The following is a 144,179-nucleotide window of genomic DNA, read 5'->3' as shown; positions in this document are numbered from 1 at the left end:
CGAATTGGAATACTACCCCCTCGCCAGGTCTGGCGACGGGGGTAGCATTCCACCCTTTTAGAGGGACACGACATGTACATAACTTGAAACCCGGGTAAAGTTAAACATGAGCCTCAGCATCACAAAATGGATGCTGCCACCACAGACACAAGTCTGACCTCCTGCTGCTGGGAGTCCTTCCAGCGAGGGAGGCTTGGACAATGGGTTTCCTGCCTTGGGAGGTGCTAGCACCACCTCAGACAGGGTTTTGTGTATTGGGTAGGACAGGGCTGAATAGATTGAGACATGCCTGGGGCACACAAGGTGTCCCTGTGCATATGCCAGTTCAAACCGGTGCTGGGGCTCTCCAGCCCCAGTCTTGGCGCAAAGCTGGACAAAGGAAAGGGGGTGTAACCACCCCCCTTCCTGGTCCCACCCAGAGGAGGGACCTAGCAGGTAATCCGGCCCCTAAATTTAGAATAGGAGTAGGAGCTGTGTCCCAAGACTTCAGATCATCCTGAACTCGACTTGAAACTAAGAAGAAAACTAGACTTCGACATTCTGATGCACAGAAGACTGAAGAGAATCTCCCTTGTGGCCAAGGAGTGACCACCCTGTGAATACATGCACCAACCAGCAACTCAATGTCTGCTTTGCCGCCGCCTCCTGCCAGAGCCCGAGACCAGAGCCCGACGAGACCCAGACTCCCAGACATCTCAGAGCCGGATCCACAGTCCCTGCAAAGAAGAGACCCATGGACGTACCGAGAGATGTGGGACCGGCCATCTTGAAAGACCCCCGAGAAGCTGTCTGCGCAGCACCTGAGGCACCCTCGATGCTGTGCTTTGAAGTTTGAGAAGCCCCACCACCGAGCAGCATCTGCATTGAAGATCAGCCCCCCACCATCTCCACGATCTGCGTGGGGCCCTTTTGCACTTTGCCACTCGATGCACCATCCCTGCCACTTGCCACGTGGCTAGCGGCCTTCTTGGCAACGAAATATACAATCTACACCACTGGTCAGGTTGCTCCAGACTGGCCCTTGCTCCCCTGAGAAGGAGTACCCGATCTGACCTTGCTGGTCTGAGTAAAAAGCTTTTTCCACTTCCTGTATGGCTTGCATTAGCCAAGGCATGTTTACTCCAATCAAGTTGCCGACACAGCCATCAGCTAGAGCCTTTGTGGGACAGCTCGTGATTGACTCCTGGATGTCCTTGACCTCTTCGTGTCCACGTGGCTGCGGAGACAAGCTGCACCTCTTCACCTGTTTGCACCCGATATCGACTGGTTCCATCCTGGTTCCACGGTAGTCACTGGCTAGTGACTTTGAACATTGTCCCCTCTGCTTTCAGGTCTTCACATCTTCAGATCCATCCTTGGATCCACCGGAACTCTCCTCGATGACCCGCCTGCAGCATCTTCATCTCCAGGCACCATCGACCTGCGTGACGAAACCCGACACGACTTGGCACCTGTGCACCCGCTTCCTGTGGGTAAGGTAACTCAGCGACGCCGGTGTTCCTACACTGGTACATACCTCTAGTGCCTAGCTCTAAAGTTTTGTCCTTCTTGGTCAGTCGGAAGGTTCCTAAAACACTAACTTTGTAACTTTTACCCACCATTGACATTGCATTGGTGCATGCGTGTGCTTTAAAAGCTGCACCCGAGTCCAGCGGGCCTTTCCCAACTTCTTCACTGTTAGTCCCGAACAGCTCCAGCGATTCCCCATGCCCTAGGCCTATTTCCTTTCAGATTAGTGGTCCTTATACCACTATTTTAGTATATGGTTTAGGTGGCCCCTAGGGCTCATCCATATTGTGCAACTTTTGTGTATTTAAACTGTGTTTTGTTTTAACACATTTGCTTTTGTGCTCATAAAGAGTATAGGGTATATTTGTAGTAAATAAATATATATATATATATATTTTCAATATATATCTGTGTGGTGTCCTTTCATTTGGTATTCAAGGGGATTGTGTATGGTAAAACAGCTTGCTTCACCTGCCTTTACAGATTTTAGCCTAGGACTGCTTTGTCCACGCTACTAGGATAGCTGGTCTATAAGGTTGACTTACAACCAATCATCATAAGGGTTGCTTGGCATGGTACAAGGTGATCACTAGTGAGCATCATATACCAGGCCAACTTCTCACAGTAACATCTACAATTCCAATTCCAGTCACTACAACATTAAAAACAAATAAAATATCTTAAACAAAATGAAAATATAAAAAAAACAATAATATGTATGTTGAATAAAAATACAAATATATTTAATCAAAATAAAAAAGGCTTACTTACATCATTAACATAATTATTTATCAATTAAACAAATATAATTTATGACAAACTAAATCTAAATTCGTTACAATTAATTCACTTCCCAGCCTTTACCCATATTATCCCCACATACCCCACCTAAAATATAACAAACAAAACTATTAACACAATTAAATTAATTAATTTACAATTAAATATTTATTAGTATTTAACAAGTAACAAACATGTAAAAAAGAAAAAGATTATCAATCAATACTAATTAACAATTAATTAATTAATAAAATATAAACTACTTAATACCCTGTATTCCTATAAACCCCTTATCTAAAATAATTAATTATACCATTAGCACAATTAAGTGTAAATTAATCAATCCAGGTTAATAACTAAATATTAATACATTACAAATAAATTACTTGCCACCCTTTAACCCTATAACCCCACACCCCATACCTAAAAATAAACAAAATTACACAATTAACAATACATTACCAATTAATTAATTACCATAATTTACAATTAATTAATAATTATTTAAAAATAAATTACCCTTCACCATATAAACTCCACAACCCTTCAAAAACATTTTCATGCACAAATTAACACAATTAACACATTTAAATATAAATTAAATAATATTAATTAAAAAATAATCACGAATTGATTATAATTAATTCACTATCCATCCTATAAACCCACAACCCACTACAGAACTAAAAAACACAACATTTTATTTAAATAACATTTTATAACTACTAAAAATTCAACTAATATAATAAGAAACAATTTAACATACATACTAAAAAACAATATTTAAAAAAGTGTATTTTAAACAACCATATTTTCACAGACGATATTAATGACTTCTATATTTTAATGTTCAATATTACTTACCCTAAAATCCATATTCTTGACAACTATATTCTTGCACTCGATATTTCCATTCCACAATATTTTCAATCAATATTATGGTTCATTTGACATTTTTGCCTTGATATTCTCTCTCACCACCGTTCGCAGGAACAGGGCAGGGCCTTGCACCTGAACCTAGACACTCTCCACCTATATGCATGAAGACTGAGCTGCAACAGCTGAGGGTGATTGAGCTCCCTCCTGAAGTGTATGATAATAACTTGACAGCCTTAAGTTCCCCCATGAAAAATGATTTACCTGCTGATGGGACACATTTGTAGCTTGTGGTGTGGTACCAAACCTGTTGATCCTCTGTCTACATCCTTGTCAGAAGTCCTTTTGTTTGCTTCATCTTTTGCCTGGCAAGGCTTTGCTCTGAGCACATTTCAAGGGTACCTTTTTGCCATTTCAAACTTCCTCTGGTCGCTGTAAAAGCCTTTCCTGTTCAAGTCACCTGTTGCAAATCTTTGCCTAAAAGGTTTTCAGCATGTTTCCTCCTACTTCCTTTATTCTACCCAATGTGATTTAATTTAGTTCTCACCTTTCTCATGTATTCACCAGTCTGGCCTGTGTACAGCTGCCTTCTCATACTGGAGACCATCAAAACAGTCTTTGTTGTGGCAATAACATCTGACTGCAGGGTTAGTGAGTTGCAGGCTCTTTCAGTTCATCCTGGTACACAACCTTTTTCTCAGACAATCTGGTCCTTAGGCCCCGTACCACTTGTTTACCAAAGGTGATTACTCCTTTTCATGTCTGGCAAACCATCACATTGGCTTCCTTTTTTGTCTCCCCCATTTTACCATGGAAGACCGGGCTTCCACCTTTTGGACCCAACAAGGGTGCTATCATTTTTCATTGATTACACCAAGAACTTCCAGGTGGACGATCAATTCTTTGTGGGCTCTTCAGGTATGGAGAAAGGCAAGGCAGTTCCCAAAGGAACCATCTCTAGATGTATCATCGTCTCTACACCATGGCCAAGAAGCAACACCATGAGGGCATGCAGGTTCATTCGCCAACATCTAAGGCTGCAACTACTTCGTTAGCAAGAGGAGTCTCTGTTCTGGACATCTGTCAAGCAGCCATGTAGGCATCATTGCACACGTTTGTCAAACATTACAGCTTAGACAGTCAGGTCCAGCGAGATGGGCATTGTACCCGTTCCGTCCTACAGGACTTTTTAAGAAAACAGTCAGCAGATCCACCTCTGGGGAGAGATTGCTTTGGTATCTATTCTATGGTAAGGAATTTGTGGCTAGAAGTCTTTATTAGATGAACTAGTCACTTACCTTCAGTAATGCTTTTTTGTGGTAGAGACTATCTAGCTGCAGATTCCTTACCGGTTCTCCCATCCTCCCTGTTCTGCGAACTGTGTATCTAACATTTAAGAGATCCTTTTGGACCTCATACTGGCACACTAGTCATTTTTCTTAGTTTTGTCTATGCTTGTGGTGCGGAAAAACTCTCAAGAACTGAGGCCAGCATGCTGGAGTGGGGATTATTTAGTCACACGAATGTCACATCCCTCATGGATGATGGTGACGATTCCACGCAGAGCCCAACAACACCACCTACAGGTGCGCATCAGGACTGTTAACGTTTTTTGGGATTCAGTTTGACACCCGGGGAATATTTTAAGGTAATTCATCTGTGGCTAGTTAGAGTCTCTATTAGGTAAGGCATTACCAAAGGTAAGTAACTTGTTCAATAGTTTGTATAAAAATTTTACATCACAATTCAACCCAGGAGCTTCTACAGCACATTGCGTCACATAATTCAGTGCTCCTCTGATGTACAAAACCCAGTGATTCCTATATGAGATTTAGTGACCTTTGATGCACAGCATCTTATATGCCCATATGGCACAAACTAGTTTCAGTGCTCCCCTGAAGCACATTGCTCTGTGCAACTCTAGATCACACCACCTAGTTCTCCTCTCAGATGCCTCTCCAGCTAAGCTTTGCTGTACATCCCCTTCTGCTCACCTCTTGTGACCCTCTGCTGCTTTGCTGCATATCCCACAACTCCTGTGAGGTATCTTACTTTGTCTCCAATGCCCATCATGCAATGCTTTGCTAATGCACTTTTTTAGCTCCATAGTTATGTAGGTTTATAGGATTAATTACGGCTATCGGTCTCTTTGCATTGACCCCTGTAAATGTACTTGTGTTTGTGTAATTTCAAATGTATGTCAGTCAGGGTTCTATTGGCCTACAGGGCAACCAGGGAAGGCCCAATTGGTTGGTCTGACATGTCAGTTTGTGGGCTGGTTTTTATGGTCTGAAGTGACATTTTGACATTTCCAATGCTTGTTTTTTTGATTGTGGACCTGTTTTGTGGTATGCAGGGCCGGTTATTACTGTTATTTTCCTGATGATAAAAGAAACAATTGACTATAGTAAGCTTAAATCCATGCAATCTTGCACAGCTTGTGAAACACTTACACAGTGTGTCTTTACGAGTTCAAAACGGCTTCAATTTACAAACGTGGGCCTCATTCTTTACCTATCTAATTCATTGATGGGGGATAAATTCTGTTTTGGTGCCAGTGCCTGTATATTTCACTGTTTGACCCTGATGTCACTTGAACTTGAAGAAAATGGTTTACATATGTCAGTCTATAGACGTGTGCCTGCTCTATGTGTGCATGTATGCCATGCGTCTCTCTGTATGAACAATTCAAAAATCAAACCTAAACTCTTTGTCAATGCTTGTTCTCAAACAGCTTTTTGATAAATTGATGAAACACAGGAAGGAAAATTGTTTCAAACATCAACGAGTTAATTCAGATGTGCCTTTTTATTGGTTCCTCAGGTGCCCCTACATTTCCGGTATCTCAGCTGGTACTACCCAGACCTTTTCTTGCAATGGAATGGTGGGCCGTTATGTGAACATTGTTATACCAGGCCGACAGCAGTTCATCGCGCTTTGTGAAGTACAGGTCATTGCTGTACCGGAATCACAAAATCTAGGCAACTAAAGAGCTTTCATCAAATCAATATTAGCTATATTATATGAAACTTACACAGAAAATTGCATATTAGTGAGTTATTGAATCAATGTATTGAATACACGAGTTTTTCTGCAATTGCTGAAACAAATTGCTAAGTCAAATTACTGCACTAAACAATTTGTATTCATTTCCGTATTCTTCATTTTTCTTAATTTTATTAAATAATATGTTGAAATGTTTCTTTCAGTTTAATTCAATGAATATATAGCTGTAAAGGGTTTTCCATTGTATTGGATGTATTCTGTAATTCATGTATTTGTAATGTAACCACAAACTGAATAAGGAAATAATAGAAAACTGAGACACTTAAACACTTAAACACCACTTTTTCAGTGGCTATACTAGATGGTAATAAATGTTAACAGAATCACAACCTATTTGTCATGTCCTGTATGTGAGAACATGCCCCTTTTAGAGTGCAACTCCATTTTCCACTGTTTTATTTCATGGTTCATTTTTAAACTGGTATACTGCTGTCCAGAGGTTATGGTCTGACCCACCAAAGGGGCAAATTGGCTAAGCCATCATTGGCATAATATTAACTCTCCTGAAAGGCAATAGTTTGTGTAGCCCACAAGTGTCTTGGGTCTTCTAATGAATCTTTCATTACTTGGACTATCTTGGCAAATTTCTCCAGTTCTCGGTTTGCTGCTTGAATCAGCACAATACCCGATTTATATATGGTGATACTTAGTTCTGCTCTACATCTGTATGATGGTGAGGTCATCATTTTTGTGCCATGAGGGATGTTTGTAGTCGTTTTTATGGCAAGCATCCTTGAGAAGGTATTGCGCCATTTTGTTGTTTTGTTCGTGTGGAATATGAGGTCATTCATTGATGTGCCTTTGGTTATATTGAAATATAGGTCCGTAAATAGTATGTCCTGATTTTTTCTCAGGGTGTCGTGTTTAAACTTTTTAGCTGCTTTTTTGGATAGATTAGGTGGATATTTTATAATCTGAGCTTTCGAGCCTACCGTCTCTAGGTATCGCCCGCTCATATTGGCACTGTGTGGCAGGTCTTCAAGTGTCTCTTTCCTCAGCTTGTCTCAGGGTAGAGAGGCTACTGGTGATGCTTTGTTCCAGTTTTGTGCTTTCTTTCCGAATCTAGGCGTGTATAGCTAAAAACTTTGTTGTGTAGTGGTGAATAAAATTTCCACTTTCATCTCAGTTTACTTCTGATTATCTTATTGTCATTGTAATCCCTGATGGTAGCAATTTGAGATCTCTTAGTTCTCTTGTTATCTCTTAGTTGTAGTGTCTTCATAGTAAACAGACATTGTAAGATGGCTGCTGTCAAGCTGGTTCTTCATTTAGCAGAGAAGACTTTCTCTCTTTCCACTTCTTTCTTCATTGAGCAGAGAAGACTTTCTCTCTTTCCACTTCTTCCTTCATTGAGCAGAGAAGACTTTCTCTCTTTCCATTACTTCGAGTAAGTCCCTCTTCTCTGGTCAACTGTTATTTTATTTCGTTATTGGTTATTTCCAGGAGGAACTAGGTTTGCACTGTTCCGGATGTTACCTTTCTTGATTAGTATTGAAATCCCAGCCTTGATTAATCGAGCGCTTATTTCGCCTTAACCGGGTTATTGTTATTCATGTCCGGTTTGGGCGCCATTTTAAGGTCAGGCGGGGCTGTATTTGGCTCCCGGATTGTTTACTCTTTGAGATTTTTATGAAAAATACAAGGTCCCGCTTTCCCGCTTCCTCCTCACCGCTGAGTGCGGGAACCTCCACAGGCCCTCGCTTCAATTGCCGCCTCGCATCTTTCCTCTGCTCGCGGCTTCAGACGTGTTAGCTGATGTCTCCGACGGGTTGGTTCGCTTCCTCTCGCGCTGTGGAGTCTCCGTTGCCGCCTCGCTACTATTGGGGCTGGCTTGCTGCGAAGTGCTCTTCCTTACATGGGATGGTCCTTGCAGGAGTCCCCTGGCCCCATTGCCTACCGGGGGGACGTCTCTTCTCCCATGCAGATTCCAGGCTTCTTCAAGTCAGTGTCGAGTCGGGGGTTCATAAACGTCCCGTCAGCTATCCGCGTGATGTGGCATTTTTAATCAAGCTTCGTCCAGCTTCCACCAGGCACCACGGATGGGCAGTCCGCCTCCGGAGGTTCTCTTTCTTCCAGGTCAGTGTGTGTCCGGTGTCCGTGTTTGCTGACCGGTCTTCCGTGCTGCTTTCCAATGCGCCCGTTACGCTGCTCAGGTTGCTTTATTCTTCAGCTCCTCATCTTTTAGATTTTAGGCAGGGGAGTTAGCTCGTCTTTGGGGTATTCCTGGGATTTAAACCGGTTACGGTGATCCCTACCCCAGGAGCTCTTTCACAGAGCTCTTATTCGGCGGCCATCTTAGGCATAGTCAACTCAAGGCATGGACTACTCAAGAGAGTTCATTGTCCAAACAGATGCTTCTGAGTTGGGAGTGGGAGCTGTGCTTTCACAACTTAATGTAGATGGTCAAGACCAGCTCATTGCTTTTATTAGCAGAAGGCTGACCCCCAGAGAGAAACGTTGGTCAGCCATTGAGAGGGAGGCCTTTGCTGTGGTGTGGGTCCTGAAGAAGTTGAGACCATACTTGTTTGGCATTCACTTCAAGATTCAGACCGACCATTAGCCCCTCTTATGGATTAATCAGATGAAGGGTGAAAACCCCAAACTGCTCAGGTGGTCCATTTCCCTACAGGGGATGGACTTTACAGTGGAGCACCGCCCAGGGACTGACCATGGTAATGCAGATGGTCTCTCCCGGTACTTCCATTTAGAACATGAAGACACAACTGGTCAAGGTTAGTCTAATGTCCCTGAGTTTGGGGGGGGGGGTTGTGTAGGAGAGTAGGGTCTGCTATCCTATGGTCACCACAAATTTTTGCTTTTTGCTTCACTGGTTTATGACTTAATGTGGCTGTGGGCCTGCTAATCAGACCCACAGCCTGCTGTTCTCTCTCTAAATTAATGCCAATGCACATTAGGTGCATTACGAAATTGGAACTGGTTCACCTTATTGGCCCCTGTAACAGTGCACCCCAGGTACCCAGGGCATAGGTGCTTCCAAGGCCTACCTGGGGCTGCAGCATGTATTATGCCACCCCTGGCCTGGCCTCCATATTTGACACAACTGGCTGATCAGTCAGCTGGGGTAAGTCGGTGTAATCACCCCTTACTTAAGTATAGTATATCTATATCTAACCTAAAATGGGCACATATGTTCCTATCAGCCACTCGTATGGAAGGCCTCATCAATCCTTGAGGCAGAGTGCTTGGAAATATGTGAGATGGTGCTCTAGCATGAGCTGAGCCTGTCTGCAGCTTTTGGAACCACGTCCTTTAGCTGTTCCATGATACTGCCATACCATATACTCTTAAGTGCATTATGAACCTCGCGGTTAAATGCTATCTTTGTTTTGGCTTTATCAAAACATGTCGAGTAAGGTGTCATACGAATTGGAATACTACCCCCTCGCCAGGTCTGGCGACGGGGGTAGCATTCCACCCTTTTAGATGGACACGACATGTACATAACTTGAAACCCGTGTAAAGTTAAACATGAGCCTCAGCATCACAAAATGGATGCTGCCACCACAGACACAAGTCTGACCTCCTGCTGCTGGGAGTCCTTCCAGCGAGGGAGGCATGGACAATGGGTTTCCTGCCTTGGGAGGTACTAGCACCACCTCAGACAGGGTTTTGTGTATTGGGTAGGACAGGGCTGAATAGATTGAGACATGCCTGGGGCACACAGGGTGTCCCTGTGCATATGCCAGTTCAAACCTGTGCTGGGGCTCTCCAGCCCCAGTCTTGGCGCAAAGCTGGACAAAGGAAAGGGGGTGTAACCACCCCCCTTCCTGGTCCCACCCAGAGGAGGGACCTAGCAGGTAATCCGGCCCCTAAATTTAGAATAGGAGTAGGAGCTGTGTCCCAAGACTTCAGATCATCCTGAACTCGACTTGAAACTAAGAAGAAAACTAGACTTCGACATTCTGATGCACAGAAGACTGAAGAGAATCTCCCTTGTGGCCAAGGAGTGACCACCCTGTGAATACATGCACCAACCAGCAACTCGATGTCTGCTTTGCCGCCGCCTCCTGCCAGAGCCCGAGACCAGAGCCCGACGAGACCCAGACTCCCAGACATCTCAGAGCCGGATCCACAGTCCCTGCAAAGAAGAGACCCATGGACGTACCGAGAGATGTGGGACCGGCCATCTTGAAAGACCCCCGAGAAGCTGTCTGCGCAGCACCCGAGGCACCCTCGATGCTGTGCTTTGAAGTTTGAGAAGCCCCACCACCGAGCAGCATCTGCATTGAAGATCAGCCCCCCACCATCTCCACCATCTGCGTGGGGCCCTTTTGCACTTTGCCACTCGATGCGCCATCCCTGCCACTTGCCACGTGGCTAGCGGCCTTCTTGGCAACGAAATCTACAATCTACACCACTGGTCAGGTTGCTCCAGACTTGCCCTTGCTCCCCTGAGAAGGAGTACCAGATCTGACCTTGCTGGTCTGAGTAAAAAGCTTTTTCCACTTCCTGCATGGCTTGCATTAGCCAAGGCCTGTTTACTCCAATCAAGTTGCCGACACAGCCATCAGCTAGAGCCTTTGTGGGACAGCTCGTGATTGACTCCTGGATGTCCTTGACCTCTTCGTGTCCACGTGGCTGCGGAGACAAGCTGCACCTCTTCACCTGTTTGCACCCGATATCGACTGGTTCCATCCTGGTTCCACGGTAGTCACTGGCTAGTGACTTTGAACATTGTCCCCTCTGCTTTCAGGTCTTCACATCTTCAGATCCATCCTTGGATCCACCGGAACTCTCCTCGATGACCCGCCTGCAGCATCTTCATCTCCAGGCACCATCGACCTGCGTGACGAAACCCGACACGACTTGGCACCTGTGCACCCGCTTCCTGTGGGTAAGGTAACTCAGCAACGCCGGTGTTCCTACACTGGTACATACCTCTAGTGCCTAGCTCTAAAGTTTTGTCCTTCTAGGTCAGTCGGAAGGTTCCTAAAACACTAACTTTGTAACTTTTACCCACCATTGACATTGCATTGGTGCATGCGTGTGCTTTAAAAGCTGCACCCGAGTCCAGCGGGCCTTTCCCAACTTCTTCACTGTTAGTCCCGAACAGCTCCAGCGATTCCCCAGGCCCTAGGCCTATTTCCTTTCAGATTAGTGGTCCTTATACCTCTATTTTAGTATATGGTTTAGGTGGCCCCTAGGGCTCATCCATATTGTGCAACTTTTGTGTATTTAAACTGTGTTTTGTTTTAACACATTTGCTTTTGTGCTCATAAAGAGTATAGGGTATATTTGTAGTAAATAAATATATATATATATTTTCAATATATATCTGTGTGGTGTCCTTTCATTTGGTATTCAAGTGGATTGTGTATGGTAAAACAGCTTGCTTCACATGCCTTTACAGATTTTAGCCTAAGACTGCTTTGTCCACGCTACTAGGATAGCTGGTCTATAAGGTTGACTTACAACCAATCATCATAAGGGTTGCTTGGCATGGTACAAGGTGATCACTAGTGAGCATCATATACCAGGCCAACTTCTCACAGTAACATCTACAATTCCAATTCCAGTCACTACAACATTAAAAACAAATAAAATATCTTAAACAAAATGAAAATATAAAAAAAACAATAATATGTATGTTGAATAAAAATACAAATATATTTAATCAAAATAAAAAAGGCTTACTTACATCATTAACATAATTATTTATCAATTAAACAAATATAATTTATGACAAACTAAATCTAAATTCGTTACAATTAATTCACTTCCCAGCCTTTACCCATAGTATCCCCACATACCCCACCTAAAATATAACAAACAAAACTATTAACACAATTAAATTAATTAATTTACAATTAAATATTTATTAGTATTTAACAAGTAACAAGTAACAAACATGTAAAAAAGAAAAAGATTATCAATCAATACTAATTAACAATTCATTAATTAATAAAATATAAACTACTTAATACCCTGTATTCCTATAAACCCCTTATCTAAAATAATTAATTATACCATTAGCACAATTAAGTGTAAATTAATCAATCCAGGTTAATAACTAAATATTAATACATTACAAATAAATTACTTGCCACCCTTTAACCCTATAACCCCACACCCCATACCTAAAAATAAACAAAATTACACAATTAACAATACATTACCAATTAATTAATTACCATAATTTACAACTCATTAATAATTATTTAAAAATAAATTACCCTTCACCATATAAACTCCACAACCCTTCAAAAACATTTTCATGCACAAATTAACACAATTAACACATTTAAATATAAATTAAATAATATTAATTAAAAAATAATCATTAATTGATTATATTTAATTCACTATCCATCCTATAAACCCACAACCCACTACAGAACTAAAAAACACAACATTTTATTTAAATAACATTTTATAACTACTAAAAATTCAACTAATATAATAAGAAACAATTTAACATACATACTAAAAAACAATAATTAAAAAAGTGTATTTTAAACAACCATATTTTCACAGACGATATTAATGACTTCTATATTTTAATGTTCAATATTACTTACCCTAAAATCCATATTCTTGACAACTATATTCTTGCACTCGATATTTCCATTCCACAATATTTTCAATCAATATTATGGTTCATTTGACATTTTTGCCTTGATATTCTCTCTCACCACCGTTCGCAGGAACAGGGCAGGGCCTTGCACCTGAACCTAGACACTCTCCACCTATATGCATGAAGACTGAGCTGCAACAGCTGAGGGTGATTGAGCTCCCTCCTGAAGTGTATGATAATAACTTGACAGCCTTAAGTTCCCCCATGAAAAAATGATTTACCTGCTGATGGGACACATTTGTAGCTTGTGGTGTGGTACCAAACCTGTTGATCCTCTGTCTACATCCTTGTCAGAAGTCCTTTTGTTTGCTTCATCTTTTGCCTGGCAAGGCTTTGCTCTGAGCACATTTCAAGGGTACCTTTTTGCCATTTCAAATTTCCTCTGGTCGCTGTAAAAGCCTTTCCTGTTCAAGTCACCTGTTGCAAATCTTTGCCTAAAAGGTTTTCAACATGTTTCCTCCTACTTCCTTTATTCTGCCCAATGTGATTTAATTTAGTTCTCACCTTTCTCATGTATTCACCATTCTGGCCTGTGTACAGCTGCCTTCTCATACTGGAGACCATCAAAACAGTCTTTGTTGTGGCAATAACATCTGACTGCAGGGTTAGTGAGTTGCAGGCTCTTTCAGTTCATCCTGGTACACAACCTTTTTCTCAGACAATCTGGTCCTTAGGACCCATACCATTTGTTTACCAAAGGTGATTACTCCTTTTCATGTCTGGCAAACCATCACATTGGCTTCCTTTTTTGTCTCCCCCATTTTACCATGGAAGACCGGGCTTCCACCTTTTGGACCCAACAAGGGTGCTATCATTTTTCATTGATTACACCAAGAACTTCCAGGTGGACGATCAATTCTTTGTGGGCTCTTCAGGTATGAAGAAAGGCAAGGCAGTTCCTAAAGGAACCATCTCTAGATGTATCATCGTCTCTACACCATGGCCAAGAAGCAACACCATGAGGGCATGCAGGTTCATTCGCCAACATCTAAGGCTGCAACTACTTCGTTAGCAAGAGGAGTCTCTGTTCTGGACATCTGTCAAGCAGCCATGTAGGCATCATTGCACACGTTTGTCAAACATTACAGCTTAGACAGTCAGGTCCAGCGAGATGGGCATTGTACCCGTTCCGTCCTACAGGACTTTTTAAGAAAACAGTCAGCAGATCCACCTCTGGGGAGAGATTGCTTTGGTATCTATTCTATGGTAAGGAATTTGTGGCTAGAAGTCTTTATTAGATGAACTAGTCACTTACCTTCACTAATGCTTTTTTGTGGTAGAGACTATCTAGCTGCAGATTCCTTACCGGTTCTCCCATCCTCCCTGTTCTGCGAACTGTGTATCTAACATTTAAGAGATCCTTTTGGACCTCATACTGGCACACTAGTCATTTTTCTTAGTTTTGTCTATGCTTGTGGTGCGGAAAAACTCTCAAGAACTGAGGCCAGCATGCTGGAGTGGGGATTATTTAGTCACACGAATGTCACATCCCTCATGGATGATGGTGACGATTCCACGCAGAGCCCAACAACACCACCTACAGGTGCGCATCAGGACTGTTAAAGTTTTTTGGGATTCAGTTTGACACCCGGGGAATATTTTAAGGTAATTCATCTGTGGCTAGTTAGAGTCTCTATTAGGTAAGGCATTACCAAAGGTAAGTAACTTGTTCAATAGTTTGTATAAAAATTTTACATCACAATTCAACCCAGGAGCTTCTACAGCATATTGCATCACATAATTCAGTGCTCCTCTGATGTACAAAACCCAGTGATTCCTATATGAGATTTAGTGACCTTTGATGCACAGCATCTTATATGCCCATATGGCACAAACTAGTTTCAGTGCTCCCCTGAAGCACATTGCTCTGTGCAACTCTAGATCACACCACCTAGTTCTCCTCTCAGATGACTCTCCAGCTAAGCTTTGCTGTACATCCCCTTCTGCTCACCTCTTGTGACCCTCTCCTGCTTTGCTGCATATCCCACAACTCCTGTGAGGTATCTTACTTTGTCTCCAATGCCCATCATGCAATGCTTTGCTAATGCACTTTTTTAGCTCCATAGTTATGTAGGTTTATAGGATTAATTACGGCTATCGGTCTCTTTGCATTGACCCCTGTAAATGTACTTGTGTGTGTGTAATTTCAAATGTATGTCAGTCAGGGTTCTATTGGCCTACAGGGCAACCAGGGAAGGCCCAATTGGTTGGTCTGACATGTCAGTTTGTGGGCTGGTTTTTATGGTCTGAAGTGACATTTTGACATTTCCAATGCTTGTTTTTTTGATTGTGGACCTGTTTTGTGGTATGCAGGGCCGGTTATTACTGTTATTTTCCTGATGATAAAAGAAACAATTGACTATAGTAAGCTTAAATCCATGCAATCTTGCACAGCTTGTGAAACACTTACACAGTGTGTCTTTACGAGTTCAAAACGGCTTCAATTTACAAACGTGGGCCTCATTCTTTACCTATCTAATTCATTGATGGGGGATAAATTCTGTTTTGGTGCCAGTGCCTGTATATTTCACTGTTTGACCCTGATGTCACTTGAACTTGAAGAAAATGGTTTACATATGTCAGCCTATGGACGTGTGCCTGCTCTATGTGTGCATGTATGCCATGCGTCTCTCTGTATGAACAATTCAAAAATCAAACCTAAACTCTTTGTCAATGCTTGTTCTCAAACAGCTTTTTGATAAATTGATGAAACACAGGAAGGAAAATTGTTTCAAACATCAACGAGTTAATTCAGATTTGCCTTTTTATTGGTTCCTCAGGAGCGCCTACATTTCCGGTATCTCAGCTGGTACTACCCAGACCTTTCAATGCAATGGAATGGTGGGCCGTTATGTGAACATTGTTATACCAGGCCAACAGCAGTTCATCGCGCTTTGTGAAGTACAGGTCATTGCTGTACCGGAATCACAAAATCTAGGCAACTAAAGAGCTTTCATCAAATCAATATTAGCTATATTATATGAAACTTACACAGAAAATTGCATATTAGTGAGTTATTGAATCAATGTATTGAATACACGAGTTTTTCTGCAATTGCTGAAACAAATTGCTAAGTCAAATTACTGCACTAAACAATTTGTATTCATTTCCGTATTCTTCATTTTTCTTTATTTTATTAAATAATATGTTGAAATGTGTCTTTCAGTTTAATTCAATGAATATATAGCTGTAAAGGGTTTTCCATTGTATTGGATGTATTCTGTAATTCATGTATTTGTAATGTAACCACAAACTGAATAAGGAAATAATAGAAAACTGAGACACTTAAACACTTAAACACCACTTTTTCAGTGGCTATACTAGATGGTAATAAATGTTAACAGAATCACAACCTATTTGTCGTGTCCTGTATGTGAGAACATGCCCCTTTTAGAGTGCAACTCCATTTTCCACTGTTTTATTTCATGGTTCATTTTTAAACTGGTATACTGCTGTCCAGAGGTTATGGTCTGACCCACCAAAGGGGCAAATTGGCTAAGCCATCATTGGCATAATATTAACTCTCCTGAAAGGCAATAGTTTGTGTAGCCCACAATTTTCCCATGGCATGGAAAGTAAAATCGAATGCAGAACTACTTTACCATCAAGTAGTGTGATCATGCAAACATGATTTCAGGCTTACCACTGTAGCCTGGCTACTGAAGTTTAAAAAACTGCAGCCCATCCTGTCAAAATATCCATTTTTGATAGGAGAAACCCATCTATTTTAGTGTTATTAAGTCACCTTTATGTAGGCCTTGTAGCCCACAAGGCAGGTAACATGGAAGTTAAATTTAGGACATGTAGAAATATACCATTATTATGGCCTGTGATTAGCACACAAAAGCTACTTTCACTGTTTGGAGGCTGGCAGTGACATAGGGAAAAACTAAGGGACCTATTACAATGGCTGGCTGACAAAGTCCGCCTGCCACCATACCGGAATGCGGGACCGTCCGCACTTGAAATTAGGATGCCACGGTGTTGGTGGCAACACCTATTCTCAGCATTGTGGCAGGCGGTGATCACAGCACCGCCTGCCACAATGATGGGAATGCGTGTGGTGCATTTATATGCACAACATGACAGGCACTGCGCAGTGCCGGCCACATTGTGCATGCTAATGCAGGTGCACCCCCACCCCAACTGTCTGGGGGCCTGCTACTGGCCCCCAAAGACAAAGACCACATGCCTTTCCATGGTGGCAATGCCGCCATGGAAAGGCTGGTCTCCGCAGCCATCGTAATATGAATGGCGATGTATTGCAGACCTCCATATTAAACCCTGTTTCCCGCCGGTTGACGAGTCGACTGGTGGAAAAGCGGCGGACCGTCTTTCTGTCGGTTGTGGAACCGCCAACTATCCTGATATGGCGGGGGTCTTTGATGTGTGGATAGCGGGCAGTTCTCCTCCGCTGGCCCGGTGGGGGAGAACCGCCTGCCATCCTAATGGGGGCCTGTAGGAAATAATATTAAACATTCATTATCCTTTCTCCAGGTAGGGACTAGCTAAATAAATGATTGAACAACTATGTTTAATATTTATTAGAAGTCCACTAAATGGTGATGACAGACTTTTAATAAATACTATGGAAATGTCTTATTCCCCCATTCCTACATTTCAGAGATTAAATCCACGGGAGAAGACCAAGGTCCCAGTCTACAGTGACCAAAGATCATTGGTGCGTTCTGCCTCTTGGCACTATTTTTACTTAAATCTTCTACAATTCATAATTCTGTTTCACCTGATTGGATTTTTGTCATTTTGGTCATAAAATTAGGATTAGGATTTTTCTCAATTTAATAGTAGTAAAGTTAGGACTCCTAACTTTAGGACTCCTAAACTGAGAAAAATCCTAATTTTAAGACTTTCGGTATTCACAGAAGGCATTTAGGAGTCTTAAAGTTAGGAGTCCTAACTTTACTACTACTAAATTGAGACAAATCCTAATTTTAAGACTTTCGGTATTCACAGAAGCCATTTAGGAGTCCTAAAGTTAGGAGTCCTAACTTTACTATTACTACATTTGGAAAAATCCTAATTTTAAGACTTTCGGTATTCACAGAAGGCATTTAGGAGTCCTAAAGTTAGGAGTCCTAACTTTACTACTACTAAATTGAGAAAAATCCTAATTTTAAGACTTTCGGTATTCACAGAAGGCATTTAGGAGTCCTAAAGTTAGGAGTCCTAACTTTACTACTATTAAATTGAGAAAAATCCTAATTTTAAGACTTACGGTATTCACAGAATGCATTTAGGAGTCCTAAAGTTAGGAGTCCGAACTTTTGTGAATACCGAAATGAGTAAGTGTCTTCTGTGAATACCAAAATGAGTAAGTGCCTTCTGTGAATACGTGAATGGTAGTAAGTTTAGGATTTTGTCTTAAGTTAGTTCTGTGAATCGGGCCCGTTATCTCTCCCTTCCTCTCTTCATAAACCACTTGTTTGTCTCTCCCTGCAGTCAGGCTAATCCTGCACCAACTCACCCTCTGTTGCCACATATATATTCTTCATACCTGGCTAAGTCCACCTCCCTCATGGTAAATCTGCCCCAGCCCCACAGGACAGCTTGGGACATTTACTCAACATCTGCATGACTCCATATTTGTATAGCTGCTTTTTCTCTTTGCTGACATGCCCCTCTCAAATGCGTATGTGACTTTGCCCGAGACCTACTGTTTTGCAGAGACACTCATCTTAAATGACTGGTTGCACCCTAGCCAGCAACTATTCGAGAAGGAATAGAAGAGACACATATCTTTTTCTCCATCCCACCCCCATCACATGGCCTAATATTTTCCTCAAAGATTGATCCAGCGGAATATCCAAGTATTCAAGAGGGGTGCTGTGAATTGCACCTGGGGATTACATACATCGCATACTTTTTTGGGACTTGCACAACATGGGTAAAACCAATAAAGCTTGCTATAGGGATTTTACTTAGAAAAAAGTTCACAAACTTGCATGGGCAAGTGATTGGAGACCCATGCCTCCCTAATACAGTCAGCCTAATATTCATTTTAATTTTAATATTTGGCAATAATAATATTACTGTTTAAAAAGGTGACAGCCACTCAAAAAATGGCAATTTCAAATGACAGGTTCATCAGTGAGCTGTAATGAACCTATATAATGGCATTCTAATCTGGTCAGGTCTTCCCACAGCCTGTAGCAGAGGCCTGTTGTCAAGGTCCACAGACAGTGATATTGAACTTATAGCTCATTAGGATAGGAAATGTATTATGAGCACATCAGGTTTAGAGGAAAGACGGAAAAAGTGAAAAGTGGAACCGTTACATACAAACTTACCCATCAATAACCTTTTGCAGAATAATGTAGAAATGTGAGGAGCACTTTAACACTTCTTTGGGTTTTGGTGAACTTGCTTTCATTGTTGGACTCACATGCCTTGGAGGGAATACTATTGACCTGGTTTAAAGCTTGAAGAACACCACTCCGTCAGTATAAGTTAGCGGAGTGTATTACCTCTGCCGCCCATAGATTAGTAAATGTCTGCTATCGGTTTTGATGCCATCCACCAAACTTTAAAAAACAAAATTGTCTTTTAGAAACAAACTCCCAAAGCGGGAGTTAGTTAAAAAAAAATGAATAATCAGCATACCTTGAGAATTAGCATTTACTTCCAGGTGTCAATGAGTAGGCAACACTACGATTTGTTTACCCATGACAACAAATCAAGGGAGCATCTATGAAGAGGTCTGATAGGAGCAAAACACATCAAGTTCAAAGGTAACCCTTTCCTTTTTTTAGTCCGCTTGTTTCTGATCGAAGGATTCATTAATCGTGGGAATGAGAAACATCAATTCACTCCCTGAGAACAAAACAGCAACAAATCACAGCAACTGAGTGAAATACTAATTATCTTACTTCTGTGATGTGGGCAATTAACACTGAATTCAGCTGGAGGAGATTAGGGAACACACTGCTAAAAAACAACTGCCTCAACTGTCTGTCTTAAACACAAGTCAACACACGGAAACCACAGGAATACCAGAAGATCCAGGCATTGATACAGGAAACTCCAGGTCTCAAATAATTAATAGATGGAACCCTTGTGTAATATTTGACCCTCCAACAGCGATTTCAGCAGCAACCACCACACTACCCACCTCATTTCCACTTAAAAAGAAAGGACTCTCTTCTACTTTCATGGTGCCAAAACCCAGAAATGTTATAGGCCAATACCAGAAATTGCCGCAAAATGCAGGTTAGAAACTGAGGGAGCATTACTTCAATGGACTTGTCAACCTTGGAGTCCAAGAATACTGTTACAAATATTTTTAAAAGTGAGAGAAATCCCTCAAAGGGTTTTGCACAGTACTCCTAGATAAATTAAATTTGATGGATAATAAATTAAAAAATGATTCTAAAGTACTTGGCCGTGATACTAGTAAGCCCCACGAGAGCAGCCCTATTCAGCCCTTGCACCCGAAGGACTGGGCAACAATTATGCAATTTGCACCTGAAGCACAAGGTGTAAATGCCATGAATGCTGTTGCAGCTTTCTGCTCAAAACTGTTATACTGTGCTTTGTGAATGACTATGACATCATTTGCTGTCAAGAGACATGGGACATAGATCATTTCTACCTAATGGATCCTACTCATTGTGCAGTCCAGGAACTCTTTGAAATGCAGGCAGGACACAAGGAAGTTTTTGGGCATGTTGATTTCAGTTAAGCTGACCAAACGTGTTAATCAAGTCCAATGCACCACTTTTTTATTAAATGCTGCTATTCATGATTCCTGAAACGTTTGATTTTATGCAGATGCTGCATCAATGTCGAGCCGAGCTTTCAATGTCAAGCGGCTTCAGTGGTTGGGTGGGTATTGTTGATCCAAAACTGCACTGAAAAAGCTGTTGCTGAGCAGCCACTGCATCAGTCCTGCATCAACATTGAGGGTTAAAATAGTTGCAAAACCCACTTCTGAGACCTGGAATGGAGGCAACACCTCAGGCACAGATAGGACTCCCAGATCGCAGAAGGCAAACACAGCACAGCAAGTTGAGAAGTACAGTTCGTTCTCTAGCACAGTAATCAGCAGGCCAACACAGCAGAGCAAGCAGCAAAGCTGCAGTCCCTCCTACAGCACAACAGCTCTTCCCCCAGGCAGAATACCCTTGGTTACAGTAGAGTTCTGAGTTTGTGGTGTCAGGGGTCCTGTACTTATACCCAAATGTTTCTTTGAAATGGGGGAGATATCGAAGAGGCTTTGAAGATCCCAAGGTCCCTTCATTGCCTGACCCAGCCCCACACATTCTACAGGGGTATGCAGCGATTTTTGTGGGGACAGGCACAACCATATTCAGGTGCAAGTGTCAGATCCTTTTTCCAAATCAGCCTGGTGATGGGCCATCAGGATGGAAATATTGCACCCCAGCTCCCTCAATTTGACAATCTAGAGGGAATGCACAAAGCCCAGTTGTCATCCTAACCCAAACGTGTATTTAGAGATAGGCAGAGGCATGGAATGCATGAAGTAAGAAAATTCCATCTTTCCACAAGTGGCATTTTTAGACTTACAACTTAAAAATTAACTTCACCGTGAGTTGTGTTTTAAATGTGATTCTAGAGACACCACACTCCAACTCTCTATCTGCTCCCAATGGGAGATTACACTTACCTGCTCAGGTGTGTTAGTCAATGTTGGCGATCAAGTGATCCAGTGAAGAGTGGAGCAAGGCAAGAGTGGAGAGCAGATTGCGGGCTGCAGCATTTAGCCCCTTACATTCTGCTACTCTGCCACCTCTGCGTGTCAGCTATACATTGATATCTGAAAATATCCTCTCCCTCTTCTCAACAGAGCTGCTACAGTTTGCCAGTGGTCGTCAGGGAATATCATACCATTATCATATAGTACCATTTCATAGCTCCACAGCTACAACACTAGATTTGTAGATTGCTCACGCCACCCACACAGCTCCACAGCGACAGAACGGCTTTCCTTTTTTCCTTCCTTTCCTCTGGGTTTAAGGATCCATGTAGCAAACATTTGATTCATAGCACAACAGGAAGGCTGTGATCTCTGTTTGCTAATTAACGTCACCATTGTTACACAGGGCTGAAAGGTGCTGTGAGGCAGTCTGAAGAATCAAGGAGCTATAGTGTCATGTGTTTCTACCCCCTGCCCTTGCTTCTCCTCCCAATTGGAGGCTTTTGCTGAATGAAGCAATAGCCACAAGACCATGAGGCAAGGTAGCTGTCAAATAGGCATAGTACAGCAGGGTCAAGCATCACGGTGTGTTGAAGAGGCTAGCCTAGACGCTGGTGGTAGCTTGTTCATCATTGTTCCTCCATTCCACTGTATATTCCATCCTCTGTATGAAAATGGGCCACCTCACCAATTTTGTATTCTCCTCCCTCATCTGCATGAGCCATCTGAGCGGTCTTTTGGTTAGTTTGAACTTGGAATAGAGTACCAAGCAGGTATGGTTTCAGCTTTAGGGAACAAAATGCAGCAAAGGCTTCCCTCTCAATGCCACTCCATATTTGTTCTCTGGGAAGTAGTTGTTTGCTAATGAAGGCACCTGGCTGCTCTAGGTCCCCTTCATTTACTTGTGCCGAACCTGCCCCAATCCCTTATTCTGAATCATCTGCCTGAACTGACTTTGTGTAGTCAGGGGCAGTAACACTGGTGCTGAACACATAACCTTTCAAAGTGTCAACGCCCTTCTAACACTCTGGAGTTCAATTTACTTTCTTGGGCTGCTTTTTAGAGTGAGTTCTGGCCGGTCTAATCATAGTGTCAACATAGTTTTAAATACATGTTTCTATAGTACCCAGTTAGACCAAGGAATGCCCTGACCTGTGTCTGGGTTGCTGGGGATATCCAATGTATAATAGTTTTGATTTTGGTTTAGAAGGGTTGTACATGGTCTCAACCTACAAGGTGACCCAGGTACACCTCTGCCCTCTGCCCTATCTGGCACTTACTGGCATTGATAGTTTGGTCTGCCTGTTGAAGGGGCCTGAATCACTCCCTTCAGGTTACCCTCGAAGGTAGAACTGTACACAGCTATATCTTCCAGATAAACTGCACTGTACTGTTCCAGCCCAGACAGGACCCTGTTCACCAACCTTTGGAAGGTGGTTGGGCATTCTTTAAACCAAAAGTAATTATTTTGAACTGCTAATATCCCTCTGGTGTGTAGAAGGCTGACCTCTTCTTTGCTCTAAGTATGGGGGAATTTTGCGGATTTGGGGTCCGCAAAATCTCGTGAAATGGCATGTAATATGTGACGTCATCAGCAGTGCATTGCAGACGCACAAGGTATAGTTAGCTGAGCTAACTATAACGGAGGAATTGCAAAGGTTTTGTATGAGAGAAATGTTCAGCTAACTATAACGTGTGAAACCTATGTTTTTTTCAATGAATTTGCATGATTTTTAAATGCTAATTCCTAACTATAACGTGTGTGAAACCAATGCTTTTTTCGATGAATTTGCAAGGTTTTTTAAATGCCAATTCCTAACTATAACGTGTGTGAAACCTATGTTTTTTTCAGTGAATTTCAAAGGTTTTGTAAATGATAATTTATAAATGTGTTAATTATTATGTCTTTATTTTATATTAATTTTTAATATAAATATTTATATTTATTTTATTTTTTAGGTTATGTTTCATATTCTTATTATGAAATAATAACAAAACTAAATTGCAAAGTAATTTTTGGATTAATTATAGCTTGACTTCGGGTGCAAGTATAACACAGCTCCAGCAATGCTCTTGGGGCCCAATGCTCACAATGCTGTATCAATCCTTACACCTGCTTCAAGCAAGTGCAAGGTTTTGACGCAGCATAAGCTCAAAAGTGAGTGAATTAAATGTTATGCATTTCACTCAGTCACTTTTAGGAGGCATTGCGGCACCCCCTTCTGCAGAGGAAAGCCTCTTCTGGCGCCGGGCTTTACAATGTAATGCACCCTCCAGATGCATCACATTGTTAATAGCACACACCATGGCACAACTTTTGCACCACCGCTGTGTCACAAAAGTGACGTAACGGCTGTGTAAAACAGGCACAAGGGGATTGTAAATCCGCCCCTAACAAATACAAATTCACCCAGGCAGTTTCACCAGCAGTGCAAATTGAAGCACAGACTTGTAACATATTTATGTACATATGTTACATTCAAGCTCTTCGGACAGACTACAGTATACTATAGGTAAACAACTTATACATTTATGCTGTAGCACTTCCTTATAATTCTGCATTTTCACATTCTCCATACACTATTAATATATTCATTCATTCATTTATCAACTGCACATTCATTATGACAAAGTTTTACACACTAACATAGAAATATAGTTATTTTTAGTTTTTTTAGTTTAGTATTTTTTTGTGTTTTCTCAACAAATTCCAAGCGGTACAAAAGAATGAAAAAAAACCAACTATGTCATGTCGCACCACATTAGCGTCGACCCTTTGCGTTCTTTCTTCGACCAAAACTGTGCGCTGTTGGAGCTCCGTTATCTCCTGTGTGACTCCCTTAGTATAGAGGCTATATCTGTTATTGAAGTTTGCAGTCTTATATTATCGTTTTTTAACTGCTGGTAATGTGCCTCCGACTCTGCCCTTTGATTTACAAGAAGATTTAGAATGGCATCTAGCTGGGGGTGGTCGGTTTTGCCCAACTTGGGCTCTTCCATTGGTTTTTCCTGCCTGCTTTCAACGTGAGATTGGTTTAGGTCAGAGTCCGAGCCCAGGTCTGCCTAGGCTGCTGGATCCAATGAGGATGCAACTGCAGGGAGATCATTTCCCCCTTTGATTTGTTCGCTAGCCTGTTTGTTAGTGGTAAGATTAGGAGTTTGCATCATTGAATAAGGCCCATTTTCCTGGAGCTGTTGAATCCCATTATCATTGTCTGTAGGGCTGCCCCCTGAGAGCCTTAAAGTCATGTTTTTAACTAATCCCTTAGCCTCCATCCACTTTCTTAAAGGGCTTTTGTCAGTAGCAGTTTTTCTTGTACTCAGGGGGATTACTCCTGCTACCATGTTGGTCAAAGTTCTACCTTTTTTTTAATGAATTGTCTTAGCCTTGCCTCTGCGTTTCCGTGGTGGCAGCTTAGTCAAGGTCTTATTCGCAGGTTTGTCTGATTCCTCCTCTGTGTCATAGTCACAGTCCTCAGAAGAGAGATACTCCTCATTAAGTTCCAGAGATTGTTCTGTTCCGTAATTGCTCATAGATTCAGTGACGAGACAGTTAGATTTTTCCACTGTATTTTTGCTTTTGCCTATGGTAGTTTCCGTCCCTGCCGAGAATGATAGATTAGTGGTGTTTGACGGTAGGGTTCTCTCGTTTAACACCTCCTTTGCCGCTTCTAGCCCAATAGTTGTCTCGGGGCTTTCTAGCTCTATTATCTCTTGTGTCTTATTACCTTCAGTCAGGATAGGAGTATTGTTGTTATTGACATACATGACACAGTACTAACCCAGCTACAGGGGAAAGTGGATGACCTGGAAAATCGTTTAAGGAGATCAAATCTCAAACTATATGGAATCCCGGAAGGGGCAAGGGGTCTGACCCTAGGGCCTTCTTGGTGAAACTGATGCCCCGTGCGTTCCCTGAACTTTCTGATTGGGACTGGGACTCCCAAATTCAAAGAGCCCATCGGCTTCCACTTGGCCAAAAACGCCTTATTAGTAAATTCTCACGTCCGTTTTTGATTTATTTTGGTAACTTTCTGTTACGACAAGCGGTGTGGCAAAAAGCTAAACCCAACACTCCAATAATTATCGATAATTTCACTATCTTCGCACGCTCGGACCTAAGTAAAGCTACGATGGATAAGAGATGGGAAATGCGCAAATTAATTGACCCAATTAATAAACTGGGTGGCTCAGCATACTTGCAGGAACCAGCTCGACTCAAAGTGATCATGAAAGGACATACAAACATTTTTTATGAAGTACAGGAAGCGCAGGCATTCCTAACCAGTGTCAATAAGAGTAATTAGACACAGAGTCGAAATGAAAGGAGGTGGCTTATACCTATCTCCGCTTTCTGGGGGAAAATAGGGGGGGGAAAAAAAGAAAAAAAAAAAAAAAAAAAAAAGGGATGGGGGACTGAACTAACACTATTAGTAGATATAAAGTCATTAAAGGTGGAGGGGGGGGATTGTCCTAGGTTCTAGGCCGCAAGAGCTGCCTCATCAACGGCAGCAGTAGGTAAGGGGGGGAGGGGGAGGGTAGGTCTTCGCAGTTCGGGGGGGGGTGTGTGCAGGGTGGAAGGGTGGAGGGAGGGCGGGGGGAAAAGGGGGGAAGAAAAAAATATTTTCAACCTGGTAGAAAGACTCGAGGAGGGATCTATGTTTGTAAAACACTTTTTCTCATATGTTGAAGAACACCAAACTATGCTGTTAATAGGCACCACTGACTATATTTATTACTTTAAAGATGCAAAGGATTAGATGTATAGCATGGAACGTCTCAGGGCTAAACAATAAGCGTAAGAGACATTTAGTCACTGAAGAATTAAACTTGTATAAACCCCATCTAGTATTTCTGTCAGAAACTCATATCATAGATAGTGATAAGAAGTTACTGAACCAACTGGGTTTCGAGATGATAACCTACTCAGCAGCTGCTTCTCATGTCAGGGGGGTGGCTATATTAAAAGACAAAAGATTCAATGTAGAAATAACTAGGACGCAATCTGACAAACGGGGGAGGTGGGCAATCACTCAACTATGTCATAACAATGTGAAGCTCGTGGCATGTGTTGTATATGGACCAAATAGAGAAGATCCAAGAATATATGAACAACTAAATATAGCCTTATTAGGATGGGAAGGAGAAGTCATAATTATGGGTGATTTTAATTGCATTATGAATTGTCAGACGGATACAACACGCCCTGGTAATCATGCCCGAATGGCTAGAACTAGAACGTCTATTTTAAATTTATGTAAGCTGCATAGTGTTAGAGATGTTTGGAGCTCATTATATCCGAATACCCCCGGTTATACATACTATTCCGCTCCTCACAAACTATGTTCACGCTTAGATATGGCTTTAATATCAGATTCGTTGATGAGCTCTATCTCAACAATGGTTATATACCCACGCATCACATCTGATCATAACCCTATTATGGTTGAACTAATCACTTCTCAAAAACGCAATCCCCCTAGAGCCTTTACGTTTCCAAGGAATCTAATGTCGAATACGATTTTCATTACACAACTGAAACAACACATTATAGAATTTTTGATCTTTAATAGAAATACTGCTTCTTGCCTAACAGTTTGGGACACATGTAAAGCTAGTATTAGAGGGTTCGTACAGACGTATATCCTAAAACAAAATCAAGAAAAACGTAAGTGCAACTTAACCCTGACTTCGGATATCGCTGTAGAAGAGGTTAAACTAGTAGAGGCTTTAAGAGGAAAGCAGACAACTTTGGCTATTAATACAAACCTTAGTCGGCTAAAATGTAAGACCAAAGAAAATTTGTTAAGAAAAAGGAGTGCACAGATCCACAAATACAAATTCACACAATATGAAGGAGGCGACAAAATTGGCAAAATTTTAGCATTTAAAGTAGCAGAAGATAGAGCAGAATCCACGGTCTCACAAATCATAGGAGTTGACAATAAGAGATATAACCAGGCAGATAATATAATACAACAGTTTGCTAAATACTATGAAATTTTATATACGCCGGAAAACACTCCTAATGGCAATACAATTGATAACTACCTAAAAGAGAATCCTACGAACAAAATAACCACCTCTGAAGCAGAAATCTTGGCTTTAGAAACAACTAGAGAAGAACTGAACGAAGCTATAAAAACATTACCATTAGGTAAAGCTGCTGGGGAAGACACCATCCCTTTGGAACTGTATAAATCATGTATGGAAGAATTAACACCCCTTCTTTTAGAAGTAGTAAATCATATAAGCAGAACAGGGTCCGCTTCGCACTCTTGGAATAAGGCGAAAATTGTTTTCTTTCACAAAAAGGGTAAACCCAAAGAGGAGATGGGCTCATATAGACCTATCTCCTTAATCAATGCCGACGCCAAGATATTTGCAAAATGCTTAGCTAGAAGACTCGCACCGTTACTGCCTAAAATAGTAAGTACACAACAGCACGGGTTTGTGATGGGGAGGGACACATCAGCCCATGTAAATACAGCAATAACAGCTTTCGACATAGCAGAGGTAGAGTCCACTCCCTTAGCAATGATAATGCTTGATGCTGAAAAAGCATTTGATCGGGTGGGATGGGACTATTTATGGCATATATTGGGACATATGGGGTTCAGCGGAAACTTTCTAAATGGGATCCGCGCCCTTTATGACAATCCAACCGCATACATTAGTTATTGCGGCCTTACGTCAAACTATTTTGCAATCAGGAGAGGCACACGTCAAGGGTGCCCCTTATCCCCTTTATTATTTGCCTTATCATTAGAGCCGTTTTTAAAGGCATTGGATAATCAACCAGAAATAATTTCCTTTAAAACCAGCAGGCAGAGCCTAAAAATAACCGCATATGCGGATGACATTGCCATTTATGCGACTGAGGTTACCGACTCTCTGAAAGCAATTAATTTAGAAGCATCCAAATTTGGCAATGTATCTGGTTATAAATTAAACACTCACAAAACTCAAATAATAGCTAATTATGTCCCCCCCCAACCAATGCCTGAAATTTGTAAGACTGCGACCTATCTAGGAGTACAAATCACCTCAAATATTAAAGAGCTAAACAAGATCAACTACAATAAACTTATGAAAACTACCATTATGAATTTAAAAAAATGGCACCGACTTCCCCTAAATTTAACTGGCAGAATAAATTTAATAAAAATGAAAATCATACCCAAATATTTATATTTATTCAGATCAATCCCGTTGGCACAAAATAAGCTTTTTTTCAAACAACTAGATAGCGTTTTTTGCAACTTTATCTGGGGATATAAGAAAGCCAGGAGATCACTAAAGATGTTAAAAAATCAAATCGGATCAGGCGGTCTCAATTTCCCTGATCTGAAACTCTACTTTTGGGCCTCATTTATAAGGCGTATTAGATCTTTATTAGACTCAGAGAATCTGCTTTTCTACCACCATTTACTCTTAAAAGGAGATTCCAAACAATTCTTACTTCGTATCACAGACCCCAACTTCTACAAGAGGGTTACATTTAAGACCGCACGGGATTTAGCAAAGATATGGAAAGATATACTTATCTACTGTAAAAGCAACATATATCATACCCAATTAACTTTATGGGACAATCCTGGACTACCCAACATATTTAGTGATGGGGAATCCCGAAGGTGGCAATCGAAAGGTATCTGGGTACTAGGAGACTTATATAAAAAAGCCTGGCCTCGACCCGGAGGCATTGGTCAATTATAGACCAATTTCACTCTTGCCTGTCTTGATGAAAATCCTGGAGAAGCACATTCAAATGGTGCTCTCCAATTTTTTGGAAGGGCATGAGCTTTTGCATCCGTCCCAATCAGGCTTCCGCCCTAATCTCAGTACTGAGACCGCACTTCTGGAGGTGTCAGAAGACATCAAAGGAGTTTTGGACTCCGGAGGCAGGGCCATGCTGGTCATGTTGGACCTGTCGGCGGCATTTGACACCGTCCCCCATGAACGCCTGCTCTCGAGACTTTTCGAGATAGGCCTCAGGGGGACGGTGCTCAGCTGGTTCTCTTCATTTCTAGCCGACCGCCGACAAACGGTCTGGACCACGCCGGAGTCTGCTGTGATGCCGCCACTGGGTGTTGGGGTTCCTCAGGGCTCTATTTTGAGCCCGACCCTCTTTAACATCTTCATGACCCCTTTGGCGGCTCTGGCGGAGTCTTGCGGGGCCCGGATCGTGTCCTACGCAGACGACACTCAGCTCCTCTTCTCCTGTGAGAGGGGAGGAGATTTTAATGGGGAGAGCATCCGGGATTGCCTTGGGGCTGTTTTCAGATGGTTTAATCTGAGTGGCCTCAAGTGCAATCCCGAGAAATCTGAGGTGCTCTTCTTTGGGTGTACGTCTGATCCTGACTGGCATGACTGGTGGCCTATAGACATGTCTCCCCCTGCCGTTCCATCTGCAGTTGCCAAGAATCTGGGTGTCAAGATGGACAAGGGTCTGTCAATGAGAGCCCAGATTCTGGGAGTGACGGGCACCTGCTTCGGTCTCCTGAAGGTATTAAGAAAGTTTATACCCCTGTTGTCGGAAGAACACCGGAAACTGACTGTGCAGGCTCTGATTGGGTCCAGGTTGGACTATGCCAACGTCCTATACCTGGGCCTGCCGGAGTATCTGCTACAGCGCCTTCAGGTGACACAAAACGCGGCGGCGAGAGCCATCTACGGTCGTAATAGGCGAGCTAGGGCGTCATGTCTCTTGCAGGCCCTGCACTGGCTGCCTATTCGCAAGCGTATTATCTTTAAGACGCTGACTCTGACCTATAAGGCCCTACACTCTGGAGGTGCAAAGTACCTCCAAAGGAGAGTGTCCTTTTACCAACCGGCTCGGGCACTTAGATCTGAGTCACAGTTTTTGGCGGTTGTGCCGCGCGTTCAAAAAGCCCGCATTGGGGGTCGCTCCTTTGGTCTGCGTGCCCCCCAGCTGTGGAATGCTCTGCCGCTGACACTTCGTGGTGCCACTAGCTTGCTGGCTTTCAGGAAAGGTCTTAAGACCTGGCTGTTTACTTTATAGGTTTCTTTTTCTGTTCATCACATTTTCTTTCTGCTTTGTTGTCGTGTTGTGTTACTTTCTGTAGGTCTCGCTGTGAAAGCGCCAGGATACTCTTTTTGAGTCGCTGTGCGCTATACAAATAAAGTGTAACATAACATAACATAACATATACTCCTCAAGGTATAATGGATTTCCGTACTTTAAAACAAGTATATGGATTGTCCGACACACACGAGTTTAAATATAGGCAAATATACGACTTTTTAGTGCGGAAGAACAGCATTAAAGTCTTATCGAGCGGGGGTATTTGGGATATCTTAAACTCAAAAAAGGAGAAATCAATAATCAGTTTGACGTACAAGATCTTTACAGACTTAAGAACGGATGATAACGAAATATTAGCTAATAAATGGAATGTAAAACTGGGAATCAACATAACAGGAAAACAAATAAGCAATTTGTACACTAACATTCATTACCATGTAAGATCTTCTAGTCTACGTTTACAGCAATACAGAACCATATATATGCTATACTATACACCAGAAAGGATTTCTAAATGGGCCTCTAATAACAATTTGGGAGAGAAAACCAAGTGCCCAAAATGTGATGAATATGCAGCAGATCTTATACACATGCTGTTCACATGTCCAAAACTTGGGAAGTTCTGGGAAGAAGTGGGGAAAATATTAGTTATAAAAAAGGTTTCCAGCACACCAATAACAGCCCCTATGGTAATATTAGGTCTACATACTACAAATCAACCACACTCCGTATTGCTATCTATTTTACTTTCTTGTGCTAAATGAACTCTAGCTAGAGCTTGGGTCAGCCCAAACCCACCCAACGCCTTGGAATGGTGGTATCTGGTTAATGAAATCAAAACTATGGAATGTGCGTTAGCAGAACTTAGAGGTGTCAAATCATTGCAGAAATATGAGAAAATCTGGGGGAAATTAGAATTGAACTGAACTGGCATTTAGTTCTGATTTATGTTGAGTACTGTTATTTTATGAGATGAGAACAGACTATGTATGTATATTATGAACTTGCTTAATTTGAAATAATATCGAATGTTCTTGTAACTTTATACCAGGTGAAAATAAATAAAAATAATTTTAAAAAAAAAGAAAAAAAAACAACTAATGTGGAGGACACCAATGATCCTGCATCCTGCGTTTTATCAGGTCCATAGACTGTTCCCCATAACACAAAAGTTTTTCGCAATGAATGCATAGAATTTTAACTTTACCAAAGTCAGAATCAATTTGTGGGTGTGGACTGATTGCTGAAAATGCTGCTGTCGCAGTTGATGTGCTTGTAGCAGCAGGTGGGTTCTCGTGCTACGTGCGCCTTGTAGCTCGAGCAAAGTTGTTGGGGTGCAAGTTCTTCACGTGTCTCACCATATTTGCTGTGCCAAAGGAGTAGTGTTTTTACATGGATCACCCCTTGAAAGAGTTGTTTGGCAAATTTTACAGGTTACTTTTGGAGAATTAACCTTTTTTTGTCCTTCTGGAAAAGTAAAAAATTTACAAATTAGAGCATCTTTCATCTTCTTTGGAAGTTCTTCAGGAATGAAATCTCCCTCTGAAGAACTGCTGGAAGATGAGTCCATTGCTCTTATTATGGTGATCTTCCTTCTATTTGAGAAGATTCTCAGAAGAAATGCTTCTTCTTAGAAAGTGAAAGTCGAATATTTATAATAGGACGGAACTTTCAACAGTCGCAATAGGAAAAGTTATGAACGAATCAAATCTCTACTTTTAAAGTCACATGGATTTGCGTATGCTTATGATGCGCTTCCGCAGCTCTTTCGATACAAGTACGCAGGATGTTCTACTGCAATTTATGTAATTGTTTTTAAAAGTAATATATGATTTTTAAAAGTATTACAAAAAATACATAGTTATCCCAAATGTCTGCCCTTAGTAAGTACATTAAATACATAAATAAATGTTTTAAACGAAGTAGAAACATTGCCGCCTTTCGCGTACAGAACGCCGTACATGACGTCACACGGAAGCTGAGTATGATTAGCAGTACAAAGTATGGTGCGATCACCCTCTCAGTGACAAATCAGAGCTCAGGGTGAATGATTAGAAGTGTTCACTCATTGCAGATCCAATTCTGGGCCTGCCTCTGCGTACATTATAACACCGCCTGTTGTTAATTGTTAATGCACACACTCATACTTGCACATACGCGGTGCATGCCCGCCCACACTCCCCACATCCCACCACCTAGCATGCTTGCTATCTCGAAGCCTGGAAACAAATACATTAGCCAATGGGATGTCCCCCAGGGCTGCCATTCCTGCAGACAGCAAAAACACTACCAATGACGGCCCTGGGCTTGGTTTGGTCATCCCCCGCGGTTCCCATATAATGCCGGCACTGATGTGAGCGCGCTCTCTTTTGCCTGCCTGTGCTGCGGTGACAAACAGAGTGTCATCATCGATTTTACTATGAACTGATTGTTTGAACGGAGGAGGACTCCTGACACTGCTGCTGCCGTCCAGCCACAATACCATAGGCACGGAGGCAGCGGCGCCCACACCCAAAACACCCCAGACTCGGCAAAACCGCAGCCTTTGAAGACACAACAAAAGACGACAGAAGCAAAGGTAAGGGAAGACGTCACAACATCAGCCTCCACAATAAATTGTACATGCATGATGCTATTCTTTTCTCCTTCATATGGCTTTCCTACCCCTCAATGGTTTTAAATAGTATGCACTTAGTTTAAAAGTTTCTTTCTATGTCACGACTTGCTCCACACCTCTATTTTTATACATTTCTGTGTAGTATTTCTGTAGTACGCCACATGCTCAGCCCTCTATTATTAATTGTACGTGCATGATGGTATTTTTCTTCTATGTCACGAGACCGTCCAAGGCATGTATTCTTATTGATCTTCCTTTGTTGATCCTAATATTTCCTTCTGTGTCACAGAACACTCCCAGGACTCTTTTTTTATAAATTGAGCGTGGATGAATTTCTGTGTCGTATTTCGGAAGAGTGTCACGTGCTTTGGAATCTGTTCTTTTTATTGTATGTATATGATGGTATTCTTTTCTGCATCACGTGACCTTCCTACCCCTCAATGGTTTTAAATTGTGCTTACATAATTGAAATGTTTCTTTATAAGTCACGAGTTCCTATAGACCTCTAATTTTAAAAATAGTGCATGCATACATTTCTGTGTTGTATTTCTGTACTACGCCACGTGCTTAGGCCTTTGTTATTATTAATTGTGCGTGCCTGATAGTATGTTTTTCTGCATCACGAACCCCTCCCATGCCTCTATTCATATTCATCTTCCGTTTATGATCGTAATATTTTTTCTTCGGTGTCATGGAACACTCCCAAGCCTATTTTTTTATAAATTGAGCATGCATGAATTTGTGTTGTATTTTTGAAGTGTTTCACGTGCTTCCGGCTCTGTTATAAATTAAACGTGCATAATGGTATTTTTTTATGCATAACGTAGCCCTCCCAACCCTCAATGATTTTAAATTGTGCATACATAATGCAATTTTTCTTTCTACGTCACGAAGTCCTCCATGCCTCTTTTTTATAAATTCAGCAAGCATGAATTTCTTTTTCGTATTTCTCTATTACGCCACGTGCTTAGGCCTCTGTTATCAATTGCGCGTACATGATGGTATTTTTTTTTCTGCATCACGAGGCCGTCCCAGGCCTGTATTATTTTATTGATCTTCCTTTGTTCATCGTAATATTTCCTTCTTATCACAGACCACTCGCAGTCCTCTTTTTTTATAAATTGAGCGTACATGAGTTTCTGTGTCACATGCTTTGGAATCTGTTCCTTGTATTGTATGTTCCTGATGGTATTCTTTTCTGCATCATGTGACCCTCCTGCCACTCAATGGTTTTAAATTGTGCTTACACAATTGAAATGTTTCTTTCTGCATCACAAGGTCTTGTAGACCTCTAATTTTATAAATTGTGCGTGCATACATTTTTGGGTCGTATTTCTGTACTACGCCATGTGCTTAGGCCTCTATTCTTATTAATTGTGCGTGCATGATATTAGGTTATCTGCGTCATGAGCCCCTCCCATGCCTCTATTCATATTCATCTTCCCTTCATGATCGTAATATTTACTTTGGTGTCACGGAACACTCCCAAGCCTCTTTTTTTATAAATTGAGCGTGCTTCAATTTGTGTCGTATGTTTGAAGTGTGTCACGTGCTTTGGGCTCTGTTCTTATAAATTAAACGTGCATGATGGTATTTTTTCTGCATGATGTGGCTCTCCAACCCCTTAATGGTTTTAAATTGTGCATACATAATGGAAATTTTTCTTTCTACGTCACAAAGTCCTCCAGGGCTCTTTTTTTATAAATTGAGCATGCATGAATTTCTTTTTCGTATTTCTCTACTACTACGCCACGTGCTTAGGCCTCTATTCTTATTAATTGTGCGTGCATGGTGATATTTTTTTTCTGCATCACGAGGCAGTCCCAGGCCTCTATTCCTATTGATCTTCCTTTGTTGATCCTAATATTTCCTCCTGTGTCACGGAGCATTCCCAGGCCTTTTTTTTATAAATTTAGCTTGCATGAATTTCTGTGTCGTATTTTTGAACTGTGTCACGTGCTTTGGAATCTGTTCTTTTTATTGTACATTCATGATGGTATTCTTTTCCTCATAACGTGGCTCTCCTACCGCTCAATGGTTTTAAATTGAATGTACATACTATAAATGTTTCTTTCTGCGTCAAGAGGTCCTCCAGACCTCTATTTTTAAAAATTCTCAGTGCATACATTTTGGTTTCGTATTTTTAAACTTGTCACATGCTTTAGCCTGTATTGATATAAATTGTGCGTTCATAAAAGTATAATTTTTTTTAATCCGTCATGTGGCCCTCCCAGCTCTGTTTTGCTTGATTTTTGTGGAATATATACTTTCTGGTTCATTGTATTTGCCCCCTCTTAATTCTCCCATTAGTTTTAATATTTATTACTGCGTCATGTGACACTCCCAAACCTGTATTCTTTAAAATGATGCGTACATGGTTGTAATAGTTACTGCTACCTCATATGGCCCTCTCAGACCTCTATTTAAAATAATGTTTAAGAGTAGAATGGAGTAACGTTTAGAAGACTATGACAAATGTAAGAGGTTTTTAAAACTTTTTCTATGGAAGATTGTTTATTTTGAAAATATATTCATTAATATTCACTTTTTCGAATACTTAGAAGTCTAAACGAATGGAATTGGGTTGTAATGGAAAGATATTATTGATTGCATTTTAACTCTACAGGTACCTTTTGAGAAAATTGACATTCTTCTTAGTCTGACAAATACTGCCTGTCATTGGATACTTCTGGTAAGTGCAAATTTTTCAACATTTATTATTCCGTTTTCAAACTTATTATTGGAAAATATAACTGGTTGTAATAGTTTTAACTATCTACATTTTTTATCAAATAATTTAAAGGATTCTCTTTTTAAATCATTTGTAATGTATGTAATGTAGACATCTGTACTGTAAAATGTAAACTCTCCATACTAAAAATCCTATTTCTATAATATTTTCTATACACTTCCAAACCTTTAACAAAGACAATCAGACATGATTCACAGAGTAACAAAATTCAGACCTATCAAGAGTTTTCATTAAATTGAAGGTAACTTTTAACTACAAAAAATGTTCCTTATCTCTTTATTATTTATTATATTGCACAAATATAAAATTGCCAATATAATTTCTCTTTATGAAATTAAAAAAAGCAAACTATTAAACATAACCCTTGGTATCTCTCTAAAGGGTTTTCCTACAACAATTGAAGCGCCACGACTATGACCAATAGCGGTACAAAAGGGGGTGGTGATGGACGGAGCATCTGAATCAATCAAACACTCACACCCAGTCAAAAGATCTGGGTTTAATCCATCACCGTTCTTTAGCCCACTCTGCCACCCCAGTTCAGACATGGCTACATGCAAATCAGTCTGACCCTGTGCCTCATGGGAACAGTCCAGCCCGAACTGCCAAGCCATGTCTTCCCTGGACCGGAAACAAGCTTCCGAGGACCGGTTTCTGGCATTCCAGCCGTCTTCAGCCCGGCTTGCTTGAATCCAGTGGCAAAGTGAGCAAGGGACTCACGTCTGAGCATACCCTGCCACACTTATGGCGGCCAAAAGCGGTACAAAAGGGGGTGGTGATGGAGGGAGCATCTGAATCAATCAAACACTCACACCCAGTCAAAAGATCTGGGTTTAATCCATCACCGTTCTTTAGCCCACTCTGCCACCCCAGTTCAGACATGGCTATATGCAAATCAGTCTGACCCTGTGCCTCAAGGGAACAGTCCAGCCCGGTTTCTGGCATTACAGCCGTCTTCAGCTTCAGAACTGGGGTGGCGGAGTGGGCTAGAGAACGGTGATGGATTAAACCCAGATCTTTTGACTGGGTGTGAGTGTTTGATTGGTTCGGATGCTCCGTCCATCACCACCCCCTTTTGTACCACGACTATGACCAATGGCAGTTACTCATCTAAATAATTTACTTCTTTAAAATACTCGTAAATAGCAAAGAGGGTTTTCAAGGATAACATTTATGATGGTCTACCAAAGGAATCTATATTGCCTGTCGGAAGCATATTGCTATTTGCATATCATTTTGTCTCACCACTACTTTGGTACTAACACACTTGCTATGAAACCTATGATTGGTTTCCAACCCCAATCCTAATACGAACAATTATTGTTGTTTTAAATAGTTGCCACAGTCCCATTGCTTTGATTTCAAAACACTTGCAATATCTACAATAATTTGCAAATTAACTTTCCAATGGTTAGCATTGCTATTATGATGCTCTTATATACATCTTTTTTACATTTACAGTCTGTTGAAAAGTATTGTGCTGTCTACAACCAAAAAGTTTCAGCAATTTATACAGAAAACTTTATTGTAAGGATCTTTTATGAGTTCCCCTTTTTGAAAGCTGCCTATGCACTGACAGGGATGTGGAATTCCTATAGCCTGACGCACAGGACATATTGTTTGGGATCAAGAGCAACATGTTTTCATGTGTATTTTATCCTTGGAACAAGTAGGCCCAACTCCCAGCAGCACAAACCCTTTGGCTACCAGTTAGCTGTACCACACAATGGGTCAGGTAAGGGCACTGTCTGTAGTTAAGGTAATATGTTTGCCCATATGTTAATGTTTTTCAAACCTGTATTTATGCTTCATTAATTGAATGCCTTTATTATTCGGCTGCACACTCTAAGTAAATGTTGTAAGCTCTCACTGCACTACTGTCAGTGACTGCAGTATACGAAAACATACAGCTCTGAAAAACGTCTGACTCACGTATACTTATCAGGAACTCTTGCACCTCTCAATGATCACCAAGATATATTTATTGGGGCCAGGGCTATCAAAAGTTCACATTTACTTTGTCCTTGGAACAAGTAGTCCCATCCCCTGCAGCACAAATCCTTCTGCTGCCAATTTTCAATAAAACGTACTGGAGCAGGAATGGGAACTGTCTGCTGCCGAGGTAATATTCGTTCCATATGGTAATGACCTTCCAACTTCTACAACATTGATGCAAAGTCATTAATATTAGAGTGAGTGTTCAAAATAAATGTTATAAGCTGAGACTAGACTACTGACAGTTTTTCTAGTAAAAAAAGTGTACACACATTTGCAACGTTTACCACTATGAGGCTATGTATACTGCTCCCAGAATGCTCTGCGATTTCATGCAAATAATTGCAGAAGCTTAATAGCAAGATTGATGCTTCTTTGCTTTCAAACTAAAATGTTCATAAAAAAGAAAAAGCAGAAAAAAAAACATTTTGCTAAACTACTATAAAATTTCAGTTACCATTTTTTTTGCAGAATCATTTAGTAACGTGTTGATCCATACTACTATTTCTCAAAAATAGTCATTATGGAAAATCTCTGTAACTAGTTTCAAAAAGATTATGGAAAACAACATTAAACAAGCATTGGCAAAGGCAGTATATCTAAAAATGATGGTCAGCTTTTTAGTTTTGTCATTGTGTGACTTGTTTTGGTATCGTGTTTCTAAAACATTATTGCTGTGGAAGCTGCTGGGCCCTCACCAGTATAACAAACTTTGGCAAAAGCCAAAAATATTTTTGGTTTTAAAAAGCGCAAACTTCCACAGTAGTTACTGGCACTGAGCAAAACGACTTTGTGTGCCGATATCCAGGATATGAAACCGCATATTCTCCCCCTGGAACTATGTTTACAATATAACTACTTATAACATTTTTATTTCAACAAGCTATTCACCTTTAAACCATGCAGTATTAATTACAACTTACTTTTCACTTTCTTTTTAACAGGCTCAATGTTTCGAATGCAGCAGATAACTCCACCTTCATTTCTTAAAAGCAAATGTAAATCATACTTACCTGTTACTGCCTATATGTGTAAAACAAATTCATTTTGTTGAGTCTAAATACACCTTTTGCATTTTGCCTATGAAATAGTGGTGTAAAGATATCATTCATTCTATTGTCAGATATCTACCTTGGTGACAGTGCAATTACCACTACTTTTTAGACTACCACTGAACAATATTGTGTAGAGGAGCGGTGTTGCTTCTTGACCTTCAAAGAGGAATATTTGCATGTATATTTCAACAGGTAAAGAAAATAATTGCTCAATTCCAAAAAGAAAATTAAGTAAGAATGTTAGAGGAACTCTGGTCCAGCTCTAAAAGGAATACGCAAATCGTAACAGCTGAAAAAAAGTGTGTCTCAACATTACTTTTTAAGATAATTTGGACACAAGACTAGATTGCAGGAGTGTGCAAATATCTAATTAGATATCTTGAATGTGATCATATGTTACTTAAAAACTTACTTATGCACTTTTTATGCTGGACAGTGTTGCTTCTAAACACCCTTTCACTGCTTCCCTCCATACCTACAAAACGATTTCATGGATTTACATGCACAGTCTTTCATGTCTGTAATGTGAAACATTCCTACTTGTTTTTCTTTTGTCACTTACATATATAAACTCATCTGTCACTCCTATGTCAAGCTTTTACAATCTTGAATGCTACGTTTTCTGTGAAAGGATGCCCAGGCATAACAAAGCTAAGTTTTCTTTAGCTACATGCACACATGTAGTGTAACCTATCAAACACTTTAAAATGCTACCTTCCCACTAGTTCTAAAGGCGGATGTAGAATTCAACCGTTCTTCACAAAATAGAATTGGATGTCAATAAGTACAAAGTGTTTCTGTATTATGAAAGCTCTAATGTGTCCCTTAGAGATTCCAGTAAAGTCCAGACACATACTAACTGAAACACACCAACCATTAGTAACCTGTTAAATTTACCAAACAAGTCTTACAAGGTGTTATCAATCAAAAAAACTCCTTTTTGGCACAGCAAATATAGTGCAACACGTAAACAACTTGCACCCCAACAACTTTGCTTCACTGCAACACAGAGATTGCAGAACAACCCACTTGCTGCTGCATCAAGCACATCAACTACTGCAACAGCATATTCAGCAAACAGTCCATACTCATATATTGATCTTCAATTTCATAAACTTAAATTTCTATGCATTTATTGCGGATAACTTTTGTGTTACGCTAAACAGTCTTTCAACCTCATCAAAAACAACACACAGAAGCATCACTGTCCTTAACATTAGTTATTAGATATGTATCAAACTTTTTTGTTGTAAAAACTACTCCGTCCAAAGGCAGGGGAAAACATTTCACACTTGCTGCCTTCAAGGGCTGGAGTTATGAATTATTCTAAAATTATTCAAATTCAAAATGCAGACCCTTTATTCAGCCTTCATGGTAACTACTAACCGTGAATGGCAGTGAGTAATTTCCACACTTGTGTCCTTTCTTCCATCCTTTCTACCGCACAGTGAGTGTACTTTCTGCACTTGCACTGTTTGCTTAGAGGTGATACCCATTTCTCAGGCTCCCACTACAGAATCTGATGCACAGTCTATGTAATGGACTAGAAAACCAAACACCCTCTACCTTTACAAAGCCGTCGGTAGTTTCCACGTCTGCTGTCTTTCTTTTTTTTCACCTTATTCTGCATCCACTAGCACAAACACACCTACCTGCTGCCTTGTTTGACTGTGTTTGCCAACTATTATTCTAATTCAAAGTAGAGACCCAGAAAAAGGCTGGGTGTTGTTATTTTTAAACACTACGGCCCACAGTGGCAACTTAGTACACTTGCTTTCCTTCCTTAGATGTGGTAATCATTTCTCAGACTCCTACTGCGGAATCCGACACACTCTCTGTATAATAAAAAGGATATCCAAAAGATCCACTTCCCTGACAAGGCAGAGAGTAGTTTGCATATCTGCAGCCCTTCTTATTTTTCACCTTATTCATCTTCTACTCGATTAGGACACCATCCGCACGTACACACACTTACTCGCTGCCTTTTTAAGCTGGATTGATCAATTATTCTTCAATTTCATATTCTAATTCAAAGACAAGGCCCTTTATCGAGCCTTTTTGTTGTAACTACTTCCCCAACTAAACACACTAGGTAATGTGCACACTTTTGCTGCCAATGAAAATATTGGAAACCTTAATTAAAAATGTTGTAGCTGGTCAAGTTTCAATATCAGGAAGAACATTTGTAGCTGTTGCAATTATTTTTCATGACAGACCTTCTACAACATCCGGACATTACACTGTTTATTTAAAATCTCTGAAAGGTTGGATACATTGTAATGATAGTCAATTCGTTCATAAGCAACGTTTGCCTAAAGAGTTACCAAAATCTTACCTATTATTTTTAAAGCCGAAATTTTAAGATCAAAGTTTGGCCTTTCAGGATTACTGCTATTAAGGTAGATTAGTCTGGTGTTGTAGAGTATTTTATAAATGAAGGTGAGGAGCTTGAAGGTGATCTAATTGTTGGTATTGAGGCAGTGTAGGTGTATCAAGTTGTGAATGATGTGGCTGCAGCTGAGGACAATGATAATCACTCGGGTGGAGGTCTTTTGTATTTGTTGTAGCTGTTGTACATGTTTGGCTGGAATTCCTGTATAGAGTGTTTAGCCACTGTGTAGACTGCTGCTGATGAGGGACTGTGTCACTGTTCTTCTTCTTTTGTTTAGGATCCAATTGTAAATTTTGCAGTGCATGTGAAGGGTGTTCTAGAAGTACAAGGAGATGGTGTAGACTTGCTTACATATAGAAAGGGAGGAGTTGAAGATGAAATCTAGGTTGTGCACATGGTTGATAGGTGTTGGTACTGTCCACAGTGCAGTCAGCTACCATAAGTCGTCCGAGGCTCAGGAGGTGGGTCTGAGGATGAGTACCTTAATTTTGTGCGAGTTCATATTTGGAGAGCTGCTCTTTATGTACTTGGTGATGTTGCAGCCTTTCTTATTTTTTACATTAATCTTCTTCCACTCAATAAACACATCATCTACACATACACACACCTACTTCGCGCCTTTCTTAACTAGAGTTATAAACTATTCTTCTTTTTCGTATTCAAAGTGCAGGCCTGTTAAAACTAAGGTCAAGGACAATTCGATATTTGCCCGGCGGTATCGCCTCTTTAACCCACGAAATATTAATCAATGAAGAGGCAGGCGCTGGAGACGGGAAGGCAGGAAACAAGGTTTATTCTCTCCGGAGGAGAACACATCAGTTCAAACAGCAGGTATCGTTCTGAGGTGCTCTACCCACATCTCTGAGGCCTGGCCTCTTATACACAAGTTTATTGCTTTATTACATACAACACATTTTTGGCAAGGCTTTGATATACGGAAAGACATTCTCGGAACCCCCGCTCCCAGCCCGTTCCCACACACAGTTACAGTTGAAGTCCCCACCCCGGTCACAACAGGTGATGATTATCGCGCAGCAGGACATTCCGCCGATTCACGGAATGTGGGGGGTGTGATCGGATCTCATAGGGAGGGGGCTTTGATCAACTCGAGGGTCCTTCAATGAGGGAAACTTCCTACTGTACGGGGGGGCAATAAATAGTATCGGCAGAGCTAGGTGTCGGCCTGGGAACGAGGGAGACAAACGGGCACACAGGAAAAGGGGGCTTGCATCAAAGGACCTGGGACCAGGAAAGGAATGAAGGGAAGTGTCGCGCTGGGAACAGGATGGGGTTCTGAGGCAGGGCTGCGCTGAAGAGGGGTTTATGACTCAAGGCATGTGCGAGCGGGGGTTGTCAGAGTGTGGGCTTTGTGAGGGAGGAGGGCTATGCTGGGGGCCAGTGGCATGCAAAAAGGGTTTGTTCTGATCGAGGCACCTAAAATGGCGGGTGCGCACGACAAAAAAAGATGTGGCATCAGGGGAAAAAGGCAAGATGGCGCAGATAATGTTTACCAGACCGTACTAATTTTCCACAGTCCTCCCTTTAACATATCCAAGACATCTTGCTGGCCTATTTCCAATTCACGTCGACTGTGGTGGTCATAGGAAAAGAAGTAGGTACCCAGGTGAAGGAGTTATAAACATTACATTTTAAAATCTTTCATCTTAGGAGGCGGGTCTATCGATAAAAAACTCGTTTGCAGGAAAGTCATAGTAATGCAATAACAGACAAAGATGATTCTGTAGTGAGAGCATTGGGTACATTTCATAGCTGCTCATAGTCGTTCGGAATGTAAATTGATAGGTCATTACATATGTGAGTTCTGTTCATGTTTGGTTGGAGCATAATTAATACAATGGTGGCTGGGAGAGAAATGAGACGTAGTAGAAACGATAATTGAGGGTGTCAATGTTCGAAGTTAATGAGTTCTCAGCATTCTTTGTCGTCTTTTGTTGGCGCTGTGGAGCACCGGCGGTGGAGCTACGGGTCCAGCTCTATTCTAGGTCCCGCGTTGCAGGGCACGACCTTTTCCTCGCGTTTCTGGTCAAAAAGGTCCTTTTCGCCCTGTGTCCTTTGAGTTGATTGTCAAAAAGGTTCAGATGGAAGAAGAGTGTGTAGTCCATAGGGTAGGTCGGAGAAAAAAGGGGGGATGGAGCTGGGCCAAATCGGGAACAGATCGGGGGGCGGAAATTTCAGGTAGGCGGGCTCATGACCGAATTCAGAGAGCGGGGACTTTTCGGCACACGTTGAACATGGAGCAGGGGCATCAGGTCAGCCCTTTCCTCTCACTTTGACGGAAACAGTGCCTCGTCCTGCAACTCCTTTCTGTCGCGGTCTCGCCTTGGCCAATGTCGCAGATGTTCCACGATCTGTAGTCAGGCCATGTGCTCCCACATCCGGTCCTTCTTTCCTCCGACAGTCGTACCCTTAAATGAGTTTGAAAAGACAGTCTTTAGAGAATTGGCAGAGGAAGGTAATCACATAAGTCTATTTCTCTCCCAGCTCCATGCAGAAATGGAAACGTCCGTTATATTAGGGTTCACAACTAACATATAAATGATTGATGATGGGCCTGCTGGATTTACTATAACTTTCCTTCACAACTATTTCTTTGGTGTTTGTTGGTCGTGGGACGAGATCTGGTACCTTTTATCGCATTACAGTTACGTCAGTTCTTTTGACGGAGACCCACCTTCTTAATACGTGCCTTACGAAGCTATACCGTTCTCCAGGGCTTTATATTTAAAAAGGGTGCTGTGTGCTATCACCATGGTCTGACAGGTATCTTGCTGAGGGACGAACATAGGCTAAACATTTTTCATTCTATCAATGCATCCTGCCTTTCAACTATACATTTTCGCTTTCAACAGGGTTCATTGCAATGATTTCTTCGCTTCGGTCTAATCTTTAACTTTGTAAAACATCATTCTGGTTCCTACGTAGCCTCTTACGGCCTGACTACTTAATTAGAAAAGACAGGGGTCTTATGGGGAACAACTAGGGACATGGAAAACTGTGGTAAGGGCGTAAATAGACCCATCTCTTACGACCGGGGGTGAGGGACAGTTTTATAACCCTCGTCTGGGGCAGCTGATACAAAACAGGGGGCGTTCCGGGAACATGAGGATGTTTCGATCACCTTTACTGTTTGGGTATTGCGACAATTCGGGACGGGGAAGGTCGCGTTATCTGAGGCATCTTTTTATAACACAGGAGCCGCTGACATGTAGTTCCCTTATTTCGGGTCAGATTAGGGAACCTCAGTCGTCTTACCTGTCCTTTCCCTAATGGCCAAGTCTCGGTTTCATCAATTTTTAGCAGAAAGGAGAGGTAGTGACACGGCGTCAGGGTGATTTTTAGTTAGGATAAATTTTGAACAAATACTTGTGGTATTTGGAGCCAATTGGTGGTGCACTAGGGGTGGCGGTTTGCCAATTTAGGTCTAGTCGTTCGGAAGAGCGAGAGAGAGAGAGAGAGAGAGAGAGAGAGAGAGAGAGAGAGAGAGAGAGAGAGAGAGAGATGTGCAACAACAGGCTAAATAGTACACGTGCGACAGGGGGAGTGGCCGTGCATTAAGATAGGCTATTCAGCGTATTACACAACATAAGACATTACGGGTCTGTGTTAGAATGTTGGAAGCATGCAGTTTGGGATGGACGAGCATTAGGCCGGGTACAGGGGACATGCATCGAGTAAAAAGGGCACCATTGTGTCGCATTTCTTGCATTCTCGGTCTTTTAACCTGTTAAGTCAACGCGTCAGTCATACACAAACATCATCTCATAGTTTCAGAGATACGTGACAGGTGTCCATTCACGCAACACGGATTAAGGGTGATCGCTTTCATCATGTCATACAATTTATTGGCTCTTTTGGTACAAGAGCAGTTTGTAGGTGTGTTTAGGTGCCACCAGGCAGTGTTAGTCCGCTTCGTGTATCAGACATGGCGAGGCTTCAGATCTTCACCATACCGTGGTCGTGATTCCGATGTGGCCTGCAGGGGGGGAAAAAAGAGGGGAGGGGAGGGGGACAACATTCGAGCATATCAAAAGCACGGGTACGAAGGTCTTTTACTTACCTTATACTCGTCTTATCTCCTCGGGATAGAATCCCTGGGGTTGTGGTTTCTGGAGCCAAGGGGGGGGGGGGCAGTGTGTCCTTATAGGCTGTGAGTAGGAAAACGTTGGAGAATCAGAAGCACTTAGCGCGAGGTTTCTAGTTGGTAGGTGTATTTAGCTATCGGGGTCCTTAAATCTCTTCCAACGCTGTGATGTTCTAAGGTTTATCAGCTCTTCGGTCAACTCTGTTCCCTAGTACCTTTGAGTGTCGTATCTTTATAATATTCTATCATTTACATCGTTTCACTTTACCCATCCTTTATATTCCATCTTTTACACCGTTTCGCCTTACCCAACCCCAGAAATCGAGGTCTTTCTCCATGCGCGAGTACCTGAGACAGTCGCATATTTGACGGCAGAGTGTCGTGTCTTAGATTCGATCCTCCATCCGGGGCTGGGCAACCATCTTCTATTAACCTTAAAGAGAGAGCAGAGTAGGGTGCACAGAAAAAAATTCTCCCGCCGATCCCACATTTTAAATAAAGCATGCAATACCCGTTCATAGTTTCGAAAACCTTTATTTGCACAATCGTTCAGCATGTTGATAGGACAGTGTGATCGGGGTTGGCCGGATACGGCAATGGCTAAAGTGCGTACAGTAGAGGGGGGGGCTATCTTGTAGGATTAAAAACATGTTTAAAAAGGTTCATTCATTCATTTGCAGGGAACTAAAAACGTCTATCGAATAGTTGAGGGACCAAGGGGCATTCATTTCATAATTGGAAACACAGTTGGACTAGTTGTAATCAAATTCCTATAGGTATACCATGGGAGTGTGTCATAGGCGAGGTTACATGTCAGATATGATAATATCATAATGAATCGTACATTGAAAAACATTTTTCACGAGGTCCTTTTACATGTTCGTCGAGTGAATCCTTCCTCTTTTCCGTCAAGTGTACAAAGGATCATAACATATCTCGGAACATCGAGTCTTTTTTTAGCGAAAGAAAACACCACGAGGCGTTCGTAAGTTCCTATTGTTACCGGCGCCATTTTGGGCGGGGCCGGGTTAGTCCGGAAGTAGTATCAAGGAAAAAATGTTTCCTACAACCGGCAGTTGGACCAGAGTCCTTTTCGGCAGTTCGAGAATTCATGCTAACAGAAGGAGTGGCTATGTCATGCTTATTTCGTTAGCGATCAAGGCAGTTGTTCCTCACCGGAAGCCTGCAGGGGCCGAGGGCTCCTGGGACTTTTGTAGAATCTTCAAGGCTGTGGGGGTGCTGTTGGAGGTGGGGGCTCGTGCCCCGGTGGGCAAGCGCCCGAGTTACGTTGCTGTTCACAGTTACTCTAGCGGCCGAGACCCGCCTTCCAGGGGGCCCAGACGCCATTTTGAGGCCTGCAGCAGCCGCCCTTCGTCGAGTCTGCAAGAGTGGAGGAGACCTTTTGGAGTGAACCCATGTCCAGTGCTGCGGAAGTATGGCCACCTGCGGTGCATGTTCGGTGCTGTGCGGGTATTGGCGCAGCCGTTGCATGTTCGGTGCTGCGCAAGTATCGGCACTGTTGCATGTTCGGTGCTGCGCAAGTATCGGCACCGTTGCATGTTCGGTGCTGCGCAAGTACTGGGGCGCCACCATGGTATGTTCGGTGCTACGCAGGTATTGGCACCACCGCCTGGCTGGAGGAGTTCGGCGCTGGGCCGGGGGCTGGGAAACCTCCTATCCGTGGAGGTGGGAGAGGCTCGTCCGCGTCGCCTCTCCCTCCCAGCCCGACCTGGACTAATTTTCACGGAGGTATGTACAAGACATCCCTCCCCCCAGAGTTGTCGCAGCCATTATTCAAGTGGCGCCGGGCGTGCTGCTGCGGCCATTACGGAGGAGAAAAGAAAGAAGTGGCGCCTGGCGCGTTGTCGCGGCCATTACGGAGGAGAAAAGGAAAAATGTCCCGTCCGTCTCTGGGCCGGGCTTCCGGTGGATGTCGGCCGGACGCCTCTTGCTCTGGCCCCATGAACGGGTTCCTTGGCTCATCGGCTGCAGCCGGATCCAGTCGGCCCCAGTCCCTGGCCATTGGTGGCCGGACTGGGAAGACATGTGGCGGGACTACCTGAAACTCCCACGCGCCACCGTGGCCGGACTGGGGGAGAGAGAGAGGGGGGTCGAGGACATAGACATTCCCCCCCCTACAACTCTCCGGTGTGGTCAAGGTGATCCCCTGGCTGGGTCCCGCTGGCCCTTGTCTCTCCTCCGGCTCCACCCTATGTTACGATTTCCTGGCCGACTGTTGGCAGCAGGACCCGCCTTATATGGGTTGCTGCCGGCTGGGCGTAGCCGTAACCCTGCCCTACTTTGGAAGGTTCCAGAATGGGGGGGGGGCGAATGTTCTGCTGACTTTCATTTTCTAGTTTACTGTTATTATTACGTACTGTTATTTGTTTCTTGTTCGTTATGTTAAATAAAAGTTCAAGTTCATCAGTGGCCTACGGATTTCGTTTTCCCATTCCTTTCTTTCCAGGTTGTTCCAGGCTAAAATGGCATCGACTTCCCCTAAATTTAACTGGCAGAATAAATTTAATAAAAATGAAAATCATACCCAAATATTTATATTTATTCAGATCAATCCCGTTGCACAAATATAAAATTGCCAATATAATTTCTCTTTATGAAATTAAAAAAAGCAAACTATTAAACATAACCCTTGGTATCTCTCTAAAGGGTTTTCCTACAACAATTGAAGCGCCACGACTATGACCAATAGCGGTACAAAAGGGGGTGGTGATGGACGGAGCATCTGAATCAATCAAACACTCACACCCAGTCAAAAGATCTGGGTTTAATCCATCACCGTTCTTTAGCCCACTCTGCCACCCCAGTTCAGACATGGCTACATGCAAATCAGTCTGACCCTGTGCCTCATGGGAACAGTCCAGCCCGAACTGCCAAGCCATGTCTTCCCTGGACCGGAAACAAGCTTCCGAGGACCGGTTTCTGGCATTCCAGCCGTCTTCAGCCCGGCTTGCTTGAATCCAGTGGCAAAGTGAGCAAGGGACTCACGTCTGAGCATACCCTGCCACACTTATGGCGGCCAAAAGCGGTACAAAAGGGGGTGGTGATGGAGGGAGCATCTGAATCAATCAAACACTCACACCCAGTCAAAAGATCTGGCTTTAATCCATCACCGTTTTTTAGCCCACTCTGCTATCCCAGTTCAGACATGGCTATATGCAAATCAGTCTGACCCTGTGCCTCATGGTACAGTCCAGCCCGAACTGCCAAGCCATATCTTCCCTGGACCGGAAACAAGCTTCCGAGGACCGGTTTCTGGCATTCCAGCCGTCTTCAGCCCGGCGTGCTTGAATCCAGTGGCAAAGTGAGCAAGGGACGCACGTCTGAGCATACCCTGCCACACTTATGGCAGCCAAAAGCGGTACAAAAGGGGGTGGTGATGGACGGAGCATCTGAATCAATCAAACACTCACACCCAGTCAAAAGATCTGGGTTTAATCCATCACCGTTCTTTAGCCCACTCTGCCACCCCAGTTCAGACATGGCTATATGCAAATCAGTCTGACCCTGTGCCTCAAGGGAACAGTCCAGCCCGGTTTCTGGCATTACAGCCGTCTTCAGCTTCAGAACTGGGGTGGCGGAGTGGGCTAGAGAACGGTGATGGATTAAACCCAGATCTTTTGACTGGGTGTGAGTGTTTGATTGGTTCGGATGCTCCGTCCATCACCACCCCCTTTTGTACCACGACTATGACCAATGGCAGTTACTCATCTTAATAATTTACTTCTTTAAAATACTCGTAAATAGCAAAGAGGGTTTTCAAGGATAACATTTATGATGGTCTACCAAAGGAATCTATATTGCCTGTCGGAAGCATATTGCTATTTGCATATCATTTTGTCTCACCACTACTTTGGTACTAACACACTTGCTATGAAACCTATGATTGGTTTCCAACCCCAATCCTAATACGAACAATTATTGTTGTTTTGAATAGTTGCCACAGTCCCATTGCTTTGATTTCAAAACACTTGCAATATCTACAATAATTTGCAAATTAACTTTCCAATGGTTAGCATTGCTATTATGATGCTCTTATATACATCTTTTTTACATTTACAGTCTGTTGAAAAGTATTGTGCTGTCTACAACCAAAAAGTTTCAGCAATTTATACAGAAAACTTTATTGTAAGGATCTTTTATGAGTTCCCTCCACTATTTTTGAAAGCTGCCCATGCACTGACAGGGATGTGGAATTCCTATAGCCTGACGCACAGGACATATTGTTTGGGATCAAGAGCAACAAGTTTTCATGTGTATTTTATCCTTGGAACAAGTAGGCCCAACTCCCAGCAGCACAAACCCTTTGGCTACCAGTTAGCTGTACCACACAATGGGTCAGGGAAGGGCACTGTCTGTAGTTAAGGTAATATGTTTGCCCATATGTTATGTTTTTCAAACCTGTATTTATGCGTCATTAATTGAATGCCTTTATTATTCGGCTGCACACTCTAAGTAAATGTTGTAAGCTCTCACTGCACTACTGTCAGTGACTGCAGTATACGAAAACATACAGCTCTGAAAAACGTCTGACCCACGTATACTTATCAGGAACTCTTGCACCTCTCAATGATCACCAAGATATATTTATTGGGGCCAGGGCTATCAAAAGTTCACATTTACTTTGTCCTTGGAACAAGTAGTCCCATCCCCTGCAGCACAAATCCTTCTGCTGCCAATTTTCAATAAAACGTACTGGAGCAGGAATGGGAACTGTCTGCTGCCGAGGTAATATTCGTTCCATATGGTAATGACCTTCCAACTTCTACAACATTGATGCAAAGTCATTAATATTAGAGTGAGTGTTCAAAATAAATGTTATAAGCTGAGACTAGACTACTGACAGTTTTTCTAGTAAAAAAAGTGTACACACATTTGCAACGTTTACCACTATGAGGCTATGTATACTGCTCCCAGAATGCTCTGCGATTTCATGCAAATAATTGCAGAAGCTTAATAGTAAGATTGATGCTTCTTTGCTTTCAAACTAAAATGTTCATAAAAAAGAAAAAGCAGGAAAAAAAACATTTTGCTAAACTACTATAAAATTTCAGTTACCATTTTTTTTGCAGAATCATTTAGTAACGTGTTGATCCATACTACTATTTCTCAAAAATAGTCATTATGGAAAATCTCTGTAACTAGTTTCAAAAAGATTATGGAAAACAACATTAAACAAGCATTGGCAAAGGCAGTATATCTAAAAATGATGGTCAGCTTTTTAGTTTTGTCATTGTGTGACTTGCTTTGGTATCGTGTTTCTAAAACATTATTGCTGTGGAAGCTGCTGGGCCCTCACCATTATAATAAACTTTGGCAAAAGCCAAAAATATTTTTGGTTTTAAAAAGCGCAAACTTCCACAGTAGTTACTGGCACTGAACAAAACGACTTTGTGTGCCGATATCCAGGATATGAAACCGCATATTCTCCCCCTGGAACTATGTTTACAATATAACTACTTATAACATTTTTATTTCAACAAGCTATTCACCTTTAAACCATGCAGTATTAATTACAACTTACTTTTCACTTTCTTTTTAACAGGCTCAATGTTTCGAATGCAGCAGATAACTCCACCTTCATTTCTTAAAAGCAAATGTAAATCATACTTACCTGTTACTGCCTATATGTGTAAAACAAATTCATTTTGTTGAGTCTAAATACACCTTTTGCATTTTGCCTATGAAATAGTGGTGTAAAGATATCATTCATTCTATTGTCAGATATCTACCTTGGTGACAGTGCAATTACCACTACTTTTTAGACTACCACTGAACAATATTGTGTAGAGGAGCGGTGTTGCTTCTTGACCTTCAAAGAGGAATATTTGCATGTATATTTCAACAGGTAAAGAAAATAATTGCTCAATTTCAAAAAGAAAATTAAGTAAGAATGTTAGAGGAACTCTGGTCCAGCTCTAAAAGGAATACGCAAATCGTAACAGCTGAAAAAAAGTGTGTCTCAACATTACTTTTTAAGATAATTTGGACACAAGACTAGATTGCAGGAGTGTGCAAATATCTAATTAGATATCTTGAATGTGATCATATGTTACTTAAAAACTTACTTATGCACTTTTTATGCTGGACAGTGTTGCTTCTAAACACCCTTTCACTGCTTCCCTCCATACCTACAAAACGATTTCATGGATTTACATGCACAGTCTTTCATGTCTGTAATGTGAAACATTCCTACTTGTTTTTCTTTTGTCACTTACATATATAAACTCATCTGTCACTCCTATGTCAAGCTTTTACAATCTTGAATGCTACGTTTTCTGTGAAAGGATGCCCAGGCATAACAAAGCTAAGTTTTCTTTAGCTACATGCACACATGTAGTGTAACCTATCAAACACTTTAAAATGCTACCTTCCCACTAGTTCTAAAGGCGGATGTAGAATTCAACCGTTCTTCACAAAATAGAATTGGATGTCAATAAGTACAAAGTGTTTCTGTATTATGAAAGCTCTAATGTGTCCCTTAGAGATTCCAGTAAAGTCCAGACACATACTAACTGAAACACACCAACCATTAGTAACCTGTTAAATTTACCAAACAAGTCTTACAAGGTGTTATCAATCAAAAAAACTCCTTTTTGGCACAGCAAATATAGTGCAACACGTAAACAACTTACACCCCAACAACTTTGCTTCACTGCAACACAGAGATTGCAGAACAACCCACTTGCTGCTGCATCAAGCACATCAACTACTGCAACAGCATATTCAGCAAACAGTCCATACTCATATATTGATCTTCAATTTCATAAACTTAAATTTCTATGCATTTATTGCGGATAACTTTTGTGTTACGCTAAACAGTCTTTCAACCTCATCAAAAACAACACACAGAAGCATCACTGTCCTTAACATTAGTTATTAGATATGTATCAAACTTTTTTGTTGTAAAAACTACTCCGTCCAAAGGCAGGGGAAAACATTTCACACTTGCTGCCTTCAAGGGCTGGAGTTATGAATTATTCTAAAATTATTCAAATTCAAAATGCAGACCCTTTATTCAGCCTTCATGGTAACTACTAACCGTGAATGGCAGTGAGTAATTTCCACACTTGTGTCCTTTCTTCCATCCTTTCTACCGCACAGTGAGTGTACTTTCTGCACTTGCACTGTTTGCTTAGAGGTGATACCCATTTCTCAGGTCCCACTACAGAATCTGATGCACAGTCTATGTAATGGACTAGAAAACCAAACACCCTCTACCTTTACAAAGCCGTCGGTAGTTTCCACGTCTGCTGTCTTTCTTTTTTTTCACCTTATTCTGCATCCACTAGCACAAACACACCTACCTGCTGCCTTGTTTGACTGTGTTTGCCAACTATTATTCTAATTCAAAGTAGAGACCCAGAAAAAGGCTGGGTGTTGTTATTTTTAAACACTACGGCCCACAGTGGCAACTTAGTACACTTGCTTTCCTTCCTTAGATGTGGTAATCATTTCTCAGACTCCTACTGCGGAATCCGACACACTCTCTGTATAATAAAAAGGATATCCAAAAGATCCACTTCCCTGACAAGGCAGAGAGTAGTTTGCATATCTGCAGCCTTTCTTATTTTTCACCTTATTCATCTTCTACTCGATTAGGACACCATCCGCACGTACACACACTTACTCGCTGCCTTTTTAAGCTGGATTGATCAATTATTCTTCAATTTCATATTCTAATTCAAAGACAAGGCCCTTTATCGAGCCTTTTTGTTGTAACTACTTCCCCAACTAAACACACTAGGTAATGTGCACACTTTTGCTGCCAATGAAAATATTGGAAACCTTAATTAAAAATGTTGTAGCTGGTCAAGTTTCAATATCAGGAAGAACATTTGTAGCTGTTGCAATTATTTTTCATGACAGACCTTCTACAACATCCGGACATTACACTGTTTATTTAAAATCTCTGAAAGGTTGGATACATTGTAATGATAGTCAATTCGTTCATAAGCAACGTTTGCCTAAAGAGTTACCAAAATCTTACCTAATATTTTTAAAGCCGAAATTTTAAGATCAAAGTTTGGCCTTTCAGGATTACTGCTATTAAGGTAGATTAGTCTGGTGTTGTAGAGTATTTTATTAATGAAGGTGAGGAGCTTGAAGGTGATCTAATTGTTGGTATTGAGGCAGTGTAGGTGTATCAAGTTGTGAATGATGTGGCTGCAGCTGAGGACAATGATAATCACTCGGGTGGAGGTCTTTTGTATTTGTTGTAGCTGTTGTACATGTTTGGCTGGAATTCCTGTATAGAGTGTTTAGCCACTGTGTAGACTGCTGCTGATGAGGGACTGTGTCACTGTTCTTCTTCTTTTGTTCAGGATCCAATTGTAAATTTTGCAGTGCATGTGAAGGGTGTTCTAGAAGTACAAGGAGATGGTGTAGACTTGCTTACATATAGAAAGGGAGGAGTTGAAGATGAAATCTAGGTTGTGCACATGGTTGATAGGTGTTGGTACTGTCCACAGTGCAGTCAGCTACCATAAGTCGTCCGAGGCTCAGGAGGTGGGTCTGAGGATGAGTACCTTAATTTTGTGCGAGTTCATATTTGGAGAGCTGCTCTTTATGTACTTGGTGATGTTGCAGCCTTTCTTATTTTTTACATTAATCTTCTTCCACTCAATAAACACATCATCTACACATACACACACCTACTTCGCGCCTTTCTTAACTAGAGTTATAAACTATTCTTCTTTTTCGTATTCAAAGTGCAGGCCTGTTAAAACTAAGGTCAAGGACAATTCGATATTTGCCCGGCGGTATCGCCTCTTTAACCCACGAAATATTAATCAATGAAGAGGCAGGCGCTGGAGACGGGAAGGCAGGAAACAAGGTTTATTCTCTCCGGAGGAGAACACATCAGTTCAAACAGCAGGTATCGTTCTGAGGTGCTCTACCCACATCTCTGATGCCTGGCCTCTTATACACAAGTTTATTGCTTTATTACATACAACACATTTTTGGCAAGGCTTTGATATACGGAAAGACATTCTCGGAACCCCCGCTCCCAGCCCGTTCCCACACACAGTTACAGTTGAAGTCCCCACCCCGGTCACAACAGGTGATGATTATCGCGCAGCGGGACATTCCGCCGATTCACGGAATGTGGGGGGTTTGATCGGATCTCATAGGGAGGGGGCTTTGATCAACTCGAGGGTCCTTCAATGAGGGAAACTTCCTACTGTACGGGGGGGCAATAAACAGTATCGGCAGAGCTAGGTGTCGGCCTGGGAACGAGGGAGACAAACGGGCACACAGGAAAAGGGGGCTTGCATCAAAGGACCTGGGACCAGGAAAGGAATGAAGGGAAGTGTCGCGCTGGGAACAGGATGGGGTTCTGAGGCAGGGCTGCGCTGAAGAGGGGTTTATGACTCAAGGCATGTGCGAGCGGGGGTTGTCAGAGTGTGGGCTTTGTGAGGGAGGAGGGCTATGCTGGGGGCCAGTGGCATGCAAAAAGGGTTTGTTCTGATCGAGGCACCTAAAATGGCGGGTGCGCACGACAAAAAAAGTGTGGCATCAGAGGAAAAAGGCAAGATGGCGCAGATAATGTTTACCAGACCGTACTAATTTTCCACAGTCCTCCCTTTAACATATCCAAGACATCTTGCTGGCCTATTTCCAATTCACGTCGACTGTGGTGGTCATAGGAAAAGAAGTAGGTACCCAGGTGAAGGAGTTATAAACATTACATTTTAAAATCTTTCATCTTAGGAGGCGGGTCTATCGATAAAAAACTCGTTTGCAGGAAAGTCATAGTAATGCAATAACAGACAAAGATGATTCTGTAGTGAGAGCATTGGGTACATTTCATAGCTGCTCATAGTCGTTCGGAATGTAAATTGATAGGTCATTACATATGTGAGTTCTGTTCATGTTTGGTTGGAGCATAATTAATACAATGGTGGCTGGGAGAGAAATGAGACGTAGTAGAAACGATAATTGAGGGTGTCAATGTTCGAAGTTAATGAGTTCTCAGCATTCTTTGTCGTCTTTTGTTGGCGCTGTGGAGCACCGGCGGTGGAGCTACGGGTCCAGCTCTATTCTAGGTCCCGCGTTGCAGGGCACGACCTTTTCCTCGCGTTTCTGGTCAAAAAGGTCCTTTTCGCCCTGTGTCCTTTGAGTTGATTGTCAAAAAGGTTCAGATGGAAGAAGAGTGTGTAGTCCATAGGGTAGGTCGGAGAAAAAAGGGGGGATGGAGCTGGGCCAAATCGGGAACAGATCGGGGGGCGGAAATTTCAGGTAGGCGGGCTCATGACCGAATTCAGAGAGCGGGGACTTTTCGGCACACGTTGAACATGGAGCAGGGGCATCAGGTCAGCCCTTTCCTCTCACTTTGACGGAAACTGCCTCGTCCTGCAACTCCTTTCTGTCGCGGTCTCGCCTTGGCCAATGTCGCAGATGTTCCACGATCTGTAGTCAGGCCATGTGCTCCCACATCCGGTCCTTCTTTCCTCCGACAGTCGTACCCTTAAATGAGTTTGAAAAGACAGTCTTTAGAGAATTGGCAGAGGAAGGTAATCACATAAGTCTATTTCTCTCCCAGCTCCATGCAGAAATGGAAACGTCCGTTATATTAGGGTTCACAACTAACATATAAATGATTGATGATGGGCCTGCTGGATTTACTATAACTTTCCTTCACAACTATTTCTTTGGTGTTTGTTGGTCGTGGGACGAGATCTGGTACCTTTTATCGCATTACAGTTACGTCAGTTCTTTTGACGGAGACCCACCTTCTTAATACGTGCCTTACGAAGCTATACCGTTCTCCAGGGCTTTATATTTAAAAAGGGTGCTGTGTGCTATCACCATGGTCTGACAGGTATCTTGCTGAGGGACGAACATAGGCTAAACATTTTTCATTCTATCAATGCATCCTGCCTTTCAACTATACATTTTCGCTTTCAACAGGGTTCATTGCAATGATTTCTTCGCTTCGGTCTAATCTTAAACTTTGTAAAACATCATTCTGGTTCCTACGTAGCCTCTTACGGCCTGACTACTTAATTAGAAAAGACAGGGGTCTTATGGGGAACAACTAGGGACATGGAAAACTGTGGTAAGGGCGTAAATAGACCCATCTCTTACGACCGGGGGTGAGGGACAGTTTTATAACCCTCGTCTGGGGCAGCTGATACGAAACAGGGGGCGTTCCGGGAACATGAGGATGTTTCGATCACCTTTACTGTTTGGGTATTGCGACAATTCGGGACCGGGAAGGTCGCGTTATCTGAGGCATCTTTTTATAACACAGGAGCCGCTGACATGTAGTTCCCTTATTTCGGGTCAGATTAGGGAACCTCAGTCGTCTTACCTGTCCTTTCCCTAATGGCCAAGTCTCGGTTTCATCAATTTTTAGCAGAAAGGAGAGGTAGTGACACGGCATCAGGGTGATTTTTAGTTAGGATAAATTTTGAGCAAATACTTGTGGTATTTGGAGCCAATTGGTGGTGCACTAGGGGTGGCGGTTTGCCAATTTAGGTGCTAGTCGTTCGGAAGAGCGAGAGAGAGAGAGAGAGAGAGAGAGAGAGAGAGAGAGAGAGAGAGAGATGTGCAACAACAGGCTAAATAGTACACGTGCGACAGGGGGAGTGGCCGTGCATTAAGATAGGCTATTCAGCGTATTACACAACATAAGACATTACGGGTCTGTGTTAGAATGTTGGAAGCATGCAGTTTGGGATGGACGAGCATTAGGCCGGGTACAGGGGACATGCATCGAGTAAAAAGGGCACCATTGTGTCGCATTTCTTGCATTCTCGGTCTTTTAACCTGTTAAGTCAACGCGTCAGTCATACACAAACATCATCTCATAGTTTCAGAGATACGTGACAGGTGTCCATTCACGCAACACGGATTAAGGGTGATCGCTTTCATCATGTCATACAATTTATTGGCTCTTTTGGTACAAGAGCAGTTTGTGGGTGTGTTTAGGTGCCACCAGGCAGTGTTAGTCCGCTTCGTGTATCAGACATGGCGAGGCTTCAGATCTTCACCATACCGTGGTCGTGATTCCGATGTGGCCTGCAGGGGGGGAAAAAAGAGGGGAGGGGAGGGGGACAACATTCGAGCATATCAAAAGCACGGGTACGAAGGTCTTTTACTTACCTTATACTCGTCTTATCTCCTCGGGATAGAATCCCTCGGGTTGTGGTTTCTGGAGCCAAGGGGGGGGGGGGCAGTGTGTCCTTATAGGCTGTGAGTAGGAAAACATTGGAGAATCAGAAGCACTTAGCGCGAGGTTTCTAGTTGGTAGGTGTATTTAGCTATCGGGGTCCTTAAATCTCTTCCAACGCTGTGATGTTCTAAGGTTTATCAGCTCTTCGGTCAACTCTGTTCCCTAGTACCTTTGAGTGTCGTATCTTTATAATATTCTATCATTTACATCGTTTCACTTTACCCATCCTTTATATTCCATCTTTTACACCGTTTCGCCTTACCCAACCCCAGAAATCGAGGTCTTTCTCCATGCGCGAGTCCCTGAGACAGTCGCATATTTGACGGCAGAGTGTCGTGTCTTAGATTCGATCCTCCATCCGGGGCTGGGCAACCATCTTCTATTAACCTTAAAGAGAGAGCAGAGTAGGGTGCACAGAAAAAAATTCTCCCGCCGATCCCACATTTTAAATAAAGCATGCAATACCCGTTCATAGTTTCGAAAACCTTTATTTGCACAATCGTTCAGCATGTTGATAGGACAGTGTGATCGGGGTTGGCCGGATATGGCAATGGCTAAAGTGCGTACAGTAGAGGGGGGGGCTATCTTGTAGGATTAAAAACATGTTTAAAAAGGTTAATTCATTCATTTGCAGGGAACTAAAAACGTCTATCGAATAGTTGAGGGACCAAGGGGCATTCATTTCATAATTAAAAACACAGTTGGACTAGTTGTAATCAAATTCCTATAGGTATACCATGGGAGTGTGTCATAAGCGAGGTTACATGTCAGATATGATAATATCATAATGAATCGTACATTGAAAAACATTTTTCACGAGGTCCTTTTACATGTTCGTCGAGTGAATCCTTCCTCTTTTCCGTCAAGTGTACAAAGGATCATAACATATCTCGGAACATCGAGTCTTTTTTTAGCGAAAGAAAACACCACGAGGCGTTCATAAGTTCCTATTGTTACCGGCGCCATTTTGGGCGGGGCCGGGTTAGTCCGGAAGTAGTATCAAGGAAAAAATGTTTCCTACAACCGGCAGTTGGACCAGAGTCCTTTTCGGCAGTTCGATAATTCATGCTAACAGAAGGAGTGGCTATGTCATGCTTATTTCGTTAGTGATCAAGGCAGTTGTTCCTCACCGGAAGCCTGCAGGGGCCGAGGGCTCCTGGGACTTTTGTAGAATCTTCAAGGCTGTGGGGGTGCTGTTGGAGGTGGGGGCTCGTGCCCCGGTGGGCAAGCGCCCGAGTTACGTTGCTGTTCACAGTTACTCTAGCGGCCGAGACCCGCCTTCCAGGGGGCCCAGACGCCATTTTGAGGCCTGCAGCAGCCGCCCTTCGTCGAGTCTGCAAGAGTGGAGGAGACCTTTTGGAGTGAACCCATGTTCAGAGCTGCGGAAGTATGGCCACCTGCGGTGCATGTTCGGTGCTGTGCGGGTATTGGCGCAGCCGTTGCATGTTCGGTGCTGCGCAAGTATCGGCACCGTTGCATGTTCGGTGCTGCGCAAGTATCGGCACCGTTGCATGTTCGGTGCTGCGCAAGTACTGGGGCGCCACCATGGTATGTTCGGTGCTACGCAGGTATTGGCACCACCGCCTGGCTGGAGGAGTTCGGCGCTGGGCCGGGGGCTGGGAAACCTCCTATCCGTGGAGGTGGGAGAGGCTCGTCCGCGTCGCCTCTCCCTCCCAGCCCGACCTGGACTAATTTTCACGGAGGTATGTACAAGACATCCCTCCCCCCCAGAGTTGTCGCAGCCATTATTCAAGTGGCGCCGGGCGTGCTGCTGCGGCCATTACGGAGGAGAAAAGAAAGAAGTGGCGCCTGGCGCGTTGTCGCGGCCATTACGGAGGAGAAAAGGAAAAATGTCCCGTCCGTCTCTGGGCCGGGCTTCCGGTGGATGTCGGCCGGACGCCTCTTGCTCTGGCCCCATGAACGGGTTCCTTGGCTCATCGGCTGCAGCCGGATCCAGTCGGCCCCAGTCCCTGGCCATTGGTGGCCGGACTGGGAAGACATGTGGCGGGACTACCTGAAACTCCCACGCGCCACCGTGGCCGGACTGGGGGAGAGAGAGAGGGGGGTCGAGGACATAGACATTCCCCCCCTACAACTCTCCGGTGTGGTCAAGGTGATCCCCTGGCTGGGTCCCGCTGGCCCTTGTCTCTCCTCCGGCTCCACCCTATGTTACAATTTCCTGGCCGACTGTTGGCAGCAGGACCCGCCTTATATGGGTTGCTGCCGGCTGGGCGTAGCCGTAACCCTGCCCTACTTTGGAACGTTCCAGAATGGGGGGGGGGGCGAATGTTCTGCTGACTTTCATTTTCTAGTTTACTGTTATTATTACGTACTGTTATTTGTTTCTTGTTCGTTATGTTAAATAAAAGTTCAAGTTCATCAGTGGCCTACGGATTTCGTTTTCCCATTCCTTTCTTTCCAGGTTGTGCCAGGCTAAAGCTTCTGTTAACAGAAGTTTAAGTACCACGGTAACACAGGCAGAGGGATGACGCAGATTCATGCATCACGTACACACAAACTCAGACGGGGAGACAGTACAAATATATAAAAAGACCCAAGACAAACATAAAACAGTTATTGGCCATAATTATCTTATTTCTATATGCTGCGCATACTTTTTGTTAGAGCAATGGGGCAGGCTTTAGTTATATGCCTATAAGGATGCGGAAGAAAGGAGGTAGTAGGTTTTCAGACATTGGCAATATCCCTAGTCCTCTCGGCGAAGGATACTTGTGTAACCCTTACCTCGAAATACCCTAGACTTTTCCCTACTTGGCTAAACGTAAGGTTGCTTGATCATGTGTGTACATTATTCTTTCGGGTTTCTTCGGGGTTTGTCGTCTGTCAATTTAGAGCTAGACTGGGTTTTCCCGTCTTATCGTTGTTTTGATCTATGAGGACTCGAACATGTCGCTGAAATCGGCTTGGCGAAATCTGTGCCATCGGGCATAATCGAACGTGGTGGTTCTATCTGGCCTGTCCAAGTCAGTCTGATTCATCTTTGTCTCGCGCCTTTTCCCTTTCTGCCGGCCTGTTATTCCTGTCGGTCCTCTGCTCCTACTCACGTTCAGTAGAGTCGGGCATTGGGCTTTCCAGTGCCCGGCATATCTACAAAAAGCACATTGGTTTTGCCCTAAGTCTGGCCGTCCTGTGCGTAGTGTCGGGGGATTACTTTCGGGACGTTGTGTCGTGGGGTCGTCCTGTCGATATGTTCCTTTACCTGCTCTGTCCTCGTCTCTTTTCTTTCGTTGCATTGCTTCTTTGCGCCACATACCGAGGCAGTCGAGCATAATAGGCGTTGTCTTATTATCACGAAGGGCTATTTCTAACGTTTCTATTTTATCAAGATCGAAGGATCCTATCAGTGGCCACTGTTTCTCTTGATTTTCTTTGGTATACCTGTGCCACAGTTTACTATAGGCTATGGTAACTAATCCATAGTTTATGAACATGTCTTTATTAGGGGTGCCTTCCAGGGGAGCTAGATGATCCACCTCTAATAAACGGTCCGGGCTGAACCAGCTATCGACCAGTGGGGAGAAGACAGACATGACAGCTCAACAACGAGGGACAAAAAGTCAGCACTGCCTATCTTATCACTGTGCGCAAAGACTAGACAGAATATTTCTATTCTACGTTGTTTGCAGGCAGTGAATACCTCATGAACCAATATCAAAACAAAATAAACGACCAGTGGGGAGAATAAGTAGATCCGCAAAGGTCTGCGTCCTCTACCCTTTCACTATCTGCAAAGGGGAACCTGTTCTTTCCTGTTTGTAGACAGAGAATCTCCAGAAAACAATCCGCGAACAGTAGTTCGAGGTAAAAAAAAAACGTAATCAGTGTGGGAGGGGGAAATCTCCCGAAAACAATTCGTGAACAAATGAACGATCAGTGGGGGAGAAAGATAGGCACGCTGGCTGCGTTACTTATCCTTCACTGTTTGCAAAGAGAAAGAGCCTACTGTTTCTTCGTGTGCAGACAGTGAATCTCCAAATAGGTCAACAACGAGTAATACTAGTATTTTCTGAACAATTCAACAATTATTTCGTGTTTCGTCGTGTCTACACGACCTTACCCGGACCGTATGGACAGTTTCTTGTCTTCCGAATCCAGCGCCCGATCGTCCTCTTTTCTTTGTGTTCCTCGCAGCACTCCTGATGGTTCCCAGTCAGGACCGTAGATCACTCGGGAGAGGTCTGTTCGGAACCAGTGAAGTTCGGATGATCGGCTGCCAGACGAGGGTCTATTGGGCAAGAGCTCTCCCGATCGTTGCAGTCGTTCACTCTGTCGTCAGGACCTCTCCCACTGGATCCACGAGTCGCTGATGGGCCCCACGCTTGGGACGCCAATTGTTAAAACTAAGGTCAAGGACAATTCGATATTTGCCCGGCGGTATCGCCTCTTTAACCCACGAAATATTAATCAATGAAGAGGCAGGCGCTGGAGACGGGAAGGCAGGAAACAAGGTTTATTCTCTCCGGAGGAGAACACATCAGTTCAAACAGCAGGTATCGTTCTGAGGTGCTCTACCCACATCTCTGAGGCCTGGCCTCTTATACACAAGTTTATTGCTTTATTACATACAACACATTTTTGGCAAGGCTTTGATATACGGAAAGACATTCTCGGAACCCCCGCTCCCAGCCCGTTCCCACACACAGTTACAGTTGAAGTCCCCACCCCGGTCACAACAGGTGATGATTATCGCGCAGCGGGACATTCCGCCGATTCACGGAATGTGGGGGGTTTGATCGGATCTCATAGGAGGGGGCTTTGATCAACTCGAGGGTCCTTCAATGAGGGAAACTTCCTACTGTACGGGGGGGCAATAAACAGTATCGGCAGAGCTAGGTGTCGGCCTGGGAACGAGGGAGACAAACGGGCACACAGGAAAAGGGGGCTTGCATCAAAGGACCTGGGACCAGGAAAGGAATGAAGGGAAGTGTCGCGCTGGGAACAGGATGGGGTTCTGAGGCAGGGCTGCGCTGAAGAGGGGTTTATGACTCAAGGCATGTGCGAGCGGGGGTTGTCAGAGTGTGGGCTTTGTGAGGGAGGAGGGCTATGCTGGGGGCCAGTGGCATGCAAAAAGGGTTTGTTCTGATCGAGGCACCTAAAATGGCGGGTGCGCACGACAAAAAAAGTGTGGCATCAGGGGAAAAAGGCAAGATGGCGCAGATAATGTTTACCAGACCGTACTGATTTTCCACAGGCCCTTTATCAAACCTTTTTGTTGTAGCTACTACCCCGGCCGAAGCCAGTGCGAAATGTGCACACTTGCTGCCTTTATTAACTGGGGTTATCAATTAATCTTGAATTTCATATTGTGATTCCAAGTCAAGTACCTTTATGGAGCCTTTTTGTTCTAGCTACTACCTCGACCGAAGGCAGTGGGACATTTGCACACTTGCAGCCTTCTTTGGCTGGGGTTATCAATCATTCTACAAGTAATTAAAAGTTCAGGCCCTTTATTGAACCTTCTCGGTAACTTCTACCCATGAACTTTCTAGAGTTCTTTCTACCGCACATTGTGTGTACTTTGTGCACTTGCTAAACTCCTTAAATAAGATACCAATTTCTCAGGCTCTGACTGCGCAATCCGACGCACAGCCTGTGTAATGGAATGGAAAACCAAACACCCACTTTCTTTACAAAGCAGTGGATAGTTTGTGAGTCTGCTGTCTTTCTTATTTCTCAGCTTTTTTATCTTCCAATCAATCAACACATCATCTACACTTACACACAAACCTACTTTCTACCTTTCTTGGCTATGGTTAACGACTATTCTTCTATTTCATATCCATATTCAAAATGCAGGCCCTTTATCAAACCTTTTTGTTATAGCTACTAACCCATCCGATGAAAAACCAAAGGAAATGATGGACAGAGCGTTGACAATATAAACACTCACCCCCAGTCAACTGATCTGGATTTAATCCATCACCGTTCTATAGCCCACTCTGCCACCCCAGTTCAGACATGGCCATATGCAAATCAGTATGACCCTGTGCCTCATGGGAACAGTCCAGCCGGAACTGCCAAGCCATGCCTTCCCTGGACCGGAAATAAGCTACCGAGGACTGGTTTCTGGCATTTCTGCCGCCTTCAGCCCGGCTTGCTTGAATCCAGTGGCAAAGTGAGCAAGGGACTCACGTCTGAGCATACCCTGCCACCTTATGGCGAACAAAGGAAAACCAAAGGAAATGATGGACAGAGCGTTGACAATACAAGCACTCACCCCCAGTCAACTGATATGGGTTTAATCCATCACCGTTCTTTAGCCCACTCTGACACCCCAGTTCAGACATGGCCATATGCAAATCAGTCTGACCCTGTGCCTCTTGGGAACAGTCCAGCCGGAACTGCCAAGCCATGCCTTCCCTGGACCGGAAATAAGCTACCGAGGACTGGTTTCTGGCATTTCTGCCGCCTTCAGCCCGGCTTGCTTGAATCCAGTGGCAAAGTGAGCAAGGGACTCACGTCTGAGCATACCCTGCCACCTTATGGCGAACAAAGGAAAACCAAAGGAAATGATGGACAGAGCATTGACAATACAAGCACTCACCCCCAGTCAACTGATCTGGGTTTAATCCATCACCGTTCTTTAGCCCACTCTGACACCCAAGTTCAGACATGGCCATATGCAAATCAGTCTGACCCTGTGCCTCATGGGAACAGTCCAGCCCGAACTGCCAAGCCATGCCTTCCCTGGACTGGAAACAAGCTACCGAGGACCGGTGTCTGGCATTTCAGCCGTCTTCAGCCCGGCTTGCTAGAATCCTGTGGCAAAGCGAGCAAGGGACTCACGTCTGAGCATACCCTGCCAACTTATGGCGAACAAAGAAAAACCAAAGGAAATGATGGACGGAGCGTTGACAATACAAGCACTCACCCTCAGTCAACTGACTGAGGGAGAGGTGTGGCGCCCCGGCCAGGGCGAATGACGCTGGAATCTGGGGACCACGGTTCAATCCCCGGCTCCGGCGGCAGGTTAGCCCAGCACCATGTGACTCTGGGCAATAGCTCGCTTAATCTTCCCGACGGCCCCCAGCGCCTAGAGACCCTTACGGGTGATTGTGCGCTTTACAAATGTGGACTTTACTTTACTTTACTTACCTGGGTTTAATCCATCACCGTTCTTTAGCCCACTCTGCCACCCCAGTTCAGACATGGCCATATGCAAATCAGTCTGACCCTGTGCCTTATGGGAACAGTCCAGCCCGAACTGCCAAGCCATGCCTTCCCTGGATCGGAAACAAGCTACAGAGGACCGGTTTCTGGCATTTCAGCCGTCTTCAGCCCGGCTTGCTTGAATCCAGTGGCAAAGTGAGCAAGGGACTCACGTCTGAGCATACCCTGCTGATGGCAGTGCGAAATTTGCACACTTCCTGCCTTTCTTGGCTGGGATTATCAAATACTCTTGAATTTCATATTCTGATTCAAACTCAAGTCCCTTTATCAACCCTTTTTTCATGTAGATACTGCACAGCCAGAAAGGAGTGGCAAATTTGAGCAGTTGCTGCCTTTCTTAGCTGGCCTTATCAATTATTTTTCTTGAAATTCAAAGTGCAGGCCCTTTATTGAGCCTTTTTCGTAACTATTACTCATCAATGGCAGTGGACAATTTGCGCACTTCCTGCCGTTCATGTATAATAAAAAGCTTAATAAACGTGTACCAATATTAAAAAAGAGCCAGTATGGATTTATGTTATCAAATTATACTGTGTCCTTAGGTTCTGTTATCTGTGACTAAATAGCATTCTCCTATCTTTGTGTGAACAACTGCCTTCAATCTACATTATGGACAGCTGGTTTCACAACTTGAATTCAACTTTCCTTCTGCATTAAGGACAGCTATGAATGCAGAATTGCTTTCCTTAAGGCAAGGACAATTATGACAAGACATATTTAGAAAAAAAACATATATCCTACTTTTTGGAGATATACTTCAACTTAACTTCTGTGAATGGACAACCAATATTTATTAGAAAACTTAATGTTAAAGACTTTGCTACCAATACATCCTGCTTCGCTCATGGATAATTACAGATTCCACAAAACTTACTTGCTTCAGGTGCCACTAACACATTCCACCACTTATCAGCGCTGCATTCACACACACTAAATTAACAATATTGTGCAGCTGTCACACACACATGAAGTCTTGGTAACCTCTACCTCCTACCATCACCACATATCCATATTGATCCAGAATTTAACTGATTCTTCATTCAATCTACACCACAGCAGCAGGGTTCACAACTTCAAGTCAGCTTTGAATCTAAATTTGTCTTCACTATCTGTGCCAAGAGCTGCCTTCAATGTATTCTGCGGTCACTAGTGTTCGAAACTTCATAACCGGAGCACCACTACTACAGAAAAAATGAATACAACCTTGTTTATTGAAGGTAGAGTCTAATGGATTCTAAATCTTTGATTTTGTAAAAGAATGTGACAAATAGCATTCATCTATAACTGTGCTCACTAGAGCCTTCAATCTACACTACAGACAGCAGAGTTCACAACTTCAATTCAGCTTTCCATCTACACTAAGAACACCATTGAATCTAACCTTGTTTTTTTATAACAGAGACAATTGTACTGTGTCCTCCGATTCAGTTAACTGTATCGAAATACCGTTCATCAATCGTTCTGTCAACAACTGCCTTCAATCTACACTGCGAACACCAGGGTTCACAACTTAAATTCAGCTTTGAATCCAAATTTATCATCAGTATCTCTGCTAAGAACTTTTTTATGTAGATACTACCCCAACAGAAGACAGTTGAAAATGTTGCGCTTGCTGCCTTTCTTCGCAGGGGTTATGAGTTATTCTTCTTGTAATACAAATTCAAAGTACAGACCCTTTATTCAGCCTTCTTGGTAACTACTTCCCATGAATAGCATTGGTTAATTTCCATACTTTAATCCTTTCTTGCCACGCACAGTCTGTGTAATGAGCTGGATATCTGAAGAACAACTTCCCTAATAAAGCAGTGGTTACTTTGCAGGTCTGCAGCCTTTCTTACTTTTTAATTTATTCATCTTCCAACCACTCATCACATCATCTACACATAAACACACCTACTTCCTGCCTTTCTTGCCTGGGTTATCAATTATTCTTCAATTTCATATTCTGATTCAAAGTCAAGACCCTTTATTGAGCCTTTTTGTTGTAGCTACTACCCCGGCTGAAGGCAGTGAGAAATTTGCACACTTGCTGCCTTTCTTAACTAGGGTTATCAATCATTCTAAAAATAGCTACAAACTCAGGAACAATATTTTCATTTGCAAACAAATTGCAAAGTATTCGTATCTGTAAAACTTCTTTGCCATGTTCAGTCTTTTTTCCAATTCTTATATCTTATAGAATACTTCCATAATTAGCATCATATGCTTGTCGTATATTTGTAATAAATTCCATATATTCAAAATATGACCAAATATTAACATTTCCAATGCTACATTACATCTTTTACTTAATCTACCTCTGGAGCTTGACAACAAATTATAATAACACAAGCTATCTGGAGAAGCTTGTTGTGAAAACTTTTAAAGAAAATTAAACTTGTCAATTTTGATGACGTAAGCATGGTATCATACTTAATGCTTGCCTTAGTGCATTTAAAAACGCAAAACATTCTTAAAACAGAGTATGACATATTACTCTCAATTTATTTAAGACAAATGTACAAAAAAGCATACATTGATATTTGTCAAGTACTACCTTCGATATACATTGCAAAAAGAAGACTTCAAAAGTTCAATTCAGCTTTGCATGTACATTTCTCTTCAGTTTGTGTACTGAGAACTACCTTCAATCAATTCAGCGCTCAGTAGAATTCACAACTAGATTCCAACAACGCCAGCACTACAGAAAACATTCAATACAATTTTCATTTACTTAAAACAATTGCACAATGTCCTCAGATTTTCTTAAAGTTTGAACAGTAGGAAATTCAGCCTTCATTTTTTGAATTCCTCCATGTCTGTGTCAACTACTGCTTTTAATCTACACTGCGGACAGCTGGGTTCACAACTTCAATTCAGCGTTCCTTCTACATTAAGGACAGCATTGTATTCAGCCTTTTTTTCCTTAAAACAGACACAATTATACTGTTTCCTCAGATTCTATTATCTGTAACTAAATAGCATTCTTCCATCTTTGTGTGAACAACTGCCTTCAATCTACACGGTGGACACCTGGTTCACAACTTCAATTCAGTTTTCCTTCTACATTAAAGACACAATTATTTTCAGCTTTGCTTTACTTAAGGCAGAGACAATTGTACTCTGTCCTCAAATTGTGTTAACTGTACAAAATAGCATACATCAATGTTTGTGTCGATTAGTACCTTCGATCTAGATTACAGACAGCAGGGTTCACAACTTCACTTCAGTTTTCCATGTACATGTCTCCTCACTATGTATGGTGAGATGGGCCCTCAATCAATTCTGCGCTCGGTAGAGTTCACAACTAGATACCAAGAACGCCAGCACTACAGAAAACATTCAATACAATCTTGACTTACTTAACACACAGAGAATTGCACAATATCCTCAGATTTTTTTAAACTTTGAACACTAGGAAATTCAGCCTTCATTTTTTTAGTTTAGAAATGTTTCTACTGTATGTCTTCAGATTTTGTTTAAATAAGTGACAAAAACCATTCGTCTATGTCTGTTAACAACTGCCTTGAATCTACACTGCACAGGGAACATACAAGCTCACCACCAAAGATACTACTTACTCAGCGCAACATAAATCATCACAAACAAGAGTTAACAATTTTATGTCACAGTGAGACATAAAGTCCCTTTTAAATGGAATTGATGCAGAATTCAGTCAACAAAAGACATTACTTCAATTACTGTTCCTCACCCCGACCAAACATCATCACAGGGCACGTTCAAGCTCAGCGCCAAAGGTATTACTAACTCAGTGCACCACAAATCATCACCATGTGACCGTACTGAATGAGATAACTTATTTAGAAAAACATACATCATACCTTTTGAAAATATTCTTCAACTTACTTCAGTGAATGGAAAACCAATATTTATTAAAAAACTTGATTTTAAAGATTTTGCTACAAATCCATGCTGCTTGGACCACACATCATCACACACTCCACACAACTTTGTTGCTTAGATGCACACCTGCTTCATTTCTTGCGTCCTTTCTAACACACATTGTGTGTACTTTGAGCACTTGCTTAACTCCTTAGATGAGCTACCCATTTCTCAGGCTCCCACTGCGGAATCCAACACACAGTCTTTATAATGGACAGGAAAACCAAACAACCACTTCCTTTACAAAGCAGTGGGTAGTTTACGCGTCTGATGCCTTTCTTATTTTTCACCTTTTACATCTTCCACTCAATCAACACATCAGTTACACATACACACACCTACTTACTGCCTTTCTTGGCTATGTTTATCAACTATGCTTCGATTTCATATTCGTATTCACAGTACAGGTCCTTTATTCTAGCCTTCTTGCTAACTATTACTCGTAAATGGCAGTGGGTAATTTGCACACTTCTTACCATTCTTGTAAAATAAAAAAACATAACAAAAGTCTACCAATATTAAAAAGGAGCCAGTATGGGCTACGGTTATCAACTCTTCTGTTTGTTATACTAATTCAAAGTGAAGAACCTTTATTCAGCCTTCTTGGTAACTACTACCCATAAATGGCAGTGGGTAATTTGCACACTTGCAAACTTTCTTATTATTTACATTTTCATCTTCATCTCAATCAACACATCATCTACACATAAACACACCTACTTGCTGCCTTTCTTGGCTAGGGTTCTCAATATTTCTTCAATTTCATATTCTAATTCAAAGTCAAAGCACTTTATCAAGCTTTTTTCATGTAGACACTACCCCGCCATAAGGCAATGGGAAATGTGCGCACTTGCTGCCTTTCTTCGCAGGGGTTATCAACTATCGTTCAATTTCATATTCCTATTCAAAGTGCAGACTGTTTATCAAGCCTTCTTGTTCTATCAACTACCCCAGCCGAAAGCAGTGGGACATTTGCACACTTACTGCCTTTCTTGTCTGGATGTTATCAATTACTCCTGAATTGTATATTCTAATTCAAACTTATGGCCCTTTATCAACCCTTTTTGTTGTAACTACTTCCCCAGCTAAAGGCACTGAGTAATTTGCACACTTGTAGCCTTTCTTACTTTTTAATTTTTTCAGCTTCCACTCAATCAACACATCATCTACACGAACACACACACCTACTGTGGAGTGGTGTGGCTCACTGGTTAGAGGCGGCAGACCCGTAAGCAGAGAACGGCCCAGGACCAGGGTTCAATTCCCGACGCGGCAGGGTTGTGGACCAGGGTCAAAACGGACTCGATAATTCTCGCATCGGTGCCTACTCTAACCAGGGAACACACTCGGCAACTCTGGGCATTAAGCTTGCCTCATCTCTACAACAGCCCCCCACAGACACCGGGGATGCCTGGTTTCACCTTGGAGATACCCAGAAAGGGACCATCTCACAGGAAAAACCAGGACGGGTTCCCCAGTGGTCTTCAGCGCCAGGATACTCCATGGAGTCGCAGTGCACTTTACAAGTACACCCACACACATACTTACTCCCTTTCTTGGCTATGGTTATCAACTTTTCTTCAATTTCATAATCTGAATCAAAGTTAAGGCCCTTTAATGAGCCTTTTTGTTGTAGCTACTACCCCGGCCACAGGTAGTGGAAAATGTGCACACTTGCTGCATTTCTTGTCTGAAGTTACTAATTCTACGCTCAGTACACTTCACCACTAGATACCAACAGCGCCAGCTGTACAGGAAAATTTTAAATAATCTTGATTTATTTAAAACAGAGACAATTTCACAATGTCCTCACATTTCCTTACAGTTTGAACAATAGGAAATTCAGACTTCATTTCTTTAATTTGAAGATGCTTCTACAGTACGTCTTCAGATTTTCTTTAAATAAGTGACACAAACCATTTGTCTATGTCTTTTAACAACTGCCTTCAATATACACTGAACAGGGAACATACAAGTTCAGCGCCAAATATACTACTTACTCACTGCACCATAAATCATCACAAAAAAGAGTGAACAGTTTTATGTCACAGTGAAACATACTGTACCTTTTAAATGGAATTCATGCAGAATTCAATCAACATAACTCATTACTTCAATTACTGTACCCCCCCAACCACACATCATCATTGGGCACCTTCAACCTCAGCACCAAAGACTACTAAGTCAGTGCACCACAAATCATCACCACATCACCATATGGAATGAGATGACTTATTTAGAAAAAAATATATCATACTTTTCAGAGATATACTTCAACTTCCTTCTATAAATAGACAACCAATATTTATTAGAAAACTTGATTATAAAGACTTTGTTACCAATGCGTCCTTTTTGGACCACTCCTCATAGCAAACTCCACAGAACATTGTTGCTTTAGATGCACACTTCCTGCCTTTCTTGCCTGGGATTATCAATGATTCAATTTACACTGCAGGCAGCAAGGTACACATCTTCAATTTAGCTTTCCTTCTACATTAAGGACAGCATTATGTTCAACATGGTTTTCCTTATGACAGATACAATTCTACTCTGTCCTCAGATTCTGTTATCTGTAACTAAATAGCATTCGGCAATCTTTGTGTCAACAACTGCCTTCAATCTACACTACGAACAGCTGGGTTCACAACTTTAATTCAGCTTTCCTTCTACATTAAGGACAGCATTGTACTCAGTATTGCTTTCCTTAAGGCAGAGACAATTGTACTGTATCCTCACATTCTGTTAACTGTGACAAAATAGCATTTATCGATCTTTCTGTCAACAACTACCTTCAATCTACACTACCGACAGCTCAGTTCACAACTTAAATTCAATTTTCCTTCTACATTAAGGACATCATTGCATTTAGCCTTGCTTTCCTTAAGGCACACACAATTATACTGTATCCTGAGATTCTATTATCTGTGACTAAATGGCATTCATCGATCTTTGGGTCAGCAACTGCCTTCAATCTACACTACGGACAGCTCAGTTCATAACTTCAATTGAGCTTTCCTTCTACATTAAGGACAGCATTGTATTCAGCCTTCCTTTCCTTAAGCCAGAGACAGTTCTACTGTGACCTCAAATTCTGTTATCTGCAACTAAACACCATTCTTCAATAACTGCCTTCAATCTATATTGCAGACAGCTCAGTTCACAACTTAATTTTAGCGTTCCTTCTACATTAAGGACAGCATTGTATTCAGCATTGCTTTCCTTAAGGCAGAGATAATTATACTGTGTCCTCATATTCTGTTAACTGTGACAAAATAGCATTCATCAATCTTTGTCTCAAAAACTGCCTTCAATCTACAATGTGGACAGATGGGTTCACAACTTGAATTCAGCGTTCCTACTACATTGAGGACAGCATTGTATTCAGCCTTGCTTTCCTTAACGCAGAGACAATTATACTGTGTCCTCATATTCTGTTAACTGTGACAAAATAACATTCATCAATCTTTGTATCAACAACTACCTTCAGTCTACACTGCAGACAGCAGGGTTCACAGGTTCAATTCAGCTATCCTTCTACATTAAGGACAGCATTACATTCAACATTGTTTTCCTTATGACAAATACAATTCTACTCTGTCCTTAGATTCTGTTAACTGTGACAAAATAGCATTCATCAACCTTTGTCTCAACAACTGCCTTCAATCTTCATTGCAGACAGCCCGGTTCACAACTTGCATTCAGCTTTCCTTCTACATTAAGGACAGCATTGTATTCAGCCTTGCTTTCCTTAAGGCAGCGACAATTATACTATGTCCTCACATTCTGTTAACTGTACAAAATAGCATTCATCGATATTTGTGTCAATTAGTGCCTTCGATGTACATTACGGACAGCAGGGTTCACAACTTCCATTCAGTTTTGCATGTAAATTTCTCTTATGTCTACAAAGAAGAGCCTTCAATAAATTCTGCGCTCACTAGAGTTCACAACTAGATACCAACATCGCCAGTAGTACAGAAAACATTCAATACAATCTTGATTTATTTAAAACAGACAATTTCACAATGTCATCACATTTTCTTACAGTTTGTACATTAGGAAATTCAGCCTTCATTTCTTAAAATTATAGATGTTTCTACTTTATGTCTTCAGACTTTGTATTAAAAAAGAGACAAAAAGCATTCCTCCATTTCTGTGTCAACTACTGCCTTCGACCTACACTAAGGACAGAAGGATTCACAACTTCAATTCACCTTTCCATCTACACTATGGACAACATTGAATGTAGCTTTGCTTTATTTAAGACAGACAATTGTACTGTGTCCACAGATTCTGTAAACTGTGACAAAAGTGCATTCATCGATCCCTTTAATGTAGGCCAAAAGTAAATGGAAAAGAGAAACTAACAGAAGTAATTTTTCAGAGATTTTTTGGGGTGAATTGGACGATAATTCAAGTTCTAAGCCATTTTTTATTGACAAGTTATCTTCAGAGTAATGATTTGCATGCAGATGACACGAATAGTCGTGCCTATGAAGTTAGAAATGGTTGTGCTATTGTGAAAGAGAAAATTGTTCCTAGAAATTCAAAAGAAGTGTTAGCTGAGGAACTTTTAGGGAGACGTCCTAAAACTCCAGTGAACACTTGCATTTGTAGTAGTATTTATACTGTAAGTTAAGAATCTATTAATTTTTCTTATGCAATTTCTTACCTAACTATATTAAGGAAAGTGTTAAACAAAAGATTAAGATATGGCAAGCACTAGACTCTTGCAGACTGAGAGAAAATACTGGTTTGCAAAGTCATTCTCTGGCTTGTCTTTCTAATAAAGTATGCCAAAGTGTTTTTCACCAATTCAGAATGTTACCAGTTCATCATACACAAATCAGAAAATTAATAAGAACATTGTATTACGCAACAATTCCAGCAGTAATGTTAAAAAAAATTGAACAGTACTCTTTTCCGTGCATCTGTATCAGATGAAACAAATGTCTCTGAAGAAATTCAGCTTATTTACTTTGGTCCTCAGGAAAACCGTGCAGAAACTGAGATATTAATAGAAGAAAATGTGGAACAGAATGTACAATGTTGTACTGTAGATAGTTGTGAGCAACATATTACAAAGTTTAAGGTGATTTCACTAGAAACACCAAATTATTCTCCCATTTGTTTTCAACAAACTCATTATAAAAATCAAACCAAGACTGTTCATCTGAATTTAAAAAGGAAAACAATAATGACTAGTAGCATTTCACAACTTATTTGTTAGAGAATTGTTTTGATTTGGATTCTAATCAGCATATTTCTAAATATTTTTTAACAAATTAGATAAGAACAAAATGCCTGCTAGTGCTGTGCATAATAATCTAGACTTCGTAATAATTCCTTCTGAACTGATGGATTTAAATACTTATGATTCTATTCTAATTATATGTGTGCATCCATTTCAGGCTATTATTCATATAGAGCCTAAGACAGGAACATTTCCTCCCTTTGATTTACTAACGCCATTAAAGGGAAGAGTTCTATATTTGCCTGCAGATTTTTTTTTAAACAACTGAAAAGATTGGTGTAGAAAATGTAGAAGATGAGCCTCCAAAGAACAAGAAATAAGATCTAATTTGCAACGTATTTACTATCACTAAAGGACAAAAAAGATTAATGCTCCATCATTAACCTCTAAAATTTGCCAAACAACTCTTTAAAGGAGTCATCCATCCTAAAAATACTCCTTTAGCACACAGACTATGATGCAACATATGAAGAACTTGCACCCCAATAATTTTGCTCAGTGAAACATACTGTACCTTTTAAATGGAATTCATACAGAATTCAATCGACATAACACATTACTTCAATTACTGTAACCCCCCAACCACACATCATCATTGGGTACCTTCAACTTCAGCGCCAAAGATTACTAAGTAAGTGCACCACAAATCATCACCACATCGCCATATTGAATGAGATGACTTATTTAGAAAAAAATATATCATACTTTTCAGAGATATACTTCAACTTCCTTCTATAAATAGACAACCAATATTTATTAGAACACTTGAATATAAAGACTTTGTTACCAATGCGTCCTGTTTGGACCACTCCTCATAGCAAACTCACAGAACTTTGTTGCTTTAGATGCACACTTCCTGCCTTTCTTGCCTGGGATTATCAATGATTCAATCTACACTGCAGGCAGCAAGGTACACATCTTCAATTCAGCTTTCCTTCTACATTAAGGACAGCATTATGTTCAACATGGTTTTCCTTATGACAGATACAATTCTACTCTGTCCTCAGATTCTGTTATCTGTAACTAAATAGCATTCGGCAATCTTTGTGTCAAAAACTGCCTTCAATCTACACTACGAACAGCTGGGTTCACAACTTTAATTCAGCTTTCCTTCTACATTAAGGACAGCATTGTACTCAGTATTGCTTTCCTTAAGGCAGAGACAATTGTACTGTATCCTCACATTCTGTTAACTGTGACAAAATAGCATTCATCGATCTTTCTGTCAACAACTACCTTCAATCTACACTACCGACAGCTCAGTTCACAACTTAAATTCAATTTTCCTTCTACATTAAGGACAGCATTGCATTTAGCCTTGCTTTCCTTAAGGCACACACAATTATACTGTATCCTGAGATTCTATTATCTGTGACTAAATGGCATTCATCGATCTTTGGGTCAACAACTGCCTTCAATCTACACTACGGACAGCTCAGTTCATAACTTCAATTGAGCTTTCCTTCTACATTAAGGATAGCATTGTATTCAGCCTTCCTTTCCTTAAGCCAGGGACAGTTCTATTGTGACCTCAAATTCTGCTATCTGCAACTAAACTAAACACCATTCTTCAATAACTGCCTTCAATCTATATTGCAGACAGCTCAGTTCACAACTTCATTTCAGCGTTCCTTCTACATTAAGGACAGCATTGTATTCAGCATTGCTTTCCTTAAGGCAGAGATAATTATACTGTGTCCTCATATTCTGTTAACTGTGACACAATAGCATCCATCAATCTTTGTCTCAAAAACTGCCTTCAATCTACAATGTGGACAGATGGGTTCACAACTTGAATTCAGCTTTCCTACTACATTGAGGACAGCATTGTATTCAGCCTTGCTTTCCTTAACGCGGAGATAATTATCCTGTGTCCTCATATTCTGTTAACTGTGACAAAATAGCATTAATCAATCTTTGTATAAACAACTGCCTTCTATCTACACTGCAGACAGCAGGGTTCACAAGTTCAATTCAGCTATCCTTCTACATTAAGGACAGCATTACATTCAACATTGTTTTCCTTATGACAGATACAATTCTACTCTGTCCTCAGATTCTGTTAACTGTGACAAAATAGCATTCATCAATCTTTGTCTCAACAACTGCCTTCAATCTTCATTGCAGACAGCCCGGTTCACAACTTGCATTCAGCTTTCCTTCTACATTAGGGACAGCATTGTATTCAGCCTTGCTTTCCTTAAGGCAGCGACAATTATACTATGTCCTCACATTCTGTTAACTGTACAAAATAGCATTCATTGATATTTGTGTCAATTAGTGACTTCGATGTACATTACGGACAGCAGGGTTCACAACTTCAATTCAGTTTTGCATGTAAATTTCTCTTATGTCTACAAAGAAGAGCCTTCAATAAATTCTGCGCTCACTAGAGTTCACAACTAGATACCTACATCGCCAGTAGTACAGAAAACATTAAATACAATCTTGATTTATTTAAAACAGACAATTTCACAATGTCATCACATTTTCTTACAGTTTGTACATTAGGAAATTCAGCCTTCATTTCTTAAAATTATAGATGTTTCTACTGTATGTCTTCAGATTTTGTATTAAAAAAGAGACAAAAAGCATTCCTCCATTTCTGTGTCAACTACTGCCTTCGACCTACACTAAGGACAGGAGGATTAACAACTTCAATTCACCTTTCCATCTACACTATGGACAACATTGAATGTAGCTTTGCTTTATTTAAGACAGACAATTGTACTGTGTCCACAGATTCTGTAAACTGTGACAAAATTGCATTCGTCGATCCCTTTAATGAAGGCCAAAAGTAAATGGAAAAGAGAAACTAACAGATGTAAAGTTTCAGAGATTTTTTGGGGTGAATTGGACGATAGTTCAAGTTCTAAGCCTTTTTTTATTGACAAGTTATCTTCAGAGTAATGATTTGCATGCAGATGACACTAGTAGTCGTGCCTATGAAGTTGTGCTATTGTGAAAGAGAAAATTGTTCCTAGAAATTCAAAAGAAGTGTTAGCTGAGGAACTTTTAGGGAGACGTCCTAAAGCTCCAGTGAACACTTGCATTTGTAGTAGTATTTATACTGTAAGTTAAGAATCTATTAATTTTTTTATGCAATTTCTTACCTAACTATATTAAGGAAAGTGTTAAATAAAAGATTACGATATGGCAAGCACTAGACTCTTGCAGAGTGAGAGAAAATACTGGTTTGCAAAGTCATTCTCTGGCTTGTCTTTCCAATAAAGTATGCCAAAGTGTTTTTCACCCATTCAGAATGTTACCAGTTCATCATACACAAATCAGAAAATTAATCAGAACATTGTATTACGCAACAATTCCAGCACTAATGTTAAAAAAAATTGAACAGTACTCTTTTCCGTGCATCTGTATCAGATGAAACAAATGTCTCTGAAGAAATTCAGCTTATTTACTTTGGTCCTCAGGAAAACCGTGCAGAAACTGAGATATTAATAGAAGAAAATGTGGAACAGAATGTACAATGTTGTACTGTAGATAATTGTGAGCAACATATTACAAAGTTTAAGGTGATTTCACTAGAAACACCAAATTATTCTCCCATTTGTTTTCATCGAACTCGTTATAAAAATCAAACCAAGACTGTTCATCTGAATTAAAAAATGGAAAACAATAATGACTAGTAGCATTTCGCAACTTATTTGTTAGAGAATTGTTTGGATTTGGATTTTAATATGCATATTTCTAAATATTTTTATAACAAATTAGATAAGAACAAAATGCCTGCTAGTGCTGTGCATAATAATCTAGACTTAGTGATAATTCCTTCTGAACTGATGGATTTAAATACCTATGAGTCTATGAGTAATTATATGTGTGCATCCATTTCAGGCTATTATTCGTATAGAGCCTAAGACAGGAACATTTCCTCCTTTTGATTTACTAACGCCATTAAAGGGAAGAGTTGTATATTTTCCTGCAGATTTTTTTTTAAACAACTGAAAAGATTGGTGTAGAAAATGTAGAAGAAGAGCCTCCAAAGAACAAGAAATAAGATCTAATTGGCAACTTATTTACTATCACTAAAGGACAAAAAAGATTAATGCTCCATCATTAACCTCTAAAATTTGCCAAACAACTCTTTAAAGGAGGCATCCATCCTAAAAATACTCCTTTAGCACACAGACTATGATGCGACATATCAAGAACTTGCACCCCAATCATTTTGTTCAACATCCAACACGGACGTAACAGTAAAATGCACCTGCTGCTGCACCAACCACATCGATTGCTGCAGCAGCATATTCTGCAAGCAATCCACACCCAAAAATGAATCCTCATTTCGGTGAAATTGACATTCTATGCATTTATTGTGATGAACTTTTGTCTATCGACCTAGTCAATGCATGGATTAGGTGCATCACTATGCTCAACATTACTTTTTTGACATTATCTTCTAATTAGTATCAACTACCTCAGCCGAAAGCAGTGCTTAAATTGCACGCTTTCTGCCTTTCGTGACTGGTATTATCAATTATTCTTCAATTTCACATTCTGATTGAACGTCAAGGCCCTTCATCGATCCCTTTTGTTGTAACTACTTCCCCGGCTAAAGGCACTGGGTAATTTGCACACTTGCAGCCTTTCTTATTTTTTACATTATTCATCTTCCACTCAATCAGCACACCATCTACACGTACACACACGTACACACACCTACTTGCTGCCTCTCTTGGCTATGGTTATCAACTATTCTATATCATAATCGTATTCAAAGTGCAGACCCTTTATCAAGCCTTTTTGTTGTAACAACTACCCCAGCTGCCTTTCTAAACTTTAAGGATACAGACTGGGCAATTAAAGGTATAAAAGGTATAAAAGACAAATATGCCGGTGCATGGAAGAGTGCATACGCAGTCTATAGGGGTTTGAAGCAGTCCATGCCCTAAGGCCAACTTTGCAACATGACTACTTCTGTACTTCTGTACTACCTGAATGATTAGAATTCTGAAACTAAAATGTCTCAACCCATTTTAATAAATGTACTCTCATAACATCTCATAACATAATATGCCTTCTAAATTAATTTCATCATGTATTTCATATACCTCATTATCAATTTCAAAACTCATATGATCATACTCAATGTCATCTAATGCTTCCAGAAAATCAACATCTAACCTTTAATCTAGGAAATCACAGCTAATATCTGCAGCATTTATATCGTCCTCTTCATTCTCGCTACTGTTAAAAAGTATGTTCAGCTCTTCTATGACACTGTTACTAATTTTGAAAATATCTTCCAAATTCTTTTGTTGATTTTCCATACTGAATTTCTTCTGTTGTAGCTCCTTGTACATAAACACTTGTTATCTTTACTATAATATAAGCTCATGTGGTGATTCAAAACAATTATATTAAATATTTATTTTTCAAATAAAACAATATTTTGTACATGAGTGTATTCTATTTAAAAAAACATTGGAAAATTAAATACAATATATAGTGCCATTCTACATTGTGTCAAGTGCTTTATTTATCCTACCTACTGTGTTGCAAACTTAAAACAGAGACAACAGCAGTGCCCCCATTACGTTGTCAATTAGGGTGGAGGGAGGTAAAGAAAAGAAGTAAAGTACATGTCTACATATGTACTGCATTATTCAGAACACTGTATGAAGCACTCAATAAACAAAGTCAGAATCAAAACATACACAAAAGAAGGCAGCACAAAAGATACAAAAAGGAAAGCAACACAAATAGCACACCAAATTTTGAAAACAAACTGGTAAGTAGGCAAAAGAACGAAAAAGCTAACAACACTCCCACAGACGCTACACTGTGGAACTCATTCTGAAGAGAGGTAGAAACATACTGTAAATAAAACGGAATACACGTAAAGAAAAAGAAAAAAAACCTACATGCATGACAAAGTCACTGGAGTAATACTCTGTTTCCCAACAGAAAAAATAATTTTGCAAAAATTATATGTACTAATGTTCAAGGAGCTGCAAATGAACCCATTCCCCAAGATTAAAAAAAATATCATTAGGAACCGTGTGGGGAACACCAATGCCCGCATGGTCCCAGTCGGCTCCCCGCATCCTTCGAGAGACGGCATTGTTTTGTCAGAGAGAGCAGTTTATATACTGCTCTCTAATGAAAAGCAATCTGCTTTCCTACTTGAAAGACACAGCAGCTTAACCTGCTCTCTCTTTTAAATAGGAAACCGGTTTGCTGTCATAAAGTGGGAGCCGCGACGCTCCTGCCCTACCATACCAAGCAGGATTCGGTCCTGAGACATGGTGGTCCCCAGAACAATCAAGAGCTCCAGGACGGAAGCCACACAACCCCCTCCCAACATTAAAAAGCCCCGAAAAGTGGTAAAACCTGGGGCTTTTACTGCCCCAGGAAGGGGGCGGTCCCCGGGGCATGTACGAATGGTGCTCCCCAGAACAATCAAGAGCTCCAGGATGGAGGCAGTGTGACCCCCTCCCAACAATAAAAAGGCCTGAAAATTGGAACCCCCGGAGCTAGGAGGTCCGTGCCCTCACGGCCCCCCTATTTTAAATATTACTGCCCCAGGAAGGTGGTGGACCCCGGACCCTGGGGCATGTACAAGGGCCACACTTCAGAATAAAACATGGCTGCTAACATTTCCTAGCTTGAAGCGTTATCAGCCAATCAACATGCAACTCATGATTGTACGTATTTCCGTCCGTGAACGCTGCAATTTTTCCATTTTAAATTAAATATATAGAGCTTACTAATCCATGAATGACCCCTTGAGCAAGCCTACAGGATCAGGATGTTGCTACCATGCCCCCTTTCCTTATTTCTCACCTTTTTTTTAACTGTTTTCTTGTGACTCGGTTCTAGCGACCAACAACACAGCTGCCAACACTTCCTGGTTTGGAGTGTCGACAGACAGTTGACAACCAATCAGCATGCAGCTCATGTTCGTAATTGTACGGATTTCCGTACGCGTGCTGAACTCCGTCTCTAGATATCGCTATGATTTTACTTGTAATTTGGACTTGTTTCTAGCGACCAACAACATGGGTGCCAACACTTCCTGGTTTGCAGTGTTGACACACAGTTGACAACCAATCAGCATGCAGCTTGTGCTCATTATTGTACGGATTTCCGTTTGCGTACTCCGCGATTTTTCTATTCAAAAATATCTAAAAATTCTAAACCTAACCCCTGACGAAGCCTACAGGGTCAGGATGGTTCTACCATGCCCCCTTTCCTTATTTTGCAACTTTGTTTACTGTTTTCTTGTGACTCAGTTCTAGCGACGAACAAGATGGCTGCCAACACTTCCTGCTAACGAGTGTTGACAGACAGTTCACAGCCAATCAGCATGCAGCTCGTGCTTGTAATTGTACGGATTTTCCTACGCATACTCTGCGATTTTTCTATTCAAAGTAAAATAAAAAAAGGATAGCCTAAACATTCTAAACCAAATCCCTGACGAAGCCTAGAGGGTCAAAATGTTTCTAGCCTACCCCCTTCCCTTATTTCTCAACTTTGTTTTACTGATTTCTTGTGACTCGGTTCTACCGAGGCACAAGATGGCCACCAACCCTTCCTGGTTTCGAGTGTTGACAGACAGTTCACAGCCAATCAGCATGCAGCTTGCGCTCGTAATTGAACGGATTTCCGTACGTGTGCTGCACTCTGTCTCTAGATATCGCTAGGATTTTACTTGTAATTTTCTCAGAAACTACTGAACGGATTTACACCATTTAACAAAAAACACAATCTGCGAACAGAACTGCCAAATTTCGTGTAATTCCTTTCAGCCGTTCGGGCTGTAGCCCGAACTAAAGGTCCCTATGGAAAATTGCATGGGGAAAACACATTTTGGGACCCCACTTTTTTCTCGGCCCCCACTTGATGAATCACCCCCAAACTTTCAGGGAAGGAGCGGAACCGAGCAGGCCATTTTCTTGGAGAAATTTGCGAAGATTCGTCCACCGGCACCAAAGTTATTCCAAATAGAATGTTGTGGATATATATATATATATATTACCTACTGGCGGTCGCCAGTAGGTAGTTATAGTTAGGACCTAGTTTCCATAGGAAATCTGCAACATTCTATTTGAAATAACTTTAGCGCCGTTTGACAAATCTTCACGAAATTCTCAAAGAAGATGGGGCACTCCGCTTCGCTCATTCCCTTGAAGATTGGGGGTGATTCGTGAATTGGGGGCCGAGAAAAAAGGGGGGTCCCAAAACATGTTTTCCCATTCAATTTTCTATAGGGTTTTTTAAGTGAGCCTACATCCCGAACTATTACACCACATTTGGTAAAAAGGTAGAGGTTGTTTTGCAGATTAGGCTTTTTGTTAAATGGTGTAAATCCGTTCTGTAGTTCCTTAGAAAATCAAAAGTAAAATCATAGATATATATCCGAAGTTGTACCGTATGCGCACCATCCGAGGACAGTATGCGCAGCCTTACTAGCACAAGCTGCATGCTAATTGGCTACAAACTGTCTATCAACACTCCAAACCAGGATGTGTTGGCAGCCTCAGTGCCTCGGTGGAACCGAGACACAAGAAAACAGAAAAAGAAATTCAAAAATCACAAAAAGGGGCAGGGTAGAAACACCCCAACCCCCTAGGCCTGCTTAGGGGGTCCCACAAGGACCCCCAAGGCCCCCTCCAAAAATGTTATTTTAAAAATTGCGGGATACACGTAAGGTACGCGTACCCTGGTGATCCCACCTAAAAAAACTTAAGGCACCACTCTGCAAATGCGCCCCCTGGTGCATTTGCAGAGGGGGAAATAATTCCCCTTGAATAATAGGGGTCCCAGGGGGCAAAGTAGCCCACCAGGAACCTCTGCATCTTTCAGCCCACTACTGATCCTGAAAAGTTATTCTAATCGTAGTTAAGATAACTTGAATTTCCTTCCATAGGCTAAGTATGACTGGTTTCACTTGGAAATTCTTCTAAGTGTGGAGTTTTGGAACTTTAAAAAAATCCCCTAAAATGAGCCGAACTACGAAATCGGATTTACACACTTGTTATCAGGAGAGACCTCCCTGCTGCATCTTTCAGCCCACTACTGATCCTGAAAAGTAATTCTAACCATACTTCCAGTAACTTGAATTTCCTTCCTTAGGCTAACATTGACTGGTTTCACTTGGAAATTCTTCTAAATGTGGAGTTTTGAAGCTTTAAAAAATTCCTTTAAAATCAGTCGAACCACGAATTCGGATTTACTCACCTGTAATCAGGAGAGACCTCAGTGCTGCATCTTTCAGCTCACTACTGTCCCTGAAAAGTAATTTTAACCGTACTTACCAGTAACTTGAATTTCCTTCCATAGGATATCATTGCCTGCTAATAAAATATATATAAATTAAAAATATATAAAATTAAAAAAATTAAAATTTCAATATTTTTAAAAACATTTTTTTCAATTAATATTAAAAATATGTTATGTAATGTATGAAAAAAGACCTAAAAATAAATTATTTAAAACAATGTAGTAAGTCAGTATAAGAAAATATAACAATCAGTGATGTCATGAGTGATGTCACTGACCATGTCATGAGTGATGTAATATGTGACGTCATCTGCAGTGCATTGCGGTCGTGAGAGTTATAGTTAGCTGAACTAACTATAACAGCGAAATTTCAAAGGTTTTGTATGAGTGAAATGTCCAGCTAATTATAACATGTGTGAAAGCTATGGTTTTTTTAGTGAATTTGCAACGTTTTTTTAAATGCTAATTCCTAACTATGACGTGTGTGAAACCTATAGTTTTTTCTGTGAATTTCTAAAGTTTTTTCAATGCTAATTCCTAACTATAACGTGTGTGAAACCTATGGTTTTTTCAGTGATTTTACAAAGTTTTTTAAATACTAATTCCTAACTATAACGTAAGTGAAACCTATGGTTTTTTCAGTGAATTTCTAAGGTTTTTTTCAATGCTAATTCCTAACTATAACGTGTGTGAAACCTATGGTTTTTTAAGTGAATTTCAAATGTTTTTAAAATGCAAATTCCTGTATCAATTTTTATATTTATTATATATTTATTTTTCAACAAACTGCCTTTGTAAATTGTAATACATTGACTGTATCCTGTAATATGCAATGGCACAGCTAGTTTTTATGATTTGGATAAAGTTGAACAGTATAGTCTACATCTTCAATCAACATATAATCACTCAAATTTGTTATTTAACTTTTTTTTTCCAACGTGCGCGCACCTCGCGGTTTGAAAAAAAAATTTTTTTTTTCCTTCGGGGTCCTTCAGGGACCCCCTGAAATGGCCTAGGGGGTCAGGGAGTCTCTACCCTGCCCCCTTTTCACGTTCTCCACTTTTGTTTTTGAGTCACTTCTGCCTCGAGGGTGAGTGCAACGTGCGCGCACCTCGCGATTATTATATATATTTTCTTTAATGTTTTTTTGCCCTTCAGGGTCCTTTAGGGACCCCATGAGAAGGCCTAGGGGGTCAAGGAGTCTCCACCCTGCCTCCTTTTCAAGTTTTTCATGTGACTTGAAAACAACACTTTTAATTGGTTTATAGTAGTTTTTTTTCCAAATCTTCAAAAACGGCACCCACTTCCCTCACAATCTGTTTTACTTCTTTTAGAGAAGCATCTTCAGTGAAAATGGCAGAACAACAACAGGCACAGGAATCTTCTGACTCTAATGTTGAATATCTTCCTGAACAACCTAAGGAGAAGAAGAACAAAGACTCTTTTGTTTGGAAAATGTTTTCATTTCCAGAAGGGCAAAAAAAGGTGAATGCCCCAAAGGTAACGTGCAACATTTGTGTCTCCGTTCTGTCCAGAGGTGATCCGAAGAAGCATTATTATTTTAGTATTCACCTTATGATGCGTCATTTGAAGAATGTCCACCCAAATAACTATGCACGTGCATCCACTCAGCATTTGAGGGACAATCCTGCAGCTGAGGTCCCCAGTACCTCTACATCGGCAGCATCTCTATCAACAAGAACTCTTTACTTCCGCTCAGATTTTGCAAACGTCCACATAAGATGCAACTTCTGTAATGAGATCTTCTCCTATGGAGAGCAGAGTGTAGACTTGATTGAGGCAAAGATTAGGCAGCACACATGCCCCCACACTTAATTTTTTTCTTTTATTATTTTTGTTCCTGTTGAACAGTTTTTCGTTATCTGTTTATGTTTTTTGTTACAAAAACAAAACATAAAATTGTTCAAAAAACAGAAAAAAAATGTAAAACAAAAAAAAGACAAAAAAACTGTTCTTGTAAGAACTAACTTCACTTCTCAAAGAAGAGCTATATCTCTTATATACTGTGTCAATTTTTTTTGGAATGAATGTGTAGTGTATAAATGAATGACTGAAATGACTGAGTGAAGGGGAGGAAGGGACTGAGGGAATGAGTGAGGAAAAGGTAGTATGGTGAGTGAGGAAAGGGGAGTCGAAGAGTGACTGAAACAAGAGGACTAAGGGTAGGAGAGTTAGGTAAGAGGAGTGAAAGAGTAAGGGAAGGGCTGTAAGGAAAGGAAAGTGAGGGAGGGGGAGAGAGAAAAGGGGAGCAGGGGGCGGAGACAGGAAAGGGAAGTAAGAGACGGAGAGGGAGAAGTAGAGCAGGGTAAAGGGAGTGAAGGTAAGAGAAGTGGAGTGACGGTTAGGGAAGGGGTATGAGGATGAGAAAAGGGGGGTAAGGGAAAGTGAGGGATGGGGAGTGAGGGAGAGAGAAGTGGAGTGAGGGGCTGGAGGGAGTTAGAAAAGGGGAGTGAGAGAAGGGGAATAACGAATGGAGTGAGAGAAGTAGAGCAAGGGCGAGTGAGGAAAAGGGAACGGGAAAGTGAAGGAGTGAGTAATACAGACAGGAGGAAGTGGAGTGGGGGAAGGGGAGTGACGGTGAGTGAAGGGCAATGATAGTTAGGGAAGGGGTATGAGTGTGGGGGAAGGGTAATAAGGGAGAAGGAAGAACATTAAGAGAGAGGGAAAGTGAGTGAGGGAGAGAGGAGGAGTGATAGAAATAGAGAGGCAAGAATAGTAAGGGTAAAGGAGAGAGAGGGAGAGCAAGGAACTGAGAAGGAGTAAGGCAGTTAGAGTGAGTGAGACAGAGGGAGACAGGGAGAGAAACATGGATAAAAAAAAGTGAGGGAGGGAGTGAACAAAGGGGAGTAAGTGAGATGAAGTGAGGGAGTGAGGAAAGAGGAGTAAAGGAAGGGGAGTGAGGGAAGGGGAGTGAGAGAAGGAGAGCGAAGGGGAGTGAGGAAAAGGGAGCGGTAAAGTGAAGGGGTGAGAAATACAGATAGGATGAAGTGCAGAGGGGGAAAGGGAGTGACGGTGAGTGAAGGGCAGTGACAGTTAGGGAAGGAGTATGAGGGTGAGGGAAGATGAAAGAGGAAGAAGGAAGAAAATTAAGAGAGAGGGAAAGTGAGTGAGGAAGAGAGGAGGAGTGATAGAAAGAGAGAAGACAGAAGTTTAAGGGCAAGGGAGAGAGAGGGACAAAGTGAGAGAGCGGGAGAGCAAGGAACTGAGAAGGAGTGAGGAAGTTAGAGTGAGTGAGAGAGAGGGAAACAGGGAGAGAAAAATGGAGGAAAAAAAAGTAAGGGAAGGAATAAACGAAGGGGAGTAATTGAGATGGAGTGAGGGAGTGAGGAAAGAGGAGTTAAGGAAGGAGAGCAGGTGAAAGGGAATGGGAGTGATGCACAGAGAGGAGAATATGAAGTAGGAGAAGAGGAGTGAGATTGAGTGAAGGGCAGTGACTGTGAGGGAAAAAAGAAGCATATTAAGATAGAGGAAAAAGTAGTGAGTGAGAGTGAAGAATTTATGGAACGAGAGAGGAAAGAAAAGGAAGATTGGTAGAGAACGAGGGAGACAGTGAGAAAGAGAAAGAGAGGGAGAGTGAGGGACTGTGAGGGATTGAAGCAGTTATAGTGATCGAGACAGAGGAAGAGACTTAGAGACGGATGGAGGAAAGGGGAGTGAGGGAGGGAATAAAGGAAGGGGAGTAAGCAAAAGGAAATGAGGGAATAAGAGAAGGGGAGGGACTAAAAGTGAGTGAGGGATGGTGTGAAGGATAAGAGAGTGAGGGGGCAGAGAGAAAAGAGTGAGGGATCGAGCAAAAGGAGGGTAGTGATAGAGGAAGAAAGAAAAGAGAAGTGAGGGTCACAGAGAAGAGAGAGGGAGCAGTAAAAGGTAAGTGAGGGTGAGGGAAGGGTACTGATGGTGAGAGAAGGAGTGTAAAGATGAATTTAGGGGAGTAAAGAGAGTGAGGGAAGAGGGGTAAGATGAGAAAAGGAAGTGAGGTAAGAGACAGAGTGAAGAAAGTGAAAAAGGGAAAGAGTGGTAAGAGAGTGATGACAAAGTATTTTTTGTTTGTCATACTCACCTTATAAGTAATGAAAAGTTAATAAACTATTTTTTATAAATATAATATCTGTGGAAGAGAAGAAAAAATTGAGTTATAATATATATTTAACAATACAAAATAATTTGTACAATATGTTATGTATTTTATTTTGCTGTTCTCAGAATATATTGAATATATTGTCTTTAAAAAAAACATTCAACATTTTCATTAAGAATGTAAAAATTAGAAAAAAACATATCTTAAATGTTTTTTTCGAACAGCAATTTGTTACGTAAGTATAAGATTTTGACCATTCCTCATGGCCAAATAGTATGTGTGAAATCCTTAGTTTGGAAGATACTTAATAGTACTCTAAAGCATCCATTTCCCAACCTTCAGAATCAAAAGCACCAACATCTTTTGTACCATCTAACAATGGTTATACCTCCATCCCATGCTATTTATCATGTACATAGAACCTTAAACAACTAGAATTCTATCAGAATCTCAACATCATCTGGTATGCCGATGGCACTCTGCTCATCATTTATCTTAGCAAGGAGCTGAATACCATTAAAAGAAACCTCTACAAGGGAATACAAAATGTCACCAACATCTCCAACAACTACAACAAATGTAAAAAACCTCTGCCTCACTGATGATCAACATCTCCTGCGATAGCCACATCACCCATTATCTGATACACTTACACTATCTCTAAGTCAACTACAAGAATTTTTTTAACCTGATCACCCTCACTCACAAAGTACTTTTCAACACCAGACTACCATTTCCTAACAACAGTAATTTTCCCAGGTCAATTATTTTCCCTAAAAGTTGGGTTGTAAAAACAATAGGTAAGAATTTGGTAAGTACATTTTAAATAAGCTGTGTAATGTCCTGATGTTGTAGAAGGACCATTGTGGAAAATAATTGCTACAGTTACAAAAGTTCTTCCTGATATTGATAGTTGAGAAGCCACAATTGTTTTTATTAAAGATGTCAGTTTTCTTCCATCAGGTCTGCATAGTTGCAGCATTAAAATTACATACTGTCCATATCTTTGTATAAATAATGTAGATAACATTTGTGAGTTACATTGGGTACAGGACATGTTTTGATTTGCTTCTCTAACTAGATTATTAAAAGACACTGATTTGCAGTCCGGTAAAGTCAAATATATAAATCTTTCAGTGTCTATTTCAGTACTACTTGAAAACAAGCAATTGTCACAGTCATGTTGCCATTTATAAGAAAGGCCAACAAGATTTTCAATATCTATACCTTCATCTTGCAATACAACAAGCATATACATTATAAATTCCTGACAATCTTGCTGAATATTCTGTGAAAATTGATTTAAACCAGAACATATGTCTAAAACATTTCAAATATATCAGAAACATTTTCTATTTTAGTTTTATCACTACTATATTTCTCAAACACAGAATTCAACAAGCAACAAAATCTTTTGATCCGATTTTCAACAATTTGTTGTAGTAAAGTTTCAGGAAAAAAAACAACATTAACCACTACATTAGCATAGCAGTTGACACCAGAACTGTTTTCAAACTGAAAACCAACAACCTCTTCAATAGAATCCTTTTTCTTTTTGCTTACTATCACTGGTTCATCTAGTTTTTTTTCTTTTCTCTGCAACCTCGCTACAATTTTTCTCATACCTTCTTATTCGACTTACCAGACGCTTTTCAAATACTGGATATTGAGGTAAATTGGGAGCATCTTCTCTTCTTAACCTATTATACTCTTTTACACAATTTACATCTGCACTAATCTTTGTGTCATCAAAATCAATCAGGTATAATCCAGATAAAGTTCTGACTCGAGATAAAGCAACATATGCCATACCCTCTTTAAACACAGTACTTCCAATATTCAACAAAGCACTATCTACACTTAAACCTTGAGATTTATGAATAGTCACCGCATATGCCAAACAAACAGGAAACTGTTTTCGGTGGACATATAAATCTTTTACAAGCAAAAATCGAGCCGAAAAATGACTCAATTGTTGTACTTCTTCAATTTGATCAAATTTGATTTTCATCTCATCTCTATTTGGGTAATTCACAAAATCAACAACATTACCCATTGCTCCATTTACGAAAACTCTTTCCACAATGTAAATTACGTCGTAAAATTATACGACAATTTATACATGCATATAGAATCTTTTCTAAACCAGCAGTTTTAGATATTGATTTCTCTAAAGAATCCAATTTTGACTTCAACTTTTCTGACAAAATAATAGTAGCTCCTTCATGCTCTATTCTATCAATAGCTTCCAGTTTTATAATTTCTTTATTTTCTAACTTTAGCATTTTTTCATTGAATATTGAACATTCTCGCAGAGTTGGCATCAAGCATATCACTGATTTCTTTTCTGCAATTTTTCTATATATATTCTCTGGGAGAATATTTTCGTTTGGAAACAAATTTGCAAGTAATCATGCCTGTAAAGCTTCTTTGCCGTGTTCACTCACTTTTCCAATTCTTTTATCTTCAAGAACACTTTTATAATCAGCGTCCTTTGCCTGTCGCATATTTGTAATGAGTTCTGAATATTCCAAATATGACCAAATATTAATATTTCCAATGCTTCCCAGGCACTTTCTGGTGTTTCATGTGTAACTGTTTTAAATACTGGCTGTCCTTTCACAAGAGTTAGTTGTAGTAGATCTCCAAAAACGATGACGTGTTTCCCTCCAAATAACAGATCATACTCTGTTTTAAGGATTTGTTGCATTCTTAAATGCACAAAGGCAAGCATTAAATTTGATACCATGCTTACCTCATCAATAATGAGAAGTTTCATTTTTTTTCAAGACTCTAGAAACTTCACAACAAGTCTCCCCAGATAGTTTGTGGTATTCAAATTTATTTTCATGTTCTTCTGGCAGCATCAATAAACCCAGTTGGAGCAGTAACAACACAAGAGAGTGACAAATCCTTTCATTAGAAAACTTTTTCCAGTTCCTGCTTCTCCACTCACGTACAGTTGGAGAGGTTTAAATGACGTACATGAGCACTCTTTTTTCTCGTGATATAAACCATGCTCAATCTGTTCTGTCACTTGATCGCATATTTGTTTTTGCTCAACATTTAGTTTTTTTTCCAATTCTTCTAAGTTTATTACAGCCTCTTGAACTTGCTGCATTGCTGTTTCCACCTCATCCATGGCAGTTGCTGCTTCATTTTGAATAATTGGTTCTCCTAGTGGATCCTGACTCAACAAAGCAGAACTTTGACTGTCTTGAGAACTGTCTCTAGCAATCTCTGCTGCAATTGTAGCTTCTTGCTGTATTTAGTCGTTCAACATTTTCAGATAATTAGTAAAAACAGGGAATTCTATAGTATTTTTAGTTGCGTTGAATGAATCTTCATAACTGTCAAAATCTCCAAGTAGTTCCAGTTCTGTTATCCATGGCTTAAATAGTTGAAAAAGAGCTAAATAGTAAAATTCCCTTTTGTAAGGAGTTTCGCAATTCAGATTTTGGTGATTAATCAAATGTCCTTTTCTTTGTTTCACTAAACATCATTCAGATCCAATCACGGCATATACTCCTTTATTGATATCTTCTGTTATATTCCTCTTAAAAGTATAGCTTTGCAGTACTTCATAGAGACAAACGTTCTCAAGATGATTACTTCTATTTGGATAGTATGTATCCAACATATTTGTCTTCAAACTATCTGTACTGTCTGGTTATCTCTCTGCTAAATACTCAACTTCTTCTACAGATTTCAAAACTCGGTTTCGTGTTCTTCCAAAACATAAACTCACCCAAATGATTGTTCTAGATTTGGAATATAGACTTGCAGATGAGAAGCGATCCGAACATTCATATGCTCCGATTTCTCGATGAGACAACATCATCAAACTGTAGCTGTACAATTTCTTACTTAGGCTCTTTTCATAAGAAATTTCTTCCCACATTTCCTTTAGTTCCGTCTATTCAGATTTAGTAATGTAAGACGTTACATATCGAGCCACAGCAATGTAATTGTCTGCAACATATTGAATATACATGTATGCATTCCACATGGACAAAATGACTGGGTTATAGTCATTTATGTATTTTCATTCTTCATTTCTTCTTGTTGTAGGTATTTTTCGGTGATTTTCTTGTGACAGTATGTCGCAAAGATGACATAAAATTGTTCACTCTTCCTTTTGATAATACGGGACGTGGAAAGGCAAATCGATATTTTGTGTAGAACCTATCCTTAGATTTGTACTTTTGACGACAGTATTTTCTACAATGATGGGTTTGAAACCTTAAGACTAGGGGTCAGATGTAGGTAATTTTAATTTACCACCTCTTAAATACCGATTCATACCGAATCGGTATTTAAGAGGTGGTAAAATAGAGGGGGGGAGATGTAGGTATTTCAGATTCGGTAAATACCGAATCGTTAAGATTCAGTATTTACCGATTCTGTAAATACCGATTCGGTATTGCCCATTGATTCCTATGGGCCTTGCAGCCCATAGGAATCAATGGGCAATACCGAATCTGTAATTACAGATTTGGTAAATACCGATTTTAGCAAGGGTGCAGGGGGTGTCACTTTGACACCCTCTGGCACCCCAAAAATAGGCATGTGCGCCATGTGGCACACAGACATGCCCTAAGGGCATGTCTGTGTGTCACATGGCACAGGTGTGCATGCACACATGTGCATGCACACCTGGATTCGGTATTTTACCACCCAATTGGTTTGGGTGGTAAAATACTAATTCTTAAAGCCCTGTGGCACTCTGACATGTGCCAGCTACATCTGCATTTACAGAATCGGTATTTTACCGAGTCTGTATTTACCAATTCGGTAATTTTACCGAATCGGTAAATACAGAATCGGTAAAATACCGATTCTGTAAATGCATGCCCTACATCTCAAAATCCAATTACCGGTCGGTAACGGCCGAATTCGGCCGTTACCGACCGGTAATTGGCCACCTACATCCGGCCCCTAATGTCTTAAATTATTTTGTTCTGTACTTTTTGGTGCAGCACATGTACAATATTGTTCAATAAAACTCATCACTGTGTCATCTGAATCTATTCCAAATTTGGGGGCATCTTTGTTCCATAGCAGCATATGTATGTGAGGAGCACCTCTTGCTTGATACTCCTTTCTCCAAAAGAAATCTACAACCTCTCCAAGAGGAGGATTTTTTTTGTTTGTGATAAAAGACATCATAGCTTCAAATCTATGATTGAAATACCTGCATACATTAACTGGATCCAAAGAGCACAGTTCTCCAGGTGTCTTGTATTCTATATTGTCTATGTTTGCATTTGCCTCTCGAAGAAATTGAAGTAAATCTTCCCAAGCAATCTCTGCACAGCTTAGAGTAAGGAACCATGTAGGAGTACCTACGTTTCTTAGCATACATTTCAATTCCCCATGACGAAGGTACCAATACATGCCATGAGATTACTTAGCTGTGATTCCAAAATAGTATCTTTCTGTTGGACTTTATCCATAAAGTCCTTTGCCGAAACATTTTGCAGATGTACTCCACTTTTTAGTATATGGTTCACTGCATAAGAAAGTCCAGACAAGTCACTCTCAAATAGAAGATGAAACACATATGGAATACATTGGTGAAACCTTGGATCTTCAGCATATAATCTTGATGTCCGGTATTCAGATGCAGGAATCTGCACAGGTCGTTCATCATATCGTCCTCCTTTGCCTGTTGGAAACAACTGAGGGAAACAATGAGCTTCCAAGCTTTCTTCCCATACACTAATGGGACTTCCTTTTGCTTCTTTCATTTGGAATAACTCAATAGTATTCCCCATCACTTCTTTGGAATGAAGTTGATGAATACTGTAATGTTCGTAGATTTCTTCAGTCCAGGACACATCCACTTTTTCAATTTGTGCAGTTGACAAATCTCTGTCCTCTTCTACAGTTGTTTCCTCTTCTCCTACATATACATTTTTATAGTATTGATTATTGTTTACTAAATACAACGTTGCCTTTTTCACTTTCCAAACATTCACTAATTCTTGCCAGATTTTCTTACTCTTCGTAGGAACTCCATTAAATTGAATAACTAGAGGTTCCTCTTCCACATTTTCCACACCAATTGTTTCAATATTCTTCTTTAAATCTAGAGGCAAATATACAACTCTTTCCTTTAATACTCTCTGTAAATCTGAATGAGGCAATTTCCTTGTCTTAGGCTCCATGCGAACAATAGCCTGAAATGGATGCACACATTGAATAAGATTAGACTCATAAGTATTTAAATCCATCAATTCAGAAGGAATATTTACCAACTCAAGATTATTATGTACAGCTCTAGCAGGCATTTTGTTTTCATTTAATTTGTTATAACAATATTTACAAATACGTTGATCAGAACCCAAATCAAAACAATTCTCTACCAAAAAATAAGTTGCAAAATCCTTCCACTCATTATTATTCTCCTTTTCACTTTTTAAATATAGATCAACTAACCTGGTATGATTTTTATAATGAATTTGTCTACAACAAATACAAGAAAAGTTTGGCCTTTCCCCTGAAAAGACCTTAAACCTTGTAATTTCTTGTTCAAAATTTTCCGTACTAAAATTCTCTACATTTTCTTCCAAATTTCCTTCTATTAATGTATCTATTTCTGCACTGTCTTCTTCAGGACCAAAGTAACTAACCTCAATTTCTTCACAAATGTTGATTACATCTAATACAGATCCATGCGAAAGAGCACTGTTTAACTTTTTTAACATTAGTGCTGGACTTTTTATATAATACAACCTTCTCACTAATTTCCTTACTTCAGATGATGCACTGCTAACATCCTAAAATGGTGAAAAACACTCTGACATGCTTTTTTAGAAAGACAAGCCAGAGAATTACCTTGCAAACCTGTTTTTTCTCTCACTCTGCAGGGGTCTAATTCTTGCAACATCTTAATCTTTTGTTTATCGCTTTTCTTAGTATACTTATAAAGATAATAAGAAATTACGAAAAAAATCAAATGAATCCTGTCGTACACTACAAATACTTCTACAATTCCAAGTGTACACTGGAGCCTTAGGACGTCTCCCTAAAACTTCATTAGCTAACACCTCTTCTGCATTTCTAGGGACAATTTTCTCTTTTCCAATCAGAGAACCATTCTTAACCTCATAAGTTCGACCACTGGTGTCAACTGCATACAGCAAATCATTGCTCTGAAAGTAACTCTCTTCATTAAAAAATGACTCACAACTTGAACTATGTTTCCATTCTCCAGAAAAAACATTACAACAAATGGTTCTGTTAATTTGTCTGTTCTTCTTACTTTGGCCTTCATATAATAGATTGGCTTATCTTTTGTTATAATCCTACTGCTTACTAAAAGAAACAACTTTTTTTTATTCAAAACCTTTCTCAACAATTGTCTGGATATGTTTTTTTTCTTATAAAAAGCTGTTTTTCTTTTACAATTCTTTACATTTTTTAATAAAATTAAAACAACTCTGTTATAAAACATTCGCTTCCGAATCTCAACAAACTGATTTTTTCGTCTATTACTATACACACTATCTTTACCATATATTTTGCCATCATTTTTCTTTTTTGTCTTGTTTTTCTTTGTAGTTACAGATATTTTTTTTCCTGATTCTCCACACTTTTTTTACTTTGTGTTACTTTCCTTATAAAATCCTTTGTTGACATACCAGGAGCTTTATTTGTTTTTTCCACGCATTGCTTTTAGATAAATCTTGTACTTCTTTTTTCTTGGAAAAGTAAGCCTGTTTATATCTTTTTCTTTTCTCACTCTTTGACGGCATATTGTTTTTTCTTTCTGTAGATAATTAAAATCTGTTGTGAATTTTTTAATTCACAACTAGCATAACTACATAGCAATTAGAAGCACTACATGTTGTGAAGTCTGGTTCACACAATAAGTAATTTTAAGGCACAGCAGCAGTGTTCGGGCAGTGTAGGAGATCATGCAGGGAGTGCTGTTTCAGATTTTAGGACAGTGCAGTGGTGTTTGAACATTATAGGGGCATTTGCTGAAAATGATGTTTCAGGGTTTACAGCAGGGCAGTAGTGTTGAAAGAGATTAGCAGGTTTTGCTAGGGATGGTATTTCAGGGTTTAGGACAGTGCAGTGGTGTTCAGGCACTGTAGAGGTTCAAGGTGGGACTGATAATTCTGAGTTTAGAGTAATGCAGTTGTGATTGGGCAGTGTATGATATCATGTAAGGGCTAGGAGTATAAAGCACTGCATGTCCTAAAGCCTGACTCACTCCATGAGTATATGTATTCTCATATCTGCAAACACATGCCTTGAGCAAGTGATTCTGTCACAATATTCCCCAAAATACACTGACTCACATTCTGATTCTAGATAAATCAAAATATCCCTTGCAATTCACTCCATGCACTCCATGCTGTGTAATAAAGATCCTGGATGTGCTGTAGAAATTCCATTGCAACTCTCTCTGTAGCATGCAGTAATCATTTCAGTGAATTTTCATTTCTATATTCTCAGTCCCACCTTGACCCCTTATACTGCCTGAACAACACTAGACTGTCCTAAACCCTGATACACCATCCCTAGCAAAAGCTGCTAAACTCTTTCAACACTACTGCACTGCTCTAAACTCTGAAACAGCACTCCCAGCAAGACCCTCTTTCACTGTAGTAATCATTTTACTGAATTGCAAGGGTTACTGGCATGTGTTTAAGATCACACTGTGAGTTAGTATTCATTTAAAAAAATTGTGGCTGAATAATTTACTTAGTCGATGTGTTTAAAAATATGTGAATACATGTACTCATGGAGTGAGTCAGGCCTTAGGACATTTAGTGCTACAAAGTCCTATGTTTGATGTGTGCCAGGCCTCTGAATGCCCATATAGTCTCCATGCTGTGTAATAAAGATCCTGGGCATGCTGTAGAAATTGCATAGCAACTGTCTCTGTAGCATGTTGTAATCATTTCAGTGAATTCTCATTTCTACATTATCAGTCTCACCTTGACCCTCTACACTGCCTGAACACCACTGCACGCTCTTAAACCCTGAAACAGCACTCCCAGCAAGACTCTCTTTCACTGTAGTAATTAGTTTACTAAATTGCAAGGCATACTGTCATGTGTCTAAGATCACAAATAGTCTCATTTTTACCACAGTGCATACAAACAGACATTCTCTTGAATACCTCTGTACAATAGGAAATCAACAATCACAGAGACTTTGCTAAAAGTCAAACAATATACACCTTGAAATAAAAACTAAGTATGGGCAAAATTTGCAAATTTGTGTAAATTTGAGTAGTTTTTTTTTGCGAGTTCACTGTTTTTTTGTGTGTTTGCGGGACGCTTGCAACGCACAGACCGCAAAGTTACCCATGCGGTGGTACATGGTGTGCGTTGCGTATTTCCGTTTCCGGGCGCTATTGGCAATCTCGCATTGTGTGCGGCGCGCTATTACGAGTTTGCGTGTGTTTGTGCATGCTCGCGGGGAAAATATCGCACATACTTACCCACGCGGTCCTCAATGGGCGCAGCCATCTTATTTTTCATTCATTGGTATGGTTCTGGGCATGCTTTTCCTATCCTCTCCTAATCTCTCCAATCCTTTGTTTCTTTGAACTTTTTTTTAAATCTTTTTTAAAGCTACTTTTTTAAACTCTTTTCTTTTCTTTACTTTTTCCCTATTCTTTTCTATTTTTTATCTTCAGCTGTCCAGACCATGCCAAAGGGAGCCGGGAAGAGCAAGGGGAAGGGTCCCGCATCCCGCACCCGGCTCCCATGTGGGCGATTGAGGGGGGAGCAAGTCGTGGCCCGGGAGATCTTTAGCGTGGAGGAGGTGGCCACACTGAATTCTTATGTCCAGCGCCACCTCCACAAGACCATCGCGGCAGGCCGCAGGATCGCTGGCGGGTACGGGCTCCGGGAGCGTCGGCAGCTGTGGAGGAAGGTGTGCCGGGCCATGTATCGGCAGTCTCGGGTCTGACGCACCTACAGCCAGGCCACGCACCAGTGGTCCGATATCCTGGACCGTGAAAATGACCTGATCGACCTGCTAGGCTTCGAGATCCCTGGGCTTTGTGAGTAGTAGTAGCTATTTAATCACTACTCTGTTTTCTCCTGCTCTATGTTATCATATTGCAAATGTTTGTTTTTTCCGAAGAGCAATAATGCTGCCGATTACATTATAGGTAAATTATGTTTCAAAATCTTCTGTGATTGCATTGCAGGTGTCCTGCCTGCCTGCTCAGTGGCGGTGGGACTATGCTTACTTGTTTTCGTCTTTGTGCTCATTTCATTGGCCTGAGTGATTATGTATGAGTGTACTTTACGAGACTGCGTAATGATAGACACACAGGGCAGATTTACAATTACTGGTGCATCCCTGCAAATAGGCAGGGATGCACCAGTAATTGTGCGCCATGCCTCCACCACCCATGGTGCGCCCCATTTACAATGAGGCGCACCATGGGGTAAAAACAACACAGATGCGTCACACATCTGTGCTGTAAAGGCGGAGCATTGCTGGAGCTGCGTCGCAAGCACGACACAGCTCCAGAAATGCTCTGGGGTCCCCTATCTCCCCAATGCTGCATCAAGCTGTACGTCTGCTTCAAGCAGGCTCAGGGTTTTGACGCAGAATTGGCCTAAAAGTGACTGAGTGAAATCTTTTTGATTTCACTCAGTCACTTTTAGGAGGCATTCCTTGCGCCGGAACGTCTCTGATGGCGCAGGGCTTTACAACGTGATGCATCTCCCAGATGCGTCACGTTGTTAATATACCGCACACCATGGCGCCTCTTTTGCGCTGCCGCTGCATCACAAAAGTCACGCACCGACGGATCAAAAGAGCCGCAAGGGGCTTGTAAATCTGCCACTAGAGACTCTAGTCCAGTCCTTCCTTTGTACTCCTGCCACTAAGAAGAGATAGTGTTGGTGGATTGATAGTTTGAGTATATTATGACTGGTTATTTAGTAGTAAACTTTTTAGTGTTCAACTTCTCACTGGTCTGCAATCACGATGGACTGTGTCTGTCACTTCGTGTGCTGCGGAGTGCTGCCTGCCCGTCCTAGTCGAACCTTTTGGTAGTTGGTTTAGTGAGTTACATAACTTTCCAAGTAGACGGTCCGCGAATCCAGCAATACTAATATCCTAGTAGACCACATCAGATAGGTCAATAAATTTAGTGCAATTGTTGTCTATTTCCCAGAAATAATTTGTTATTGTTTTTTTGAAATGTTTGATTTGGTTGACAACAATCATCCATGTTTGTGTGTTTGTTTCATGTTGTACATCAGCAGTGCAATGAAACCCCCCCAGGGACAATGGGACACAGGAGGAGGTAGCGGCACCGGCGGAGAAGAGACAAGATCAGGAAGGCCAGGATCGGTCCGGCGAGGGCTCCTCTGCTGACCCTAGTACGTTTTCCTGTTAATATTAATAATTTCTAAATCGTCTTTGATCTTCTTGTAGACTGTTTCTAAATTCTTATCCTGCCTCTACTATGACTCCCTGTGGTACTACTGGATTATTATTAGTCTGTCTGTGTAGCTAACTAAGCTTGCACAGTTGGCAAAAGGTGTTAACCAAAAGTCCCATTCTATTCAGCAATAGCTCTTTGCACTGAGTGCAGTCCTCTGGGTTGTCCATAATGTCTTTGGAAGTCTTCTAAATGTTTATGCTTTGACAATTCCCAACAATAAAATGTCAATGGCCACCAAGAAAGAATAAGATACTAGTTTACTTTTTGATTGGATAGGAGGACAATCCATACTATTACTGTTGCAGGGACAATTCTGCACAAACAGAACTATGGACACGAAATAGTGCATTGTTTATCAATTATAAATGTAAATGTGAATGTGGGATACTTGTAAAGCGTACTGTTACTCTACCCGAGTGTCCTGGCGCTGTAGACCGCTGGGGAACCCGTCCTGGTTTTCCCTGTGAGATGGTCCCTTGCTGGGTATCTCCAGGGTGAAACCAGGCATCCCCGGCGTCTGTGGGGGGCCGTTGTAGAGATGAGGCAAGCTTAATGCCCAGAGTTACCGAATGTGTTCCCTGGTTACAGTAGGCACCGAGGCGAGAATTATCGAGTCCGTTGACCCTGGTCCAAGACCCTGCCGCGTCGGGAATTGAACCCTGGTCCCGGGCCGTTCTCTGCTTACAGGTCTGCCGCCTCTAACCAGTGAGCCACACCTCTCTAATATGCGCAGTTAGACTTTCCACATACCTCAGTCATAACAGACTTTAACCCCCAATCTCCTTACTGACTAGCTCGTGTGTCGGAGTCATTTAGCTCATGAATTCATCGATGATTGAACCCCAATGATTATACAACCCAGGACATAAGACTACGGAGTCAGAATCCCGACCTCTCAGAGACACGCACTCATGCTTGCAAATTGCAAACCCTTTTGCTCACTCACTCATGACCAAAAACCACAGAGTCTGTGTAGGTTTTAAAGCTTTATTAAAAGTAAAAACATTTATTAAAATCAAGTTCATCATACAACATAAACGGTGGATTGAAAAATGAAAAGTGCTTAGTAATTTCACACATTAATTGTGGGCGAGCCCTCACCAGGTTGGAACGTCAAGTCTTCTTTGTGGTGCTGAATCATTGCTGACTACGTCCACGTGATGATGATCTGATCTTGCTCTTGTTCTTAGAAGGGAAGCTTCTGTCTGTTATGAGAAAAATGGTGCGTGTTAAAAAGCAAGCATTCATCAGTTGTGCCAAAAAGAGTACCAAGACATGTTACAGCTAAGCATAACTAAATAACTAAAAAACACCCTTCCCTGAAAAAAGGGCAATTTGTAGTTTAGACTAGAGAGTCACAAATTATTAAATTTGTTTGCGTAGTCGTTGTAAAATGTTTTCATTCCTAGACAAAATACTAGGGAGTGGTGTATATGGCATCTAAGAATCTGAAATGTATTTTCTAGGCGGAACATTGGCACAGCCATCCACGGGTGCCGGGGCCAGCGTGGAGGTGGGCACTCCTGGGGCGGAGGCGGTGCAACAGCCAGCGGAAACTGCTGTGGGGGATGCCACGGGAGTGGCGGGCAGTGGTAAGCTATTATATTCCTTACTTATTGAGATTGCAGACTGCAGAGTGTGCTCTCTGCACGGGTGTATATGTTTTACAGTACAAGTATACTTTACTGTTAAGAAGATTAAAAAATGTAGAAGTAAGTTTTTATCAACCAGGTAGTAGCCTCCTCTAAATTGACTTCAACTCAGCTGTGAAAGTTTTATCGAGATGCCAATTCAGATCAGAGATGAACTTGATGGATGTGATGAATGAAAACGGAAAGGAGGGTGTAAGTAAGTGTGGAAGGACGAGCGAGTTACAAGTAATGATGACTGGCAAAGAATGATACGTGTTTTTGAATGCTGCCCGAGGTGGCTGGGAATATGATGCATGGCCGGTTGAAGGATGAAGCAAGGATGGGTGGAAGGGGAAAGGGAAGAGGGTGGGTGAAACAGAAACTATATGTGTGCACAATATATCCTTTGGTTCAAATTCAAATGCAAGTCAAGCACGGATGCATGGCTTGCGGTTTCGAAAATAAAATGAAAATGTTGTTTTTCCATGAGAAAAACTAAGGTTTGTCCAGTTGAGACATTAAGAAGAATGATTGACATTTTCTTTGAATGGATGGATGCCTGGATCATGGTACTATCTGACCAATAGATAACATATGTGTATGTAGACAGAGTAGACGGTCACTGGATTAAGTAAGTGTTACTTTGAAGAGCATGTAACTCCGCACCGGCACGTCCGTTCCAGTGTAGCAAAGGCAAGGAAAAGAAGTTGTAATTTTTCCGAATCCTACCCTGAATAGTAGCAGTAGTTTGTATTGCAAGCACAGCATATATCCGGCGATTACGGGGGCCACTCACTACCTCTGTTAATAATTTTAGTACAACTCTGTAATTCATGTGTGGCCTATCAGTGTTCACTCAATAAAAACAAAGCACCTAAAGGTCTCCCATATGTAAGCAAATATCATGTGAAGGGATAGATAATCATATTATTTATCTTCGTCATTTTCCTTTTTTAGTAGTCATTTGCACTGTAGGGTGATAGTTAAATTCATTAAGCCCTTGTAACAGAGTATTCTCAGTACCACCCATAATAGAAAAGTAAGAGCTTCACCACCTGCATGTACTGGACTGGTAGAGGAAAGCAAGTCTGTGTCATCATGGCTTGTGTCTGTTTTTCTCGGGTACAAGTTGACTGCGCTGGCATTATGCCGGCTTCCAGAAGTTTACGTACCAATTTCGCTAAACAAGAGAGAAGAAGAAGAATAAGACTGGTGAACTGTCAAAGTCGAAGGTAGTGAGTCCATAAAGTGCTCGTAGAATTGATTGCTGAAACTCCCACTAATGTTAGAGCAGAGGCTGACGAAGTGGGAGGTTAGATAGATACCGGCCACAAATGTTATGTACTGTGCTTGCAAGTTGCTAGTTCTACTGTGACACAACTTTCTGCTGAATTATTTTGTGTTAATCTTAAAGAGCATTGGTTACAGTATGTTTTCTTTCTTCATATAAATGATCCATCCAAACTGACTCGGAAGTAGCTGGCTAGACGGGCCCAGCAAAGGAAGCTGGAGGCGATTGTCGCCGAATATCGGCGGCTGGTGGCCCAGGAAGAGGAGTACACGCAGTCGCAGTCCGCAACAACATCCACCACAACAGCTGCATCCTCCTCTGCGCTCCCTGGGTCAGCCAGTCAGCGCAAGCCTCCAGTGGTACGGACCCGTGGTACCGCAGTCACCCACCACCGCCAAGCAGCCAAAAAATCAACCGCCCCCCACAGCAGGTGCAAGGCCCGCATCCACCGCCTAACCCTCAGGGTGTCTAACCTTGAGCAGGAGATGGAGAGAATGAAGAGCCTGCTCAAGAACCTCCGCAGGGAGCAATGGGCCAACCTGGCCAAAGGACACCGGCGGCGGCAATAGAGGAGGAGAGACTGTCCCTTGCCCCTTTTTTAAAGACTTTTGGGGAGGTGGGAATTGGAAGTTGGGTTTTTTCTTGGACTATGGGGACATTTTCACGGACATTATTTGGGGTTAGGGAGGGGGGTGGGTCGGGTCTTGCGGGATAGTTTATTTTTGTTATGGATTTAAATAATTATTTACTTGCAACTTAAACATTGCATACGCGTTTTTACTGTTATGCGGGGGAGGCGGGGTGGTTACCTGTTTGTTTGTTTTCCTGAAACTTAACTGGCTGCTTGATTCAAATTGTCTAAAGTATCACCCAAATGTTTACAAAAGTAAGTGCCACTCATAGAGTTAGTGAATTCAATTGTCCTACTACTTTAGTAGTACTACCGTCAGTCTCTCCTCTCTCCTCCTACTCCACTATTCTTCCTCCCCCCAAACGCTTGTCTTACCTGTGATTCGTGTTTGAGAATAGGGCTAGGCACAGGGCTGGCTGCATGGCAACTGGCGATGAAGGTTGGCAATCCTGGGTGGATGAAATGGTATGGTGGTGGTGGTAGTAGTGGTGGTACACAGTGGCAGTAGTAGCATATGAAAAAATAGAAAATGAAACCTTGAGTGGCCTAAGCGGATCATTACAACAGTGCGATAGATAGCATAGTACACAAGAACAGTGCCATAATTTAGCCTAACAAATGCTAGTTTCCTAAGTATACTAGTTGCGTGGAGTTTGGCTTTGGCTACTACGAGAAATAGTACTGAAGTTGAAGGACACAGCAGCGTAATCATTCGCCACGTGTAGGAGGAGGGTGTTCTTGATGATCAATACAGTTGATGGCGGCCATGAAAATCAGATTTGATTTTTAAATAGTCCTGGGTCTGTGTAAAGCTGAGTAAGAATATCTCCGCGGATTCCTTCAACCAGATTTTCTGTTGCTTTGACCTTATCCTCCCCAGCAAGTGTGTGGAATTATTGTTGTAATTTACTCACACCTCAATGAAAACCACACAGCCCGGGGGAAGAGGGTTAGGGTTTGAAACTTGGATGGGAATGGAGTTTGTGGGGAAAGTTTTATGGGGAGAGGAAAAAAAAAACACAGCATGGACAAACAACAAATGAAGATAAACGAATCTTTGGATACAAAGCTATTCATAAATCTCATGCACTTCCTTTAGGGACATAAAGGAAGTGCATGCACTACTGCATGCATGAAGGTGTTTTCTAAATGGATAGGTTACTGTAAAGTAAGTAGTACTTTCTACAATGTACCATGAAGAAACAACAATGTGACAGTACAGGGCTGCAGTAATTACGCAATTTCACTTGCCTATCTGCCCTCAGAGCGAAGAACCATTTAGTACATTAAATTAGTTTAGAAAATAGCAAAGAAAAAAGTATACAATGGCCGGAGGGATGAATTGAAGCAGAGAGCAAACAAATGCACAGTGTCACACTCACAGAAGTTCACAGCAATAACATTACTTAAAAGATAAGTCGAAATGAAAATGGATACTGTAACTGTATGTTGTTGTAGTTGTCCTGTTGAATTTGGGAAGTTGCATGCATCCAGCCATTCCTCTTTCGCGTTACTCCTCCATTCCATCTGATGCTCAGCCGATCAATGTTGGGGAACAGAAGACACCTTGTCCACTGCCTGCCTGGCGGATGCTGAATTGCGGGTCGCTAAGCCTGAGGTCATCCTTTTTGTCATTGCACAGGGTAAAAGCCAGCCTGTAGTTGTTAACGGAAAAACAGGATTGAGTGATATTAAAACACCACAGAGAAAAAAATATAAGGTACGCTGTGTAGTGCAAAAATAACACTTTCCGTTTCAGAGTCGACAGAATTACAAAACATACAAGCATAATTTCGAAAGTGCGTACTCTGAGTCTCCTTTTCAAGGATAAATAAGTGTGGGAGAAATTTCCCCTCAAGCTATGTGTAAAGTGTAAACTGCGATTTTAGAACCCTAACCCTAGGCCCTAAACCCCCTTTTTCACAATGGATTTTGTCCGAACCACTTGCGCCCGATATTAGACCTTCCCAGCAATGCCCCCAGACCTGCCAACCCACCCGCAAAAAAAGAGAACCCCCAAACAGGCACAAAGCAAAAATGCTAAATCTCACACTTAGAACATTTTCGGCCTTCCTTCGATTCAGTCCAAACGCGCTCTGCAGCTAGGCCCTAACTCACCTTTCCCACCATGGATTTTCTTTAAATCACTTGCAATCAAAATTATACCATCCCAGCAGTGCTCCCAGACCCCCATGCCCCCCAAAAAACCTAGAAGCCCCCCAAACAGCCCCCAAAAACACGCAATACTGCTAGGCCTCAGTTTAAATTGTGCCAAAACGCTGTCTGCAACTAGGCCCAAACCCCCATTTTCCATCATGGATTTCCTTCAAACCACTTGCAATCAAAATTAGACTGTACCAGCAGTGCTCCCAGACCCCAAAACCCACCACCAAAAACCCCAAACAGCCCCCAAAAAACAAGGAAGTGAGCAAAAACTGAAAAACTTTTTCACCATGGATTTCGTCTAAATCACTTGCACCCGATATTAGACCTTCCCAGCAATGCCCCAAGACCCGCCAACCCACCCGCAAAAAAGTAGAACACCCCCAAACAGGCAAAAAGCAAAAATGCTAAATGTGACACTTATGCATGCCATCTTCTCAATTAATCATTGCCTGTTTTACTTTTTGTCTGCATCTTCTTCGGAAAGTGAGGGCCCACAGGGCAGCCTCTCCTGTCAATATCAGAAGTAACTCTGTCAGCAATCAGCAAGCATGTAGTCAGTCAGAAATTCCATTCCCACTTGAGGGGACTCGTCTCTGAACACAAAGTTTATTTATTCTTCGTAATCCATCCATCTGCCTTGAGGGAAATGGATAGGGGGAGTCTGGAGGAGGAGGATAGAGGAGCATGATTGAGTTGTGAACTTGTGAATATCAGGAATGCAGACTGCATCACCTTCAAATCAATAAGGAAAATAAGATGATGACAGTGCTGCTGATGGACTTGTTGTGATTAGGTGATTAGAGTTCTGTTGTGGTAGAAGTTGCAAAACAAAGAAACTTCCAAAAAGAAGAGAGTTTCCCAGGTAAACCAGAAAGGACTGGGTATATGTAGTCTGACAAAAGAGATTTCCTTTCTGTGTTCTTCCGTTTAAACTAAACCATTTGGCAAATAACAAAAAAACTCAGTTGACATAAGGACTCCGAAAGTTTTTTTTTAATTGTATTTTATTTTATGAAATTGAATTGATTGTAATGTCATTGGTGTATGTAATATCTGTCAGCTCATAGATTAGCCTGTAATTTGTATAGAATAGGAATTCACGTCTAACTTGAGTAATTGTGTACATCCTGTTTTTATATTGTTTTTAAACTTGTGTATTGAAATCTTATTCTGATTTTCAAAAAATAAAATTGTGAGAAATGAGGAATTTGTAGAATTCTCAGTACTTTATACCCTCTTACCATGTCGTGTTTAGAACAACTGAGTTTTTTGTTATTTGCCAAATGGTTTAGTTTAAACGGAAGAACACAGAAAGGAAATCTCTTTTGTCAGGCAAAACAAAGAAAGACACACAGGAATAAAAGTGAATAAGGACGGAAAAAAGGAAGTCATTTTTAGGCCTCGGTGTCACGGAAGTAGAGCTCGTCCTCAAACTCTATGAATTGAGACTGGAGTAGGTCAGCTAACAGAAAAGAACTTCCGTCTCCTAAGTCGGTGTCCTCTTCTTCCTGCGTGCATTCACGTATTTTGTAATCTGGTGGTATGAAGTGCTGATTCATCTTGATCAGTGTTAACCTCTCCACATTTTTGGGAGAGAAGCGGGTCCTTTTTGAAGTTACAGTGGCACCAGCAGCACCGAAAACACTTTCAGAATGCAAGACAAATAATGTATAGCCAGGTTGGTGATCAGTGGCCATAGAGGCATTTTCCTGTACCAATACAGCAATGGGTTCTTATTAACAAAGACCTCTGTTGGGTCATCCAGATTGGCCTGCACTATCAACTCAAGGTTCTCCATGGTTGCTCCACCGTACCATCTGTGCCCTGTGCCCTTTGCAGCACTGTAACGAGCAAACCCTTGATGAGTTAGCCAATCCTCTTCCGACAATATTATGGCTCGGCCTGGTGCAAGGGAGGGCGATGATACGGTTGCTGCTGGTGTCGTTAACGGCTGTGAGGGAAAGGGACTCCCTTCGGCCACAGATTCAGAAGTGGAACTTGACGCCGGATGGCCTGCTGATTCAGTTGTACTTCTGCCGTCTCCTTGAATTTTCTGCCGCTCTTTTTCGAACCGACTGGCTGACACAGCTAGCCAATGTTCGTACTTTGAAACATCTGTTTCATCAAAAGGAATGAATGCTTTCCTGGCCACTGCCTTTTTATACCGTGGATCCAGAATAGTGGCACAAATGTAATGTTGTTCTGTATGTATGTTTTTAAGCCTTTGATTGTCAACTAGTCGGCTTAATAACCTCTCAGCCAAATGATATGTGCCTTGGTTTTCAGCATCATCTCGGAACGTTGAAGACACCGCCTTCAGTTGGTACTCTAGCATGCGCAACAATGGGATAGATTTGCCCAAATAACAGTCCTCCCTGCTGACTTCACGCGTGAAGACCTCAAAAGGACGAAGCATGTCTATCAGGCTTGCATCTAGCTTCCATTCTTCCAACTCTAGCCTCATGTCTTTCATTGTAGACCCCAGTTTATAGACATAATCATTTATTACCCCCCACTTCTCAGACAGACGCTCAAGCATGTAAAAGGTTGAGTTCCAACGTGTTACAACCTCCTGGATGAGTCCTTTGACTGGCAGTCTACGTTCATGCTGAATGCTCCTCAGCTGCTTCCGGGCCTTAAAAGAATGGCTGAAATGTGTGCAGATTCTTCAGCAGGTGGTCAGTAACTTGATGTGTTTTTGTTTTTTCAAGAAATCTTGCACCACGATGTTAATACTGTGCGCCAAACACTGCACTCTGAAATATTCACCATCAGCCATGGCCCTAACTATATTACTGCCATTATCCGTGGAAACATAACCAACTATGCGATTTCTTGGATGCAGCCATTCAGCGACCTTCCTTTCAAACTCGTCCAAAAGGTTAGGTGCACTATGAGTTTTCTCCATGGCAAACATGGCTAATGTTGCATGTTTCCAAGTAGCTTGAAAAAGTGTGTCCGGGTTAACACCAGCACTTGTCTTGTCTCTAACCCCTGCAAAAGAGACCCAGTGTGCAGTGATGCACATGTAATCAAGGGCTTGGCAACTGGTCCACGTATCTGTTGTCAAGTGGATAGTGTGAACAGCACTCTTCTGCAAAGCTGCCCCAATCACCTCCAGCACATCTTGATGTAGTGCTGGAACTGCAACTTTGGCACAATAGGACCGGCTACGAACCTTCCATTTAGGGCAGACTGTTGCCACAAATTCTAGAAAACCCACCCCTTCCACGAAAGAAAAAGAGAGAAGGTCCAGCACCAGCCTTTTAGCCAGCTTTGCGTTATACAGACGTACCGTTGGGTGGTTGCGTTCAAATGGCGCATCAGACCAAAACATGCTTCTAATGGTGGGCTGGGCCGTTTTACGTGATGATGATGATGATGATGCAGACTTCAAACCAGTTAGGCTCATTGATGTAGTTTTTTGCATTGGTGTCTCTCCCAGACTCTTAGTATGACTCATACATGTTGCAGGGGTAGAGGGTGTGGGTGCTACCACTACAGTGCTGCTGCCAGGGGTACTCGGTGTACCAGAGAAAATGTCAGTCAGTTCTTGACTTCGCCCCTGCACAATCAGCCCCTCGTCATCATCAGATGCAATGTGAATGGATACATTTGGATTAGTTCTACTTTGGACTTCCTTGATCTTACTTACTGTGGAGTGGTGTGGCTCAATGGTTAGTGGCGGCAGACCTGTTAGCAGAGAACGGCCCGGGACCAGGGTTAAATTCCTGACGCGGCAGGGTCTTGGACCAGGGTCAACGGACTCGATAATTCTCGCCTCAGGGCCTACTCTAACCAGGGAACACACTCGGCAACTCTGGGCATTAAGCTTGCCTCATCTCTACAACGGCCCCCCACAGACGCCGGGGATGCCTGGTTTCACTCTGGAGATACCCAGAAAAGGGACCATCTCACAGGGAAAACCAGGACGGGTTCCCCAGCGGTCTACAGCGCCAGGACACTCGGGTAGAGTAACAGTGCGCTTTACAAGTATCCCACATTTACATTTACGTTTACTTAGGTGCACATACCACGGGATAGGGTGGTGTTTTTTTAGATGACCTCTCTGGCCTCCAGTACCTTAGTTGGTACCAAGCTTACCCCCCCAACTGGGGACTGGAGATGTCTGCTGGTGGTGGAGGTGCTACTTTGACTTTCAAAGCCACATGAAGTAGAGGATGGGCGTGGCTGAATTTGTTTCTGTTTTTCACTTACAGCAACACTACTTGAGGTAATAGAGGTCGAGCTGGATGGAGGTCCCTGCCGGCCCTTCTAACTAAAAAAGATGGAAGCTGTAGGTCGTGTTGGTGTTGTAGTTAACTGCGTTGGTGGTGGTACCAGTGCCACGCCACCCACATCCCGCTCAGCAGCCATTCGGGATAGGGTGAAAATGTCTGTCTGCTGCATGCCCGCTGGGGCTGGATTGACTTCTGTGATGACTGAGTCGTCGTGAGACTGTTCATCTGCAGCAGAAGACACCACTTCTAGTTCGTCGTCATCACACATAAGTCGAAGCCTTGCGGGAACCTTCCTTTTAGGCTTAGCTACCTTTGTCGGCTCATGGCATGCCTCACTCTCAGACTGCATTTGTGGGTTCCAATCAGGATCAAGGTCATCAGAATGAAGGGGGCTTGAAGAAGAACTTGTAGTAGTAGTAGCCCTCCCTGACCTTTTTCTTGCTGGGGATCTGGAAGACAATGTATCATCCTCAGGAGGAGTGGCTTCCTCGGATGATACCTCCGCTCGAATATCAATTTCCTGATGTGCCCCAATTCTGGAGGAACAAGCGTTGTAGGCAGTTGTGCCGCTCCATGAACCTCTAGTTGCACCTCTCCATGCGCCTCTTCTTGCGCCTCTCCTTGCGCCTCTCCTTGCGCCTCTCCATGCGCCTCTTCTTGCGCCTCTCCTTGCGCCTCTCCTTGCGCCTCTCCTTGTGCCTCTCCTTGCGCCTCTCCTTGCCCATGTACTTGCACTTGTACTAGTTGCACCTGTGGCTGTCGTTGCGGCTGTTGTTGTTGAACACTCGTCATCTGAGTTACACCCGGCGTTGATTGGAATGTACTTTCTTGTGATGAGCCAACATCACTGGTCGATGGTGATTGAACAACCTAAGTGGCTGCCGCAGCAGCACTCATGGTCTTGGAACTAACTTGGCGTGGTGGCACTGAGCCCAATAAAGCGTAGGTGCTGCTTTCAGATTGGTCCCCGGCGGACACCGCTGCTGCTGCAGGTGTAGTTTTTTTCCCCTAAAAACGTGTCGGTGGGCACACCAATCTCCTTGGCAGGTGGTGCCACTTGCTTCTTCTGCTCCTTCTTACTGGCAGTGGCAACTTTTTTCGCTGAGGCGCTACGGCCGTATTTCTTTGGGCCCATCTTCTTCAGATGTCAGAACAGCAGGCCACAGTTCCACAAGTTGCAGAGTTGTCTTGTCTGTGCCACAGGTGACGTCACATGACGTTGTGCTGCACACACCGCTGCAGGACTTCTTCCTGGCACTGGTGGTTGTCTTGTGCACCTAAAAACAATGGAGGAACATTAGTTAAACACCCCAAAAAGTCGAGAAACACACAAAAATCACCACAATCCAATGGCATCCATGCCCTCAATGATGTTTACATTCAAGAAACCCCAATGAAAGACTTGGTCCATGTACCACTGTGTACCCCTGGGCCTAATTGAAGAAAGCAAGGCAAACTGGGTGCAGACCTGAGCATACTGCCTGGCTTCAAAATAGCCCCTTGAGCCTTGACCCCCACCACATGGTCAGGCCCTGCCTGGACCAGGACTCAAAATTGCCACCACCCACATGGCCATACCCCAACACCACCCCAAAAAGTTGGAAAACACACTCAAATCACCACAATCCAATGCCATCCATGCCCTCAATGATGTTTAAATTCAAGAAACCCCACAGAAAGGCTTGGTCCATGCACCACTGTGTACCCCTGGGACTAATGGAAGAAAGCAAGGCAAACTGGGTGCAGGCCTGAGCACACGGCCTGGCTTCAAAATGGCCCCTTGAACCTTGACACCCACCACATGACCAGGCCCTGCCTGGACCAGGACTCAAAATGGCCCCCACCCACATGGCCAGGCCCCAATACCCCCCCAAATAGCCGAAAAACACACACAAATCACCACAATCCAATGCCATCCATGCCCTCAATGATGTTTAAATTCAAGACACCCCACAGAAAGACTTGGTCCATGCACCACTCACTATCCCTGGGCCTAATGGAAGAAAGCAAGGCAAACTGGGTGCAGGCCTGAGCACACAGCTTGGCTTCAAAATGGGCCCTTGACCCCAAGCTACATGGCCAGGCCCTGCCTGGACCAGGCCTCAAAAAGTCCCCCACATACATGGCCAGGCCCAACAACACCCCAAAAAGTTGAAAAACACACAAAAAAAACCACAATCCAATGCTATCCATGCCCTCAATGATGTTTAAATTCAAGACACCACGCAGAAAGACTGTCCATGCACCACTCACTACCTCTGGGCCTAATGGAAGAAAGCAAGGCAAACTGGGTGCAGGCCTGAGCACACAGCTTGGCTTCAAAATGGGCCCTTGACCCCAAGCTACATGGCCAGGCTCTGCCTGGACCAGGCCTCAAAAAGTCCCCCACCCACATGGCAGGCCCCAACACCACCCCAAAAAGTCGAAAAACACACACAAATCACCACAATCCAATGACATCCATGCCCTCAATGATGTTTAAATTCAAGACACCCCACAGAAAGACTTGGTCCATGCACCACTGAGTACCCCTGGGCCTAATGAATGAAAGCAAGGCAACCTGAGTGCAGGCCTGAGCACACTGCCTGGATTCAAAATGGGCCCTTGACCCCCATCTACATGGCCAGGCCCTGCCTGGTGCAGGCCTCAAAATGGCACCCACCCACATGGCCAGGCCTCAACACCACCCCAAAAAGTAAAAAAACACACAAAAATCACCACAATCCAATGCCATCTATGCCCTCAATGATGTTTAAATTCAAGACACCCCACAGAAAGACTTGGTCCATGCACCACTGAGTACCCCTGGGCCTAATGGAAGAACGCAAGGCAAACTGGGTGCAGGCCTGAGCACACTGCCTGGCTTCAAAATGGGCCCTTGGCCCCCAGCTACATGGCCAGACCCTGCCTGGACCAGGCCTCAAAATGGCCCACACCCACATGGCCAGGTCCCAACACCACCCCAAAAAGTCGAAAAACACACAAAAATCACCACATTCCAATCTCATCCATGCCCTCAATGCTGTTTAAATTCAAGACACCCCCTAGAAAGACTTGGTTCATGCACCACTGAGTACCCCTGGGCCTACTGGATGAAAGCAAGGCAACCAGGGTGCAGGCCTGAGCACACTGCCTGTCTTCAAAATGGCCCCTTGACCCCTACCACATGGCCAGGCTCTGCCTGGACCAGGCCTCAAAATGGCCCCCATCCACATGGCCAGGAGGCAACACCACCCCAAACAGTCGAAAAACACACAAAAATCACCACAATCCAATTCCATCCATGCCCTCAATGATGTTTAAATTCAAGACACCCCACAGAAAGACTTGGCCCATGAACCACTCACTACTCCTGGGCCTTCTGGCTAGTGTGGCTTTACAGGCACCCCAAAATAAAAAATAAAAATCCACATATAGTGAGCTAAAATTCAATGACATAAATGAGATTTAAGTTCAACAAAACTCACAGAAACAGTTGTATCATGCACCCATGACTAACCCTGGTCCTACTGGATACTGTGACTACCCACAATATATTTTATTTAAAGTTGTGAAAAAGTTTTAAAATTGTAGTTGCAGCAACTGCAATGCCCCAAACAAACAACACCAACTTACTTGTAAAATATCAAATCGTGTTCGGCATTGTTTATTCCCGCGATGCGTGATCGCGGGCCCTTATGACGTACTCACGTTGTCAAACTCTCGCTGTGCAAGATTATGGACCGCGATGATGAAACTGCGGTCGAAATACTCACGCGCGATCACGCAGCAAGATCCAAAATGGCACAGCACACGCAAACCGGGACAAAAATTACTCGACGTACTCAGAATCACGGTAAGTCAACGCAGCGCACGCAATATTGTATTTTTGAAGCGCGACCAAGCAAAAAAATCCGCAGCTTGCGAATTCGGGGATTTTTGAACAAATTCGCGCAATTCGCGGAATGCAAAATTGCCAAAATTCCACGAACTAAACGGATTTTACGTCCACGCTTAATAAAAACTATGCTGTAAGACTCAGTTTATACCACAATAACTTGGCTGCTAGCTCAAAGATTACAATTGTACAAGAAGACTCTCTCATATCATTTTAAATTTTTCATCATACATTTATTCTTGTAACATTTCATATTGTAATAGAACATCTAGCATGATGTCATCAGCAATTTCATTTACATCTTCATCAACTTCAGAACTTGTCACATTAAACTCAATATAATCTAATGCTTCTATGAATTCATTGTCCAAACTTTCATCCAAAAAATCACAAGTTATATCTCCTGCACCAATAGATTGTTCTTCATTGCTGCTGTCCACAAAAGGTACATTTAAGTACACTATCAGAGTGTTAGAAATTTCAAAAGTGTCTTCAATGTTGTTCAGATTTTGATCCATAATAAATGTTATTATGTTGCTGTACCTAGCAGAAAAATATAAACACTTCATGTTATTATTTTTACTAATAGATAATACAAAACTAGCTTTATCAATTTCATGAGTACGTGTATTCCCATATTTTTAAACACATCAATTAAGCAAATTATTCTGCCACATTTTTATGAAATGAATTCTGACTCACACTGTGATCTTAGACGCATGACAGTATCCCTTGCAATTCAGTAAAATGATTACTACACTGGAAGGGGGTCTTGCTGGGAGTGCTGTTTCAGGTTTTAGAGCAGTGCAGTAGTGTTGAAATAGTTTAGCAGATTTTGGTACAGATGGTGTTTCAGGGTTTAGGACAGTGTAGTGGTGTTCAGGCAGTGTAGAGGGTCAAGGTGAGACTGAGAATGTAGAAATGAGAATTCACTAAAATGATTACTACATGCTACAGAGACAGTTGGTATGCAATTTCTACAGCACACCCAGGATCTTTATTACACAGCATGGAGACTATTTGGGAATTCAGAGGCCTGACACACATGCTGCATAGGACTTTATAGCACTAAATGTCCTAAGGCCTGACTCACTCGATGACTACATGTATTGCCACATTTTTAAACACATCAACTAAGCAAATTATTGTGCCACAATTTTGTGAAATGAAGTCTGACTCACACTGTAATCTTAGACACATGACAGTATGCCTTGCAATTCAGTAAAATGATTACTACAGTGAAAGAGAGTCTTGCTAGGAGTGCTGTTTCAGGTTTTAGGACAGTGCAGTGGTGTTCAGGCAGTGTAGGGGCTCAAGGTGGGACTGAGATGTAAGCATGGACGAATTTTGCGGATTCGCAATACGCGAAATTGTGTATTTACGGATTCACAATCCGCAAAATCCGCGAACTCTCACGAATTTTGCGTATTCTTTTTTTTTGTGTTCGCAAGTGTTTCTGACATTTCGCAAGGGCTTTTTACCAGTTTGCAAACGTGAACTTACTTGTCGGGTAGCAACAGTCACGACCATATTGTTTCTACGTCTGGTTCATCACAGCACCCTCTGTTTCACCACTGCCACCCTGTGTTTCACCACTGCCACCCTCTGGCTCACCCATGCCACCCTCTGGTTCATCACTGTAGATTATGGGGGGAAAAGCACACGTGCCCTGCCTCAACTGACATGAATTAATTTGGGGCTGATGAATGTGTCACTGAATTTGAGCTGGCACCTGCTTCCTTAGCTGTAAGTGCTTCCTCATTAATGATGAGCTTGAACTTTTGCACCTGCCAAGTGCTTTCAGTTTTGTAAAATTCGTTAGCACACCTGCCCTGCCTCAACTGACACAAATGAATTAGGGGCTGATTAATGTGTCACTGAATTTGAACTTCCAGGCTGGCACCTGCTTCCTTATCTGTAATTGCTTTCTGTTGCAGTGTAATTGTAATTTAACAGGACCTTTGTGGCATACTTGTAGCTATTCTCTGAGCCTGCTGTGAGGGTCAGAGCAGGGTCATAGAATAGTTGAAGTAGGCAACTGAACTCTGAAGGGACCCCTCAGGAAGCACTACAGGGAATGGTTACGAATGATAAGATTGAACTTTTGCACCTGCTGAGTGCTTTCAGTTTTGCAAAAATCGTTTTTCTGCAATTTCGCGCGATTCGCGGGGCGCAAATTCGTGTGAGATCGAATTCGGAAGCCGCAAATTCGTGCGCATATACAATTTGTTTTTTTTGCGGCGTGTTAGTTCGCATGATTTTTTGCGTTTTCGCAAGCCGCTTGTAGTGCAACGTTTGCGAAGTTACCCTAGCGGTCGTACATGGGCGCGGCCATCTTGTTTGCGTGACGTATTTCTGTTTCCGGGCGCTATGTGTAAACTCGCAAAGTGTGCGGCTCGCTAGTACAAGTTCGGGTGTGATCGCGGGGGAAATCTCGCGCGAACTTACCCACGCGGTCGTGAACGGGCGCGGCCATCTTGTTTTTCATTCATTGCTATGGTTCTGGGCATGCTTTCTGTATCCTCTGTCAATCTCTGCCATCCTTTGCTTGTTTGAAGTTTTTTTTATCTATTTTACTTATTATCTATCCCTCTATTTTTCTAGCTCTATATTTTTGTGTTTTCTGCTACTTTTGGTTAAGTTTAAACTACTTTTTTAAACTCTTTTCTTTTCTTCTTCCCAATTCTATTTCTTATTTCTTATTTACCTTCCTTTCTGCCCAGACCATGGTAAAGGGAGCCTGAGAAGGGGAAGGGTCCCGCACCCAGTGCCCGGCTCCCGTGCGGGTGTTTGAGGGGGGAGCAAGTCATAGCCCGGGAGATTTTTAGCGTGGAGGAGGTGGCCGCACTAGTGTTTTATGTCCAGCACCGCCTCCCCAGGACCATCATGGCAGGCGGCAAGATCGCTAGCGGCTACGGGCCCTGGGAGCGCCGGAAGCAGTGGGAGAAGGTGTGCAGGGCCATGTTTCAACACAATCGGGTCCGGCGCACCGACAACCAGGCCACCCACCGTTGGACGGATCTCCTGGACCGGTAACGAGACGTGCTCGGCATCGAGATCCCCGGTCTTGGTGAGTAGTAGTAGCTATTTCTAGCTATTTCATCACTACTCTGTTTTCTCCTGCTGTGTGTGTTATTATATTGCAAATTTTTGTTTTTTACCAAGAGCAATAATGCTGCCGATTACATTGTAGGTAAATTATATTTCAAAATCTTCTGTGCATTTCAGGTGCAATGCTCTCCTTCTCAGTAGCGTTGCTACTATGCTTATTTGTTTTCGATTTTGTGTTCATTTCATTGGCCTGAGAAATGATGTATGAGTGTAGTGTAAAGAACTGCGTAATGCTAGACACTAAGGCTCAGAGTTTCAATTACCGGCGCATCCCTGCAAAGTAGCAGGGATGCGCAAGTAATTGTGCACCACGCCACCACCACCCATGGTGCGCCGTATTTACAATACGGCGCACCATGGGCCCAAAACGTCACCGAAGCGTTACGCATCTGTGCCGTAAAGGCGGCGCATTGCTGGAGTTGCGTCGCAACGATGGTGCAGCTCCAGCAATGCTCTGGGGTGCCCTATCTCCCCAATGCTGCATCAAGCCGTACGTCTGCTTCAAGCAGGCGCAGGGTTTGAGTCACGCATCATTGTCCTAAAAGGACTGATTGAAATCTTGTAGATTTCCCTCAGCCACTTTTAGGATGCATTCCTGCGCAGGAACGCCCTCCCTTGCGCCGGAACACCCCCTGATGGCGCAGGGCTTTACAACGTGATGCATCTCCCATATGCGTCACGTTGTTAATATACGCCGCACCATGGCGCCTCTTTTGTTCTGTCGCTGTGTCACAAAATTCATGCAACAATGGAGCAAAAGAGCCGCAAGGGGCTTGTAAATCTGCCCCTACAGACTCAAGTCCAGTCCTTCCTTTGTACACCTGGCAATAAGAAGAAATAGTGGTGGTGGAATGATAGTTTGAGTATTTTAATGACTGGTTGATGTAGTAGGAAACTTTTTAGTGTTGTCGCTGATCTGCAATCACGATGGAGTTTGTCTGTCACTTCGCGTGCTGCGGACTGCTGCCTGCCAGTCCTAGACAAACCTTTTTAGTAGTTTGTTTAGTGAGTTACATAACTTTCCAAGTTGACTGTCCGCAAATCAAGCAATACTAATATCGTAGTAGACCACATGAGATAGGTCAATATATCCCGTGGAATAGTTGTCTATTTGCTATTTCGCCAAAATATTTTGTTATTGTTCTTTTGAAATTTTGATTTGGTTGACAACAATCATCCATGTTTTCGGGTCTTTCTTTCTTTCATGTTGTACATCAGCTCCCCCCAGGGGCAAGAAGACAGAGGAGGAGGGGTTATCGGCTGCTGCTGCTGTTCCAGGCCAGGATCGGCCAGGCGAGGGCTCCTTTGCTGGCCCCGGTAAGTTTTAATTTTAATATAGATTACCTATTTTTTCCTAGCGTTCCTCATTCAATGTTTTCAAAATCGTCTTTGATCTTCTTGTAGACTGTATCTAAATTCTTATCCTGCCTCTACTATGACTCCCTGTGGTATTACTAGATTATTCTAATTAGTCTGTCTGTGTAGCTAACTAAGATTGCACATTTGGCAAAAGGTGTTAAACGAAACTCCCATTCTAGTCAGCAATAGCTCTATGCACTGAGTGCAGTCCTCTGGGATTGTCCATAATGTCTTTTCAAGTCTTCTAAATGTTTATGCTTTGACAATTACCAACAATAAAAAGGTAAATGACCACCAAGAAATAATAAGATACTACTTTACTTTTGGTTTGGCTAGGAGGACAATCCATACTACTATTTTGCAGGGAAAAATCTGCACAAACAGAACCATGGATACTAAATAGTGCATTGTTTATCAATTATAATAGGCGCAGGTAGACTTTCCACATACCTCAGTGATATCAGACTTTGAAGAACCCCCAATCTCCTTACTGACTAGATAGTGTGGCAGAGTCATTTAGCTCCCGAATTCATCGATGATTGATCCCCAATGATGATTATCCAATGCAGGACAAGAGTACGGAGTCAGAGTCCAGAAGTGTCAGAGGCACGGACTCATGCTTGGAAATTGCAAAACCTTTTGCTCATTCACTCTTGACCAAAAAACACAGAGTCTATTTAAGTTTTAAAGCTTTATTAAAAGTAAAAATATGTATTAAAATCAAGCTTGTCATAAAACATAAACGGTTGCTTAAAAATGGGTAAGTGCTTAGTGATTTCACACATTTATTGTGGGCGAGCCGAGCCCTCACCTGGTTTGAACTTTAATTTTTCTTTTTGGTGCTAAATCGTTGGTCACTCCGTCCTAGTGATGATGATTTGTTCTTAGAAGTGAAGCTTCTGTCTGTTATGAGAAAAATGGTGCGTGTTAAAAAGCAAGCATTCATCAGTTGTGCCAAAAAGTGCAGCAAGACAACACCTTTCCCTGGAAAAAGGGACATTTTTACTTTAGAGTAGACAGTCACAAATTATTAGATTGTTTCTGTATTCACATGTCTTCATTCCTAGACAAAATACTAGTGAGTGTTGTATGTCTATGACATCTAACATTCTTAAATGTACTTTGTAGGTGGAACATCTGGTGCTGGGCCCAGCGCTGAGGTGGAGGAGGACAGTTCTGGGGAGGAGGCGGTGCAAGTGCTGGACGAAACTGCTGTGTGGGTTGCCACGGTAGTGGCGGGCAGTGGTAAGCTCTTATATTCCTTACTTATTGAGATTGCAGACTGCATAGTGTGCTCTCTGCACGGGTGTAGTATATATGTTCTACAGTTAAGTTACTATACTGTTAAGCAGACTTTCAAATTTAGAACACAGTTTTTTATCAACCAGGTAGTAGCCTCCTCTAAATTTACTTCAACTCAGCGGTGAATTTTTTTTCGAGAATCCAAATCTGATCTGAGATGAACTTGATGGATGCGATGAACGAAAAGCGAAAGAAGCGTGTAAGTAAGTGTCAAAGGACGAGCAAGTTAAAAGTAATGATTACTGACAAAGAAGAATGATGTGTGTTTGATTGGTGCCCGAGGTGGCTGGGAAGGAATATGATGCATGGATGGGTGAAGGATGAAGCAAGGATGGGTGGAAGGAGAACAGACTGGGTGGGTGAAACAGAAACTGTATTTGTGCGCAATATATGCTTTGGTTGAAATTCAAATGTAAGTCAAGCACGGATGTATGGCTTGCGGTTTCCCAAATAAAATGAAAAGGTTGTTTTCCCGTGAGAAAAAGTAAGGTTTGTCCAGATGGAAGATATGAAGAAGAATGATTGACATATAGTTTGAATGGATGGATGCCTGGATCATGGTACTATCTCTTACTTACATATGTGTATCTAGAGAGAGTAGACGGTCACTGGATGAACTAAGTGTTACTTTGAACACCGCAGTGTTAACACCGCAACCGCACGTCCGTCCCAGTGTAGGAAAGGCAAGGAAAAGAAGTTGTAATTTTGTCCGAATACTACCATGAATAGTAGCAGTAGTTTGTATTGCAAGCACAGCATATATCCGGCTATTACGATGGCCACTCACTACCTCTGTTAATAAGTTTAGTAGAACTCAGTCATTCATGTGTGGATGTAACACTGTTCACTCAATAAAAAGCAAAGCACCTAAAGTCATCCCATATGGAAGCAAATATATACCATGTGCAGTGATAGATAATGCGATTATTTATCTTCTTCGTTTTCCTTTTCTAGTATTCATTGGCACTGTAGGGTGAAAGTTAAATTAATTAAGCAGTAGCCCTTGTAACAGAGTATTCTCAGTGCCGCCCGTAATAGAAAGTAAGAGCATCACCACCTGCATGTACTGGACTGGTACAGTAACGCAAGTCTGTCTCACTCATCATGGCGGGCATCTATTTTTCTCGGGTGCAAGTTGACTGCGCTGGCATTAGGCCGGCTTGCAGAAGTTAACGTACCAATTTTGCTAAACAAGAGAGAAGAAGAAGAATAAGACTGGTGTACTGTCATAGTCGACTCTAATGGAGTGAGTACATAGTGCTCATAGAATTGATACCTTAAACTCCCACTAATGTTAGAGCAAGGATGAAGAAGTGGGAGGTTAGATATATATTGGCCACAATATTTATGTACTGCACTTGCAAGTTGCTAGTTCTACTGTGACACAACTTTCTGCTGAATCATTTTGTGTTAATCTTAAAGAGCATTGGTTACAGACTATGTCTTTCTTTCTTCATATAGATGCTCCTTCCAAACCAACACGGAAGGAGCTGGATAAAAGGGCCCGGCAACGGAGGCTGGAGGCCACTGTCGCCGAATATCGGCGGCTGGTGGCCCAGGAGGAGGAGGACACGCAGAGTACGTCAACAACATCCACAGCGACACCTGCATCCTCCTCCGCGCTCCCTGGGTCAGCCAGTCAGGGCAGCAGGTCTCCAGCGGTACGGAGCCGGGGTACCGCAGCCACCTGCCAGCGCCGAGCAGCAAAGAAATCAGCCCCCCACAGCAGGTGCAAGGTATGCGTGCACCGCCTTTCACTGAGGGTGTCCTACCTCGAGCAGGAGCTCCTCAACACCAAAACCCTGCTCAAGACCCTCCACAAGGAGCATGCCGACCTGGCCCGAAAAGTCAACAGCAGCCTGCAGTAGAAGGAGACTGTCCCTTGCCCCTTTTTTAAAGACTTCTGGGGGGTGGGAATTGGGAGTTGGGTTTTCTACTTTTTTGGACTTAGTTTTCACTGACATTTGTTGGGGTTTTTTGGGTCTTGCGGGAGATTATTTATGTTAGGGATATATAAATATACTTTAAACTTTATCTTAGCATACGTGTTTTTTACTGCTTTTGAGGCTGGTGGGTGGGGGGGTTAACAGTAAGTTTGTTTTCCTGAAACTTAAGTGACATCTTAATTCAAGTTGTGTAAGTACTAGTAATTGCCCAAATGTTTTCAAAACTAAGTGCCTGTCACAGAGTAAGTGAATTCAATAGTCCAAGGACCGTCAGTCTCTCGTCTCTCCTAATACTCCATTATACTACCTCCCCCCAAACGCTTATCTTACCTGTAATTTGTGTTTGGAAATAGGGCTAGGCACAGGGCTGGCTGCACGGGAAATGGCGATTAAGGTTGGCAATCCTGGGCGGTAGACATGTCATCATTGCGGTGGTACTTGTGGTGTTACACAGTGGCAGTTGCAGCATCTGAAAAAAAAGAAAATTAAACCTTGTGTGTCCTTACCGTAGCATTAGAACGGTACGATAGAGAATATAGCAGGTGACAGTACACTAGAACAGTGCCACAATGTAGCCGAACAAATGGTAAAGTATTGAAAGTATAACTTCTACTTGCATTGAATTTCTTTGACCTTGGCTACTACTACAAGAAATAGTACTGAAGGTGAAGGACACAGCAGCGTAATATTTTGCCACGTCTAGGAGGAGGATGTTCTTGATGACCAATCAAGTTGATGGCGCACATTAAAATCTGCTTTCATTTGCCAATAGTGACTCGGTGTCAAGCTGAGTAAGAATATATCCTCGGATTCCTTCACCAGCCTGTTGCTATGACCTTATCCTCCCCAGCAAATGTGTGGAATTATTGCTGTCATTTAGTCACACATCAATCAAAACCACACAGCCCGGGGGAAGAGGGTTAGGGTTTGGAAAATGGATGGGAATGTGGGTTTTTGGGAAAGTTTTGTTGAGAGAAGAAAAAAAAAGCACAACATGGACAAACACTAATTTAAGATAAACAAATCTTGGGGTACAAAGCTATCCATAAATCTTGTAAGTGACATAAAGCAAGTGCATGCACTACTGCATGCATGGTTACTGAAAAGTAAGTAGTACTTTCGACAACCGTGAATGAAAGAATGCGACAGTACAGGGCTGCAGTAATAATTATGCGTTTTCACTTGCCTATCTCTGCACTCAGAGACACACTTCTTACATTGAATTAGGTTTAAGAAATAGCAGAAGTAAAACCTATAGAATGGCTGTAGGGATGAATTTAGAAGCAGAGATCAAAGAAATGCAGAGTCACACTCATAGAAGTTCACAGCAATAACATTACTTAAAAGATAATTAGAAAAGAACGGATACTGTATCTGTATGTTTTTGTAGTTGTCCTGTTGAATTTGGTAAGTTGCATGCATCCAACCATTCCTCTTATTAGCGGGACTCCTCCATTCCATCTGACGCTCCGTCCATCAATGTTGGTGACCAGAAGACACCCTGTGAACTGCCTGCCTGGCGGATGCTGAATTGTGGCTCGATAATGTGAAGCCTGACTTCATCCTTTTTTTCCCATTGCACAGGCTGAAACCCGGCCTGTAATTATTGATGGAAAAACAGGTAGTGATATTAGAACACCACTGACAAATAAATATAAGGTATGTACGCTGTGTAGTGCAAAAAGTCACACTTTGAGTTTCCTAATAGACAGTACAATATTTTTGAAAGTGCCTACTCTGTCTGAGTCTCCTTTTGAAGGATAAATAAGTATGGGCGAATTAATTTAGCGGATCTTTCCCCTCAAGCTAGGTGTACTGTAAACTGTGTTTTAGAACAAAATTAGACCTTCCCAGCAGTGCTCCCAGACCCTTACTAAACCCAGTCGCAAAAATGTAGAAGACCCCCAATCAGATCTCCAAAAACGAGGCCTAGTAGAAAATGGTGACAAAACGTACTTTGAAAGTAAAGTAGTCCCAAATCCCCACTTACCCACCATGGATTGTATTCAAACCACTTGCAAGCAAGCAAAAGTATCCATACCCAGCATTGCTCCACGACTCGCAAACCCCCCCACAAAGACCAGCCCCCCGAAAACGGTAGAGTGAGCGAAATCTCAGAAAATGCAAAAACCTTTTCCCCAGGGATTGTCTCCAAAACACTTTCGTTCGGGTATTAGACCTTTCCAGCAATGGCCCCAGAACTGTCAACCTGGGCGAAAACAAGTTTAACCCCCCCAACAAGCCAAAAGGAAAAACCCGGGAAAAGCCACACTTAAAAAACTTTGGGCCTACCTGGAATTCAGTCCAAATGCGCTCTGAAGCGAAGGCCCTAACTCCCCTTTTCCACCATGGATTTCCTGAAAAACAAATGCAATCAACATTAGACTGTGTCAGCAGTGCTCCCAGACCCCAAAACCCACCCACAACAACCTAAAAGCCCGCCAAACAGCACCCCAAAGACAGGCAAGTGATCAAAAGCACAAAATCTTTTTCTGCTCCGATTTTCTCCAAACCACTTTTATCCGGTATTAGACCTTCCCAGCAATGGCCCCAGACCTGTCAACCCAGGCGGAAAGAAGTAGAAGACCCCCAAAACAGCCAAAAAGCAAAACTACAAAAATGGGGACTTAGACATTTTCAGGCAAATTTCCAAATTCACTCCACGCGCGCTCTGCAGCTAGGCCCTAACTCCCCTTTGCCACCATGGATCTGCTTCAAACCTCTTGCAATCAAAACTATCCATACCCAGCAGTGCTCCCAGACCCCAAAACCCACTCACAAACACCCAGAACCCCCCCAAACAGCACCTCAAAGACAAGCAAGTCAGCAAAAATGCAAAAAATGTTCACCTCCGATTTTGTCCAAACCACTTTTATCCGGTATTTGAGATTCCCAGCAATGACCCCAGACCCCTGCAGCCACCCGCAAAAAAGCAGAACACCCCCAAAAAGGCAAAAAGCAAAAATGGGCCTACTACCTTCAATTCTGTCCTAATATGCTGTGCAGCTAGGCCCTAACTCCCCTTTTCCACCATGGATTTCCTGAAAAACAAATGCAATCAACATTAGACGGTGCCAGCAGTGCTCCCAGACCCCAAAACCCACCCACAACAACCTAAAAGCCCGCCAAACAGCACCCCAAAGACAGGCAAGTGATCAAAAGCGCAAAATCTTTTTCTGCTCCGATTTTCTCCAAACCACTTTTATCCCGTATTAGACATTCCCAGCAATGGCCCAGACCCCTGCAGCCACCAGCAAAAAAGCAGAACACCCCCAAACAGGCAAAAAGCAAAAATGGGCCTACTACATTCAATTCTGTCCAAATACGCTGTGCAGCTAGGCCCTAACTCCCCTTTTCCACCATGGATTTCCTGAAAAACAAATGCAATCAACTATAGAGTGTGCCAGCAGTGCTCCCAGACCAAAAAACCCACCCACAACAACCTAAAAGCCCACCAAACAGCACCCCAAAGACAGGCAAGTGATCAAAAGCGCAAAATCTTTTTCTGCTCCGATTTTCTCCAAACCACTTTTATCCGGTATTAAACATTCCCAGCAATTGCCCCAGACCCTGCAGCCACCCGCAAAATGCAGAACACCCCCAAACAGGCAAAAAGCAAAAATGGGCCTACTACCTTCAATTCTGTTCAAATACGCTGTGCAGCTAGGCCCTAACTCCCCTTTTCCACCATGGATTTCCTGAAAAACAAATGCAATCAACATTAGACTGTGCCAGCAGTGCTCCCAGACCCCAAAACCCACCCACAACAACCTAAAATCCGCCAAACAGCACCCTAAAGACAGGCAAGTGATCAAAAGCGCAAAATCTTTTTCTGCTCCGATTTTCTCCAAACCACTTTTATCTGGTATTAGACATTCCCAGCAATGGCCGCAGACCCCTGCAGCCACCAGCAAAAAAGCAGAACACCCACAAACAGGCAAAAAGCAAAAATGGGCCTACTACCTTCAATTCTGTCCAAATACGCTGTGCAGCTAGGCCCTAACTCCCATTTTCCACCATGGATTTCCTAAAAAACAAATGCAATCAACATTAGACTTTGACAGCAGTGCTCCCAGACCAAAAAACCCACCGACAACAACCTAAAAGCCCGCCAAACAGCACCCCAAAGACAGGCAAGTGATCAAAAGCGCAAAATCTTTTTCTGTTCATATTTTCTCCAAACCACTTTTATCCGGTATTAGACCTTCGCGGCAATGCCCCAGACCAGTCAACTCACCCGCAAAGAAGTAGAACACCCCACAATTGCAGAGTCTTTCTTCATTGGGCATAATCCAGCCATCTGCTTAGAGGGAAATAGGAGTCTGGAGGATGAGGAGGATAGAGGAGCATGTTCTTGTGAACTTGTGAACCTGAGGAATGCAGACTGCGGCACCTTCAAATCAATAAGCAAATAAGTGAAGAAAGTTCTGCTGATGGGCTTGTTTTTGTGATTAGGTGATTAAAGTTTTTTTTATATAGATTTTGCAAAACAAAGAAAGACAGACACACAGGAATAAAAGTGAATAAGGACGAAAAAGAAAGTTAGTGATTCAATGACTCATTTTCAGGGCTCGGTGTCAGGGAAGAAGAGCTCGTCCTCAAACTCTTCTAATTCAGACAGGAGTAGGTCAGTTAACAGGGAAGAACTTCCCTCATCTAAGTTGGTGTCCTCCTCGTCTTCTTCCTGCGTGCATTCTTATATTTTGTAATCTGGTGGTATGAAGTGCTGATTCATCTTGATCATTCTCAACCTCTCCACATTTTTGGGCGAGAGGCGGGTACTTTTGGAAGTTACAATGCCACCACCAGCAGTGAAAACACGTTCAGAAGACGCACTTGCGAGTGGGCAAGACAAGTAATTTATAGCCAGGTTGGTGATCCCTGGCCACACATCTGTTTTCCCATGCCAATACGCCAATGGGTCATGAGAAAGATGGACCTCTGTTGAGTCATTCAGATAGGCCTGCACCATCGATTCAAGGTTCTCCAGGGTTCCTCCACTTTGCTTACTTTTTTCTGGGACCATTTCAGAAGCAAACCCAAGCTGAGTTAGCCAATCCTCTTCTTCACACAATATTACTGTTGTGTCTGGTGCAGATGATACGGTTGCTGGTGTCGTTAACGGCTGAGAGGGAAAATCACTCACTTCTGCCACAGCCACAAATGCAGAAGTGGATTTTTTTGACTGCGGACGGCCTGCTGATGCTGATGTACTGCCTTTTCCTTCAATTTCCTGCCGTTCTCTTTCAAACCGAGTGGCTGACACAGCTAGCCAACGTTTGTACTTTGTAACATCTGCGTCATCAAAAGGAAAGAATACTCTGCCTGCCACTGCCTTTTTGTGCCGTGGATCCAGAATAGTAGCACAAATGTAATGCTGTTCTGTGTTGATCATTTCAAGACGATCATCGCCAAGTAGGCGGTGTAATAACTTCTCCGCCAACTCACATGCTTCTTCCTTTCCATCTTTTTCAAACTTAGAACACACCGCCTTCAGTCGGTGCTCTAGCATGCTTAACAATGGGATAGCTTTTCCCAAATTACAGTCCTTCCTGCTGACTGCACGCGTGAAGACCTCAAAAGGACGAAGCATGTCTGTCAGGCTTTTAACTAGGTCCTATGCTCCACCTGTATCCTCATGTCTATCATAGGTGTACCCAGTTTAAAGAAATACTGATCGACTACCGCATACTGCTCATACAGACGCTCAAGCATGTAGAAGGTTGAGTTCCAACGTGTTGCCACCTCCTGGATGAGTGCTTTCACTGGCAATTTACGTTCATGTTGCAGGCACCTCAGCTGCTTTCGGGCCTTAAAAGAGTGACCTTGAAATGTGTGCACATTCTTCGGCAGGTGGTCAGTAACTCGGAGACTGGACTTTCTTAACTCAATAATTTTTTAACAACCAGGTTTATACAGTGCACCAGACACGGTACTCTGAAATAGTTACTCATATCCATGGCCTTAACTACATTGGCGCCATTATCCGTGGAAACATAACCAATCATGCGTTTTCTTGGGGACAGCCATTCAAATACCTTTGTGTTAAACTCATGCACAATGTTTTCTCCTGTATGACTTTTCTCCATGCCAAACATGGCTATTGTTGTATGTTTCCGAGCATCTTTATAAACTTTGTCCTCGTCAACACCTGGGTTTATCTTTGATTTAACCCCTGAAAAAGAGACCTAGTGTGCAGTGATGCACATGTAATCAGTGGCTGCACAACTGGTCCACATGTATGTTGTCAGATGTATAGTGTGAACAGCACTCTTCTGCAAAGCTGCCCCAAGCACCTCCAGCACATCTTCATGCAGTGCTTGAACCGCAACTTTGGCAAAATAGAACGGGCTAGGAACCTTCCATTTAGGGCAGAGCGTTGCCACCATTTCAAGGAAACCCACCACTTCCACAAAAGAAAAAGGGAGAAGGTCCAGCGCTAGCATTTTAGCCAGCTTAGTGTTATACAGACGCGCCATTGGGTGGTTGCGTTCATATGGCGCTTCTGAAAACAACATGCTTCTAATGGTGGGCTGGACCATTTTACGTGATGATGATGACTTCTGCGAGCCAGTTACGCTCAGTGATGATGAACTTTTTCGCATTGGTGTCTCACTCTCTCCTCTCATATATCTTGCAGGGGGTTTGCTGCTGACAGGGGTACTGGGTGTAACTGAAGAAATGTTTGACACTTCTTCCTCCTCGTCATCAGCAGATGAAACATCAACGGATACAATTTGTTGACTTGCAATTCGGGCATCCTTGATCTCCCTTAGGTGCGCATGCCATTTGACAGTGTGCTGTCTCTCAAGATGACCTCTCTGGCCTCTGGTACCATAGTTGGTACCAAGCTTACCACGACTAACTCGAACCTTACAAATGGTACAAATGGCTATGTTTTCACTTGTTGGGCTAACACTAAAGAAGTCCCAAACTGCGGACTTCAAATGTCTGTGGGGGCGGAGGAGGCGATACTGGGAATGCTGCTAATGCCAGATGAACTGGAGGATGTGTGTTGCCCAAATTTAGTACGTTGAGGAAATGGAGGTCGAGGTGGATGGAGGTCCCTTCTGGCGAGAAAACATGGAAGCTGTAGGTGGTGGTGTACTAGTTAACTGCATTTGTGGTGGTCCCATTCCCACGTCGCCATCATCATAATCACGCTCAGCAGCATTTCGGGCTAGGGTTAAAATGTCTGTTTGCTGCATGCCTGCTGAGGCTGGAGTGACATGTATGATGACTGCGTCGTCGTCGTGAGAGTCTTTATCAGCAGGAGTATACGCCGCTTCTTGTTCAGCGTCATCACACTCCATAACTTTGAGACTTTCGGGGACCTTCCTTTTATGCTTAGCTACCTTTGTCAGATCATGGTGTGCCTCACTCTCAGACGGCCGTGGTGGTTCCCACGTTTCATCCATATCATCAGAAGGAAGAGGGCTTGAAGAAGAAGTAGACACCATCCTTGATCTTTTCCTTGCTGGGGATCTGTGAGACAATGAATCATCAGGAGGAGTGGCTTCCTCATGTGATACCTTGGCTTGAATGCCGATTTCCTGATGTGCCCCTACTTCGGGAGGAACAACTATTGTGGGCACTTGTGCCGCTCCATGCACCTCTGCTTGCTCCTCTCCTTGCGCCGCCTCACCTTCCACATGTACTTGGGCTTGTACTTGCACATGTGGTTGTTGTTGCGGCTGTGGTTGTTGAACACTCGTCAGATGAGATACAACAACCTGTGTTGATTGAGGGATGCTGCTACTTTCTTGCGATGAGCCAACATCACTGGTCGATGGTGATTGAACAACTATACTGGCTGCCTCTGCAGCACTCAAGGGCTTGGACCTAAGTTGGCGTGGTGGTGGTGGCACTGAGCCCAATGGTGCGGAGGTGCTGCTCCCAGCTTGGTCCCCAGCAGACCCCGCTGCTGCTGCAGGCGTACTTTTTTTTCCCAAAAAAATGCGGCAGTCTGCACACCAGTCTCCTTGGTAAGTGGCGCCACTTGCTTCTTCTGCTCGTTACTGGCAACTTTCTTGCTAGAGGAGCTACGGGCAACTTTTTTTGGGGCCATCTTCTTCAGATGTCAGAACAGCAGGCCGCAGTTGCACAAGTTGCAAAGTTGTCTGTGGCCACACGTGACGTTGTTCTGCACACACCGCAGCAGGACTTCTTCCTGGCACTGATGAGGAACGATGACGCTGATGATTCGTCTTTCTGCACCTAAAAGCAAACAAAGCCAGAGGAACATCAGTTAAATAAATGTTGCATATGTAGCGCTTCAATTAATAGTTTGCAAGTAAGCATTTTTATTATACCCACTCCCCAAAATGGATAGACCAATAAAATGCACCACTGACAGACTGGGTGCAGGCCTATGACATAACAAAGCACACTGCCTGGCTTCAAAATTGCCCCTAGCCTCCACCCACATGGCCAGGCCCTACAGAGACAGTTGCTATGCAATTTCTACAGCACACCCAGGATCTGTATTACACAGCATGTAGGCTATTTGGGCATTCAGAGGCCTGGCACACATGCTGCATAGGACTTTGTAGCACTAAATGTCCTAAGGCCTGACTCACTCCATGAGTACATGTATTCCCATATTTTTAAACACATCAACCAAGCAAAATGTTCTGCCACATTTTTCTAAAATGAATTCTGACTCACACTGTGATCTTAGACACATGACAGAATCCCGTGCAATTCAGAAAAATTATTACTATCTGCTACTGAAACATTTTCTATGGCATTTGTGCAGCACACCCAGAATGTTTGCTAGACTACAAGGAGACTATATAAGTATACGTTAGACCACTTCATATACAAACTCTAAATTTTTAACAACAGCACTGTACTGCAACCACATAATGGCATAGCTTCCCTCTCATTTTACAATCATATTCTTGGAGATAACCAATCAAATATCTTCCCACACAAATTCAAAACCAAACTAACATTTTAATTGGTTCTTCATTGAAACACTTTCAATCTCACGTAATATTCAACCTTCCCCACTGCTCTCTCTGCCTGTTACCATGGTAACACTCCATAGAACACCTGAACACACAGGTGAAAAGTTCATCGGCAAAGGAAACCAGCAAGGGTGTTTGACTTTTCAATACAGCAGCGTATCCTGTGCAATGTTCCTTTCAATCACTTTCTCTCAACCATTAGCATTATTCCTTTAAAAAAAACAGTAGCATGCACTCTAGTTTTCAATGTCGAAATTTCAGAAACCACCAATCATTTCATTTTTTCAAGTGCACTGAATCTCATCCACATTTTTTTCTTCAATATGTAAAACATATTTAAACTTTACAGAAACACACAGTCACTGGATGATGTCATCAGTGATGTCATCAGTGATGTCATTTGAGATGTCATCAGTGATGTCATCAGTGATGTCACTGACCATGTCATGAATGATGTAATATGTGACATCATCAGCAGTGGATTGCGGGTGCGCGATATATAGTTAGTGCAACTAACTATATATGGAATTTCAATGGTTTTGTGTGAGTAAAATAAGGTTTTTTAAATGCTAATTCCTAACTATATATGGTCTATAACCCATGGTTTTTTCAGTGAATTTTCAAGGTTTTGTAAATGCTAATTCCTAACTATATATGGTCTATAACCTATGGTTTTTTCAGTGAATTTCATTGGTTTTTTAAAAGCTAATATATGTAGCTGTAAAATGTATTCTTCTTTAAATCCAAAAATATATTTTATATGTTTATTAATAATTTTTTTTTAAATATTTTTTTTTGTTCGCTCCCGGTTCGCGAACCGGGAAGGTTCCCGTTAGCTCAATTTGATGCCGCGACCCGGTCCGCGAACCGGTAAACGTTCCGTTTGCGCAACTGCCGCGTTAGAAATCAACATCGTGACGCGTCGCGGAAGCGCGACGTATCACGTTGTCGTGTAATGCGTCTTATGACGCGCCGCGTTAGCGCACCCGGAAGTGCTCCGGTACGCGAACTGAGACGCGAAGCACAGCTCCCCGGAAGCGATCCGGGGCGCGTCGCGAAAGCGCGACGTATCGCGTTGCCGCGTAATGCGTCTTATGACGCGCCGCGTTAGCGCACCCAGAAGTGCTCCGGAGCGCGAACCGAGGCGCGAAGCGCAGCGACCCGGAAGCGATCCGGGGCGCGTTCCGCAGCGCGTAACATAAGCGTAACAGGTCATGTGACTTGTTAATAAAACTTTTCATTGGTTCATTTCACTTTTGGTTTCCTAATGATGTAAGGCTAGGTCAGGTGACCTAAAATAACACTTTTCATTGGTTTAGAACTATTGTTTTTCCCAAATGATGAAAACCCCTCCTTCTTTCCTCACTCTGACTTTCATCTTTGTGAGAGGAAGACCTTTTTTGATATTTGAGCAATGGCTTCATTGGTAGCTTCAGCTGGTGGACCCCCACCACCACCACCACCTCCTCATGGGAAGAGAGGACCACCTCCCCAGTTCATCAGCAACACAGAGGAGGAAGAGGATGAACAAGAGGAAGAGGCGACAGAGGGACCACAGTTTTTAGAAGAGGAGCCCCGGGTTTCTCATTGTAAAACTAGTTTTATTTGGCAGTTTTTTTCAATCCCTGAAGGGCAGAAAAAAGTTAATGCTAGATATGTGACGTGCCTCATATGTAAAGAGGACTTATCTAGAGGCACCTTAAAAAAGTATAGCTTCGGCAACTACACCATGCACCGTCACATGCAGAGGTGGCATCCATTAAACTACAGCCGGGCAGAGATGCGTGACCTGCAGGACAACCCACCAACTCCTGTGGCCACGACATCAACACAGGTATCTTTGTCAGGACCAGAGGCACGGGAAACCGTGCCAAACATTCAGGACAACTTTGTCCATATGAAGATTACCTGTTTGTATTGCGGTACATTACTGTCATGTGCCAATATGAGCATTAACTTAATCAACAGAGCATTTGAAAATCACAAGTGCTCTAAACGCCCCAGAAAGTAAATTTTTTTTTTGCTCCTGTTGAGCCCTTTCCAATGCCTGTTTTTTGTTGTTTCCCCTCCAAAAAACCAAAAAAAACATAAAACTGTTCAAAAAATACAAAAAAAAACAAAAATGTTCAGAAAAATAAAAAAAATATATAAAACAACAAAAACATTAAAAAAAAGTTATTTTCAGAACTACCTCCCCTTTCAAAAAAAATTGCTAGAATGTTTAGCACTCTGGCAAGCTGTATTTCTTTTGGTTCGCTTCCTGGTTCGCTCACCGGTACGCGAACTGGGAGCGAACCAAAAAAAAAACAAAAAAAAAGAAGAGTAAGTATAAGGGAAGTAAACAGAGAGTAATGTTAAAACAAAGACAGCTATAGGGTCTAAACCAGAGATACTGTTTAATAGATTTATTTACCGAAGAAAAGAGGGAAGAGGATATAATTGTGAAAAGCAAAATAGATAAGGAAGTGAAAGAAAAAAAAGAGAGTAGAACAATAACAAAGAAGAGTTTCTAAGAGAATATGAGTGAATGTTCAAAATAAGATTAAAACATGTGGAATAACAGAGAGAAAAAACAGAAAGCAGAAAAGAAGAAGTAACAGAAAAAGAATAATTGAAACAGCAAAGAAATGTAAATAACATAGGGCCATATTATCAACATAGGCAATAAAAGTTTTGCAGCTTTTATCGGCAGAAATGTGTCGCTTAAGCCGCTTTTGCGGCAGAAAACTGCCGCTAAAACCACTTTTGCAGCAGTTTTCTGCCGATAAAAACAGCAATAATTCTATTGGCTGTGTTCATAATATGCCACTTAGTGTGCTTCAACTACACAGAAAAAGCATAATGAACAAGCAGTGAAAGAGTGATCAGTCAAAGACACTAAGAGTAATAGAGATGGAGTGAGTGAACAAGAGTGAGGAACTATGAGAAGAGAGGGACTGAGAAAAGGAGTGGAAGGAGTAGAGTAAGTAGGTAATAGAGAAAGGAATGAGGGAAGTAGCAAAGGCAGGAAACTGAGGGTTAAAGAAATGAAGCTGTGGAACTAATAGTAGGTGAATGTGATAGAAATGTAACGAAAAGACTACAAAACATTTACCTTATAATTGTCGTTAAATGACTCACTTTTTATTTTTATATTTTCAATCTGTGAAAGAGAGAACAAACATTTGAAAAATATTAAAACATGTATTTAAAAATTAGAAAAGACAAGGGAAAAGATTGAAGGAGAAACAGTTTTTCAACAACTTTGACACTTACAGAAGCTTCTGCTTCTCCAGGCCCCCTACACAGTCCTAAAGATATACATTTTAAACTAACAGTATCTTGATGCAGATGAAGTGAGGCCTATCTTAGAACATGGTGCATTTTTTGCACTGCTGTTGTCCCACAAAAGTGTCGCAAGACACTAACATTTTAAATGATTGTTTCAAGATGCCAATAAGATGTGTCCTATCCAGAGGTTTGTTTGAGGTGAGGCCTACTCAGGGTTCCAAATGAAATTTCGAGTTGTTGAAGAGAACAGAGGACATAATACATGTGAATGTCTACCAATGAAGTAAATCATGTCCACTTCACTCTTGAACAAACGCCAGACCTCTTCTGTGTCCGTGGACAGACCTAACGTTCATCTGCACAATGTCATTCGTAAACTTAGGAAACACAGGTGATGTAATTGAAAAATGTGGAGTTTCTTTTCCTAATTTCACAATCACATCACCTGTGTTTCCTTTGCTTAGGTATCTCATAGTGCAGATGGAGTCTAGCATATCAAAGAGTACACAAAAGTTGAGCAGTGTATACAACAATTTTGACATTTACAGAAGACTCAGCTTCTTATCTTGTTGGAGATGAAGTGAGGCCTGTCTTGCAACATGCTGCATCTTTTGCATCACTGCTGCATCGGTTTCATGTGGCACGGGTTTTTTACAGCATGACACATCTGCCTAGATGCATCAATTTGTAATTTTGTCGCCTCATAGCAAATCTTTTCCACCGCCAATGCGTCACAAAAGTGATGCACAGTGGCGCAAAAGAGGCATACACCTATCATAAATCTGTCCCTAACATTTTAAATGATTAATTCAGGATGACGATAAGGTGTGGCCTCTCCAGAGGTTTGTTTAAGGTGAGGCCTACTCAGGGTTGCAGATCAAATTTATGCTTGTTGAAGAATACAAAGGACATAATACATGTGAAAGCCTACCAATGAAGTAAGTCATGTCCACTTCACTCTTGAACAAAGGCCAGACCTCTTCTGTGTCCGTGTACAGACCTAAACTTCATCTGCACAATGTCATTCGTAAACTTAGGAAACACAGGTGATGTAATTGAAAAACGTGCAATTTCTTTTGCTCATTTCACAATCACATCACTTGTGTTTCCTTTGCTTAGGTATCTCATTGTGCAGATGTAGTCCAGCATATGAAACAGTACCCAGAAGTGCAGCACTGCATGCAACAACTTTGACACTTACAAAAGCTTCAGCTTCTGCATGCCCCCTACACAGTGCTAATTATATACATTTTAAACTGATGGTATCTTGCTGGAGATGAACTGAAACCTATCTTGCAACATGGTGCATCTTTTACACAAAAGTGACCCACAGCGGCGCAAAAGAGGCGCACGGCCATCATAAATCTGACCCTAACATTTTAAATGATTGTTTCAAGATGCCGATAAGGTGTAACCTATCCACAGATTTGTTTCAGGTAAGTCCTACTCAGGGTTGCAGATCAAATTTAGGTTTGTTGAAGAATACAGAGGAGATAATACATGTGCAGGCCTACCAACGAAGTGAGTCATGCCCACTGCACTCTTGAACAAATGTCAGACCTCCTCTGTCTCCTGGAACAGGCCTAAACCTCATCTACACAATGTGATGTGTAATGTTAGGAAACACAGGTAATATAATAGGAAAACGTGCAATTTTTTTTGCTCATTCCACAATCATATCACCTGTGTTTCCTTTGCTTAGGTATCTCATTGTGGAAATGTAGTCTATCATATGAAAGACTACGTAGAATGTGAGCACTGTATGCAACAACTTTAACACTTACAGAAGCCTCTCCTTCTCCATGCCTCCTACACAGTTCTAAATGTACATCATAAATGCAAACAGTACAGAATTAATTATACATGTTAAATGGTTTATTTTTGCTGTTCTCAGAATGTATCAAATTTCACTAAAAACAGTGACTTGAAGGTATTCATCATATAACAGCGGGGAAAAAAAAACACAATCAAAATGATTGTGTTTAAAAAACCCATACAACATAACAAATCAGAATTCAGAACTCCTTAAAATTAACTTACTTTCCATGACGTCGAAGGATGTCCTATGAACAGCTTACACTCTGTTGTGCTATTATTACTTTCAGCCCGCCAATTTCTGAAAGAAAACCTCCATCGTTTTGAAAAATATGTTACATACAATAAATGACTTCTCGCTCTCTACCACACGTTTCCACAAGGCCAAATCATGTAAGAGCCATTTATAACTCTTGGAATTCTTGTAAGCCAATCCCGTCATTTTGTATTTCCGCAACTTTCAGAATTAAAATGTTGAAGATCATTTTCACAATCCTGGACTAGTAATATCTTACCCTTCTTGCTCACTCATGTTCTACATTTCCTATGACACTGATACTGCTTACTATGAAGCAGACTTACACTACCTCTATGACTACTACAATTATTTAATTCTCTACATCACTTTTAATCACAAAGCAATATCAAACATTAGACAGCATTGCAGACTTACATTCCCTCTACTCCATGTTTTGATTGGCTGCTTCAATTAGCTTATAAAAAGAAACAGTTTTTCTGAACTCATTCAAAGTGCAGTTATTTTTCCATGACGTCAAGTGTTATGGTAAGAAGTTATGTCTCTGTACTACACTTATCCTCAAGGCCAAATCGTGTAGGAGCCATTAGAACTTCTTCAAATTCCTCAGAGCACATCCCGAGATTCTTTCCCTAAAATTTTGGTTTTAAAAACACCAGGTAAGAATTTTTAAGGTCATACGGCAATTTTTTTGTGAAAATTAAAACAGAATCGTTGCAGAATGTCCAGCCATTTCTAGACTTTAAATAAGCTGTGTAATGTCCTGATGTTATTGAAGGACCGTCATAATATATAATTGCTGCAGTTACAAAAGTCCTTCCTGATATTGACAACTGTGAAACCACAAAATGTTTAATTAAAGTTGTCAATTTTGTTCCATCAGGCCTACATCGTTGGAACATTAAAATGACATACTGGCCATATGTTCGTATAAATAATGTTGACATCATTTCAGATTTACATTGGCTACACTCCATGTTGTGATCAGCTGCTTTTACTAGCTTATTAAAAGAGACTGATTTACTGTCTGGCAAAGTTAAATATATAAATCTTTCTGAGTCTACACTAGTAGTACTTGATACCCTACAGTTCATGCAGTCATGCTGCCATTGATAAGAAAGCCCAAACAGGTGATCTACATCTACACCTTCAGCATGCAATACATCAAGCATATACATTAAAAACTCCTGACAATCTTGCTGAATATTTTGAGAGAATTGTGTTTGACCTGAACATCTGTCTAACAGATTTCAAATTTCAGACACACTTTCTATTTTCGTTCTATCAGTGCTACATTTCTCTAACACAGAATTTAACAAACTGCAAAATCTTTGATCAGAATTGACCACAATCTCTTCTTTTACATTTTCTAGAGAAAACAAAACATTAACCACTACATTAGCATAGCAGTTGACACCAGAACTGTTTTCAAATTGAAAACCAACAACATCTTCAACAGAATCCTTTTTGTTTCTGCTTATAATTTCAGGTTCATCAACTTTTCGTCTTTTTGCTACAACCTCCCTAGTATTGGTCACATTTCTTCGTTTCCGGCCTACCACACGTTTCTCAAACAAAGGATATTGAGGCAAATGTGGCGCATACTCTCTTCTTAACCTATTGTATTCCTTAACACAATCTAGATCCGCACAAATATTTGTGACATCACACTCAATCAAGTACAATCCCGATAAAGTTCTAACTCGTGACAATGCCACATATGCCATACCCTCCTTGAACACAGAACTGCCAATATTCACCAATGCACTGTCTACACTTAAACCTTGCGATTTATGGATTGTCACCGCATATGCCAAGCAAACAGGAAACTGCTTACGGCGAACATATAAGTCTTTTACAAGCAAAAATCTAGCAGAACAACGACCAATTAGCTGTACTTCCTCAATGCCATCAAATTTAATTTTTAAAAATTCAATTCCATCTCTATTTCTGTATTTCACAAAATCAACAACATTACCCATTGATCCATTTACCAGACCTCTTTCAACATGTAAATTCCTTCTTAAAATTATACGGCACACATTCAGAGTCTTTTCAAAACCTGCAGTTTTAGATATAGTCTTCTCTAATGAATCCAATTTTGTTTTCAAATTCTCAGACAAAATAATTGTTGATCCCATATGCTCTACTCTGTCAATAGCTTCCAGTTTCACAATCTCTTGGTTTTCTAAATGCAACATTTTGTTGTTGAAGATGGCACATTCTGCAAGAGTTGGCATCAAACATATTCCAGATTTCTTCTCAGTAATTTTCTGAAAAATATTCTCAGGCACAACATCTTGTTCTGGATATAAATTTGACAGTAATCGTGCATGTAAAGCTTCTTTCCCATGCTCGGTCACTTTTCCAATTCTAACATCTTGTAGAATATTCTTGTAAACTTCATCCTTCGCCTGACGCATATTTTCATGCAGTTCAGCATAATTGAAGTTTAACCATATATGGATGTAGCCAATGCTCCCTAGGCACTTCCTGCTATCTTCATGCGTGAGCATTTTGAACACAGGTTGTCCTTTCATTGGTGTCAGCTGCAGAAGATCTCCGAAAACAATGATGTGTTTGCCACCAAATAACACATCATACTCTGTTTTGAGAACTTCTTGCATTCTCAAATGCACAAAGGCAAGCATGACATTGGAAACCATGCTTACTTCGTCAATGATAAGAAGTTTCATTTTCCTCAAGATTCTTGAAACTTCACAACAAGCATCTCCAGATAGCTTGTGATATTGTAATTTGTTGTCATGCTCCACTGGCAGCATCAGTAAACGATGTAAAGTAATCCCTTTAATGTTATGTGCTGCCAGCCCAGTTGGAGTGGTAACAACACAAGACAGCGGTGATTCAGTCCTTTTCTGCAGATAAGATGCAATTGCTTTAATGAGGAAACTTTTTCCAGTTCCCGCTTCTCCACTCACGTACAGTCGGACAGGCTTCAACGACGTACATGAGCACTCTTTCTTCTCATGACTTAATCCATGATCTATTTGCTTGGTAACTTCAACATATATTTTCCTCTGCTCAACGTTGAGTTCTCTTTCCAAGTCTTCTAAGTTAACCGCATCCTCCTAAGCATGTGCCATGGCTCTTTCCACTTCATTCATGGCAGTGGCAGCTTCATTTTCGATAACAGGTCCTCCTAGTGGATCCTGACTCAATGAAACAGAACTCTGACTGTCCTGAGAACTGTCTCTGGCAATCTCGGCTGCAATCGTTGCTTCCTGCTCGATTTCCGCATTCAACATTTCTACATATTTGGGAAAAGCAGGACATTCTATGGTCTCCTTGGCGGCAGTGAAAGAGTCTTTGTAACAGAGGAAATCTCCAAGCAGTTCCTCTTCTGCACGCCAAGGCTTGAAAAGTTGCAAAAGTGCTAAATAGAAAAACTCCTTTTTTTCAGGAGATTCGCCACTCAATTTTCGATGGTTTACCAAGTGGCATTTTCTTTGCTTGACCAGACATCCCTCACTTCCAATTACAGCATACACTCCTTTCTCAGTATCTTCTTTGATGTTCCTCTTAAATATGTAATTTTGTAGAACCTCATACAGACAAACATTCTCGAGGTGACTGCTTCGATTTGGATAATATGTATCCAACATGTTGGTCTTCAAAATGTCGGTAATGTTTGGCTCCTTTTCCGCCAAATACTCAATTTCCCGCACAGGTTTCAGAACTCGATTACGCGTTGCAGCAAGACCAAGACTCGCCCAAACGATACTCCTAGATTTGGCATAGAGACTTGCTGAAGACAACCGGTCAGAACATTCGTAAGCTCTGATTTCTCGATGCGACAACATCTTCAGACTGAAACTGTACAACTTCTTACTGAGGCTCTTTTCATGGGAAATGTCCTCCCACATATCCTTCAATTCTGTCTTTTCTTTTTTGGTGATGTAAGATGTTACATACCGAGCCACAGCCATACAGTTATCAGCCACAAACTGTATATCCATGTTAGCATTCCACATGGACAAAATCACTGGGTTGTAGTCGTTGATGTACTTGGACTCTTCGTTCCTCTACAAATTGTATGTGTTTTTCGGTGATTTCTTCATCACATTATGTCGCAGCGAAGACATCAAACTGTTTACTCTTCCTTTAGAAATCACCGGTCGTGGAAAGCCGAAACGACATTTGGTGTAGAACTTGTCCTTGTTTCGGAATTTACGACGACAGTACTTTCCACAACGATGGCTTTGGAAACGTAGAACTTTTTCTCTTAGGCTTTTCTTCTCATTTGCGTTTGGAACAGCACACGTAGAATACTGTTGTATGAAACTCATCACTGAGTCTTCTGGATCTGTTCCAAATTTAGGTGCATCCTTGATCCACAGCAGCATATGTATATGAGGAGCACCTCTTGCTTGGTACTCCTTTCTCCAGAAGAAATCCAACACCTCTCCAAGAGGTGGATTCTTCTTATTCATGATGAAAGACATCATAGCTTCAAATCTATGATTGAAGTACCTGCATACATTGACTGGATCCAAAGAGCACAGTTCTCCGGGTGTCTTGAATTCGATGTTTTCAATGTTTCCATTTGCCTCTCGTAGAAATTCAAGTAAGTCTTCCAAGCCATAATCGGCACAGCTCAGAGTGAGGAACCATGTGGGAGTTCCTAAGTTCCTCAGCATACATTTTAAATCACCATGACGACGGTACCAGTACTCATTAGTACCACGCTGACACGCCATGAGATTAATCAGGTGACAATCCAAAATACTGTCTTGGACATTGACTTTATCCATAAAGTCACTTGCCGAGATGTTTTGCATGTGTATACCACTTTTCAAGATGTGGTTCACTGCATATGACAGTCCAGACCAATCGCTTTCAAACAGGAGATGAAACAAATAGGGAATACATTGTCGAAACCTAGCATCTCCTGCATACAATCGCAAAGTCCGGTATTCAGAAGCAGGAATTTGATGAGGTCGCTCATCATATCTTCCTCCCTGACCTGTTGGAAAAAGCTGTGGGAAACACCGAGCTTCCAAACTTTCCTCCCAAACACTAATGGGACTCCCTTTGGCTTGTTTCATTTGAAACAACTCAATAGCATTCCCCATGACTTCCTTGGAATGCAAAGGATGAACACTATAATGTTCATATATTTCTTCACTAGTAGAGGGTTCTACTTTCTCAATTTGACCAGCACACAAATCGCTATCCTCTTCCTCACTTACTTCCTCTTCTGCAACATATACATTCTTATAGTACTTATTATTTTTTTTCAAATACAATGTTGCCTTTTTGACTTTCCTAACATCCACTAAATCTTGCCATATTTTCTTATTCTTTGTCGGAACCCCATTAACTAAGATAACCAGAGGTTCCTCTTCCACTTTCTCTACTCCAATTGTGTTAATGTTTTTCTTCAAATCTAGAGGCAAATAAACAACTCTTCCCTTTAATCCTCTCTGTAAATCTGATGGAGGCAATTTCCCTGTCTTTGGCTCCATTCTTACAATAGCCTGAAAGGGATGGATACTTTGAATCAAAATAGATTCATAAGTATTTAAATCCTTTAATTCAGAAGGAATCTCAACCAATTCCAGATTATTATGAACTGCTCTAGCAGGCATCTGGTTTTGATTTAATTTGGTACAACAATAAGTACACACACGTTGATCTGATCCCAAATCAAAACAATTTTCTACCATCAAGTATGTTGTGAAATCCTTCCATTCACTATTATTTTCCCTTTCACTTTTTCCATATAAATCCACCAACTTAGTCTGATTCTTATAATAAGTGCGTCGACAACACACACAAGTGAAATTAGGCCTTTCACTTGATTTCACCTGAAACGTCGCAATTTCCCTCTGAAAATTATCTGTAATGGAAACCTGTACAATATCTTCCACATTACCCTCTTCTTCTTGGTCAATTTCAACATTCTCCTCTTTACTTCCAAAGTAACAATACTCAATTTCTTCACAAATATTCTTCACATCTATTTCAGAACCATGCAAAAGAGCAGCGCATAATTGTTTAAGCATAATTGCTGGACTCTTAGCATAATACAACATTCTAACTAATTTCCTCACTTTATTATGATGCACTGCTAGCATCCTGAAATCATGAAAAACACTCTGGCATACTCTCCTGGAAAGACAAGCCAGTGAATGTCCATGCAAACCTGTCACTTCTCTCACTCTGCAAGGATCTAATTCTTGCAACAACTTCATTTTCTGCTTCAAACTTTTCTTATTAAATGTCCGTACAAAATCACAAAGCAAATTGATGGAATCCTGTCGCACACTGCAAATACTACTACACTTCCAGGTGTACACAGGACCCTTAGGACGTCTTCCTAAAACCTCATTACCTAACACCTCTTCTGTCTCTGTTGTCACAAGTTTTTCTTTTTCAACTGGACAACCATCTTTCACTTCATAAGCTCGACCACTGGTGTCAACTGCATGCACCAAATCATTATCCTGGAAATAACTCTCCTCATTAAAAAATGCCTCACAACTTGAACTATGCATCCATTCTCCGGAAAAAACTTCACAAAAATTACTACGATTAACTATTCTCTTCCATCTACTATTTCTTTTGAAATCATAAATTGCCTTGATTAGCTTCCTAATTCTATTGATTATCAAAATAAATAACTTACGTTTAATTTCAAATGCCTGATCAATAACTTTCTAAACTTTTTTTTTTCTCTTATAAAAAACCACTTTCTGTTGACCTTTCTTAATATTTTTTAACAAATTGCCAATTATCCTGTTGCGGAACATTCGTTTACGAATGTCCCTAAACTGTTGTTTCCTTCTACTATCCTGCACAGAGTTATCTCTTGCTCTAGCAGTAACATTTTTCATTGGCCTTTCCTTTCCGTTTAAACTGCTTCTCTTTTTCTGGACTGAAACATTTTCTGTAGTAATACTTTTTTTACTACAAATATTTCTTAGGATTGTTTTTATGGTCTTACCCAGTGCTTTCTTGGTGACTTGACAAGTTTTTTTGGTAGAGGACTGCTGCATTATTTCATGGACCTGCTGTCTTTGACGTTTTGCAGCCTTTCTAAGTCTTTCTTTGGTTGGCATGCTCAAATCTTGAAATGATCTGCAGTTGAATCTGTGGTAAAATATAATAAAAAATGTTATTAACCACTGTTACCAAACAGTAAATCAATAACAGTCATCAAAAACTTAACACACTACTTGACATTTTTTACATAGAACATTTTTTAGTGCTTTGGCAAATTTATAATACACAAATAGCAGAAAAGAAATAGAATTCTTCTTCATTTTACCTATGTTTTTTATATGTGAATCTGATCTAATTTTATGAGCATATTTTAATATTTTATTGAAGACACTAGACATAACCTGTTTTTGAAGGTGTCTTTAATTTTAAATCAAACGGTTTACATTTTTACTTTTCATTTATTATAAATTTTAAAAATAAATGTTTATAGTTCCATAGGCTCACGCACGTCAGCTTCCCACCCTATGTCATGCAATTCTGACAAATCGGCATCCTCATCATGTTCTTCATCATCCTCAGAATTTAAATCATCCAAGGGATCTACTTCCACTGACGTTTCAATTACAAGTTCAATGATAAGGTCTAAATCAACTGATTGCTGGTTGTCACTCATAGTTGATGTTGTCGTTATCTTTAAAGAAAGAGAACAACAATGAGATGTTGCAGAGTAAGAGACAAATCTCAGAGATTATAATAGTAAAATTGTTTAACAAGAGTAACATTTTGCAGCTATTATTTAGCCATGTCCAGTGATGCTGAGGAGGTGAGGCCTATGTCCAAGTTTTCAGTGAACAGGACTCATCTCTTCTTAACCTTGGATAAGCCTCACCAACTCTGTGTCCCCTGCTCATACTTAAATGTAAAGGGGCAGATTTATGTTATCTGGCGCATCCCCAGGGATGCACCAGTTAATGTGCACTGCTGCTCTGCCACCCATGGTGTGCCGCATTTACAATGTGGAGCACCATTGAGTGAAAACAGCACAGATGCATCACGCATCTGTGCCGCAAAAGCAGCACATTGCAGGAATCACGTCGTAAGCGCAACATGTCTACTGCAATGCACAGGAACAAGCCTCACATTGCATGGTGCATCACTCCTTATGCCTGTTTCAAACAGGCGTAAGGATTTGATTCAGCAATGCTATAAAGCTGACTCAGTGAAATCTTCTAAATTTCACTGTGTTAGTTTTACAGGGCTTTCTTGCAAATTAATGCATACCTTCCAACAAAACACCTATATGAAAACTGACACAGGTTTCATGTGGCACAGGACTTTACAGCATGACACATCTGCCTAGATGCATCAATTTTTAAATATGTCGCCACATAGCAAATCTTTTGCACCGCCGTTGCGTCACAAAAGTGACGCACAGCGGCGCAAAAGAGTCACACACCTATCATAAATCTGTCCCTAACATTTTAAATGATTAATTCAGGATGACGATAAGGTGTGGCCTATCCAGAGGTTTGTTTAAGGTGAGGCCTACTCAGGGTTGCAGATCAAATTTACGCTTGTTGAAGAATACAGAGGAGATAATACATGTAAAGGCCTACTAATGAAGTAAGTCATGTCCACTTCACTCTTGAACAAAGGCCAGACCTCTTTTGTGTCCGTGGACAGACCTAAACTTCATCTGCACAATGTCATTCGTAAACTTAGGAAACACAGGTGATGAAAGTGTTTTTTTAAAGCCTTTGCAGCGTTTTTGGGTCACTTTTAACATGGCTATGTAACTCAAAGAATCAAAATCTAAATTTGCAAAGCACAGGTGCGAGCATATTTACAAGGAATTTGCACCACGGGGAAAGGTCTTTTAATATAAAATGGGAAAAATAACATCAGAGACACTCAAATGCCTTATAAATATGCCCCAAACAACCTATGAAGCTCTAGCAGTACATATCCAGAAATGTAATTGATTTCAAAAAACGTTTTTAAACACAACATATAAATCAATTGTATACCTACATTCATGGTGAAATGACTTAAAATGTCCTTAAGACACATGAAAGCGATTTTTTAAAGCCTTTGCAGCATTTTTGGATCACTTTTAACATGGCTATGTAACTCAAAGAATCAAAATCTAAATTTGCCAAGCACAGGTGGGAGCATATTTACAAGGAACTTTCCCCACAGATAAAGGTCTTTTAATTTAAAATGGGAAAAATAACATCAGAGACACTCAAATGCCTTATAAAGAAGCAGACACCATTATTTCCTTGTCATAAATTTTAAAAGCATTCCTTTTCCACAAAAACGATTTTCAAGTCATAATTTGAAAACACTGCACATGGGGAAATGACTTAAAATGTCCTTAAGACACATGAAAGCGTTTTTTGATTGCCTTTGCAGCATTTTTGGGTCACTTTTAACATGGCTATGTAACTCAAAGAATCAAAATCTAAATTTGCCAAGCACAGATGCGAGCATATTTACAAGGAATTTGCACCACGGGGAAAGGTCTTAAATTAAAATGGGAAAAATAACATCACAGACACTCAAATGCCTTATAAAG

This window comes from Lissotriton helveticus, chromosome 6 (genome assembly GCF_964261635.1).
Source record: "Lissotriton helveticus chromosome 6, aLisHel1.1, whole genome shotgun sequence".
In the NCBI taxonomy this organism is placed as follows: Eukaryota; Metazoa; Chordata; class Amphibia; order Caudata; family Salamandridae; genus Lissotriton; species Lissotriton helveticus.
Note: the sequence above shows the minus strand (reverse complement) of the source record.